Raw genomic sequence first — 109,935 nt, 5'->3', positions numbered from 1 at the left:
AATATCACGCTTCCGACTGCAGATTTTCTCTCATTTCAACTGTTCCTCTCCATCTCTGTGACAAAGGTCAAACACAATGGCCGCCACCAGCTGCTGCGCTGACTCACTGTCAGACCATTTGACCGTGCATCTTGTTTAACATCATCTTCTGAGTCACTGCTTCTGTCTCAGTCACAACAACAAGACTTTAAATGGTGGAAAAAGAAACAACAGACTCAGTTCACGGTGCTCGGCCTCCGAGACGCTTCATGATTAATTAATTAATTAATTAATTAATTAATTAATTTGAACAATGACACGCACAGGACGCGGCCGTTTAACTGCTGCGACGTGCTGTCACAACTTTGCGGCTTTGTACTTTATTAATACATCAAACTTCTCGGCCCTGGGTACTCGCCAGTGGGTTTCAAAAACAGACGCGAGTTGTTAGTGAGTTTAAAAACAGGAAATGCGTTCAATATCATGTGCTGCACCCGGAGCTGATATCTGGTCCCTTTCTGTGAAGCGCCCCTCAGATCTTTGCCATGCCACGTCTAACTGGATTATCTATGGTGATACAGTTTCTTGATGTATGATCCACTTGCCAAAAGCTCTTTTTGCAGGAGGGGTGTAGTTTTCCTTTTTATTCCTGTAACAACAAACCCCAACAAAGACAATATGCTGTTTTAAACATTACAGCTATTATGTGAAATTAAGAAATGCGTATTAGGTAACATTGGCAAACCCGACATCAAAGATATAATATGTGACAATTCTTTTTTAAAATGAATGAATACAATCAGTCCAGATTTCTCTACAATTGAGAAATTCATAAATTTTATTCAAGGTACCGGGATGTTTTATTTTGGTCGGATTTTAATTGTGCCCCCTAGTGGCTGAGGTGCGTACATACACATCATTATATGATCAACGTATCAGCATTGTTAAGGTCCAGAATGCAAATAATAATAACAACAACAATAATAATAATAATAATACATTTATTTTATAAATGCTCAAATACACTTTAGATTTAATAAAATACAGAGAAATCTAATAAAAGCAAATAACTCGAAATCTGTAAAATACACACAATAAGACAAACTCCAGAGATTTCTTTGTCCTCCTTCAATAAAACAACTCTGTGTCGTCTTGTCTAAAAAAAAAAGAAAAGAAAAACAACAACTGTGAGCCTGGGAAGAGGAGCAGGGCCGCAGCAATATATGAAAGAGCCAATTGTCATGTTGAACTAATTAAGAGGCCGCAATCGAGAGTTATGGACAAAAACCAGGGTCACAAGGTCAAACCAGGTTATTAAGTGAGTGGGATGTGAATCAGCTATTGTCTCTCAAACTGTCTTTGCTGCTCCAAAACAAAAATCATTTCTGAAATGAACTTATTCCCAGGAACTGTGCTGATGCTCCTCATTGAGTTGTGGTGAGAATATTCCACCATCTCTTCCACAGTTTTCTGCACCGGATACTTTTTACTGATTTTAGCTTCACTTCACTGAATCATTTCCCTTTTTAAATCGCTTTTAAAAACGTAATAATCTCCAGAAATCCTGATGACAAAACTTAATGTACCATCCCTCAAACCTAAAACTTGATTCTCTGCAGAAAGCCTTCTTCAGAATCTAAGCCTGTGCAGGGGGCATGGTGTACTTTCCTAGTGTGTGGGGGTCAGAGGGATATTCCACACATGTGTGGGAACAGGTCCGAACTCTGTACAGGAAAGACATTAGGAAGTGAGTTGGTCAGGAGTTGGGGGGGGGGGCAGAGTGTGGAAGGGAGGTCCTTTCAGGGAAAGAAGGAAACAAATTGACAACACCCTCCACTTTTCATTCTCACAACAGAACCCCTCCCTCATCAACCCCCCCACCCCACCCCCACGCCAAACAAGCACCAAGTGTAACCCCCCCCCCCAACTCCTCAACAATAACCGAACTGCAATGTGACACAACAACAAATAGTGCGTCACTAACGAGCCCCGGCAAACATTCCTGCCTGTCTGCGTCTGCATGCATGTCGGCCATCTTTCCGCCACTTTGTCCAGGATGTGTTTGACACAGATTGTTAAGGGGGGGGGGGGGGGGTCTCTTTTATTTATTTTTTATCCAAACAGTTTTGACATTTGTCTGACCGATTCTGACGGATGCAGCTATATGTAGAATCTGTTGAAATCGTTTTAGCCTCAGTTTGACCTGGAACATGTTGCTTCTGCAGAAAGTGAGATAGTCTGGGGGGGTCGAGCAACATACCGCTGGTGCAGTGTGACTGTAACAAATGTTTTAGACGTGGTTGTTTTATAATGGTCACCTATACCTTTAGACGTCTGGTGGAAACGCTGCACGTCTGAAATATAAAGTTTCCAGGAAGTAAAACAAAGAAATCTCTTTTAGTTCCAACTTGATTTGACTGAAGATGACCTCAGTTTTTACTTGTTGGATTAAGTTAATTTCACATGAATATCAGAACATTGATTGTGACTGGAGTCTGGGCCCCAACAGGCTCCTCTGTAAAGACCAGCTTCAAAAGCCAGGGAAGAGTTTGCTTGTTTTTAGTGTGAAGTGCCACTCGAGCTCCAGCTCCTCCCGTGGGAGTGATTCATTCCTGAAGCAAAAGAGCGAGAGACACAGAGACAACAAGGACACAGAATGAAAGAGAGAGAGAGAGAGAGAGAGAGAGAGAGAGAGAGCAGTGACAACAATGACTGAGTTCATAAGGTGTTGTTACTACTAGAACTATTATTACTATTTGGCAGAAGCTGGATATTTGTTTATCATCTTGGTTTCATGTGATTTTACAAAATCAATACAAAGTGTGCAATGTGTTCCTTTTGACTTTCAACCTTTATGCACCAACCAGGAGTGGCATTTTTAATTTTGCTTGTACTTGGAAGAATACTATACCAATAAAGGTTTTCTATTCTACTAGAAAGGCCTGGTACAAACACAACAGACACCAGAGAAGGACAATTGATGCATAATTGAATGAAAACAACTGTAAACATGATAAAAAAAGAGGCTTTTTGTTCCAATTCAAAAGCCATTTCCTGAAAAATTACATTTTGTCCAGACCTCCCCTGAATTCATGGCCTGTGTTCAATCCATTAAACGTCTGGACGAAGATAAAAATATGATCAATGTGACATTTAAAAAACCTAGTAGGTTAATATCTCTTAACAGCGTCTGTTATGCAAGCTCTTGGCCGAGCATATAGGACAAGTCCTCAAAATATCTTACGCAACATCAACATTTGGAATAAACCCTCTATGTGCAGCCACGTAGCAGCAAGAGAACACAGAGCTTGTTTCCTGTTTGTGTCGCATTCAAACCCCTCCCCTCCATTTCCTTCCCTGGGGTTCGATTGTGCACCTGCACCTAAAGGCCAACACAAACACTTTCAGCTGAATTCATCAGGCGCACAACAACACATGTGGAGAAACAATACGGCTCCTGGGAGAAAACAGCTTTGTTTTCCACTGATCCTTGACAGCATGAATAGAAAGTCCAGGATGTGTTCGGATTCCTCAGTGTTTCTGTGACCGTTAACATGTGGTCAGTGGGATGAATATAGATGTTATATCCACCTTATTATGTAGAAGAATGAGAGGAATGTGAGCAGCTGCTGGACTCATTGTGAAAATTTAAAGATTCTGGGTCACAGGGACAGACACGGGAAAAGAGAAGCACGAAGCAGAAACTGGACTTTAAGACTTTATTCATATAAAACACAACAAACCCATCAGATTAACTCTGTTTATTTGAAAATGGGATTTGATGAATGGTGCAGTGGACGACAACATTAATGACACACAACAGGGTATAAGTGAGGAAATATGAGTTGTCACAACAATTTATTTTTACAAAAACAAACCACAACTCATACCAGACACACAACCTTTGAACATTGACTTGTTGTTTCTCCCGCATGAGAATAAATGGAATAAACTCAAGCAACCAAGTTTGTGTCTTCCATTCTTTGAGAATACAAGAAAATCTTCATGGTTTATGACAAGGATTTATTTATAATACAAGCAGTCTACATACACATGTAATGTACAGATGTTACAGATGGACCAGCTGTGTGTTTACAAATGGCTTTTTTAAAATTATATAGAGGGGTTCACTTTATGCAGATGATGTTTTTTTCATATTCTGTGGTGCCCAGAACCAAAAGTTTACAACGTGCTAATTACTCCTGGAAAGAAAACATGTCTGACCTTCTTGTGAGACCTCATGTGTGCAGGATGTCTTCAGGGTGTTGACACCACTGAGAGAACAGAAACAAGTTGTTATGGAGGAGAATGACTTTTGCTGTGTTTCGAATTGTCTCAAAAAACAGAGATGAACTTTGAAAAAAATCAACAGGATTCCTTACACAAACACACACACACACACACACACACACACTGCACACACTACACACACACACACACACACACTGCACACACTACACACACATTCCCTCCCTCTTAATTCCAGTGGCACATCTGCAGACAGTGTAGGAGTGGTTTACAGTAAAACTACTGGAGCTACAATGAAATTACAGAAGTAAATCAAAACACGCACTCGTTCCCAGATGTGTTCTACTTTTGTTTTTAGTAAGCGTGCGTGGGCAGCTCACATCCCACCTCAGACCTCTTTTAGGTTTAACGCTTTATTGGGAGGATTTGGAGGCAGTGGCGTGGGCGCCTTGAACAAATATAGAGTTGTAGAGTGCCTACGTTGCATCTTTAAAAACAATGAATATGTGCTTCACTGACTCCTTTTAAATATTTACATTTCATGGGTCGTCAGCTTTAATTAGACAGTAAATAGGGTCATGGGAGGAGGGATGATTGGCCTGGAGAGAGACACATGAACTATCTTTTTCTTTTTAAAATAAATAAATAAAAAAGATCCCACAAGGAAGTAAAGCCATTGGTATGTGTCCATATCTAACATGTGCAGTTAACAATGAATCCATATTATCGCATTTCCACTCAGTAGATTATCTAATCTAATGTCATGACTGTTAACCTGTATATCATCACATGCAATAAACTTGTGCATAACTTACTCATGTTCGATCACTTACATCAGTTCTATCACAGGTTGTTTATGTCTGTAATTGACCTTTAAACTCAAAGTGGAACCTATGGTCGATGAGTCACACAAAGCTAAAATATATCTACAGTCTCATCAATGGATATAAAATCTTAAAAACAAATCTGTGTTTCTGCAGAGATCATTGTGGATTTCCACCCACACAAGATTCTGAAGAAGTTCAAGTTGTGGTAGTGACGGTAATGTGTAAACTGTCCACATGGAAAACACTGACGAGAACAGAAGAAGGTGTTGTTTGTAACTTGTGTGGTAAAAAAAAGAGTAAGAGCTAGAGCTAGGGAAGAAAAAGTTTCCTTTTCATAAAATCAAGTGACGTAAACCTTTATTCTTTGTTCTACACTTTCTTTACAGATGGAAATAAATATGTGTATGAAAGCCATGGTTGTACAGTCAGCTGTGGAACTGCAAGACGGACTCCAGAGCAAGTGGCTTAACTTAACTTATCTCATCTTATCATATCTTAACTTATCTAATCTAATCTTATCTTAATTTATCTTATCTTATCTTATCTTATCTTATCTTATCTTATCTTATCTTATCTTATCTTAACTTATCTAATCTTATCTTATCTTATCTTATCTTGGTCACTCGTATATTTGAGTTTACATTTCAAAAATTCTCAGTGCAGTGATTCATGTTTTTCATGGATTGTTGGAAGCAGGTTCGTAGGTTTTGGCAGAACATTTTGTCTGAGGAGGACAAGGTGCTTTATCTTTTCCCGGATACTCATCATATTTTATGAGCTCACTATATATAAACACGACTTCAGCAATCTTAGATATGTGAATAAAGTTGTCAAGCACTTGGAAAGTGTTTAGAATGTTTAACTTTAGTCTCATATCAACTGTGGTAGAATAATGTGAAGCAGATGTCGGAGGATAGGAATGTCATATGTGAAAGTGTGTGTTCACCTCTCATCCTCAGAGGATATCTGTGAGCGTGACATGGAAGTGGAGGGCACATCCCGCCACAGAAGCCCAGAGCAGAGTGGCAAAGGGTCAAACGAGGAGGAAGAGGAGGACGAAGAGTATGAGGAGGAGTGGCAGTTGTTTTGGCTTCACTCAGAGAGCAGGCTCATCCAAACACTTTCCCCAATTCTTGTAGTGTTGTTCCAAAAGCTATTTTTAAGCTCACACTTGAATGATGTTTATTTCCTCTTTTAGTTCAGGTTACATAACCAGGTGGCAGCTCTGGTCCTTGGCTTTGGGTGAAAAATTTTTGCAAACCAAGAACAGAAAACAACAGAATGAGATGAGAATTATTTGGGGCAGTTGTGGGGCGGCATTGTGGGGCGGCATTGTGGGGCGGTATAGTGGTGCAGCGGTTTCGCACTGTTGCCTCACAGCATGAAGGTTTTATTTTGTGCTGGTGGCCTGTTCAGAGCATTGACTGTCAATAAAGATGGAAGCCGTCGCTGCTCTGCAAAAATGAAGCCAAAGTGTCTTGATTGCCACCTGGTGGCTGGCTGCAGAATGGGCCACCTCCTCCATGTTAGTGGAATGGGCGTGGACCAAACTATGGACAACACTTTTCTCAAAGATGTTTCTTATCATTTTAGAAAGTTCCATTTTTCTAATTTTTTCCCCAGTAAGTGTGTTTTTAATTAGTTATTTGATGCTACAAAAACAGGTTGACTCACTCATGAATGGTCGAATGCATGAATCAACAGGAAGTCGACACGGCTGCTCCATCCCAGATTAGCACTGCGCAGACTGTAGCTCCAACGACAACTGGTAACCGTCGTCACCAATAATGTGGCCAAACATCTGCATTTTCCCTTTTGTTTCCCCACGTAAAAGCCAAGAATAAACACAGTGAACAGCATAAATGAGGCATTTTATGTGCTTCAAATGTTATCATACATCCACAGATCAGTTGTCTGCAGGCCTGACTCATGATGGAGCCTCTGATCGCCAGTTTCTGTGTCATTAATGCTGTCGCTGGGTGAAAACGATCTCCTTTCTCCCATCTGAGCGTCGCTATAGGAACACATCGCTATAGGGTGATGAGGTTTAAAAGGAAGACGGATCACTCATAGGAAAGAGGAGTGTGAGTGACTGAGTGAAACAATGAGCACATGAATGGGTTGAGGCTCCACAGACGAGTGACAATAAGGGGCCACCAGCATGTGAGTCATGCACGTGCAAGTGTCTTAAAAACCTGCTGGGAAAAAATATGACGTGAATATGTTCAAATCTGTCCGAGCGTCTTTTATTTCTCGCTTCTCTGGTGACAAACTGTGACAAATCTGTTTTCTGTGCATCATTCAAACTCTGATGACCAATGAGAGATTTCACCCATCTGGTTTTTTCATAGTTTATGACCTTTTGGCTCTGTTTTCACCAGCAAAGTGAAAAGCACAGATTATTCGCCACATATTGTCTCCAGACGGGGTCGGGGGGCTTCCAGTATCTGAGTCAGCCCTCTTACTGGAAGCCCGTGAGTCACCCTTTACTTCTTCCCCCACCCAAATCCACCAGTCTTCTGCCCTGATCCCCCTCCCTCCTCATGCACCCCTCATATCTACTCTCCCCAGGCTTGTTTTCTCACTTCAGGTCCTCCATGCATGTAAAAATAAATCAAAGGCGACACATAGTGCATGACAGGATTTCACTCTTATGCAGCTGGATTTTTATCTTTCCTTGCTGAACTCTTTTATTTGACATTTTTCCAACATACGAGCGCATGCATTCCTCAGAGGAAAGAATGTCACTATAAAAGCGTCCCACCCCTCTACCCCAACCCATTATACCCCAACCCCCTCCCCCCGTTTCTGGGGCTCTCCCCCTTCTCCAGCCCCCTCCTTCCCGCTCAGTAATGATCTCACCCAGCTGTCACTGTGTAATCCCACCCACACTCGTACACTACAGCACACAGGCTTGCTGCTGCTTCTGATGATGGCTGACATCATTTGTTTAGTCCCTGTCACCATTTCCCTGAAATCTACAACAAAGCGCTTGTCAGAAACGTCTGGAAACCTTGGTTTAATCCTGAACACTGTGCACGTTGCAAAAAAAAGTGTAAGGACTTTATTTCTTTTACTGTAGAAGGAGATTGTATTGTGCCACCTGGGGTGCAAAAAAATTTTTCAAGCTTCATTAGCTTGTTGCTAACTTTATCTGGTGTTTCGGTGCTATGAAAGGTCAGAATTTAGCAGAGCTTAGCATTTGGAGCTTTTTTGCTATAATAGCTGCCTGCTGTTACCAAAAAAATGATGTGATGAGAGCCGGGAGAGTCAATCAAAACAATAAAGCTGCATCCCGCAAACCAGAACAAAGAGCTGAAAAGATGCTCGTAAAGTTTAAAGGATCTGCAGAGTTCTCTGTGTGTTCATCACCACAAGTGAAAACCTTTCACACACAAGAAGTTATCTGAACCCTTGTTGATATTAAAAGTGTTTATAGCCTAACTGGTGAATCACAAATTGCACTGCACAACTAATTAAATGCAACTGAACTCACTGTAATTGAAAGTTGGTCTTTAAACTCTATAATATGTCACAGTTGATATGTATTAAATTTGTACCAACTCTGGCTTATTTCACATTTTCCCCAACGTTGTTGACATTTACTTTAATACTATCTGCTTTAAGTCAGACATACAAATAAGGGTCAGCCACTTAAACTTATAAACTCAAGCCTTCCAAAGACAAAAGGACATGTGTCTCTCAACTGTATTCTTTCCGACCATCATGTATCTGAACAATGTGGGCGGAGGAAAATCACAAACCACCCAAACTCAATTAAACCATGCACCTTTTCATTTAACCAACTTGTGGCTGCAGTTTAAATCCTGCACGATGTCCCCATCGTGTGTCCCCATGATTACATTCTCTCTTGTTAAGACAATTAAGTAATCAAATGACATGCATGGCTAGTGCTCTGTTTCTATATGCTTCGTTTTCATGGGACCATACACTGATTGGAATGGTGTGATGTGTTTAAAAAAACATTCTTGAACCTCTTGAACCGTTTGTCCTCATTTAAAGATTTCAAGAGACATGAGACATTATGGCAGACTGGAGGTAACATGTAACAAGCATCTGAAGAGGGGATTCAAGCTGACAACATCACATGAAGATGGTTTATGCGGTGGAACACGGCCGGCAATTCTACTGAGGGATGAATTCATGAGAAAAAAGATGTACATCAATAAAACATACATTATGAGCCATAGTGGGTGGGATGGTTACTTCATGCTGGACGCCAGTTGAGCTAAATCTTAAGATTGAAATAATTTCATCTGCCTGACAGTAAGTACTCCTCAGCACTCTGTGTGTCAAGAAGTCAATGGAAAAGCATTCATCGAGCGTCATCATGGTCAAGTACCACCGGAAGCAGGGGCATATGTATATGCAAATGCATGTGCGTGGCGCACTTTAGTTCCTGTGCAGTTGTCATCCACGCAGCCGGAAGCCGAGCGCTCGGGTGCTTGGTGTAGGAGTTGGGTTATTGAAATGAGAAAACCCTGCAGCCTGAAAGACTCAGAGATCAGCTATTCTCGCCCCAATGCTGATGTGTCAGAATGTAAGAGGCGTCAGTGAGCAAAAAAGGAGCGCCGCCCACAGGCTCAGGGCCCAGTTGTACTGTAAATGTAACGCTGTGTTTATGTAATTGGATGTTTACGCAATGAAAAGAACAGCACTGGGCTGAGGTGGATGGCAGCAGTGCAGTGGTACTTGATGGGAGGGTATGGTGTACGCCCACCTTGATTTAATTACCATATTTAAGAGCAGATTAGACCGCTGGATTGAGCTGAGCATATAAATGTAGAGCATATTCTAAATATTTAGAAAAAGAGATTAAGAAAAGAGAAGGTGTGTGTTTATACACAAACACAGTAAAAAAAACGGTCTGGTTTAACCCTGCTGGTGCCCAAACAAGACCGAAACAGAAGACCTCACTGTAAATATTCCTTTTGTTACATTAAAACCTTTTGATAATCCTCATGTTTTCACTTCAATTCAAGGATAATCTCATGTTATGGGTTAAGGATTTTTAAAATCCTTTTAAAGTCCATTCGGATATCTTGAAAATAATTGTAATGAAGACTTCTAATTCCTGGAAAAAAGTTGATTCCACAACATGCAATTAATGCATTTCCTCTCTTCCTAACTCTTTGTACATTCATTTGTAGAATTTATATAAAGATGGACGATGCAGCTCCATTTCCTCTCACCGTAAAGAAATGGAGCCAAAATTCTGCCATCTTGAGGCAGAGACATCACTTGGAGCCAGAGTCTGCACAGTAGCGATCATCGTGTGAAGACACCATGGACACTTGAACAAACATCAATGTGATGAGAACCTTTACTGCAGCCTTCCATTCAGCTTTAGAGCTTTGAATTTTCCGATCACAAGTCAGAAGTTGCAACTTGAATGCCCCCTCAAGTTTTTACTGTTTACTCCTGTGTTGTACACATAGTACTGTCCATTAACGTGCTACTATGGTGTTGCGTAAAAATGTGCTTGCTAACAATGCCTAGCTGGCGTGTGTATACAGAACATTGTTCTTGTACAACTCCAACACTATCATCTCTGGGTTATTCTGGAGTGACGTGATCCAGAGTTCCGAGATGTAATGAAACGTGGCACAAGTTTAAAGCAGCTTGATATTTAAATAATCTGGCATGAAGATATAATGTATGTCATGAAGGAAACACCTTTTATACTTGTTCTATAGCTTAAGTTAGCTACAGGAGCTGTGATTGTTGTACTTTCAGAGCAGCTGGTTGAACGAAAGAAAAGTTCAGTCTGCGTCATTAACATCTGAACGTCTCAGGACGATGGCGGCATCAAATTCATCCAAAAGTGAACCATATGCCAACTTTGTTCCGGGTGCTTGATGTCTAACATGATCACTACAACAACTTCATAAAGTGAAGTCGGAGGTGTTTGTTGCGGTGCCTGATAGTTCCAGGGATGAATGGAGCCTCTAACCAACCAAATGTTCAGGAATTACACAAATTGGAGCAACTTCAACATGTCCACGAGGTGTTCAAGTGTTGGAGGAGAGTGAATTCCAAGAAGCGGTAATGAAATGTTGTGGGATATCGAGTGAGCAGAAATTTATATGAACAATTTAAATCATTATTCTGGCCTCAGATCATCGAACACACAGAAACACGCTTTACCACAGGTCCGGCGCTGCGGTTAGAATAAAAAAAAAAAAAAGAAGAAGAAGAAAAGAGAACTCCCGCCAGCCAATCAGAGCCGCCGACGATTTCGATTTCCCGACTCCTCCTCTGCGATTGGCCGGAGCCCCTCCCTGGAGGCGCCCGCCCCCGCGCTGTGATTGGTGGGTTTTCCCGGCTGTGTGGAAGTCATTTGAATACGTCTCTCGCTTTGTGGCTCGTTCGCTTCAAATCGTCTCAAACATGAAGCAGAGGAGGCGAACAATGGAGCCGAGCACCCTGAGACCCAGTCTGCGTGTTTGATTCCCACCGAGCTCGTTCACTCTGCACAGGAGACGAAGTGCAACACCGGAAATACTCCGTCTCTGCAGGAGGGCCGGTTCCGTGGTTTCTGTTTTTGTCTGTGCAGTTTTGGATCCTGAGCTGCAGCGCGTCCAGAGGTGAGTCCATCACGGTGTCGGTCGATGTTGATGAGTCGGTGCTTCAGGGTCAGCAGCAAAGTTTTTACTGGGTCAGAACATGTTATGTAACTCCAGATGTGCAATGAGGTCACGACAATAAACTTTACACAACTTAAAAATCCTGTTCATCTCATTTCATTTAAATGTGAAGACTCTTAATGATGAAGCTCTTGCACATTCATCCTCGTTTAAAGTCGTTTAGTCACATGAAGTCATAATTAACTTTACTCAAAATGATTATTTTATCTTATTTAATCTGAATGTTAATATTCTGTATAATTGAGCCTTTTCACACTCAATTTCTCTAAATGCTATTTCAAAGTCATTAAATCACACGTAGACATAATAATAAACTTTGCATAACTCAAAACAGTTGTTTATTCCACATCAACGAGGTGTTTAGATTTTATATAATCAAGCTTTAGGAAGCTTCATTTGATAAAATGCTATTTTAAAGTCACTGATGTCAAAAGCTCGTGTTCATTCTTTGACAAATCGATGCAAAAAAAAAATCCTCCCTCTGTCCTCCTGTCTTTTTTGTCTTCCACATGGCAACATTTGTTGTTGTTATTGTTTACCACCCATGTGAGTTATAATTAGTCTGGCTGTCATCCACAAACAAACATGACTCACCAGCACCTGCGATGGGACTGAGGTTTGCACAGCATGGCTTTCTCACAGTCAGCTTTTACTTTTTACTGGGTTCTGACTCAGTTTGGAGGCTCATAATGTAGACCAGGCACGGTGTGTGTGTACGAGTGTGTGTACGAGTGTGTGTACCAGTGTGTGAGAGTGGGAGAGAATAACAGATTGTGTGCGTGTCTGTAGGGGAAAGAAAAAAGAATGAGAGACATTCTGTGTGTACTTCTGCCCAAACAGGCTTTAAAAAAAGCTTGAATCATCTCTTTGTTTGTCCACCTTCTCTTTTCTCTTCTTTTTTTAAAAATAAACCTGCTCCCCTCAACTTGCTGGAATACACGCCCCAGTTTGCTTCACTAGTCAGGCTGCTCGAATTAAAGTCAAATTAAACTCATTTAATAATTAACACAAACGCAGTCAGGGAACGAACAAGCAGCGTTTGGGACGTGAGCTGGTCTGAAAACGTTTAAATCCTCTTGTTTTGTGGCTCAAATCTACTTATTCCAGCTTAATTTTAGTATGAATCGAACTGTGTGACATACAGATGTGAGATCTGTAGGTTTATAGATGTAAAAATGTGTGTGGGCGAATGCGAGAGGGAGAGAAAAGCCCCTACACAAGCTTAGGTTTATTATATCCTGACAGCAGAGGAGATAATTTGTCTTTATCCTTTCTGTCTCTGGGTTAATACTGTACTAGCCTACCAGATCATAGCAGGGACAGGTGTGTGTGAGTATTTGTGTATGTGTGTGTGTGTGCGCGTGTGTGTGTGTGTGTTTCTACTCGTTTTTGTTTCCTCTTCAGGATCTTTTCCAATATAAACACTGACCTTTTCAGGACCAGTCGACATCACTGGGACCAAAACCTGCTCCTAATAAGTCAAAACGTCATTTCTGAGGTTCCTAGTTAAGGTTAGGGGTAGTGTGTGTGTGTCTGTGTGTGTGTGTGTCTGTGTGTGTGTGTATATGCGTCGCTGCACTTACAATCCTGCTTTTGTAAAGCCAACACTCACACTTGAATGCTGTGTGTTTGTGTGGGGTGGGGGAGGCCCGGCAGTGGATGTGAATTGTATCCCTCATATCTCTCCACTCCATCTGAGTCAGGTGTTTGTCTGTATCCGGCTCTGTTTGCCCGTTTATCAGATTTAGGTGCAGGTGCAGTTTTTTTTTGTTTTTTTTTACGCTGGTCATCGGGTCCCCAGGCGTCTGGTGTCTGGCCTTATCTGACCCGTACGCTTACTCGAGCGTGACCATGGAGCAGATCGCTGGAGCCCTGTGATGTTTCCTCACTTTGGTGTGGGTCGGTTTGATCAGGTGATGGTGACGCTTGAAGTCTGGTGATCGTGTTGTCGAGAGGATGAGAACTGTGGTGCGGTTTGTAAAGAAAAACGTAGTTTAAGCAGGTAAACGCAGGAAAATAATCTCACAACACGGTGGATTATGGGTGTAACATGGTGGAAAGAGCTTTGCATGCATGGACAGCCAAGTAGAACAAAATAACATCTGGACCAATGCTCGTTTTCAGCTGTTTATTCAAACATATATAACAAGTATGAACACAACAGAAGAAGATATGTCCAATGTCAGTTTCTTTCAAATGTTAGAACGAGTCCGAGACTTATTCCCATAAGGTTTTCATCACACATCTTCTAGTGAAAGAAAAAAAAAAACACTGCATACCCACCCTATCTTCTAGACATCTGAAATATTTGACATGCTTCTTATGTTCCTGGTTTTGTACATAAGCATTCTTTACTCTGGAATTTTCTTGCACAGTCCATTTAAAGAGATCTCAATGGAAATCTCTGGCAGATTTAGGGACAGCATGAAAAAGGGATCGGAAACGACAGAGGGTTTATGCAGAGGGGAGGGCAGTGTGACATTTCCTCTTAGAAGAGCAGGGGAGGGTCTTTTGACCTTTCCTCATCATGGACGTGTGTTTGGAATTGCATCAAAAAGCTTTTCTGTGTGCAAGTGTATGTGGGTTCTTTTCAAATCAAGAATCCTGCGACTTGTTTCCAGTTCACTAATTCAGTGACTGTTTACGTAGCAGTTCTTCACGCAAAATTAGGGATTTGCTGGATTTCCTCAAACCTTTTTACTGTTTTCAGATATTTGAGGGAGGGTCTCATAGTTTTATTCCAAGCAAGAGTCCAATAAAAATATTGATAATGATTTGGAGGACCTTGCTTTTTAATAAAAAGGTAATGTGATAAAGTGAAGATTAAAAGTCACAAGCTGTGTGGTCGCTCTCTTTAAAGAGTTCACTTCTGTACGTGTACAACTGTTTAATTTGGAGTTTAGACAAAACCACGAGTAAGTGATATGAGCACAGCCCGGACTTTAACCTTGTATGTTGTCAGGAATAAGGCTGAGAGTGAAGGGCTCCCTCACACTCGCACGCTTCTCTTGCTGACACTCCTTACCTGCTGGAACTTATTAGTGTCAAAGTGCGTCAGGTATAAAGATAGCACTTATTTGCATTGGCCTTTTTATGACTCTGAAATAGTTTTACAGGTGCAGGGTGTTCCTGATGAGTTTTTATCTCACGTCACATGTCCGCACTATGCTTAATTACACTCTGAACATTGCACAAGTGGCCTCCTTGTTGATTGTGGCACATATTTGGAGTCTCTTTGTTATTGGTTTAAGTTTCATCTGGGCAAGACGGAGCAAATATCTCACAACAAATTAGTCAAACAACTTCCTAAGTGCTTGACAGCTGCTTTAGATGACTTTGCTGTAACATGAAAAGACAACAATTCTGAAATATTCTCTAAACACTCCCTGCTTTAAGTCTTCAAATTTGTTTAGACGACACAGAGAAGGAGCCTTTGCCAACAAATCTTCTCTTGTTCCTTTCGGCTCCTGCTTAGTGAACCATCAGGGGGTTTCAGCACCGGCTATTGTTTGGTCGTTGAGTAGGTAGATGCTTGCTGGGCTCAACTGGCTCTGAATAAGGACATTAAGAATGACTGTGTGGCTGCACTGTCTTGCTTTACTCTACTATTTGCTGTATGTATCGTAAAGTGTAATGCTGCTGTCCTTGAGCCATGTGCTGTAACTTCTGCTTATGTCAATATGTGAGTTTCGACATATGTATGCTGGTATGTATGTAAGACGTTTGCTGTACTTGCAAAGAAGTAAAAACAAAAAGGGCAGATTCATGACGCCGTACAGACGCTCGAGGTTTAATGACAGCTCACACCTACAGGACAAAACCAGAAAGTCTGCTTTCTGGTTTGACTGATGTGAAAATGATCCCGGCCCTCGGTTCACGCAGAGTCAGGGCGTCACACGGCCCGACGGTGGAAAAAGCGAGTGTGTGAAAGCTGCTGTGTGTGTCTGATCTGCTGTGATCTGCTCTGATCTCTTCCTGGGGGTCTTTGTGCGGTTGTTAATGCCATGACAGGATAGATAATACCTCTATTGTTGAAGACCTCCCCCTCGCTCCCACCCCCCTCCTGTTGTAACTAGCCTCAGAAAGACTCGGTGCACCTTTAAAAACCACATTGTGCGATTCAGAGGAATAGTCCAAAGTTGAAGCCTTAAGGTTGAAAAGATTCCGCTTGTTTTTTTGGCTCGGGAACGAGGTTACTGTTCTGCAAACCTGCAGGGATCCGAGAGGGAAACAACTGCAGAACGAACGGATCAACACCAGCGCTGCCCCCAATTAATTTATTCTTGTCGGATTGAAAATAAAGGAGCATTCAAATTTTCATTATGCACTAAAACAAAGGCTGCATTCACATGCAGTTGGATATTTGAAAACTGTCACTGCTGAAAACTCTAGACTGCATCGTCTGTTTGACGCGGTTTGGACAAATTTCACTGGTCTACACCCCATGATATTTGCCTGCAGCTCCATTAGCCTCAACCTCTTGATGAACCCGGCTATGACATGAAAGACTAACACACACTTCAGTCTGTGCCTTGGGTGCACGCAGGAGAACACTGTCTGTTGTGTTGCATTACGAAACTGCTGTAGCCTTGAGGGAAAGTGTGCATTGTTTCTTTATTATTTTAAAAAGTTCAAACCCTTGCACACATGAAACTTTACCCGTGTGGTTTTTGTTGCGACAACGTAAAAACAAAACTATACACTTCTCTTCCTTTTCCTGTGTTTTTCGATCACCACATCAAACCTGTCCACGAGGCTCCGATCTTCAAAGTTTACAAACAAGAGAATGTAAACAATGCGTTCAATATGAAATTATGCTCCGAACGTCATCATTAAGTCGCCCGCAGAGAGTCCAACCTATGATTTTAGAAAGAGTACAATTTCAGTGGTGCAGCTTGGAAAACCACAGCTATCCTTAAGGGTCAACTTTTCAGGAAGTGCAGTCTGGAAAAACCAAGGCTGGGTTTTGTATTTCTAGACGTGTTTTCCTCTTGTGTAAGGTCACCTCTGACTGCAAACACAAGCAAAACAGAGACGACCCAAACTGGGGGTGGATATTGCTTAGTCGATCCTTATCTCGACTTGACCACCAGAGCTGCGCTTTTACCAGATTACGTATCGTAAACTCTAGGAAGGTAAAGCCACTGTAATCTTTTTTAACCGAGTTAGAGGGACAGCAGCAGGCTGAGATCACAGAGTTCAGAAGACAGGCGGGCACTGGACTGGCTTACACTGGCACCACGCCACGTGCTGTGGTGTACAAGGGTGTATGAGTGTGTCGCTCAAACCATCATTTGTTTATGTGTGACGTGTGTGTGTGTGTGTGTGTGTGTGTGTGTTTGGATTATACCTTCACGAGGCTCGGCGCCATGGTGGACAAGGGTGTGTGTGTGTGTGTGTGTGTGTGTGTGTGTGTAAGATGTTGGCTCAGGCAGACACTCCTCTGTTGGTGCTGTGATGGACAAACAAAAGTCTGCTGGATTCCTGCAGGGTTTTAGTTTTTGGCACAGTGAAACGTGCATGTGCATACGTCGCTGTGTGGGGCATGTGCATGTGCATGTGTGTCTGTGTGCGTGTGTGTGTGGCTAGATTTACACTGGCATGTGGTTCCAAAGCAGACAACAGTAGCAGGATAACGATGGCTCCAGAGTTAAAGCACGCCTTGGTGGGGCTCTGGGATCAGCTTACCAACCTCAGATCCAATTATCTTAACCATTAAGACAAAGAATCATTGCTGTCCTGAGATCATCCATCTGTCGGCCTGGTTGTTTTTTTTCCCTCCTCCCTTGCTGGCGTTTCCAACAAGTTTGCTTCAAGAATGTGGCAAAAGATGCAATAAAGCAGAAAATGGTGGACAAACCAAATCCACCAGTGAATTACTTTTGTCTTTTTTTTTTTTGGAGAAAGTGAATTTCACAGAGGTATATTGCAACAGATCAAAGCCAAAACAGTAAACATAGGAGGGGTAACATTATGTGATTAAGTGCAGTTATTATCGCAGACATCTTTAAGTCCCTGCTTTGCGTGATGGAGGGCGGAGCGGACTGAGTCACACACACTGCACTACAAACACAGTAGTAAAAGTCTTACCAGAGACATCTGTACTCAGGATTTTTGATCAACAACAGTTAAAGTGCAGCAGAGTGATTTGTGATGTTGACTAAAACACGGTGAGTCAGCAGTAGCTCATTCAGCAGCAGTGAATATTGAAGTAGTGTAGAGAAGACGTGTCATTATTAACCAGAAAACAGGACATTTCACTTAGAGACACGTGTCAAAAAAGAGGAAAAGGTGCTTAACTGCTTCATGGAACTGGTTTTACTTTGACTTTTACACTTTTTGGATTAATATCTATTCCATGATTGTAATAAATTGTTTCTCAGTATCATGATATAAAATTGAGTACATTCAGATTTTCACCTAACCTCATCCTCCTTGTGTCTTTTCTGCAGCTCATCATGCCTCCCACAACTCCGTATGCGGGAAAGTTCAGCTCTTGTGCGCCATACAGCAACAACAACAACCACCCTCAGCCTCACAGCCCGTACCGCAACGGCACCACCTCCAAACCCGCAAAGGAAAACATCTACAACGGCGCCTATTCTGGATCAGAAAACCCCTACGACATCCCGCAGCCTCACGGTTGCTACCGCAGCTCCTCCGTCTCCTCCGTGACGGCAAAGGAGCATCATTACAGCAGCCACTACGCGGTTTCCGAGAACCCGTACTCCCCACCGCAGCCTCGCAGCCCTCGACAGCACAGCAGCTCCTGTCCGGGCCGCGCATACCGCCACACCACCACAAGTACTAGCAGCGGCAGCGGCAGTGGGAGCAGCAGCGAGCAGTCCTGCCGTAACAACAACAACGCCCCTGCGGGGAAAGCCAGACTTTACGGACATGGCATCACCGCTAGCTATGGGGAGATGTGTTACCATGACAACAGTTTGGTTTCAGCATCTCTTGAGGCTCTGATTCAGCATCTGGTTCCCACAGTGGACTACTACCCCGATGTAAGTTCGAGTAAATATACTCTCTGCATTTTTTAAGAAGTGCGTGACCTTTTCCAAATGTTTGTAAACATAGTAAATCAGTCTGAGCTAAGATGTCCGCCATCCTGACTGCGCTGACCTTTGTCGTCCTGTGTTGTTTTGTCTCCTTGTCATCAGAGATCATATGTGTTCACCTTCCTGCTGAGTTCACGCCTCTTCCTGCATCCGTACGAGCTCATGACGCGGGTTTGTCACCTGTGTGTGGAGCAGCAGCGGTCCGGAGACGCCCTGCTGGACAAGGTGGGAGGATTACTCACACACACGGTTATAATTATTTCTCCGCAATTCACTCTGTCTCACCCACATAAACTCACACCCACTGTAACAATGTCACACTCTCACCCACACATGCCTCTGTCAGCCATTCTCTGGGAGGAAATATTTATCGACCATTTCATAAGCAAAGCCGGTCCAGAGACGGACAGATGGGATTCAAACTGACACCGGGGAAATAAAAGTGAAGGAACACATTTAATGGGAACAATAAAGTAAACAAATGAACAAATAATAGCAGCATTTTGTCTCACACAGACAAACAGCGACAGCGGGGTCGAGAAGAGTTTGTCCCAAGACAGATTGCATCCATAAATTCTATAAATTGATTTAAAGTGAACTTCACTGACCCTTAACGTGCCGTGTTGTGATCCTTCTTTCAGATCCGTTTCCGTGAGGTGGCACCCAAGCTGGTGCAGCTGCTGACCGAGTGGACAGAGACGTTTCCGTACGACTTCAGGGACGAGAGAATGATGCGCTGCCTGAAGGACATGACGCACCACGTGGCCCGAGGCGATGAGGTTAGTGTCACGTATGATCGCAGCGTAGCTCTGTGGATGTTGGTGTCACGGATGTGATTGTGTCACAGTGGAGCTTACCCATTTTGAAAGCCCCTTCAAACATGGCCGACAAATGTGTCCTTAGATTCCTAAGCAATAAAGGATCCAATGGGTGGATTCATTGTGTGCTGTTGAGAAAGCTAACGAGCTAGCTACGCGGGTGGCTGAACCGCAACCATTCAAATCAGCTAAGAGTGTGTCCATTAGGAAATCCTCCATAGATCAGACCATCTCATTTCAGATTACTCACTCTGCAGCAGTGTGGAGTCCTCTGAAGGATGCAGCCCCTGAATTGGGACATAGCTTTTGTCTTGTTTGCGTTCTGTGGCTGCAGAGTGTCTAGGTCTTGTAATCAGGAAATCTGACTGATGCAACCCAAGTGCTTACATTCTTTTCTCTAAGCGTAAATTTCAGTTTCCTTCTGATTCGTGTTGTTAAGTCATGTTGTGTCGTGCCTCTCAGTACTCCTGGCGAGCGATGCAGCAGATGACCCAGCGGCTGATCAAACGCCTGTCAGCGCTCGGCCAGTACGAGGAGGCCGTGGCAGCGCTCAACGCCGTGGCCTTGGAGCGGCCCGCCTCCCTGAAGAGCAAACAGGCTTCGGGTCAGAGGAGCGACGTGCTGAGCGTGTGCGACGACCCCTTCATCCTCGCTCAGCAGCTCACACACATCGAACTGGTGAGAACCTGGTCCTAATCAGAGCGATGGTTTTTACATGTGGTTGCAAATAATCTTATTTTACTAACTTAACTAAATTTGGTAACTTTATTGTTTCTTTGATGCATCATTTTATAGTTTTGTGCCTCAAAGAAACAATAAAGTTTCTGAGTTCTTCTGTTTCCTGCTTGTTTGTTGACATTACATTTCTGTTTTGATATTTTCATTATAAACCATGTTTTGTTTGCGGATGTTAGTTTTAACATAAATAAGGATAAATGTCTTTTAGTGTCTCTTCCCTCCTGATCTCCACCCTCCCTCGTCGTCTCCGTCCTCGTCTTTATCTCGTATATTACTGTTCGTGTTGTCCTGATTGTTTTCTGCTCCCGTCCTCTGCCTCCAGGACAGACTGAGTTTTATCGGTCCTGAGGAGTTCATCCAGACGTTCGCCATGAAGGATCCTCTAGAGAACCATAAGGTACAATTGAGGCAGAATGCACAGACACCAATTATCGTCTCTCTCAGCTTCTTCCTCGACGCTGCAGCTCAGCAATATTTATCTCTTTCACAATCACAACCCTGCGAACACGTTTTACTTGACTCTCGTTTGTTTGTTTGCTTTCATCCATCTAGAATCTCTCCCTGCTGACTAAAAGGTTTTCTAAACGATTAAACCGTCTTTGCACTGAACTATAAAGTTGATTTCACGATGTCGTCAAAATTAAATCAACTAATTGGAGTCAGAATTAGCAGATAAATCTAACCACAGAGCTACAGCTCGCCACATATATGCTACATATATAGTTTCATGTGTAAAGTCAGCTAAGGAACATTAGATCTGTGACCTGTTTACAATTATCTGCAGCAAAGGAAGGAGACTGTCTGTAGGCATTTCTAAGTCTGTTTTTATTATTTTGATTAATCGTCTTTTCATTTTTGGCTCCGCTTCGAGCATCATTTGCAGTTTCTTTCACTTCAAGTTAATTTGCCTCAGAAACCACATGAAAGATCCTTCTGGCAGATAAAATGTGAATTTGTTCAGTGTTTTTTATTCTTTTTTGAATTCATCTTTTGAAAATGCATCAAACACAGTATGAAAGAGCCATTCTGCGTACGTCTAAGTGTATCTGAAGGGCACTTTGCTTCCTAAGTGGCCCAGTGAGTCAGCTTAAGGGTTGATTTCAATCAGCGCTGCTGAGAATGGGCTTTCAGCTGGAGTTTGTGACTGCGTTTCATCTCGGGCTCTCACCGGTGCTGCACCGGTTATGTAAGCCCCATTTTTGTATGAAAGAGCGGTTGAGTCAGCGTAAGGGGTCCTGAAGTGTAGAAGGGAAGTTTGACTGGAGTGGGCCGCTGCTGCTGTTGTGTAAGCATTTAACAGAGCCTGGATTACATCATCACGGCCAAGTCAAGTTTATTTATACAGAGCTTTTATGTTTATTTATAAGAAAAAAAATAGTGCCTCAGGCAAATAGGTTCACCGAGTGAAGACCCAGAGGCAGATGTAGATGAGATGAAAATAACCACTGACACGTCACAGACTCCAGTGTGAGATCCAGAGGTTGAGGATCCATCTGCAGAGGAAATTACACAGTGGCAGCAAACGTTTCCCCTCATATTTTTATTTTAAAACATTTGACTGTTATAACAATTAAAACCCATAAAATTATGTTTTCACAAAAATCCAAAAACAGGAACTCAAGGTTCCTTCTGTTGCTTTCAACCACATCTGATGGTCTTTTTTAACGGATGGGGGTCAGTTAGTCAGTCCTCTCGCTGTTTTGCTCCTTAAACTAACAAATACACAAAAAAGAAAGAGAAAACATCAAATCAAGTCCGTGGACCCTCATGTGTTCTCACACTTTTCTGTCTTCTGTCTTTTTTTCAGGGTTTCTTTCGGAAGCGTAAAACCAGTAACCTGGAGGCCTACGTCAACTGGTTCAACAGACTGAGTTTCCTGGTGGCCACTGAGATCTGTATGGTACGTTGTAATTTTTTACATTGTTCATATCCAGATGTTGGTTTTACTTTTATTCTATTCTACTAATGTTCTTTCTTCCAAGATGCTGCAGCTGCTCATGTATCTCAAGTTTTGTATTTCCCTTTGAAGCTAAAATATACAACATGTTAGACAGCAGCTTTGATTGACTTCCTGTCATGTGCTCTCATCACAGCCAGTGAAGAAGAAACACCGAGCGCGGATCATAGAGTTCTTCATCGACGTGGCTCAGGAGTGTTTCAACATCGGCAACTTCAACTCCCTTATGGCCATCATCAGTGAGTACACAAAAAAACAACACATAATAAAAAGCAGACAACACTGACAGGTGGCTTCTGGGTAATGCAGTGCAGAATAACTTGTGTCCGCTCACATACTGTACATAGAGGAGAAGTAGAAATCCTGCAGGATCTCTCACAGATCACCTGGAACTAAACCAGTTTGTCACAGCTTGTTGTTGAATAGAGGCCGGTGTAGTTAAACTGCAGATCCCATCACTTCTTTGTTGAATAGCCAATAAAGCAAAATGCATGATGCCAATAAATACAGTGCCAGCTGCAGTTTAATCGCGTAGAGATACCGAAGGCTTGGAGCCTGCTCAGTTTCTCAGGTTTGTCTCTATAAATACTTTGCTCACTCATCTCATCTCCGTCTCTCAGCTGGGATGAACATGAGTCCCATTGCCAGGCTGAAGAAAACCTGGAGTAAAGTCAACATGGACAAATTTGAAATCCTGGAGGTGAGAAAAAAAACCCTGCATGTTTACATCTAAGATGCACGATAACATGTTGGTTTTATATCCTTCTCAAAATGTTCCATGTCAATGCCTGTGTCCATGTGCTTGTGTTTGCTGAACGTCTCCTCTGTCTGACCTCTTTCAGCATCAGATGGACCCGTCCAGTAACTTCAGTAACTACCGCACTGCACTCCGCGGCGCCACCCAGCGGTCGGAGACGGCTCACAGCAGCCAGGAGAAGGTGAGCGTGCACACAGGATTGTTTATTGACGTGATGTTCCAAAACGTAAAAAACATAAATCTAAAACAAGTTTTTTCTCTTTCCTCCAGATCGTGATTCCTTTCTTTAGTCTGCTCATTAAAGACATCTACTTCCTGAACGAAGGCTGTGCCAGCCGGCTGACCAACGGACACATCAACTTTGAGGTCAGCTCACAGTTTTAGTTATTTGATTAAATCAATTGCTAGTTCAAATACAGAAGAAACAAAACAGTGTTTTAGTCTCATATAAACACAGTAATACTTGACCATTCACAGTATTAGTATGAGCAGAGGCCTTTACATGTAATGCAGTGGTGCCCCCTTGTGGACCTTGATGGATTTTATGTATTTTGTGGCTCTGTACAGGCCAACAACATGTTTGCTGTTAATTTGGCATCAGTGTTAAAAGAGTCTGGTGTGGATCATCATTATTTATTTGACGTTGTTTAACTTAGTAAAAAGTTATGTGTTGCTTTAACCACTTTTTTCAATCTTTTATTAGCTTAACTTTTCTTTTGCTTTGATTTGCGTTAGTCTCTAAATCTGAATGTTTGGCTCATTTTTTAATTCATCTTTTACCTCCTACGTTTTGTCAAATCACTTGTCAGTCACTGAATTGTTTGAAAGATTCCCAATTAATATTGAAGATAAGATAGAATATTAATGAAGTCTCATCATCGTGTCTCAACAGAAACTTTGGGAGCTGGCGAAGCAGGTCAGCGAGTTCCTGGTTTGGCGTCAGGTGGTTTGTCCGTTCGACAGAGACCGACGGATCCTCCAGTACCTGGTCACCACGCCGGTCTTCAGTGAAGACGGTCAGTGTCCAACCTTCTCCCCGTACAAAAAATAACTCTGTCAGTCTGGTGAAGTCTGACAGTTTCATTTTTCCTCCAAAAAACTCAAACTCACTTTGTCTTGTTTCTTCACTGCAGAGCTGCATCTGGCCTCGTATGAGAGCGAAGGCCCAGAGAACAACATGGAGAAGGACAGTCGCAGGTCTCTCAGGTGAGTTTTGACACGTGCATCACATCAAAACCATCAAACCTCTTTAACCACAGCATTAAATAAGTGAATCAACAGTAACACTGGTTATTTGTGTTCTATTTTCCAGATCTTCTCTTCTGCATCGCGAGAACCGGTCGTAAGAGAAGGATCTGATGTGCGCTACAGACTGTAAATAACGAGGATTTTATTCTAAAGCTACAAATTCCTCCCTGTATCTTATGGACACGACAGTGCAGGACGAACAAATGCAGCCGAGCTCACAATCGTATCAATGAACAGATCATCTGGGCTTTGAGATCTCAAGGAGCATAAATGAGTTATGAACAGTTTTTGGTGCCAAAGGACCTCAGTGCTGCGGTTATTATTACAACCATCTGTCCTGCGAGTAATGATTCCCAAGAAGAGCTCAGATTACTGATGTGGCTCACCCACCCTGCTTCTTCCTCCTCCTCCTCCTCCTCCTCCTCCTCCTCCTCCTCCTCATCAGCTCTGTGTGAGGCACTTACAGGACATCAGGTGACTCCTGAGGTCATCAAACAGTCTCAGATGATGTTTATATCTTCAGTGGAACTCCATCAACAGCCCCGCAGGAGTCTTTGAACCCCATCAGCTACAACATTAGCACTGCTTCTCTGTGGAAGTGGCTGGAGCTCAGTCAGAGACCACAGAGAGGAGAGAGATCCACCCCGGGACATCGATGTGTATTATAAACAACGGGCTCGCTGAAGTATTGTTGCTGCTTGTTTTCTTGTCGAGTGCTTGATTTTGATGCATATTGAGCACACAACACAGGTTCATGGCTGTTTCTCATGTAACTCAAGCATTTCCATCTAATTTGAACACATAATGCAAGACAATACATCAATGTACTATAAATAACTCTAAATAAAATGAAAACACAAATACAACCAATTATGTGGAATAAAAAAAAAAAGAAAAAGTAAAAACATAAATGCATTCCTGCATTTATTTTATTTGTAAAATGAAAGTTTTCATATTTTCACATAAATACAAATACAGCTCACGTCGGCTCATTTTTATCTTTCGGGCTCAAATTTCCAGATTTGCTGTTTTTAATATTTTGTGATGTGGGCACTTTTACTCCATGTCGGTGATGCAAAGTTGTGACAGCAACATCATGATAATCATGCAACTTAAATCAATTGCACTTCAGTGTGGTCTTGTGTGTTGTATTATAGGATTTGGTGACTCCTATTTTAAGGCGTCGTTCTTTACAGTATTAAGTTGTATTTTGTATCAGAAGGTTTTTCTCTTCACGTATTTTCTCTGGAGTGTCACTGAGCTTGTTGCTGGTTGGCTGGCTCTATGTCGCTAAGCTATTTTTGTTAATAACACAAGTTCATGTTTAGCGTAGAAGCGTTTCGGGTCTGAAACTGATGTGTGTGTGTGCGTGTGTGTGTGTGTGCGTGTGTAGCTGGAATACAAACGAGAAGCTCAAATCTACACTTCATCTCATCTGTGGTCAAGTGAGCGTGTTTTTAAAATCTGTCTGTGAGTGACAGTGATGCTACAGTACAAATATTTTTACATTTAAAAAAAAAAAGCTCTTTATGTGTTGTATATATTTTATATAAGTGTTTCTCATGTATGCTTTTTTTCAATCTTGTTTTTTTTGTCATGTATGATCTGTATCGCCCGGTCAGGGTTCTTGTACTGAAGGCCTTTGTGAAAAAAGAATTATATTTTTCTTTCAAATAAACAAAATACTTGAAAAAAAAATTGGTTTTAACTGATACACAAATCCAAGTAGGTAGGTAAAAGATTTCTTAACGTACAACAACAGAATAAAAGTAAAAGTGTTTATTTACAATATACATCCCGACAATCATCATCTGGACACGTTGGTCATCTTCAAACAAAACGGGGAATAAAGTGAAAAGTGTTCTGTTCATCAGTGACTCTGAACTCTGGTGAAGTTAATGCAGCGACCCTGCAGACGACAACAAACAATACAGTCAAATTTAAAAAAGTCAGTGACCAGAAATGTAATTTACGACTTATTTTAACAGAATATGACAGAAAATAACAAGCAAACAAGAGGTAATGCATGTTATGTGTTGATTTATCTGAATTAGCATTAATATAAGAAAGGGACACACTGGATATTTGGTATCTGCAGATATTTTTTTTACCTTGTCCTGATGTGTCGGCCTCATGATTGCCACTCTGTCGTACTGTCTTCTCAGTAACGCCAGCAACGCATCGAATCGCCCCTGAAGGTGAAATCAGGTCAAAAACAGGATGTCAAAATAAAGATAGAGATATAAAACATCACTTATTTCTACAGGTGTACAGTGTGAAGAAATCCATACACATCTGGTCTCACCTTGATGGGAGTGTACCACTTGGACTGTGGTGGGGGGCTGTACACTGGAGGAGGTCTTGGCGGGGGTCGGGGGATGATGGGCTCCTCCACGTCATCAGGCATGGTGACCACAGCATTTTTGGCTTTTTCTAGCCGGGACCCCTCCTCTGTGGACCCCATCTGTCCCCAACGCACCTATAGCAAGTACATGAGCGCAAATGTCATAGACACGTCTGATAATAAAACACAGACTCTATCTCCTCAATAACCAGTGTGGGTTTTATATATGATTATTGTGTCTGTATTTTTTTTTACCTCCATGCGTGTGATTCCTCCAGGACCTCGGACTCCGTAGTATGAAGCGTCCACTGTGGGCCACTTGTGTTTGGGTGAGGGATCGTCTTCCAGCTCCTTAAACAATAATGGTTCATTCAAGATAACTTCATAGTGAGCCTCAACAAGAAAAAGTTACTAACCCAGGGTGTTGTGAACCTTTTAAGCATATTCTATAAAAATGTGGACAGGCAACTATTTTTCCCATAATTTCATTTGTTCTATTTACTTGGAAACAAAATAATCAAAGAGAGAGGATTAAACAGAAACATGTTGTGGAGCACGTTCCCTTGATTAACATCTTTATCTGTCTTTCAGACACAGATGTTGTGTCTTTTCTTACATCAGCTTAACTTCACAGTGCAAACAAAAAAACTTGTTTTATTTTGAAACTTCTTTCCTTGTGTGTCTCTCTCGCTTTACTTCCTGCCTCTGCCCTGTCTCCCGCCCATGTGATTGTCTCTCACTGTCCTAATGTGTTTCACCTGCAGAGTTCAGTGGTCCTGCTGCCTCGCTCCAGTTTATAGTCTCTGTGTTTCCCTTTGTCTTTGTCAACTCATCTTTTTGCACCTTTGTCACCATCCCAAGTTTTTTTTCCTACATTTGGGTTCTTCTACCTTAACATTACACTCAAGATTTTTTTCACCATCCTCCATGCACCTCGATGTCGACCAAGTTGATGGAGTCAAAGCTTCCAACTTCCAACAGATACAGGAGATTTTTTTTTAAATGGTTATTGGTCTACTCACAATAACAGGAGGTGGAGGAGGGGGACGATCTGGGGGTGGGTCTCTGATCACCTGTAAGAAAAGTGGGGGGAAAAAATGCAAAGCTGAAAGAAGCACTATTAAAAAAATGTTTAAACTACTTCCTCAAATAACAACAGCACTGAATTATGGGTCGTAGGTTTCCACAAGGCCTGACTCAGAGTACTACAGATATAAATATAAATATATATATATATATGTAGAGGTACCACAGTGCAGCAGAGAGGCCAGAACCACCAGAGCAAACCCAGAGCGAGCAACAACAGCAGAGCCAACAGCAACCAGAACACCCAGGTCCCATCAGACTGCAGAAAACACACACAGACATCAACCACACAAGTCATAGGATTCATTCAATATTCTATTTATTCAATATTTGATTCTTTACTCCATTCAAACCTCCATCGAGTAATATGTGATGGATACTCACACATGTTGTGGCATAAATGGTGATGGGACTGGAGATGAAAGATTCTCCGTTGTTCAGACTAACCAGCACTTCAATGGATCTGGAATCATCACAGAAATAATCAGTGAATATAGCAGCATGAAAAGAAATATATACACCTAATATATATATATTTATACATGTATACGTGAACTGGAAAATTCATAGAAAAGCTCATCAAAGGAACATGTGCAGTATTATTCAACCTCTTTTGTATTTTCAGCCTCTTAATGAAGTTAAACAAGTTGAGTTGCACTTTATTCCCTGAGACCTCGTCAGCTTCCCTTTTAACCTTAAGAACCATTAGTGCCACATTGAAAAAAGGAAGTCAGTGTTATTCATTCTCTTATCTTATTCTAAACCCATTTCCTGGTTTTCCATTAAACTTACAATGTTTGTTTTTAACTATCGAGGCTCAACTCGGATGATATTTGATTCTGCTCCGTCTCTGAGAAAAGCTCAAACTGTGCATGAGTATTTCAGTACAGAGGGAGTGTGAGAGAGTGGGTGAGGGAAAGAGAGGACTGATAAAGAGAGAGAGAGAGAGAGCTGTTTGAAGTTGAATCAGCTTTGGCTCACGCTCTAAATGCCACGGAGATATTCTGGTCCCACTGGCTGCACTTCATCCAAAACGTGAAGCTGAACAGATTTCACTGTAAACATGTTTCTCTCTCACAGCAGATTTACACTTTCTAATTTCAACCCCAGGCCGAGCGGAGAAGTGTTGATACTATGGATCGAAACTTGCTTCACCTGCTTTTCTTTAACATTACAAATAAAGTATTTATTATTGAAGTGAGTTTTTTCTTGATGTGACACCATTGCTCATTAACCGCCCTTCTTCTAAAGTCGCTGCTGTCAGAGAAATACCAGTGTAGTGATGTTATACAATGATATCATGCTTATTACGTTTCACAACTGAACTTTCTTTCACAAATGGGCGTGTTTTTTCGGTTTGAAGACTTTGATAAATCTACAAATTATTGTGTGTGTGTGTGTGTGTGTGTGTGTGTGTGTGTGTGTGGACTTACTCTCCAACCTCCTGCAGAACAGGAGCTGGACACAGCAGATAACCGTCTCTAACAACGTTTGGCTTCTGGTCTACGAAGAAGAATTGGAAAGACACCAAGAAATATTATGATAAAATGAAAATATACAAACGTTACCAGCGATTCAATAGTAAATGATGATTAAAAACAGAACAATACGAACACTGTATGTGTCCACATCTGATTTAACGTACTACACGTTATGATCAAAATATGTTCAATATGTATCTTTATATGTATCTAGTACCCAAATATCACAACCAGGTTAAAATGTAAACAAGATCCAAAGCAGCAGAGCCGTGTTGAGAAGTGGAAAACATTTCAGCAGAAAAGATAAAAAAGTAAAGAAGATATGATGCGATACAGTCACATGTTATCTCATCATGTCCTCCCAGTAACACTGTCCCCTCCCCCCCCTCTATTGATCCATTAATAGACCAACCACACAGACAACATGTCCCTCCCCCTGCTCAGCCTCATAATGTCTCCTCTGTTCTCCGACAAGACACAGCCACTGTTTGTCCCTGGATGTTGTGACTCTGACTTTCCACTGCAGCTCAGAGATCATCTGCAACTATGATACACTTCCCAGATGATGTGAGACCCAAAGCTGCACCACCAGGCTTGAAACCAGTTAGTAGCTTTAACGTGTCTGACTGTTGCGTATGAGCGGATTGTGTCGTGCACTCACTGTACGTGTTTTGATTGACGGTGAGGACGCAGAGGACCTTGTCCGTCCTCCTGGATCCACTGAAGCCGCTGCCTCTGAGCACCACGTTGAAAGACTCTAGAAAACATTGGACACGTCACACAACTATGACACTGCTCTTACATTTCACCAGGAACAACATGAATCAACATTAATCAGCAGCGTTAAACTGAATATACGGTTATTGTGAAAACTAAGGCTACAAGAATGCAGCCATGCAAGTGTTGAGAATAAGTAATAAAGGTAAGTTAAGCAGTTCAACGTCAGCAGGCCTCGTGAAACCAGAGGAATTCTCTCTGTAACTAACTCACCGTTCACACACACACTCGATGGCTCTATTGTGAACACATCTGTACACGTCTGCTTCAGGATCTGTGTGGAGATACAGCTGGAGTGACACGTCTGTATTCACACTTGTAAGAATAATAATGTGCACGTTACGCGTGATGTGACCTCACAGAGTTGACGATGTCCTTGAGGGCGTGAAATCCAGACAGAACCGGGAAGACTTGTTCGGTGCTATCTGCTATTTCAGCAAGCTGGATAGAAAAATAACTTAAGTAACTTATTCCACAAACGTCTATCTCACGAACAATTCTCAGTGGTCATGGAGGCAGTGATGCTTTATATTGAACTGAATTAGAGAACTTTTAATTTGAAAAGTTGTGAACTTGGGTCTAAAGAGAGACAGACCTCGGAAAAAGCGCAGACATGTAATTTACAATAAGAAATTTCAGCAGTTAAGCAAATTGTTCAAACTTATATAAAAGCCACGAATGTGAACAGTTATAAAGCAAATTCAGTTTAATTTCACTTAAAACACAGACTATAAAATCTCCATTGCAGATAAACCAGATAGGATGAACACAGAGGTTTTCTAACCACTCTGCACTGCATAGACTGTTTAGGCAGGTTTAGAATGAGCACTGCACAAGTTAATCTACTTCCAAGATCCTCCTGCTGGTTTTGGTTCAGTGCTTCTGAATCATTTCGGTTTGTAGGAGATGTAAACTCGGATCAGTTGGCTGCAGCTTTCATCTCCTGCTTTAATGACGGCAGAACAGGAAGCTTGCCCGGCATTATTTAATTAGAGAGTGATGTAATTACTTCCTCCTCAGACCACAGAGTACGCTCCGACAGGAACAGGACAGGAGATCACTTGCACGTCGACTACCGAGGTCAAGAGTTTATTTTAAAGTCATGTACAGTTGATATGATTCTGCTGCAACAGCAAAACAAACAACACAAATGCAGTGAATGATCCAGGATAGGGTTTGCAGTATTATATTTCTCAGCACAAGCAATAACAGCTTTTTATTTTCTCTGAAAATGTTATTAAGAACAATTTATGACTGTGGAGAAGAATAAATATCACAAACACTGCAAACACTGAACCAAGGAGGTTGTGTTTTCACCCATGTCTATTGATTTGTTTGTTTATCAGCAGAATTACTGTGATGGGAAAGAATCTTGCAAATTTTGGCTTTGCGAGATATTCACCGATTACCCAGGATTCATGGATCTTGATGAAAAAGAAAAATACAGATATATACAGAGGATATCTATGAGTATGTGACATTTAGAGCAACTCAGTTCAATTTAAATCTACAATATGTAACTTCGGCCACTTGGGGTCTTTCATTCAAAACAACAAAAGACCTCTTTGATGACATTTGCGTTCTGGTCCTGCAAGAAAGCCACTGACGCACATTTGGTTTCATCCTTCAGTGTTGTCATTCCTTACACAATGCACGCTCCCTTACATCTGTATTCCTCGTTTATGCATAAACCTCATGCAGCGTAGATCATAAAGAAGAAATCTTTACTGCCCGCCTGCTGCTCCGTGAGGTCAAGGCGTGTAAATAAATCCGGCCCAAAAACAACAGCCCACAGTGGAAGTTCTGACCACAACCGAACACACGCTGACACAAACGCTCACACTGAGAGGTAGATAAAACCGCAGTGTTTACACAGCCAACAGTATCGGTAACACGGGGATGTGCTGTTTCTCACAGAGCTACATGGCAGAAACCAACAGAGTAAAGAGAGAAGAGTAAAAACATTCTCCTACCTGTTTGTGGTCAAAGTCCATGACCCCCACACAGTACACTCTGGCTCCAAACCCTCGGGCTATGTCGGCCTGAGAAGCATCACACAAAGAGACGAGAGTGAAGTTCTAGTGCTGGTCACAAACAGTAAAAGAAATCAAAATAGAAGAAGTGATAAATAACATTCTGCAAGTATTTTAGCTTATTGTAGGCAATTTGCTGTAAATTCAAGTCTGTACAATTTACAATAAAGGGTTGAGAGAGATGGATGTCGTCTGTTTCAGTTGATGCAACATGATACAAAAATCAACATGTCCACCCCTGAATCTTTTATTAGTGTGACGTAACTTGGTAAAACAAGTGGATGGAGAAGTATGTGCATGTGTCAGTGTGTTTGCTTTAACAACCACTGAGAATCACAGTGTTCCCAAACTACACACTCATTAATCATCCTTTTTCCTTTTATGTGTTGTACTTAAATGGAAACCAGTGTCACTATGTTATCTATTTATCTCCCTCACTTCTGTCTGTGTGTGTGTGTGTGTGTGTGTCTGCAGAGAAAGAGAGATACCTCCTGTACACTCAGTTCAAACGGGTAAACCTCCAGCTTGCCATCAGTGAGGATGATGATGATGGTGGACGATGGTGAAGTTTGCGCCTTCATCTGCTCCGACACCTGACGAGTGAAAGTTGGCAAAATATTCAGCGGAGTAAACTGCAAAAAACCCATCAGCTCACAAACAGCGGGACACATCAGTAGCTCTAAAAGAATGCAAGTGCACCGGGAATATAAATAACAATAAAAACAGCTTGGGGTTTAAACTTAGAGTAGGTTTTACAAACTATATTCTAAAACCAAAGCAAATCCAGTCACTTGATTGACATCTGAGTAATAAATGTGGTTCCTGCCTCTTTACATGAAGCGTACCTACCGCTTTCATGCCCTCGTGCATGTACGTTTCACCTGCAGGTTTGATTTGGCTCAGCTTCTTCAAACCCTCGTCTATTTCTGACCTTTGCAGCCGGATCACAAAACAGGGACAGAGCAGTTTGAATAAAAAAGGAAAAGAGACACATTACTGTACGATCTGTGCGGGGGGGGGGTTTCTGAAAGGAGGAGTTTGAAGTTTTAAAAATTCAGCACCTCACCTGTCTCCAGTCAGTGGAAGTATTACAACTGCTTTGGCTGAAAAGACGATGTAGGAAACCCTCATCCTGGGACTGAAACACATAAAACATATGAATCTTACCTACAGTTAACAAGTAAACGTACAAGGTCAAATCTTATGAATGGATGTGGGTGTGGAAACAAAAAAGATTTTGTTAAGTGCTGCAACATGTCGATTAGCTTTTGATTGAAGGGCGTTGACAACAAGACCCAGCAGAAACCCTGCAGAAGTGATATAAAGTGCAAATAACTGAAAAAACTGTAAGATATATGACTTAATGTCACTGTTTACTGTGACAAAGGATATGATGCCATGACATTAGTGCTTCAGCAGTATTTTGGTCCACTGAGGGAATTCAGTCTCCACCACATTCACGTTTATTTCCTTGCTCTGCTCGTCAGTCTGTAAATGTGGTCAACACCACCTTCAACATCTGGCTGGATGATTTACTCTCATATTTAGCAACGTGCAATTAAACCTAAAGATATCACACACACACACACACACACACACACACACACACACACACACACACACACACACACACATGCCCTACTTTTCTACTCACTACTACTGTTTGTATTGTAATTCAAAGAATATATACTTCTCGCTGTGTAAATACTCTGTGGTTCATGTGTTTAATGTGCCAGGCTTTTTATAGTAAAAAAATAAACCCTGAGGTGGAGAAGAGGGGGGGGGGCTTACGTACCTGACAAACCTGTGGGTGAGCTGCTCCGCAAATCCATAGATCTCGTCCCAGTGTTGGTACACGCTGCCGGACCTGCGAACACAGATGGTGAGAAATCAAACGCACACCGAAAGATTCAACATTTTAAAGTTCATCACGAACATTATAGTGAAACGACTTTAGTTTTTAAAATCTTATAATTTCTGTATGAGATGCAAAACTTTTGTTTTTGATCATTGCATTTATTATCAGAGCCGTTCTCACACAGAAGCATCCAAACAGAAAAATAATATTCATATAAAGAATGAGAGAATAGAGCCAGAATGGGTGTTGGTCTTATTTATTCTTATTTGTACTCGAACAACAATGAATTTATTCCGGTTATAATGTTGTATAGTCTGTTGAGAACCTTTTCACAGATATATTGCTATTGACTTTTATATTTGCTGATATGAAAACTTTTATTCAGCTTTAATTTTATAGAATCTATTTATTTATTTATGATTAAACTGTAAAATGTCAAACCTTGATTACATTTGTTTTATCTTAAGGGCTCAGTAATGACATCTTATAAATCAATTTACAAAGGTATTTATTGTTTAAAGATCTTATTGCCTAATATTATTGGTATTAATATTGCTGTCAGAACTTCTTTACCCTCAAATCTTTAATGGTTGGGGTCTACTGTTAACAGCACAAGCACCAGTCCAACACTTTAACACTAATGGTCAGAACAAGACAACTGTTAGTGCAGCAGCAGAGAGACGTGGTAAACTAAACACAGCCTTACATGGAGAGGACTGGATCCAACATTCTCTGCACCGAGGAAACAAATATTAACATGTTAATCTGGTTTATTCCACCACTCACCTGTCCAACACAAAATAAATATCGAAGGCTCCATCGCAGGAGGCATCGTCTTCACCCTGCAGCGACCAGTCCACCAACACACAAACACAAAGTAGGATCCTGCAACATGTCCATGTCACAGCCATAATCCATGTGTTTCATATCCACACAGAGTTTGTATTGAAAATATATGAAATGTCCTCAGCTCAGCTCAGAGTCCTTCATCCTCACAGCATCAGGCAGCAGCTCACATGGTCAACACTGTAATAATGTGAGTGTGTGTGTGTGTGTGTGTGTGTGTTTAGTGACAGCAGCAGACTGATGATAGAATAAACTGGGCAGGGCCCACAGCTGCTGCACAAACCTCTGTCAATACATCTGTAGTAACCATAGAGCTGGACTTCCTGCAGCTTCCTTCAAAATAAAGGATAGGCATAAATAATTCAAAATAAATGTCTTCTAATATTCATTAATGTGTTATATCCTTATCAAATATAAAAAACAATACAAAACAAAAAATCACATTATTATTTTGCTTTTATAGCCAAAAATGTATTTAATGTGTTGTCACTCAAAAAACTGTACAGTAAAGTTACATTTAAAATGTGAACTGACATTAAAGGTAAGTTTATTTGTGCAGCACATTTCAACAACAAGTCAATTCAAAGTGCTCTGCATAAAATACAGAAGGCATCATGACAAATTATAAAAGCAACATAAGCCACTATAAAAAAGCATTTAAAAAGAAATTAAGTGCAATGAGAAATAGAGTAAATCAGAATATGGTAAACATGAATATCTGTAATTTCATGTTATGTGTTTAGCCTTAAGTCATAAGAAAGACTTTATTTTTATGGCATTTTGCTTACTTTACATTGTCCTCCACTGTGTTTTGCTCGGTGATTTTATTTTGAAGGCCGATGCTCTCCCTGTTGCCTGTGACACATTAGACCTGATGTCTGTAGCACAGCAGTTGGCAGAAGGATGTGAATAGAGACTGACTGACATCAGAAACAATACAAAGAATGTCAGATCATGCAACTAAATATATGACCTGTAACTATTCCTGTATTGTTGATATAGATGTGAAGGCCACTGCTTTCCTTTAATAAGGAGATGGATCCCTGAAGAAGCTTCAGTGCTTTTAAATTTCAATGATGTTTCTAGATTGATCAGTAAATGGATCTTAAATCCTCCTCTCACACTGTTTGCCTGAAGTCGGTTTTCTCCTCTCAGGACAAACGAGTGCATCATGTTCCCAAAAATGTGTTGCAGATGGAACGCAAAGTTAAACAGGCAAACACAAAGCCCTCTGTACGTTACAGTAATTTTCTCCATCTGGATGGTTGTGATCCAGAAGTTAATCCTGCTCCTTTGTCTCAAGAGAAACAATCGGGAAGGTCTGGACAGTGTGACATGAATTTATTTTTGATTCTTCCAAACATGTTTGGAAGATCACCAGTCTGAGACGTCTAAACCCTCCAGGAGTCTGTGTGTGTTGAGGAGCTGTAATTACACGTTTCATTGTGCTGCAGCAAGAATAGAAAGCACTGGCTGTCTGTGGATGAGGTCATGACAACAAACAATCCAAATAATCACATACCACAGTCAGTGTGTCAGCAAACGACTTCTCTTCTGTTGACTCTTGTGGGATCGCCCTCAGATATTTCATGCATGTGTATCATGTATCACTTTTATTTGAGGGTGTAGTTGGACTAGCGGACGAGGATTTCATGTCCCCTCCAAATGATCAAATCAATCTTTCCTCTCTATTCTGATAAATAAAAAAAGCTTTTCAGCCCCTGAGCCCCAGAGTAACTGTGCCAGAAACATTCAACCCCTCCTCATAACAAAGAATATTTATCTAAGTGAGTTCATAAAAATGAATCACCTACGTGCACATGTCACAATATTTCCTGTGACCTACTGTCATAATAATAATCTGTCATAATCATAGACTAAAAAAAACTTCCTGAAGAGACACATCAGAAAGCAGATGATTATTTACATCATTTTATTATAAATTTAACTTCATTTTTAACTTTTGGAACAATTGAAATTTAAAATTCAGCACTGTGCGACCTTCCTTCCGCAGGTTTTAAGTCAGCTGCCCCCTGTGGTTTTTAATATTTTTATGGTTTAATTCTTCCTATCAGGCACTTTGTGGTGTTATTAAGATAAAGATAAAGTTTTATTATTGTTCGGTTTAATATCTTTACAGACCCAAAGACATTTTAAAACCAGTAGGTGGCAGTAAAGCACTGTTTAAATGTCGCCACAGCCTCGACAGGAGAAGAAGACAGGTTTGCGGCTGTTTGTGTTAAAACCTGAATTTGTCTGAAATCACAGATTTTTAACTTCATGTTCGCGAACTGACCGCTCGGACATGGACCAGGTGCCCGAACAGGGACGTCGGCGGTCGGGCTGCGACTGACGGTGAGAGCTGTGACCCAGTTTCCATCAGACCGAGCCGAAGTGAAAACAATGTCAGGGTCAGCGAGCGGCGCTAGCTAGCTGCAGGTTAGCTTGCTGTTAGCTTTGCTCCACAACAACACACGCGTCTGAGGCACAGGTGATCTGTCTGTTGTGTCTGTGGTGGTGTCTTTTAAAGGTTTGATCCCACAGCCACAGAGAGGTGAGGGTTCTACGTGAGGGTGAAGGGCAGGAAGCAGCAGCAGCAGCAGCTGGTGGTGTTGTAGACACATGTGGCGGCTACATCTCACATCTGTCTTCTGTTGAGCTGCTGCACCATCATGTCAGTGTGGAGACTTGGAAATGTGCTGCTGCCTCACACCGACCTGTTTTTAACCTTCTTTCCATCTCTCCAAACTTCCGCAGCCCTGAACTTCCCACCTCCTGCCCTGGACCAGAGGAGCTGAGGACAAGATGCTGCTGAAGATGCCCCAGAAGCTGCTGAGGACGGCCCACTACATAGAGCTGGGCAGCTATCAGCACTGGCCCGTGCTGATTCCCCAGAGCATTCGACTGTACACCTTTGAGCAAGTGCCCCTCTTCCTCAAAGAGAACCCCTACATCACTGACGGATACAGGGCTCACCTGCCCTCCAAGCTCTGCCTGAGGAGGTGAAGAGTTATTGTACACACCAACATCCTGCTCATGAAACCACATTTAAATGATTTGTGTGTGGATCTGCACCAAATTGCTCACACTCCCCTAAATATGCCTCATTTTCATCTCATCAGGATGCATGAATTATTCTCTGAGAAATGCATTGGCTTCTTTACTGACCTATACAGCATCCTTCCTTTAGGTTTCTCGGGGTAGTTTTTGAGTAATCCTGCTCAATGTCAGAGAAAGAAACAAATAATAAATATACAAACATAGTGATTGTTGACACTGTGCTTGTTCCTTTTTGTTTGTGTACAAAGTTAGATTTTGTCTCGCGTGTACATTTTTATATCTTCTTGTCCGTTGCAGTATTTTCATGATGTCCAATGAGACGGTGAATATCTGGAGCCACCTGCTCGGCTTCCTCCTCTTCTTCTCTCTGGGCGTCAATGACGTCTCCTCGACCCTTCCAGCCTCTGGAGCCAACAGAGAAGACTACGTCATCTACGCCATAGGGCTGTTCTGCTTCCAGGTGAAAGTATATTTGTCTGCATATGTACATGTTTGTGGTTATTTGTTTTAACTATAATGCTACTTTTGTTATTAGGTTGGCTTCAAACGTAAAGAAATGACCTCATCGTACCTCTCCCAGAGACATTACTCACAAGAAGAATTTACAGTTGACTGAAACGTTCTATTGGGTTTGCCCAACTGCTTTGTCACGTACATGTTTATTTCCTGCCACAGGTGCTTTCATTTCACCTCCAGCTGCTCAGGTGTGTAACCTGTTGTACAGGTAGTGAATGAAAAATGCAGCAGTCTAAATGGTAGTGTTGTCCAAAGTCCCCACCGGCAGCTGGTGAACAGATGAATGTAGAGACCGTGTTAAGTGTTGCGGTGCGGCTGTTCAACGTTTGTATTGTAGGTTGTGTAGCAGCTAATAATGGAGAAGGAATGTTGTTGATATAGTAAATGAATAAACGAGACGTCGGTGTGAATCCCTCTTATAGAAAGTCTGTTTTGTAGTTTCTGTTCTCCTCTCACCGTCCTCCTATAAACCCATTATCTGTCCACATAAGTACACGTTAGCACAAGCCATGTTATAATGGCATCCATAAAAGGAGGATTAATTAGTGATGTATGTTACGTTAACAGTGTGTTTTCCTCCCAGGTGTGCATGTTGTGTTCAGTGGGATATCACCTGTTTTCCTGCCACCGATCGGAGAAGACGTGCCGTCGCTGGCTGGCATTAGACTATGCAGGCATCTCCGTTGGCATCTTGGGCTGTTACGTACCTGGGATCTTCTACGCTTTCTACTGTAATGCTGTAGGTGTGAATACTTGTAGGAATAGCATGTAGGCCTTTAAATGTGTCACAACTGTTAAATATCTTTTAGATCCGACTGGAAAATGATCTGAACCAGAATTCTCACCATTAGATTGTTCTTCTGTTTCTTAAGATTTCTTGTGTGCTCTGATGGCTGTGATTTTATTGTGAATAATCTCTTTTGTTTCCTGTCTGGCAGTTTTGGCGACAGGTCTACCTGCTGACTGTACTCTCCCTGATCCTCGCCGTCTTCTGCGCTCAAGTCCACCCTCGTTATCTCAGCAACGACTGGCGACGCATACGTACGATGATCTTCTGCTGCGTGGCCGGCATCAGTGTGATTCCCGCCTGTCACTGGGTCTGGCTCAACGGAGGATTCTCCTGTGATGTTGTACAGGTCAGGAAATATAGGTTATGGGTTTCATTATTGCTGTCATTTGACCCTACTCTGCTGATTTTTCCACGTAGATGATTTCACTGTAGATGATTTACTCTCCTGACCTGGATGTTTAGTCACCCAAATACTGTTTTTGTTGTTTTATGTGCAGCTGTTCCTGCCTCGTGTGATAGTGATGTACCTGATCGCTGGATCTGCCTTCCTGTTCTACGTCACCAAAATCCCGGAACGCTATTTTCCTGGTGAGTCTTTAATCAAACCAACTGAGAGAGACGAGAAAAGTTCAGTCAGAGCGACGAAGGCTGTTGCTCTGTCTTTAGTTTAGATGCAGTTCAAAGTTTAATGTGTAGTTATATGGTTGAGCTGCTCAGAACGAAAATCACATGATCGGATTTGTCCTCAGAGGCTGTGACTTCGTGTCTGCATCTGTAGTTACTCGCCTCATTGTTGCTGTGTCTCAACACCACTAGAGGTCATTGCATCAGAGGAACTGTAGCAGAGGAATCAGAGGGTTTGAGGTAGAAAGATCTAAATTCAGGGCAGATTTCTACTCAGCCATTAGTATTTACTGATAATGAAGTGTGAACCTCAGTTAGAATGAATCTCTCCGGCGTCATTGGCTATTTTTGGACACTTTGACAAAACAAAAAACAAAATACATGCAGTTTTTGAGCATGTTTTAAAAACACATCTCCTCTCACAGGCCAGCTGAACTACCTGGGAGCCAGCCACCAGGTGTGGCACATACTGGTGGTTGTGATGTTTTACTGGTGGCACCAGACGGCCGTGCACATCATGCAGTTCAGGCACAGTGAGCCCTGCCCGACCCGCAGCAGCTAAGTGAAAACTGATCGAACAGTGATGTTTTAAAGAATGATCGATTGTAGACAAACAAGCAATTCAACTAACAACGTTAATATCAAAAACCAATTAAAGCAGCCGTTGGTTAGAAGTTACTACCCAAAGGTTGATCAACCACTAAGACCCTGAGAGTGTGACAGTACTGAGGCACTATTAACTTTCACTTTCAACAGTTGCAATCAGCTAACAGGTGACTTAAGTTATCCTAACAAAAGTGTAATAGACCAGAGTGAGTACTGGTTGTGCCAAGTTCAGACTACAGGACTTTCAAAGTCATCAGATCACTGTGCAGTTCACACGACTTGCTGCCCTGTGATCGTAGTGTGAACTAGGCAGAAACAGTTCTGGGCTGCTGGCTCGTACGTGAGGCTGCTGCACCACAAAGATCCTCCCTGACAATATAGAGTGCAACCGCTGGTGTTGCAATGTAACCATTAGATCAATGCATGACGTGGGAGTTTTTATTTATCTCTTGAAACAAACTGAGCTTTGGTGGTTTTGTAGATTATCATTATCCATTAGTTGGTTTGAATTGTGATTTTTACTTCAGGAAACATTTTGGCCTCATGTGTGAACAGTGACTGTTGCCTATGATTTTAGTTTATCTACCGTTTTGTGTGAGATTAGTTAGTTTGCGTGGAACGTCTGAATAAAAGGTGGAGAGCACTGAAAAGAACATGACTACTGGAAATTCACCATTTTGAACAAAGTCTGAACCATTTGAAGCTTTGGAACAAATAGTTAAAGGTCAGTAGAGAATCAGCCGAACAGCCACATATCATATCGGCTATGGGCATAATCGTAAATCACCTGTAGTGGTTATCACACCTGACGTTCTTCTGTCATAAACTCCACCATAAATACTGTGTGTGGAAAATGTTCATCTACTTGATTCTTACGTTTAAATACTGCCAGTGTTTAGTTATCGAGGAAACGCAATACAGTTCCATATTTTAATATTTAGTGGAGCCCGACTGACATGGATTTTTAAGGACCAATACCGATAATGGTTTTAACATTTTTCAATTGTTTTAAAAATGTCATTATCGAACCCTCTTGACAAAGAAATATAATTGAGGTTTGATATACAACCGTTCAACCACAAACTTCATTCTGAATAATAACACCCATACAAACAAATATAATTATAGAAATATTACTTTTACGTAAAAGGTAAACATAAATGCAAATCTTTTCTGCATTGTTCATTCTACAAAATGAAACTTTTCACATAGACAAACATAAATACTGACACCTGTATGTCTGTAAAAAGCTCCTAACAGCTAAACGATAAATCGGTCGGGCTCTAATGTTTAATTTTTTTATTTCCATAGTTTTTGTCGTGTTTGTAAATCATTTGCCTTATACAGTAACTGTACTGTATACACACTGTTACAATCTGTGTTTGGTCAAGACATGAATATAATCCAGAACAAAAATGATCAAACTCAGATATCTTCTTTCCTGTTACACACGGCCAGTATGTGTTTTATGTCTTCATAGTGAGATTTAATGTGAAATGATGAAATTCAGGATGGCGACACTTATTGCTGGAAAATGCAGCGAACATGCAGGTGCTGAAAGAAGTGACTTTATTTTGCCTTCTTTTTTTTTGTGGGTTTTTTTTGGGCCGCCTGATGATCACAAACTGCTTGATCTCTCTCGTGAATGAACCTTTGAATGTTTTATTTTTGCCTCATGTGTGTTTCGGCGCTGACTTAAAGAGATGTATGATATTTATCTCAGTGCCTCTTTGAAAATATATTTTTTAAATATTCCAAATGAATAAAGAATGCTGGGAAATCATTTATTAGTGAGTTTGTTTTCTGATAACTTGTTGAACCATTCACTGCATTTAAAGATGGACGACATGACGGCTCTGCAAAATGGAAGCCACAGCATCTTGATTGCCCCCAGGAGATATTTGGAAACCACATCTACTTGTCGTGCCCAACATGTTTATCTAGGTTTAACCAGAACTTTAATATTTCCCTGAACTGAACCAGAGCACATCTGAAGCCTAAAGCGAACCACAGACACAACAGTCATGTGCTCTCTCTGTGTGTGTGTGTGTGTGTGTGTGTGTGTGTGTGTGTGTGTGTGTGTGTGTGTGTGTGTGTGTGTGTGTGTGTGTGTGTGTGTGTGTGTGTGTGTGTGTGTGTGTGTGTGTGTGTGTGTGTGTGTGTCTCTGTTTGGCTCTGATGACTCTTTATTTATACAGACCGGAGTCAGATGACATCACACTCTCTGTGCACTAGTTTTCCCTGTGTGGCCTAAACCAGTGCATATACAGTATTTGTGTCCATGTAACCACTGTTAGTGATGAGGACACACTCACTGAACGCAGATTAAAGCTGTCAGCAAACCCAGTTACTTTAGTTTAGTGTTTCTTATTATGGATTCATATTATAAGTCAAACATGGTGGTTTTTAAATCGTCCTTGTTAGCCTGCTGCCCTTATTCCACAGACAGGAGGGAAATAACCGTCCCCCGGGAGAAAGACAGATGCAAACAGCTGTGAACAGCTGTTTCAACGCGCCTCCCCCTCCTGCTGATGTTGAGTAATTATTGTGACTATGCTGAAAGTTACATGTAAATAAACACAGCTTTGTTTGTGATGACAATTCAGTCGTGAAAAACTTTCAGTACAACTACATGCTGCTGTCAACTTTAACACAGTTCTATTTCCAGTGGTGTGGAACTGCTGTTTGACTTTCTTCATTTAACCACAGCATCAGGCTGCTGCTGACAGAGCAGTCTGGAATATGTTCTGTTCAATGATTCACGTAAATAATAATTGTTGTAAGTTACATGGTTGTGGAAGACAGGGGCCTTCTGATGACTCAGCACATTAGAGGCCTCATCGCATGCTCACTTTGACAACCTCTGTTTCTCTTCTCTATTGTGGATATTGTTTATGTCAGCTCCTTCAGATGCATTTAACTTGGGCAACAAATTTAATTATGATTTAATTCCTATCATCAGTCACTGTCATCTTCTGTGGTTTTTGAAAAATGATAATTATGTCAGAACATTATAAACCATCTCCTCATGTGATAATGAATAGTTTTATGTCAAGTGATGACAGATGATTGGCTCTTCTAAACAGGCTGTGAATCCTTTAATCTTACTGGTGAAACTTTACCGACTTCTTTCCTACAAGATGAAAACTTTTTAACAGTGTAACTTATATGAAATCTTATGATGGGGAATCACGTCTGATTAATAAGTGCTGATATGTTGGAAACTGTATTTGGACCATGTTTTATCTTTACCTTTGAGCTACCAGCACCAAAAGTTAATCATCTAGAGACTCTTCCATGTTATATTCTCACCAAGACCTCTGAAAATTCACACATGGTGTGAAAAACAAAACCCTACTCGCACAGCTATGACATACATTTTAGTCGTGAATCACGGATGACTTACCACTTTCTCATGTGTTAACTTATTCAATCATTAACAGTCTAGGTTGAGACGAACATTTCACTCTCTCCATGTTTACAGTTAATAAGTAAATCGAGGGCAGGTGAAATTAGGTAAAACACACCCTGCTGCAGTGCTGTCTGTTAAAACGACTTAACGTGCAACAACACCGGCAGTCAGGGTTTTAAATTATGACGACTGTTTATAATGTCCATGATTACATGACGTCACAGACCAACAGACACAAGCTCAGCTTTGTACGACTTTTAACTCTAAATGTGTTGTCTTGAAAATAGTTAAAGCTCCAACATCTTTTATACTTTAATATACTGGATATGTGTGTCGCCTTAACTCCTTTGTTACAAAAAGTGGAACTTTGAACTGAGCTTAGCTAAGACTGTATATAAAGATGAACGATATGAACGCTCCCCACAAGTGACCACCTGGGGGTTGGCTGCAGTGTTGGTCATAATAGATTATCTGGACCTCTCCACTGTGGCTCCATCCTCTGATCAGTATGTTGACTAAACTCTAAATGCAGAAGATGGCAGTGTTCATATCCATTTTTATATCCAGCCAGGGGTGCATCTTTTATATTCCTTACTTTGATATCATACTGTAAAAATATATAATATATTATACTAGCCCTGACAAAGATGAAGTCACAGACACTAGTTGTTTGTCAAAAATGTTATCAGTTTTATTCAAGTATTGAACATTAAGGCAGTGTCGTTGAATGTTACGACTATGTCTGAATTAATACACAGAAATGTTTGATGAGAGAACAAATTTATGAAATTACAAAATGTTAATTTTCAAAAGCTAGAAACAAGAATGTCCACATCTTGTTACAATGCCACTTGACCTGCTCGTCTTTTTGACCATCAAAGTAAAAACACATCCTTTTGATTTATTACAAACGTCAAAGTAAAACAGAAGATTAAAAGTGTTGAACAGAGACAGTGTCTGCTGATGCAATGAAGCTTTGTGAAGGCATCACCTGCTGCCATTTGTTGAATTGTTTGAATCAGCAAAAATATACATTTCATGAAGCACCAGTGTTGACTCACTCTCATCCAGCCTCTGAGACGAGCTCTCAGATGTATGTAAATCCTTTGTTTTTACGAGAACAGATCATAAATCTGTGGAGACCATGGGAACAGGGCCAGAGTACAAGTGTGTTGTAAAGAAACACAGTTTTAAGACAAAGCTCCGTCAGACTGCTACTGTCAGCTTTTACTGCCGTGTTCACGGCGAGGGGGCAAAGAGGGTGACTGATATTGTGCACCCGGTGATCATACACTTCTCCAGTCGGTGCCAGTTTAATGTTACAGGCCCAGAAGTGACTCTCGATCTGAAGACAAGCTAACGTGTTTAAACTCTTCATTTTCACTGGAGGCGGACTTTAAGACTTAAAATAACTATTCGGAGTGCTACGGTAAACTTGTTGAAAGCTCGAATCAGAGCAGTTGGATGAAAAAAGCGAGATTTTATAAAAAAGAATTCCATACAAAGTCAGACTAAAAGAGAAGTTTAAATAAGACACTTTCCACTGCTGAACATTAGACCGTTAATTCAGAAAAAGGTCCATCCCTGCCCCATCAGTCTGCATTACGCATCAGCTTCATTTGCACTATTGCTAAGGAGCCTTTGACTGTTTGCACTAAGAACGGCAGCGTGAACTGTATGAAACAGCGAGCTGCTCATGTCTTTGTCATTCTTTCCAAAGAACTGTCCCTTCCTCAGGGTATCAATGACTGAAGTGTTGCAGCTGGCAAGCAGCAAGCTCACCCCGATCTCTTTATATTCCTCAACTAGCCCTTTGAACGTACCCAGCCCTGCTGAGTCTATGAAAGGGATGGCAGAGCAGTCTAAAACTATCGTGTGGAACTCCAGTTCTCTTTGGACAAGTCCAATAACAACCTCTCCGTTGTTTTTTTCCCCGTTTGGGTTGGCCTGCTTCAAGAACATTTCTTTGGCCTTTTTCTCTGCCTTTCTCCTCCTGGTCACCTCCAGGAAAGGTTCGACTCCGACAGCTCTGTAGAGGGACTTGAGAAAGGAGTCCTTGTTGGCATAGTACAGAGGAGCTTGGAAGCGGAACACCTGAACCCCCGGTGGTGGCACTAGGTCCTTGTACTCATCCATATCCTCGTAAAGATCAGAGTCGTTGGCCCGGCCCATCAGGGAGACCTGTCATCAGACATCAGATTAGATTAGAAGAGTTTACTGATATTAGTTTTTCACTAAAGCAGTTTCAGACCTGAAATACAGGGGGGGCTGTATGTGAGAGTGCAAATGTCTGAGTCAGTTTTCTACAGCCAGCATTAAGTTACTCACTTTTGGTTTCTGGGTCTTAAAGATGATACACATCATAGAAAAGACGACTCCAACCAGGAGGCCCAGCTCCACACTGATCAGAGTGGTGCCCGACATTGCAACCAGCCAAACAATCGCATCACCCCTGTTGGTGCGCCACTTAGCTGGGACGTCCTTGAACTTTCTTAGTGCCCCCCGAAGGCTGACAATGATGATACAAGCAAGAACACATTTCTGGAGGGCGTAGAAAAAAGGTGCGAAGAAGAGGAGGACGAGAAGGACGACCAGGGCGCTGATCAGACTTGATACCTGATGAAGGTGCAGAGAAATGGGGGGAGATGAACATAGAAGGAAATGGAGGATAGAAAGATTTTATGATGAGCACCTTCCACAAAGTGGCCTATGAGACAACTTGTGATTTGTGAATATGGGCTATACAACAAAAATTTGATTGATTGACCATTTTAACAACTTCATTCACCTGTGTCTGGCAGCCCGTTGAATCCTTCACCATGGTTTTTGCAAGTGCTGCACTGGTGGTGAAACAGTGGAAGAAGGAGGGGATGATGTTACAGAAGCTGATGGCCAGCATCTCCTGGTTGGGACGAACCGTGTAGCCATTTTTCTTAGCGAACATTTCAGACAGCGACACGGTGAAGGCAAAACTAGAAGATAAAAGCAAAATGTTTCGTTTCAACATCAGGCTTTATCGCCAAAAATGTAATGCTAGATGTTATAGTGCAACTTGAGTTTTAATTGGTGGTACAGTACCTAATGACAGCCAGAGGTATGGCATCGAAGGCCACCCGTGACATCAGACTAAACTGGGGCACCTGGGGAGCGATGAACCCTGTGGGAATGTGACCGGAAACGCTGGAGCCATAATGGCTGTTGAGCTCTCCAAAATGGCTGGCCAGTGTAGCTCCTGCCACTACTATCAGCTCAGTCGGCAGAGGGATCTTTAAACGATGCTTGTAGCGCTCCTGGATCTCTTTTGCTCCCACTACAATTCAAAATGTGTAGTGTTATTCCATATTCAAGAAATGTACGAAGTTGTACACAAGGCCTTTTTACTACAAATACAACTTCCCATGTTGTTTTTGGGAAGTGTATAATATCATTCATGAAAGCAGAAAAAGTGACTGAGAATCTGATGGGAAATGTTTAAAATAGAGTCCTTTACCCAAAGTGATGATACAGATGGCACTGGTGATGAGGTCACACAGGTTGGTCTTGTGAATGTTGCTGAAGATGTTGATCCAGGTGACGATGACTGTGCCGTAGCCTTGGTGTCGTGGAATCTTAAGACCCAACAGGTATTTAGCCTGAACGGTCAGAATCGTGAAGGAGGCTCCTGTGGCAAAACCGTCGAGCATGGGGGCCGAAAGGTAGACTGAGACGAAGCCTAGCCGAAACACGGCCATCATGAGCTGGTGAGGGGATGTAAAGACTAAGAATCTGTAGTGCTTAAAGTTGATACAAACTGCAAGAGATACCTTTAATTACCATTTGTTTACAGTAAAATCTGGATTCAACTTTACCTGGTAGACACCTGCCAGGAATGTAAGAGCAGCAGCAATACTGATGGCGTAACACTCCTTCCCGCACTGCAGACCCATTAGCTCCACAGTGTGCACTTCACCAGCTGTGAGGTTAAAGCTCATTGAGCCATTGAACACAACAGAACCAGAAGCTTTGGAATCTTCACTGAGGTCAAAACCTGCCAGGAATACCTCCCTATCCACCACCTGCAGACAAACGGCAATAATCAACAAGAAATCTTAAAACGGATGCTGAATATTTCCTTCATCACGTTTTCACTCAGATCTGATCCATTACCTGTCCAACCATGAGGCTCATGAGGCTAAATATCCCCACAGAAACATGTCTGGACGTCCCCATGAGGAAGTAGATGATGTTGGCGTAAAATGAGGTGTATAAGCCATAGATGGGCTCCACTCCTGCCAGCAAGCAGTAGGCGATGGCCTGCGGTACCAAGATGATACCCACGATCAACCCGGACATGACATCGCCCCAGACGTACTCTCTGAGCTTGTATTTAGGCAGCCAGCGCACCACAGGGAAGAATCCGGTCAGGGTGGATCGGATCCTGGCCACAGAGCAGGTCATGCCCTTCTTCACTTTGGATTTGAGGAGTGAAACTGTTGAAGGTCGCTGCCGAACCCGCCGCTCCAGGAGAGTTGGCCGGGCCTGTGTGGTTTCTGTGACCTTGGCAACGTCCTCCATGGTCTTCAGGAGGAAGAGGAGGCAGCACGGTGTCAGGAGGTGGACAAAGTGGTCAGCTGTGCTCCTAGGAGGCAAAAACAAATACAGTTTGGTTACGTGTGGTAAGTAAGAGTTAAACAACTTTTGTGTTTTGAAAGGAGCCAATTGAAAAAGTATATTTTTATTATTATTTGTAGTAGTAGTAGTAGTAATAGTGGTATTTCAACATTTCAGTTCTGTTTGTTCAGTTTTTATTTTTAATAATATTGATGCAAATGTTTCCTCTATAAACTGAAAACATCTTGTTTTAGGTGTTTTCTTTTCTTGAATTGCAGTTGTACAACTCTGAGTTTATCACTGCACTGTACAGTCTGTACATTTATGTAACATACAGTCTACATGTATCTTAAGATAGAAATAAACTTGGTTTAAAAATAGACGCAATGTTAAGTGGAGTCAGATTTTCTCCACACCGCGATTCTTTACTCTTTCATTTCTTTTTGACCTCATTAGGTTTTCAATCAATAGTGGTTAGAAAATGTTTCTTTTTACTTTTCCACCTCAGCTCAGCTAGTTTTGTTGATCTCCTTCACGTGCTCTGACTCCAGCTCTGCAGAGAGAGGACGAGGGGAGAGGACGTGTTGGATGAAACCACTTCTTCTTCATGGGGGTGAAAAAATCTTTCTTTCTTTGTGCTCAGGTTAAATTGATATATGATAGTTTAGTTGTAACGCATCATTTTTATAAAGGTCTAATTTCTGTTTTCCTGATGACACCATGAAAATGATGAGTCGGTGTTTCAACCCCACAACAGACAGTACATCACAAAATGAAAGCATGTGAGCAACACCTCTGTGTCTCAGCTGCGTCCTACGTGACATAATCACGTTAAATGACATGTTATCGGCCTCGGCCATCACAACACCACTGTCGAGCTGATTTACACTTCCTGTAGCTGCCCTGAAAACTCGCCTAGACTGATGTGACAGAAGGATAAAGATAATTATGTTTACTTTAATCAGATCAGCTGTAAATTAGTTTCATCGTGCTTCTGTGTTTCTTATTCACTGCAGGAATAAAGATTCCTGACGTTTTATTTGTTCACTGATTATTCACTGTGCATAGAAACAAGCCCTTTGAACAAATTAAAACAGAGCCCAGTCTGTGTTCACACGAGTCTTATAAATCCCAACCGGACTTTTTAACTGATGGAAGCCACAGGTGACAAATAATGAGCCTGTGGAGCTTTGAGCCGTAAAACACAAAATCAAAGAACTTCTGCCAAAAAGTGAGCTAACACAAACCAAGTTAACACAAACAGATAATAATGGCGCGACTACACAAGGTTTTCTTTCAATAGAGAGAAAAGAGAAATTACACCCGATTAACGGACAAACACAACAGGAGTCACACTGAGGACCACTCGGAACCAAAGCCTTTCATTTATAGAAGCATCAGCCGTAAACAGCAGTGATTGATTAAAGATGCATCTGTGACCTGTTTCAAATCAATGTCCTGCTTTTAATCCTGTGTCCTACGAAACAACCTGAAGGATCATTAAAGTGACGAGGGGCACTTTCATATGTAAATGTTTCTATCGAGTCATATCAGGAGTTTAAAGGGGTGGAAACGCATCATGTGACAGAAAGATGATTAATCCTCAGCTGCTTTAATAACATTTATATCATCATTGTTACAATGTTAGTTAATAATATATAAAGGAAAATAACAACAGAAAATAAGAAAATAATTCATTTATTTAAATAATTTATTACTTCTTATTTTTATTATATATATTTGTTTTGACAAATATGAATATATCTGTATATATTGTTCCAACCATTTAAACACCCTGACACATTAAGTATTTCCACAGAAAAAAAACTTAAATAAACATGTAATATTATGTAATTCTCAATGACATCATTTTAACTTTTAGCAAGCAAAGTGAATCATGTCTATGAGCTCAATTCTCCTCTGACTGGAGACTGAATGAACAGGTAGTTGAGCAAAGATGCAAATCACCTGTTAAACTGAAGAGTTTTCAGTTTTACATCAAGGTTGAAGTTCAGGACTGGAATACTGTCTGGAGGTAAAAGTTGCCTGATTTGAAGTTTTTAAAATCTTGATATAATATATGTATAATCGCTCCATGCTGTAGCCATCTGTTCACCTGCAGCATATCCCTGTCATCAGCTGTGGGAAGCAACACAACTTTTTAACTATGTCAATGTTCTTTTTGATGAATTTCTAAATTTCCAGTGGGCACAGGAAAAAATATCAGCGATAGAGAAATCCCAACTATAACAACACACATTGTCCCAGTCAGTAAAGTGTGATAATGCACTCACCTGCAGAGTCACTACCACTGAGACAAGCACGTCTCTGATGTGTCAAGTCAAAAATCAGTTAAAAAAAAAGTCCTCTCACTCTCTGACTCTACCTCCTTCTCTTTCCTCCACTCGCTCTGATGTCACTCAGACAGCAGCAGCAGATATAAGTGTGATCCCTGCAGGATAAATAGTGAGATAAGAGCAGCCCTTTGCTTTGCTCACGCTCACACTGCTCACACTCTATTGGCTCGCTCCCCGGCAGTGGGTGGGACGGCATGTTTCTGTGTGTGTGTGGAGGTTAATGAAGTCAATTCTTTACTGGATCTCAGCGTCTTGTTGCCCCGCGCTGCAGGCCTGAGGGGGGGGGACGGCCTGTGATCGTGTTTACAGAGTGAAAAATGAGCACAGACCCAGCATGTTCAGCATGTTATACTCTTTAAATACATCCTGTTGACAGAGTGCGTTACAAGGCAAACAGCAGATAAGACATGCCTGGGGTGCAACTAGTGAAGACAATTCTCTGTATGAAGTGGACGGGAAATGACCCAAATCTCATATCGTGAAGAATACGCCATCAGATGGGACTTAAACGGAAAGTTCTCCCAAAAGTAAAAATTCCATCAGTATCTGCTCACCACTATGCAGATGGAGGGGTGGGTGAAGCGTTTGAGTCCACAAAACACTTTTGGAGTTTCTGGGGTAAAATTCAATACAATTGAAGTAAATGGTGACCAATTCTTCAAATATAAAAAAAACAGCAGAAAAAAACATAAAGTTCCTCAAAACTGCTCCTGTGGTGTCATCCAAGTGTCCATGAGCCCCGATATTCAAATTTGACTTGACAGAAAAAAGGCATGAATGGAAAATTTAAATTCAACAATGTGAAAATCAGAAATCAGTTGAAAAGCAGCGTAATAGAAAAAACGTGACTCTCAGTAGATATGATGAATATGCCTGAAGACTAGTTTAGTCTGTGAAGATTACTCAGAGCAAACTCAGGGATTTTAGTCTCTGCTGAAGGGTCGAGGTGTTGGGGTCGTGTGTGTGTGTGTGTGAGTGAATCTTTAACACAAAACCTTCAAAAGTGAACTGACTGCACTGAATCATTATTATCATCGAGCGACTCGGGAGCTTTTATTGGTGGAGCTCCTTCGACTGGCGACTGATAGCACCATTATCAGCCCAGGTGTGATTACTCTGGTTAAAACCTTACTGAACGACAATGAGAGCTGCACGAGGATGATGACGGCTCAGACCTCAGAGAAAAGTTTGTGTGTCATTTGGTGCGGCTTGATATATATATATATATTATATATATATATATAACTTAAGGTTCAGACAAGAATAAAGTGTCTGAAATGTTATTTATAAAATTATAAATGAGATGTGTTAAGTGACAGTCTCAGAGTCTCGCAGAATCTGTGTGTGTGTGTGTGTGTGTGTGTGTGTGTGTGTGTGTGTGTGTGTGTGTGTGTGTGTGTGTGTGTGTGTGTGTGTGTGTGTGTCCCCTTGAGTGTGTTATATTAGACTGAATGGTGTCATTGTGAGTGTTGGTGTGAAGTGGTGACCGTTAACTTCTCTCGCTCCCTCTGATACACTCAGTTAAGATTGGATTGTGTATGGTGGTGGACGAGACATCATCAAAGCACAATAAGATCACAGTCACTTCTTTCTAACCCAAACTAATCACGTGACCTAATTGGTTTCGGTCCGGCCTATCACCTTGTTAGATCTCTCGCTCACTCATCCTGCTCCATCTGAAGGGGGGGGGGGGGGGGATTACTGCTCTGCCCCTTTAAATCCACCGGCTGCATCCATCTGTCTGCTCGTTTGCTCCATTAAGCTCCATCCATCAGTTCCCTGGTTTAATACACGATGGAGAACTCACCCAGAGAGAGGGAGCAGCTTGAACAGGCAACGTCGGCCATCGCTCCCTGACTGGTGCGTCCTCATCCATCATCAGTGTGTTGTCTTCCTCCACACCACTCTGCTCCAGTATGCACCCTGAATGCATTTTGCTTCTTCCTGCTTCCTTTTGCAAAGCATGATGGGAGCGGAACCCCCCCCCCTTGTTTTTAGTGTGTATGTGTGGATTGGAGTCAAGCCAAGGGGGAGGGGAGAGAGGAGAAGAGATGAACAGAGGGAGGGGGGACAATGGCTGTGGATGACGGTTGCTATGGTGATTGTACTCCTGCTGGTGTGTGTGTGTGTGTGTGTGTGTGTGTGTGTGTGTGTGTGTGTGTGTGTGTGTGTGTGTGTGCACGTGTGTGTGATTTGAAAATGAATACAGTTGCATTTGTCAGCAGACATCAATATGCTTAAGACACATTAGAGACATTTGACGCACAATTCTAACCAGACCTGCTAACATGTGAGTCGTTTGTGCATTAAGATGTTTCACGACATTTGTTCCTGCTGCCGTTCGATTCCTTCTTCTCCATGTGTTGTTGCTCGTTTGTGTAAAGAAAAAAAAGAGGTGGATAAGAAGTCAAAAAGAGGAAAATATAATCTAAAAATCTCAATATGTAATAGAGATTTGGAATTACTGGCGTTTATCCAGACATAATCTAGATGAGGTGCAATGACAGTGCGGAGATTTGAATATGATGAGTTCCGCTGAGAATTATCATCCAGCACCTGTTCCCTCTTGAAGTGATTTTAACCAGATTACAGTTCAACCTGGTGCCCACATCAAGATGGGATCACTCTGTCAAACTCACATCTCCTCTCATTGGCAGGGCTCAAAAATACAACAATAAGAAAAGATGGTGTCCGTCTGTGGAGCTGCACAATTCCTTGTCTTGATTGGTTGACTGATCTTCTCGTCTACACTCCTCTGCCTGGCTGGTCTGGAGAAGTCACATGTAAATACATGTGTTGGTGAGCTCCACCTTTACATCTACACTAATTATGATTTCGATGAATTTGGTTTGTTCTGAGCACATTTTAAAGTATTTCCTATGATATTTAAAATAGGCCTAGAAAGAAGAAAGGAAACAACCTTCATAGGGATTTCAAGGAGTCTGTCGAAGACACGGTGTACGAGTATAAATCCAAGGGGCCCGTCTTCTACTTATTAACTAATTTAGCTGAGGGTAAATCTCTTTGCCTGTCAGGGGCGTAAATGTTTATGGGAGATTACAGAACACACTTCCTGTCCAGGTTGATGGTTTCTTCTCACAGATCATGAAAGGTGAAGATGTGGTTGAAGAGTCGTTACAGAGGTTAGGTATAAAAACTCTTCCTGTTGACTCAGCAGCACAAATCAGTGAAAGATCCAGTAACTTGTGTGAACCAGGTTTAAATTTAGCGATGAGCCTGAAACAGTTTGTCCAGCAGCCTGATCCAGTGATTATTACACAGCATGTTCCTCAAGGAAGAAGACTGATGGTTAGGTTTTTGATAAAATATAATGAGAAGCACGAAAACATGTTCTAAACTAAACATGCAGTTATTTGGATTCATGGACCAAAAAAGTCTGAATCTTGTAGAGTTGGTGTCTTGAAGCCAAATGAGGGTCGATCCTTTCTGTTCGATTTAGAAAATAATAATAGAAAAATAAAGGTTTTGATCTTGAACTTTGAAAATAAGGTCAGGAAATTCATGTTTATTTTTATTTCCGCGACACAGAACTAATATTGTAAAGTTTTGTCTCCTCAGTTTGAAGTCAAAATCAACCTCATCTCTTCTGGAGGAGCTGAACCTAATTCAGTTGTTGCATCTACATCTAGTGGTTGTGTGGAGACAAAGCAGTAGAATGGGAGAGATGAGGCTAAAGCAGCTTTTACTCCTTCATTCCTCTAATAACAAACCAGCCAGACACATTTTTTATTTCCATGGATGGTCACATCTGTTTGCTTGTGTTCAGACATACCTGGACATTGTATATTTATTCTTTGACATTTCAAATTTCATAGATTTTCTGTCCAAACAGTCAGCTTACATTCATATGACTTATAAATTAATAGCTTACACTATCAAACTTATACAAATGATCTTTTCAGAACACAACACAAAAAGCACAGATAACAGTACTTCCGATAATTATGGCTTTAATAATATCAACATAATATCTAATGCAATAAACCCTTGATATACAGGAATAAATATTAGTACTAGTAGTAGTATTGATAGGAAGCACGTACAGTCATAGGTCTAACACATTATGGATTTCAAAACAAGATTTGCTGCAGTAATAAAAAGATTAAACTTTTAGTGACACCTTGTGGCAGAAGTGTTTCATCACCAAGAAGAGAAAAACTGAGGGGAAGTCGAGGTGGAGCTGTTGTATCCAATCTCGAAGTTTTTCCAGTACTTTGTCCAGAAGGGAAAAACTACAACATTGTGTACTTTTTGAATATGTGTATTTGTTTGTAGTTTTGTAGTTTTTTAATGAGAGAATGAGAAAAACATTTGATCTTTGAAATCACTGGTTGTGAAGTAAAAGGTTTGGCGTAGTAATGGATGCATGGACCTTTTGTTTACAAAAGTTTCCTCACTTGAACAAATGACAAAGGTTCAACTTGTACTTTGTCAAAGATGTGTTGTTTCATTTTCATAAGAGTTAAAGAAAGTAGATAGCTGTTGATTTGGTAAATAGACATTTGATCAACCCCCTCAGCTCCAATGAAAACTCAAGTTTAATGATAACCATCTAACGTGTCCAGACTCTAGTGTTGACGTCCCACCATCACAAGGAAGGAAGTAATAAAACCCCTGGAATCACATTTTTCAATCCTTAACTAAGTTGTTTTTACGACTCTTGAGCTGATTAGACTGGACTCACGTTGAAAAAGAAAAAAACATGTCTTGTCTCAGATGAGTAATTTCCAGCAGCCCATAGAAGGATAAAAACACTGGATCTGTCGCTGCTGGAGTTAATAATCATTTGATGCTAACTTAAGATGAATCTAAGACCAAGATGCTTTTAGGAAACCCACGTCCAGCTCTGACACTGAGGCAGCGCTTTGAAATCTTCATGCTTCGTGTTGGAGTTGGTGAGATTTTAAAGCAGTGGTGTCAAACTCAATCACAGAAAGGGTCAAAATTAAAAACTGTCACTACGTCGAGGGCCAAACAGGGTCAACACTTATTTAACAGGATAGACAGGATATTGGATAAAGTGCAAAAAGAAAACATATTTAGGTCGGCTACATTCTTCTTTTATTTACATGTGCCAGAGCCAGAGCGTCTTTTCTTGGCTGCCGGTTCATTAATGTTTGGGGTTTGGATGTTTGCTGTGGAAACCCTCAAGATGGAGTGAAGGTGTGCATCATTGAGACGACTCCTGTGGGTTCTTGTTTCTTCATCACAGAGAAAAGCGTGTGAGTGAACATGAAGGGGCACAGACAGCAGCACAGGCACTGGGATCTCTGGAACACTGGAAAAATAATTTACTGGCACCAGATACTGGGCAGGTGAGGAGGGGCGCTCGTTCCGTGTGCGTCTAGCTCGGCATTGTGCTCTGGTGCACCAGTTAAGATACACATATGATATTTTATCGCTATTGAGTTTGACATCTCTGTTTTGAAGGGTTCACAGAGTAATGAATTCCCCCTGATTGGTTAATGGCCCACAGACTCGAGGTCAGTGCCAATCAACCTGGCAAATGAGCTCAAAGATTGTTTTCAGCCTGGGGAGAGATGACGGGGATAATCGTGTTTGCTGTTTCCAAATAGGCTTCCTGATGAGGGGCTTCGTGTGTAATCGCCACCTGCCACCGCCAAAAATAATAAAGGCTTGTTAAAAATATCGTTCAGGCCCACACATCGTAATATTAGTCTGTGCTTCATGCTCGTGTAACCTAATCTAAGTTGTGATGTGTTAATCTTCAACAGGAGACGTGCATGAATACAATTTGAAATCCAAAAAATAGCCAAAATGTATTTTGAGTGATTTTTATTATTGTGTCATGCACATTATGTGCCCATCCTAAAACTTTCTAGACATTATTATTTAGAAAAAGTACAAATTACAAAGAAGAAAAAAACTAAACTATTAAACCACCAGATATTTTATCCAAGATTAGCAACTTATATGAATGAAAATTGAATATTTATTTGCTAATATGCAAGTATTTAATCTTTATATGTATATATACTGTATATATACTTGTGTGACATAAACTTAGAATTTTGGGGGATAACTGCTTTGACTGTGGAAATGTATTGAAATGTCTTCTTTTGTTTAAAAGTTTATTTATCTATTTATTTATTTTAAATGTGCATGGTCCAAAGGTCTTGTCATATAGTTGAGTTTAATTCTTGGTTTTTCTCAGTTTACTTATGCAAAAACTTCCACATGATCCAGAAATCAATCGCTTTACAACATTCTTTGTGAAAGTCTCTGTTTATTTATCATCTCCATCACAGACGATAATCGTGAGTATTGTGAATTATTCAAAGACATTCAGTTATCACTCAATCTTTGAAGCAGGATATTGAGGCTCTGTCAGAAAAAACATTAGTCGTCTCTTCTTCTCTGAGGCAGAGGTGTCGACAGAAGCTGAAATAAAAATGCAGATCTCAGTGAGGACAGTGTAGGTTGGTTGTTTCACACGTGTGATGTTGTGACAGACAGAGACTGAGACCGTCACAGTCTGATGCTCAGTGCTTCTCGGCTCATCTCTCCCAGGCTGCATCTCTTCATCTCCTCAGACCTCTCGTTCTACATCCGCCCACCATGTTTCACCAGACTCCTCCTGTTCTCACCTGTTTCCTATTTCCATCACCTGAGCTTCCCGGCCCACTCTCATATATATATATAATGTATGTAAACCCACCACTGTCACCAGCTCCTTATGGGATCATGTGCTTATCTTCCTGTGTGGTTTCCTGTGTGACTGCTCCCTGCACACAGTGGACGTCAATCTATCTGCCAGTAAGCCTGTTTTTTTATTATTTTAATAGCAACAGCCTGTCATCGCCTCTGCATTTGGATCCACTGTAACATAAAGAGATAGTTCTGATATGTAAACTGAGAGTTAAATCAATTCCTTTAACTCTCTTTGGATTAAAAAGTCTTCATCATATAATCCTTTCCAGATTTTTCCACGCACTTCATACATCTGCATTTAAAGACGCTGCTCATTTCACAAGCTTTTGATCAGACTTTTTTCTTTCAGATTCGGCCTGACTGTACGTTCAGTGCTTTGTAACAAACTCTTCAGAGTCAAATTTTCACACGTCATCGTTGCTTCTTGCAGGATGAAGATTTTCAAAAGGTCCACGTTGCTGCAGCGGTGTCGAGCTGCATCACAGGAGGATGTGACCAGAGACACAAGACACACTTTAAAACCTTCAACTCACAGTAAGTGCAACATTATTTTTGCGCCATGGAAATCGTTTCATCACAGTTAAAGTTTCGATGTATTTTGAAATAAAGTCACTTTCTGTCTTCACTGTTGGATACAAATAGAAATGTTCATTGTTGATGATGCATCGAGCAGTTGGAGTAAAGACGAGTGATGCTGGTAAAAATGTAAGAATGCAGTAAAAACACTGGCTGTCACTGTTGTGATCCAGTGACAGTTACTCTCTGGGGAGATTCTCCCACCTTGTTCTTCTGACTTTGGCTCATAATTTGCTGTCGTTCCTGGACCCCTGACTTGATCCTCACATCCTTTGATCCAGATGTTGGATTGAGAACAGATGTGTGTTTCACAAGCTTTCTAGAATCAGCTCCTGCACCAGTGCGCTTCACTCGTCTCCTTTCGACGATCTGATTTTCAACAGTAGTGCCACTGACCCTTGAATTTCACCGGACGTCATCAACATATGTGATGTCCGATCTCCGAGTGGGAGTCCAGAAAAGACAATGTCCTCATTAATGGGCCGGTCATCCCAGCAGGGGTCCTCATCAGCTGATTGTGTCACAGCTCCATCATCGTAAATTCCTCCTCATCGCGCCCCGAGAGAGTCCTGGGACTCCTGGTCGTTCGCCAGTATCGTCTGCCCATTGTCACTGTAGCTCCGGTTTGGCAGGAAGGACAATCTGAAAGAGAGACGCAGAATTCTTTAGTGTCATAAAGGAGACATAAGATGCTTTCAGTTTTTTCTTTTACCTAAAGTTTGCAGGACCAAAATATGCAGCATTGTCAATCACTTTTTCTCCTAGTTTTCTTTTACTTTGTCCACCACCGTTTTAAAAAAAATAAATGTCATCGTGAGTTTCTTTCCTGCAGTTCCTTTGATGATTAAAAAATACTTTGTATACCACAATTAATCAAGTTTAGGAAAGTCTTGAAAAGGTCAAAGGTCGGAACAGACACAGTTGTATCGAGGCTACTGCTGGTAGAAATGGAGAGATGAGAGATTCTGTGGCAGGATCAGTGGGAATAGAAGAGGAAGGAGGCCTGGGAAATGAGAAAAGAATGACTGGGAACCACATTCTTCTCAAGGTAGTTAGCGAACTCTTCTGCAAAGAGAGGAGGAAGAGGAGGAGGAGGAGGGAGCTGGGGGGAAACAAGTGGTTCTGAAGGATTGAAACAAATCATAGTTTAATTTGGAGAATTTGTTTTTACAGCGATAGTTTATTGAAAGTACAAATTTCAAATATGAAAAAGGGAAATATTTAGTGATTTAGTGAGTGTGTTGTATATTTTCGCGGGTCTGTTTAAAACCACTGAGCTCGAGAAGACAACAGCAAAAATGTTTTGGTTTACAACCAGAGTAGATGTTTGTTCATTATGCTCTGGCAGCCATGACAGTTTCTCAATACCACCAGAAATAGTGATATGAAATCAATAAATTTGTCTTAGAGAAACTGGACATTTTAAAAATGTTTTATTTATATCAATGTGTTACAATTACTGTACTTAGACTGAACCAATAACCAAATTATTTTTTGCAAACCTATAATTGGCTGTACAACTTTTGTGCTTTTCTGCCCCCTGCAGGAGAAATAAAGGCTGAACCTTTTCTTTCCTCCTCTTCTTTTTGCAATAATTTGTGATTATTTGAATTTTTATTAAATTGATTTAAAATCCACAAAGACATTAGTGCAAATCTGGATTTTGCCGTGTATCTACATTCACTCAAAGGGGTATTGTTGGTAATGAGTCTTTACACTGTGTCAACGCTGTGACACACCTGAGGGGACAAAGGACACATGGACAGGGATCTGAGTGGATTCCTTTTGGTTAAGCCCTGTGATTGGCTGGTTGTTTTCAGACCACACAGTCCCATGTGGAGGGATGTCCAGGGTGAGGAGGCAATGGGGGAAGATAAACAGAAATGTTCTGTAACTTCTACTCTTCTGTTTTGTGTGTTTTTCTGTGGAGGGAGTCTGTTTACTGTCCAAACACAGGGCTGCCTCTGTCCGTCCAGCCGCTCTCCTGTCCGTCACACAGACCTGCAATGAGATTCCCAACATTCTCCAGCCAGGGGCGGGATCTGTCTTAATACAATACCACCCTGAAAATACTGAGGAGGAAACTCAGGGAAACCAGATTGCAAACAAACATGGAATGAATCTGAGGTCACTGCGTTGGCAAATATGTTTTTAGAGGAAATGTTGTTTTCACCCTGGCAACATTATGTTCCAATGCAGGATGTGCAGAAGCCATAGAGGTTGAGAATGTAATGGACTGTTGGGGATATGGGCCAAGACTTTGACGCAGGGAGACCAGGATTTTTTTATCCCGATTAAATCGATTAGACGATGAGAGAAGTTCCACAAAGGTCGGAAGCAGGAAAAAGTCTCCGCATCCCACTTTATGAAGTCAGTGTTAAGTCTGTCTCACGTTAACTGTCTTCTTCTAAACTCCTTGAAACAGTAAAAACATCCAGAGACAGTCCGGAGTTTTCTTTTTTATTTCGTGAACGAACTGTTTTGAAGCCGTGAGTTTGTTGTTTTGTCTGGTGCCATCTTGGTTTTGTGAAACCAGAAGGAACCATATTTTTGGAGGAGCTGGGGGGTGGAGCCTGAGAGAGAGCTCCACTTACGACCTGTAGTAGGTGGAGCTATTGGATGATACTGGCTGTCAATCACACGCCCCCAATTCATACAGTGCTTTATCGTATATGACTTTAAATGGGACCATAATTTACAAAATGACGGCATTCGACCTCACGGTGACAATTTTTATTTACATTCCATGGTTTTGCTTTAACATTTCTCTGGTGGAGGTAAAATCCGCACCTGAAACCCAAATCTCATTTTCTCTTGTGTCTTTACATCCAAGTTACATAAACCCGGATGTCTCCATGTCCTGGTTTTCACGCGCAAGTATGCCGAGTTTATTATTAATCTGGCTGTTTCACAGGAAAGGTCCACATTAATAAACCAACCAGGCCAAAGATAGTTTCACATCTCTCTCTGGATACATGTTACGTAGTCGCCCTAATATATATATATATATATATAACATCAAAACAGCAACTGGAATGAGAGATCCTACTCAAGGTTTACAGAGTATTCCTCGACTCGAGCTGTTCCTACTGCCTTGAGGAAGATGAGAATTTATTGAGTTTATTTTAATTGAATTGTCATGCACAAATCCTTAAATAGATCCTCCGCCAACAGGACTTTCTTTTTTCATCTATTGCTCCTCATGAGGCAAAACAAAACCCCTGCTTATCCCAGAGATCTGAGCCCCACGGCTGGCATTACATGAGGACTATATGCGGCGTCTTTGTGGGATCTGGATGAAAATCACATTAATTCAGTCATAAGCAAAGTCATGCCTATTTGGCATCATTAAATTAATACTTTCATATTTTCGGGGCAGTGGATTGGATGCTTTTTCATCCCACAGCTTTGAGATGGATTCACATTGAAATTCACATGTGCAGCTCGACCTAAACACTAAAATACCAGTGACAGAGCAGAGATGATGTTTATGTTTCTTATCTCTACAAATCATTTCACATTCGGTTGAGGTACAGGTCACCTCGCTGGACCTACATATATGGTGGTGTTCAAAATCAAAACAGCAACATGTTATTCTTCCACCTCAAGGCCACGAAACAGATGTTTTGACTTCACATATCAGCTGTTAAATGACACTAAACACACGTGTGCTAAATATATAAGTGCAAATTCTTTTTTAACCACAGGCTTCATCTGTAGCATTACAAAATTGAGACGTGCCCAATAACAGAACATTCCCAGATAAAAAAATATATAGGGTGAAAGGGAGCGTTGGAACTTTCCCACACGTTAAATTAAATCTTATGAAATCAGTTTTTAGAAACGACAGGGCTAACGCTTTGTCCGGAGATAGTTTTGTGGTTAACTCCCACCAGAGCTTTCCCTCCCGTGTCTCCTCTAATCTGTCTCGCTGTCTGCACTTTCACAGAAAGGGGGAAAAAAAAAAAAAGGAGGAAAAGGTGAGAGAGCGATTCCCCCTCGCTGCAGCACATGTGCATTTTTCCACCATTTGTGGGCAGTGAAACATTTTGTGAGGCGATGTAAGATGTCAATTACGATTAAAAAACTAAAGATTAGCGGAGGACGGGGAGGGTGGGGGAGGAACATCTTGGGATGTTTTACCAATTTGTCTCGTGGGAAGCTTTAAACATGTGGAAAATGTTTCTTCAGTTTTGAGCCTGAGCTGAACCACAGATCTGAAGAACTAATGCGGACTGAGATTTGAATCCGTTTATGTAGGATGCTCATTACATAGCAATTTAAATTTTTCTTTATTGATTTGTACAATCATTTATATTTCTCTTTTTATGCTGTTACTCTGGTGGAAAAATGTAAAACATCATTAAACATTAATGAATGTTTTTCCCTCAACGCCAACGGAAATCTTGACCCTCCGATGTCACTTTGCATATCTAAATACAGATCGTAACAAAAAATAATACAAAAGTACATATCACAAAAGCAACTTTATCTAATATAACTTTGCCTCAGACAATCTGATCCGTAACACAACCTCATAGAGAGATCGACACGAGATAGAAGGAGAGGTTTGTGTTCCTTTAATTTCACACAGATATCTTTTCGGGGACATTAAATAATCAAATTTCACTCTTATCTCCTCGTTTTTTTGGAGCTGAAGATGTGAGGAGGGAGTCCGCCGATGGGGACGAGAGATAAGGCACGTTTTTCCCCATAGGAACACTGGGAAGCAGGACATGGTGGTGACGCTAACTTGGACATGACGATGGTTACAGCGATGAATCCCTCAGTTTGTTGGGCAGATCATTTTGGAAGAGTTGGTGTTACAGTTTCCTCCTTCACTAACACACACAGAAAGAGAACAGCAAGGGCGGACTGTGGCTCCGCTCGGACAGCTCCGGCACTTGAGGGAAATTCATCTGCTAATTGGCACAAAAGTGGGGATTCATTCTGGAAACTGGGGCAGTGAAGCTTCAGTGTTTCCAGTATGTCACAAATATGTTGGACACGAATCGACTGGGATTCGAAGGATGGAACTTAAGTTTGTGAATGATAAAGTTCTAAAGCTGGATTCACTAAGTGTTTATAATAGATTGATGGAGAGATTTTATTGGTCAGGAGCATCTGACCTGTGCTGAGATGTGATTCTATAAACACAACAAAGACCTAAACGCAGAAACAGGAAGTAGGAGGAAAGAAGTGGAGACACGTTGTCCATCTTTATATACAGACTGTACTCTGCTATAATATCATCCTGGATATACTACAGGCCATGCACTCGGGCAGGTCATTAATACATTACAGGCTTTTTTATTTCCACCTCCTCTGTGAAATTTGCATTGCTCCTGGATAAAATATGTGCTCCTCACATCCAAGTCATTTCAGAGGCAGATGTTTCCATCAAAACCTTCGTTGCACAGAAACATCGAGGGGCACAACAGAGCATCAATAGACTGAGAGAGACTGAGCATTCATGCATTCATCCAACAACAAAAACCAACAGTTATTATAATAATACTCATAATTAAGATGATAGCTTTATGGTTATTTAGTGAATATGTGAAGCCTCATGCAAAAATCTTATTAAATCGACATTTAAAAAGACAAAGTGACAGAAGATGACAAGGATTCATTCCTCCTCTGACATCAGACAAACCCAAGGCGCTCGACTATTAAATGAATAACTACTCGTCCCCCGCTGACAATCGTGCAGGTGTCAAAGCTCCACGAAGAAGCAGTCAGGTGGAAAGAAAGGCCTGAAAAATTAGCTCTGGCACAAACGCTCCTTTGACAATAAACACAGACGCTGACCGACTGAGCCACAAACGCCACACTGGCGTCCCGTGGCCCCTTTATGAGCACGAACTGGGTTTCTAGGACACAGAATCCTCTGAGTTGCATGTTTGGCTTTCTGGTGTTTGTGTGAATGCGGAGAGATTCTGGAGAAAGAAATCCGCCACACAGAACATAACATGTCATTTTCATTAGCATCGCTCTGGTTTGTGTTGACTTTGTGATTTGATCATTCAGGTTAAACCGAGCGTTCGTTCCTTAATAATTACAGTTTGTTACAAATCCACACACGAGTCTCTATGACTAATCTTTCATTTTATGATATGCTGAAATAATCATCCAAATCAAAATAACACACTAATTCCAATGTCATGAAATGGAAACAAAAAAGTTTGAATCATACTTTATATGGCCACACACTTCACCAGGAGGAGATCAGTTTAATTAAGTAGTTGTTTTCCCTGTATGCTAAAATGCCAAAATTAAACTAAGTAGATGTGAAATGGATTTGTGTTGCTGTGCAGACCCTCATCATGTACCAAGCACAGGCGTTTAGAGAAGAACTTCCTCTCTCCAAACAGAGCTTGTTTTGTTAGAGTAGAATGAAAATGATCTCGTCTGACAGAGTTTTGGACACATTCAAGATTAACCAGATCACTTCCTGTATCCTGTGCCTACAGTTCTTTATTAGAGAATATTATTAACCTTTTCTGACCTTTTCTACTTTTTAATAAAATATACACCAAGGCTTCGAGGCCCTTCGTACTTTTTTTAAACCTCATTAAGTACAGCCTGATTACTTCTAACTATTTCCCCGAGTGAATTAATGGTTTTCCACTAAAAAAACAGATCTGAAAAGACAACTGGTTCAATTTAGACACTTTGTCACAGTGTAGACTTCATTTGATTGTCAGGACTATGAAACTTATAGTTGTAGTAAATGGGCAAAAATACAAATGTATAATCATTCATGAAGGATCAAATTGAGGTTTACATATGTGTATGTGTGTGAAGCAGTTGTGTCTTTACCGTGAAGCTCCTCCGGCTGGGATTCAGTCGTCCCTTCTCATTGAGACAGAAATCCAATCTCTATATCTATTTATACCAGAATGTGACGGCTGTTTTCATTTAATAAAACTCAATTAGGAAGAAGTGGTGGACATGCAGGGTTGTCCAAAGTGAAATCTGGTCGTGCTGAACATGTTGGACTGAGCTCCACGGACTAGAGAGCAATCAGTAAGTTTCACCTCAGACAAAATACAACCCAACACCCACTCAATCGGTCAAACACATTTAACCACACGACTTTCTTAATTTGCTTCAAGCCTGAAAAACTAAATACGGAGGTTGTCTTAAAAAGCAGCAGAAGAACAGAATCAGTGCTGATGCATTTCTGATGAAATCCTAATCCATCCAAGTTTCTGCAGATCATCGTTTCTAAAGCTCCAGTTTCAAAACACAAAAAGTAAAATATGTGAACTTGTCACGTTAATTTTGTCTTTTTCTAGATGCACTACACAATTTTCTCAACTCAGAATGCATTTTTAACTTTGTTGAAGGCTGTCAGATGAATAGTTATTCAATAATGTCTTATCAGTTGAGTAAATAATAGTGGCCCAGTTGATGACTAATCTGAAAGTCTTCATTTCCTCCTACCTGCCTGCTGTTTCTATGGAAACACAAAAGACACTCGCGGCAATAACTGAATAAAAAAAAAACTAAAAATTTAAAATACTGCAGGGTTTGCTGGACAGAAAATAACTGAGTGACAGCTGAAAATCCTGAATAAGAAAGTACTTTAAAAGTTCTCTGGATGATCACAGAGTCCGAGCTCCGAGGCTGAACCGAATCGTGTGACTCCTCAGAGCAGATAAAAAAGACTAAAAGGGAACATCAGTCGCATCCTAATAGTGGTACAGTGTAATGAAGGAAGTATGACACATCCTAATCAGATCCGTGAAGTGATCGTGTTTGGCCTCGTCCTCCATGTTCACCACGTCCTCCACGTCTGCATCACCTCGTGTGTAGGTCACTGTCAGCCACGTCAAGCTTGAGGGGAAGCACAAGCAAACGTTATCCAAAATGAGTGGCCGATTAAAAATAGATATGGTTTGGTTATAGATAGGTAAGCTTTAGGCTACGTGCCATGCTAACATGCTCAAATTGACCCTAGCAACAATACTCATAGGAACATATCCGATATCCGAGGACACAGACGCACTTCATCAAATCATCAGGAAGTCTTCAAGTGAACTCTCATCCCACAAAAACAACAGGTTCGAATGGCTGCGTATGACAGACTTTAATTCTTTGCCAGCTCTTGCTTAACCTCAGGTGACAAACGGACACATTCGGGAAATCAGATTTAACTTTTGACGGGATATCAGAGGAAACATATTTAGACATGTGGCCCAATTCCACTCAAAGATTACAGCCGGACTCGACAGCAGCGGTTTAGTTACAGAAGTCGTCACCTTGAATCCTATTTTCTCACACGTCCTTATTTGTGGAGATTCACAGAACAATTTCTTCCCCGCCATTTATCTAACTGTACATTTTACAAGCTGTAAAACACAAAGCCATGGACTACCAGAAGTCCAGACACACACACACAGAAACATGGGGCAGTAAAGTCATATTTAATGTCTGCCGTGCAGGCAGAGTCTACTGAAGCTCTAACTGAGAACAGAAAGTCCAAACAGTTTCCTAAAAAACAATTTAACCGAATTGAACTGAATTAAATCTTCATCGCTCCTTTGGGGGAAATTTGCTCTGCAGATGGAATTTAAAGTTAAAACACATGATCAGAACAATGAAAGCAAATGAACAAACAAATCCTAAGAATACCTGAGCCTCATCCCCAAATTTAATATCTGCTCTGCACAATGTACACGCTCAGCGCCCGCGTTCATGTCAGATTTAGACTGAGCCTGTCTATCGTCCATATCAGGCAGGAGACCATTGCTTTCCTCTCCTCTGTGCAGACAGAGAAATGTGAAGTATGTGATTCACCTGAAGCTACGACAAGGTCAGCGGTTAAAGATTGACTAGAGATATCTGGCAAGTACATGGCCACTGGAAGTCAATTGCACTGTTGTAAAGTTGAACATATGCTCTCCAGTGACATATGGGAGTCCGATGACACATACATACACACGTACACACCTCGTACACACAGATCTGCACCTGTAACATACTGAACACCCGTCATTCTGTTTCCAGCAGGTTTCTCACCCAGGGCTTCGCAAAATGTTTTTTTTTTTTAAGGAATCAGCAACAAAAGTGACAGGAATGACAATATGATTCAAATTAAACTACAGGGAATAATGTGAAAACACAAGGGTTTATGGGTAGCAGGAGATTGCGGACGACCACACTTGTTACTGTGCAGAGTGTGGCTCCAAATGACGCGGGTGCAGGGATATCTTGGATTTATTACTGGATAGTGAGAGGGAGTGGAGAAGCGTCGTCCATCTTTACATATACAGTCTATGTTGACTCAGGTCTGTCCCGTAAAATACAGAATGCATAGAAAGCAACATTTCCATTGTCTGTTTCTAGATCTCAACTGTGTTTTTGGTGACATGAACTGGACGAAACGACGCACAGTGAGTCTGCTCACAGAGCGATGGGAAACTGTGGAAGTACAGAGTCCTCAGAAGCCCCATCAGAGGAGGCCTGGCAAGAGATCTGATACTAAAGTTCAATCATAGTGTTTCAGCACAGAAATGTAGTTAGGACTTATTTCCCTGCTCTATCTCTCTGTCAGGTCGACAGTCGTCTGAGGTGAAGTCCTGCAGGAGATCAGGCCCATGATCAGTTTCTTCTGACGATTCAGTGAAATCAAATATAAGAAATGTTCTCGTGACATAATCTTGTTAGTCTCCTTATCAACTCCTGTATGTTCCTCATTTTCCATATTTTCCATATCTTTATACCAAATGCAGTCACACTGCCCTATATTAGACATTTAGAATTTGTTGTGTACAATTGAACATTTTAGCCTCAAGCTCTGAATAAAAATAATTGGATTTCTGAATGACAAACTGTTTTCACGATCTGTTTTTGGAAAACATTCTCTATTTCCTGTCTATCTTAACCACTGTACTTTATTATCTATTAACAGGAAAAGGTCACTCTTTTCTGTTTTCTATAGTCAATGAAGTAACACCCAGAAGCTACTCACTGCCCAAAAATCATATTTAAAGAAAACACACAACACCCTCTCAGAAAACAGACTGAGGCCTTAATTGAATTAAACGGATCTGATTTGCCCAGGTGGATCTTTTCCACGGTTCAATTTGTCACCAAGGAAACAAGTTTTCAATCACCGATAAGCGAGGCCATAGAGGGATGGAGAGACTGAGAGGAGGAGGAAGTGGCACGACAGCTGATGTCCACAACGAAAAGTGGAACAGGAATCAACCAGTCTGGGCTTTGATTTTTTCTTTCTTATTATTTAGACATGAGAGTCTTTCATGGTTTATTCTCGTACTCAGTTTGTAGTGTTTTCTCTAAACAAAGTCATAATAATCATCAACTTAATCATCGATCAAAAGACGCCCAACAAGAGGAACAAGTAGAAGAAAAAGAAATTGAGAGAAATGAAAGGTGATTATAGAAACAAGATGACAATTCACATCAATGCTGAACAAAAAAGAATCAAAGAAACAAGAGAGAGAGAAGAGAAAGGAGCAGCTGGAGAATTTTAGGTTTCAATCAAACAATAATAAATCGTACAGAACTCATAGTAAATCACAGCCTGGAGTGTTTACACTTCTCCGTCTGGCTGTCTAAACCAAGTGTCTGTGGTCAATTAAACATTTTGTCCAGTGTTCTGCTTCACGTTCACACATTTTGTATACTTGCACTGTCACTAGTCAGAGGGTTTCTCTCAGAGGGTTGCTTCCCTGATCCATTACTGTATTTCTATAAAACTAATTATGATAAAAACCAAAAGTATATATATATATATAATTATCTATTTTATTATAGTTTGTACTTTCATTCACTTAAAAAAGAAATGATCAAAATTAACCCTGCAAAACACCTTGACTCTTTGTCCGTAGTATTGGTCAAGCTCAAAAGACCCTGGATCCTGCATTTCCCATAATGCAACTTTATAGCATCTTTCTTCATCATCAGGCTGTGCAGCGTTCCTCTGCATCAATGAACAACTGGTGGAGTGACCCTTTAATGCAGCCCAACAATCATTGTAATAAGTATAATTTAATTCATTTTAATTTACACTGTAGTTTTACACTCATTACTCCTTATCCAAATCCGTTATGGTCGACATCACTTCCCTACATGGAGCCGAAAGTTGAATCCTATCTCAATCATCAGAACACGTAATAAAAAAAAGAGGAAAGAACAGAAATATTCACAGCTGCGTTTTGCTTTGGCATCGATGCCAGAATCACACAAACAATCACAGTGATTGTGCACGGCTGATAACTGTGACCGCCGCTCGGCTGTATTCAAGGAATTCAACCCGGACGCATGACAGAGGTGAACCCAGGATCACACTGAACCTCAACTGCTACAGGAAGAGTTTGAAATTCAGAGTTATGGCTTGTTATTGGAGGAGTTTTTATTTATTACTATAGCTCCACCGTTTTTCATTAATTTACTTTGTGCCAACATTTTTGCCCATAAAAGGTAGGCGACTCATATTTGATCCAGAATGTGATTTGTGCACATTAAGCCCACTTACATTGCACCTTTCACTCTCATTTAACTCACTCCCGTACTTTTATTTTTGAGCTGAACCTCACACGTTCTGCCCACGCTGGTTTAGGTCCTGATGTCAGCTGCTTGGAAAGAAGTGGAGATGACAGAGCTGAGAGGATCACAGAGAAACTGCAGAGGAGCAGAGAAGAGATTAAACTTGTGAGACTCAAAAGTCACGGTTTCAGATGACTGGGTAATGCTGAAGAAAGAAAGAAGATGAGTCTAATCACTGCCCTTAAATTGAATTCAAAGGACGTGTGTATTGTGAGCTTGATGCTTTAATACTGTGCGATTGTGTTGAGCTGACAATGAGAACAAAGCATTTTCTGACTGTAGCAGCACAAGGACACTAGAGCCGGTGTGAATGTATTTACTCAACAGCTTGAACCTGCTTCAGATTCTTCCTTCTCCAACAGTAGGCACAACACGAGCTCTTTGTTATGACTCCAATCAGAAACAAGTGTCAACTATCCACTGCGACTGTGTGTGTGTGTGTGTGTGTGTGTGTGTGTGTGTGTGTGTGTGTGTGTGTGTGTGTTGTTAGGACCACTCAGAGGAACAGCTTAAGGATTTGGGTGATATTATATTATTATGAATCATCCCATGTTAATTAATATTTATATTACATACTGATGACTATTTTCCTTAGGTTTGATGTTGTAATTTAAAGTATATAGTAGTTAGTTACAGACATAACACACAAAAATCATTAGGTGTAATATAATGTATGTTCAAAAGAGAAATGTTCCTTTTATCAAAGCCAAGTTGTACAAATGTGCTTTTTTTTGGTCTCTATGCACACAAACACATGCGCCCAAAAAATACAGAAAGACAGAAGACACTATCTTTGAAAAAACAACAACCACACAAACACACACACACACACACACACACACACACCATCTGCCCACAGAAATCGCCAGAGCTCCCTGACAAAAACAATTCGACAGGATTCCTCAAGTCATTTCAGTTTTCCAGTGTCCTGCCAGTCGTAATCTGATCGTCTGAATCTGTTTTTTGTCCGACAGATTTCGAGACAGGACATCAGATTGGAGCTAACAGTGTTTGTCTTTCTGTTTCCTACACACACAGACAGGAAGCCCAAAAAATGCACTCAGACTACACACACATTACTAATCCCCTTCCCGCAGACACACACATGCGCCAACCTCGCACCACAGAAGTAAGACGAAGAGAATAATGCACATTTAGCATTAAAGTGTGCGCTTGCATGTGTGTGTATATATATATATATATATATATATATATCTCTACTGTATGTGTCGAGTATACAAGCATGAGACAATCACATGTCATCACACCACAGTCCCACTCTCATCCCTCAGCTTGTGCATATTCTGTATGAAATAAATTATCAGCTGTGTATCTATCTGTGTGTGTGTGTGTGTGTGTGTGTTTGTGTGTGTGTGTGTGTGTGTGTGATCGTTATTGTTTCTATCCGGAGGCGAAGTACTTGTGTTAAAGTTAAACAGTGCAGACACAAGCAGGTCACCTCCTCCATCATCCTCCGCACTCGAAGGAGCACAAACACAGACATCAGCTACACCACCATCATTAACCCACTTTAAGGAGCCTGTTGGACTATTATGGGATATTATACATTGAAATTCCATTAAAGACACCAATCCAAAACTTTGGAAAACTTAAATGTATTCCACCAGAACTTCTTTAATCTTTCAACACCTCAGAACGCTCTCTTCACTCAGAAAAACAACTTGACATTGCAGTTTATGGTTGGTGATGTACTTCAATCAGCACCGATACCTGTACTCGAACAATCAAGTCCGTCTGTTTTTAGCATCAAATAACTAATTAAAGTGTAACTGATCAAACCAAACCCATCTGCTAACATGGAGGAGGCGGGGTAGATACTGCAGCCAGCCACCAGGGGGCTATCAAGATAATGTTCTGTTGGGAAGTGCATGTCGTCCATCTTTTATATACTCTACGTTGTGAACCAACAGACTGACATTGCTCGAGCCATGTCGCTTCTCTATGAAAAATACATGCTTCCACTGAAACATTTCAATATTCATTACTTAACATAACAAAAGCCTGAATAAAATATGATGAAGACTTTGGATTCAAGTCACTGCTTTTATTCTGAAGGGAAGATGAATTGCTAAAGTAAATATTTTAAGTGTTGCCTCATGTCTTCATCCAGCTGCAGCTGTTCCTTATTACGATGCAGGTTTATGTGTTACAAGAAAGTTAAAAAACAATCAAGATCATTTTGAAAAACATGTTGCACTTATGTCAAAATGCAGGTTACAGCACTGGTTTTATTTTCTAAATATACCTTTCGTCATATTTCCTGAGCAGCAGAATCAAATAGCTGATATGATGATTGAATTTATTCCTTTAGGAGTCATAGTCCGGGACTATTTTAATTTTTTCCTGCTAAAATCAATATCCAAATTCAGTGTGCAGAGCACTGAGGCTGGTTTGACAGTGAATATAATTTCTAGATGAGACACAGCATGTCCACATCTATTATTTACACTTAAGGGTATGACACATGGCTTTGAAGGGAGAGAAAAATTAGCCTCGTTCCCGAGCTGAGGCCTTGATTTCTTCTTTGATGGACTTTTAACAGAAACGGCAGCTACACAACAAATGTATACACGCTCTCCCAGATCCTATTTACTCACACGTGCATCTAATGACAAAATGTCTGTACCCTCATTGTGATGATAACAGTACAGTACCGTGTCTTCTGTTTCAACAGGTCAACCGTGCAAAGTCAAATATTAATTTTACAGCCAAAACCCAAATGGAACCTGAAGCATGTTTAGGAAAACCCATCTGCCTCACTGGCTTTATTGCATTGGAAGAAGCAAAAATTCACAGAAACTTACCTCAGTGCCATAGATGTGCCGTTGACTGATGGGGGGGAGCATGGTCTATGGGTTTGTCTATAGGAGCAGCTTCCCTGCCGTGCATACCGCTCGTCCCCACAGCACAGGATCATCAGAAACGCCCTCCGAAACGCTCGGTTCAGGAAGGCGTACAGAAACGGGTTCAATCCCGAGTTAATGTACCCGAGCCACAGCCAGGCTGTCCACAGCTGCCAGGGCACTGAGTAATGAATGAAGGGGTCCACCACATTGGTAATGAAGAACGGCGCCCAGCATAAGCAGAAACAACCCATTATAACTGCCAGTGTCTTTGCCGCCTTGGTCTCAACACGCATGCGGCTGTTCGCTATGGGAGCCTGCTCCAAAGAGGAGGAAACCATTGTTGTCCTAAGACGGTAGTGCTCTGAGGGATCCGAGGAAGTGGAGGACCTCACAGTGATGACCGGAGCTGTCCCAGAGATGGGGGCAGAGCCGGCGCGTTGCAGCGTCTCGATCTGTCGTGCATGGCTCATGGCAGTGACGTAGATTCGCTGGTAGGCCAGGACCATGAGGGCCAACGGGACGTAGAAAGCCACAGCAGAACAGATCAGGGCGTAAGGCTGGTTGACCAGGAACACACAGCTGGTGTCGTTGGAGCCTCCCGCCAAGGCTTGCCTCTCCTCAATCTGGACACAGACACAAAACGTTAACGAACAGAACATAATTTATGACTTTATGACTGAGAACAAGCTGACTTTTGTCGTAAAGTATTGCTTGAAAGTTCCTTTACTGAAAAAGATTTATCCTCAATATGTCTGAAATTAAAAATATAAAAAAGTAAACACTGATGGAGAATTCTATTCAAGCAAAACATTGTAAGCTAAAAGATTTAATCTCATCCACTTGTGTTGTAGTTGTCTTGGACTTGTACTTAAGAACGACCTTCTGAGCACAGCCTGGTTGTGAATTGGTAATATTGTGAAATAACAGGGCAGTTAAATCCAAACTGAATGTATGTGAAATGTGTTTTTCAGATATTAAACAGATTCCTCTAGGTTCAAGGCAAAGACAGAGCAAACTCCTCAGTTTTTAAATCACTACACATGAAGAGAGCAGTTCCTCTCAAAGCAAACATATCGTCTGTATAATATCATTTAACATAAGTCACAATTATTGAATCACTTGATCACGCAGCTGAAGTGTGAAGAAGGGTCCGTTTCAAACAATTCCTTTTTGGGGCAAAACTAAAGTGTATTGGAACTTTTTCTGAAATTTCTTTAAAACAAAATGAACAACAAACATTACTCATATAAAATAACAAACTGAAATCTAGCCTCAATGTGCGGATATAAGTAATTTCAATTCCTTTGCAATTTTGTCTGTGACATATGACTTCAAGCCAGCGTTTAAAAAAAAAAGATCATTGTTTGGATGCGGCCTGATCGAAAGAGCCGTGTATTTCATTAAGCATGGCTGAATAAATTCATCTATCCGCCCTCTGCCTCTGGGAATCCTGCAGCTCATTTCAAGGCAGCTCTGAAATAACCTCACGCCAAAACATATCCAAACCAGCAGAAAATGCTTGTTGAAGTGCCGTCTTCGCTCGCAGCGAGAGAGCCTCCACGGAGAATGGAATTGTTTTGTGATCACTGCATTACCGTGTCACTGTTCGAGGGATTGGAGACATTATTAGAAACAGAGAATATTAGGTTGGAAAGGTTTCAGCTGCATTTGCCCCCACGGACAGAACATCTCTCTCTTTAGGCGTTTCAGGGAGATGTAGGAACTCTTCACTGGGATACTTTGTCAAAACATACTATATATTGTGATGATGCAGGATTGTAATTTTTTTTTTTTAATAAGAATACCAACATCTTTAAGCTCATTACGGTTTCACTGCCTTCCCGCCTCCGTGGCTCCTGATCTTAAGGACTTACAATGTCCTCAATGCCGATGGCGTTCCAGCTCTGCATGATGGGTAAGAAGGAGATAAATGTGGGGATGAGCCAGCAGCTGCCGAGCATTACTGCCACTCTCAAAGGAGTCATCTTGTGTCTATAGACCAGTGGCTGGCAGCAGATAGCGTAATACCTGGAATTATACAAACACACACACTTTTATGTGCAGTTTTTGAAGCAATATTACATAAACTCTAACATTAAAGTTGTTTTAATGCTGGATCATGATTGTTTTCAATCGCATTTGTCATGTGTCATGTGATCTATGAAACAAAGGGTAATTCATCAAAGCCCATGAAGACGGTTCAAATCCTTCTTCGTCTCTCACAAACCTGTCGAGTGCAATGCAGCAGAGGTGCAGGATGGATGCTGTAGTTAACAATACGTCCAGGGATGTTCGGACGAGGCAGAAAATCTCTCCGTACCGCCACTGGCCGGTGGTCAACTCAATGGCAGCAAAGGGCATCACAACCAGGGCCACGAGCAAGTCGGCGAACGCCAGCGACACGATGAAGTAGTTAGTTTTCTTTTTCCTGAGAACCAGAGGAGACAAGTTCGAACATGTCCGTAAAAGTCTGTGGTAGAATTATCAGGAACAGTTTACGATTTGTACGTTTTAGTATAACATCACATCTAATAAGTCTAAACTTTAAAGCTGCTGTCGCTTTACCTACCTGATCGGAAAATAAGTTTTAGGGGAAACTGTAATGTGAGTGCTTTGAATTCTTTTTATTAGTTCCTGAAACCCTACAATACAGACACTGTCACATCTTTGAGCTATTTGTCAGCACAGGTCTTGTACCAAAAGTCCCACAAACTATTGCACTGTCACTCGAAACTTGATCTCACGCCTGACCAGATCTGCCAGTACAACACATGTCTGTTTTATAGTCTGAGTTGATAAAAAGCCAGTGGGCTCACCGTAGATGTCTGTCCTTGCAGAGCGCCACCATGACCAGCAGGTTGCCAAACACCGTCATGATAATGATGATGGTGAGAAAGATGGTGAGCACGATCGTCTCTAATGAGCTCAGGAATTCCTGCTGCTGTTCCTGTTGTTGTTGTTGCTCCGTGTTTATTATGTCATCCAACAAACTGCAGTGAGATAAATATATAAAAACAGCTTAGTCAGTAAGTATTTTGAAATTCATTACATATTTAGAATTGTTATCATGCCATACGAAAGGAGCTATTTCTTTACGCCTTCCAAAACAGCATCTATGAGAAGTTTCTGATTGGTCACCTCATGATTATGCTATGGTTGGGATTTGGCAAATGTAACTGGTTGGTTAAAGTTCCATTATCATGGTCAGATGTTGTGCTGACAAATGCATCCTCCTCTTCAAACAATATATTCACTTTCTTTATAAGAGTTAAATGAGAAGATTGACAGCACTCTTATGTCTGTGCCTTATATACAGGAGACAATCAGCCTAGCTTAGCATAAGGCTAGGAAGCTTGCCTACCTTCTCCTAAAAACATCAACTTATCATTTACACATTTCTGTTTGTGGATAAGAATTAAAACAAATGAGATGAAGCCAGATTTGTAGTGAACAAGTGTTTCTTGGAATATGATGTTAGCTGTTTCAGCACTTTTTCCATTAATCTTCTTATCTCACTCTCAAAAAAGTTTATCTAATGATCATATTTCTCAAAATGTTTTCCTGTTCATGTGTTTATCTATGATCAGTGTCAGAGCTGCTTTGCAGAAGCTTGTCGGATTTATTTTAATTTGGCATTTATTGGTTCTGGGTAGTATAGACAAACAAAGGGGAATGAAATAGATGGGTGATGTTTATGATCAACAAATGTCCCTCACTGAAATAAACCATGGACACTGCAAATATGTAGTAGTGGTCTCCACAATTTCTACCACAGTTATTTAGAAACTCACACTTTTTGAAAAACTTAATGCAATTATGACTTTAAATAAGAGTAGCTCTGTTGTAGAGTTGGCTAAAATCGAATTCATATGTTATTGCGTTGTGGACAATGATACGTAAGTGAGTTTGAATTATTGACTTACTGTTGAGGTGATGCTGTGGCCATCACTGGTCATCTGCATTGAAGTCAGCAGAGGAGAGTCCTCATCCCCCCATGCTCTGGCCCTGTCGACACACACACACACACTAAGTCTACGCTTTTCCGAAAATAGTAGCCAGCTTGCACATACAAAGTGGTTGGATGTCTTATTATTTGTCTATCCAACGCCAAAAATCGAATATTTGCGCCTGAAATAAGCTGCTGGATCACAGCTTGAAAGCGTGTGATATTTATAGGGCAAATGCGCTGCAACAGGCAGCAGCTGTGTCTGCCAGATTCCATCAGTGTGTTAGTTTGTCTTTGTAATGCAATAATATCACCATGCTTTAGTGAGAACCAAAAGTGAAATTCTCATTTCTTATTCCCCTGTGATAGGAGAGATCACAGATCAGATACCAGCTCCTGGACTGCACCTCTGGGGCTGGGGGAGATTCTCCGGCTGTAAAGGTCAGACTGTTTGACCTTGCAGCCCATATTTAACCTGGTAAATAAAGTAAACATATAGATTTGACCAACAACAGCCTGAGGTAGCAAGAGGAGTCTACAAACAGATGAAGGAGGTTAAAGCCTCAACCCCGGGTCATTGTCCACCTGGACCACGTTCACTTAAATTTCTAACTTCTGATTCTGATCAGTATTCAGCTACTTATGTTTTTTCTAACAGCTAAAAAAAAGTTGTTGCTGGATTTTGTTACAGTTTCGGTCGAGCAGATCTGATTCTGTAGCGCTGTGCTTTACCATCACCCTCTTGAGTCCTGGTTTCAGTGTGTCACCGAAGAAATCGATGGATGTTGTCAGATGCCACATCTGCTTTTCTTATTTTTAGCTTTTATCACAACTTGCTGATCGAAATATTTTTTATTTTATATATACATATTGTTTTGTAAGTTAGTGGACCAACAGCCTGAGAGCCATGCAGCTCACATAGCTAAACGGACATTTATTACAAAACATAGAAACATATTAGCAGAAGATGAGATGAGTGCACACTGCTTCTCTCTGTTTTTAGAATAACCGAGGGGATTTTGACAAATTCGATCAGTGTAACAGGAAGTGAGAGCAACTGGAGTGGACTCTTCAGATCTGATTCTGAGGAGCAGCAGAGAGCGTTTCATCACCACAGCACTGTCGAGGCCTTATCAGCTTTAAAGACCTCTTACAACATATGTCTCTACTTTTATAACAGCTATCTGACCTTATCACACTCGAGGGTCATTATCATGGCCCAACAGACTGTGGCAACTTGTGACGCTGCCAACTTCCTGCAGCCAGGTCGCTATTTACAGTTCGTCATGTCTGTGTATCACTTTATCCAGGTATAGGTTCACTTTTGTTCGTTCTGTGAGCATCCATCATTCACATGACTGAATCTTGGCATGGAGCGGTTTGACTTATCTCAGTTTGGAGTTAATACAGTTACAGCCCAGGTCCGCGAGACTGGTTTTAATTTGTTTGCTGGGCCCCAGAGCCAAAAAGAGCCGAGAAGCCCTGACAGCTTCTAGAGTTTCTGAACGGTGCAAATACAGTTTCTTTCACATATACATAACACTGGGTTGTGAAAATATGTCACACTTTTTATTTTTTAAGCAATGACAGTCGAGCCAAAACTGAAATCAAAACAAAGGAAGGTTCAGGGTGTTTTCTATCAACATCCTCGTTTTCTTGAGGATAGTGGAGGGATAACACAACCCTGATAGAGTACACCAAAGCCTCGTTGTACTTGGCAGAGGAGCTTACATACCATCTGTATAGGGCCTGAAAGACTTTATGTTCTTTTCTGAGCACATGTGGACCATGAATAGATTAAACAATACTAGGGCCCCTGGGCGTATAGATGTAACATTTCCCCACAACCACCATCTTTATTTGTTGATTATCAACAGAGATGTTTTACGATTTCTCACCTGCAGCAATTCCCATTGACCAGATCAACCAAGAAAATAGAGACAAAGCCTAAACATTGAAAACGCATGATTATCTTGGAAGGAAAAAAAAAGATCAGTGAACCAAACAGCTAAACAATGATCGGGTTCGTGTCTAAAGAGCAGATTCAGTGATTCATAAACAATAACCCTGATACGCGCATTGGCAAATATATTTTAAAGTCATTAAGCTGCTTAGGTGAATCTCAATCAGCTGAACAATGTGGCACAAATTGGATTCAGCTTTGATTTGTCATTACAACACCAGTTTTAAATAACACAATGAAAAATGACTGATTACTGCATCTTAAATATGTAATTATCATCTCTCTCTCTCTCTTACGGACGCACACACACACACACCATCATCATCACTGGACAACGACACAACCTACCCTCCTACTCATTGTTCACTCGGTTACACTGTTCTGTCAGGAATGAGAAGATATAGCAATGTGTATTTCCAAGAAAGAGAGACATAGAGAGAGAGGGCGAGAAGGGACAGGAGCCATATTTCTGACAGGTTTCTGTGGTTTTCTCCTGTGATGTGTGTCCAGGGAGGCGAGTTTTCACAGCTCACCGTGTCCATTTCACATCTGAGAGACACGGAGCTGATTGAAAACTCTACAGAACAGAGGGGAGGGAGATGACAGGTTGCTTCTTTGTCTTTTGTCGAATGTTGACATATCATTAATCTGCACGGATTAACAGATTACCATTTGATAAAACCATGATCATAAATTGGGGTCCTGGCACGTCGGGCCGGGTTCAGACAATAATTTTCAAAGTATATTTGGGCTCAGGTTGGATTCGGTCACGTTGGTTTAGCTATCTGCTTTTTCTTTAATACCGCACATGCCTGTTATCAGGGAAAAAAACATTGGGTTCAGTTTAGACTTGTTTAGTTTTCTCTCCCCAGACTCGATCAAGTCAGCTCCAGCCGAGTTTTCAAAAGATCAAGTCAGGATTAACAAAGACTGGCAACAGAGATCAGCTCAAATTCAAGTTAACACACAATAGATATATAGAGAGATGGATGGATGGATGGTTGAATGGATGGAAAGATAGAGGAGAAGATTAATTCAATTCAGAGGTAGCCTTTATTCATTCAATTAAACATTATTGTGTCAAATGCAGCAAAAGAACTTTCCACTCCCTCACTTTACTCGTCAGGTGGGAGGTAAATAGGCCTACATCTCACATATTCTCACACCTCAGACTGTAAGAGGGCTGAACCGTGAGTGTGTGTGTTTGTCTGTATGTGGAGGAGTCATCCCTGATACTGTTGCCAAGGAGACAGAGGAGTATCATGTTTTGCAGTCCATCGTCCTAATTTTAAAAGCTTAAGCAGGGAAGATTTTGACTCTCAAAAAAACCAACACATGCAGGTACATACTGAAAAGTGTGTGTAGTGTCTGTGAAGTAGCTACTAATCTGTGATAGTACACATTAGAAGGTGGGATTAAAATGTCTTTTTCATCAAGATCCATAAACTACTCCGTGAGAAATCACGGGAAATCCTGGATCCGTCCCCTGATCTGAATCCACACCAAAATGTTCCTTCCCAGTTTCCTGGTAATCCTGTCTGTAGTTTTTGCGTCATCGTGCTCACAAAGAAGGTAATAAAAGACCAATATAGCCATAGAACAGTTCAAACATCAGCCCCACAATGCACTTCTACTTCATTTGGTGTTCCCTTCTCATCCTACTGTATATTGCATGCCTGCGGAGAGTGCAGACGGAGAGAGTGATAGGAACAACACAATAAGAGCCAGACAGTCAGGAAAATAAAAAGCTCTGTGGAGCTGAATTGCATTCTGTTCTACTTTCCGGTTGTTGTGAGTGTATAAATTGGTTTCTCTGACTCTTCAACAATGAATCTCCTCCTCAGCGCCCTGGCACTAAAGAGAAACCCTGGATCTTGCTTTTCTTTTGCTCTCTTTTAGGTCAGTCAGTGTTTTTGGAATGCATCTTTACACTTTCACGAAATGTTGGTGGAGGTGGTTGTTTACTCATAACATAAGACCTGCAAACAACACTGAAAGCTACCAAATGATTGCACTGTGAGCCACAGAAGGCTGATGTGTCTTTAAACAGCCTCTAACTGGTTGATTTCTGCAACATAATCATGTCATTATAGGTGCACAAGAGGGTGGTTATCTGGATCCATGCAGCTGTCCTGAATATAATAACTGGTTCTGAATCAATCTGTTTTTGGATTTCAGGTCAGTTGTTTCCTGTTATACTTTTAAATTACCTGTCTCTGCTTCGCTTCCTGTTCTTGTCTGGTTTTCCACAGTGTTTCACTGTCTCAGAACCTTCTGGGGACACAGCGGCCTGGAACAGTTTTGCTGTAGTGACACATCGTGATGGACAAATTCTGATGAGAAATAACTCATTATCTCAAACCAGAGTGTACTTAAGAAACATTGAGGCTTCTGCTCCATTTGTTGGGTTCGTGTCTTTTTGAGCTGCGTGATGTTTAAACAGGACAGTTAATCTGGTGGATTTTTATATGCTACTGGTTGGATGCTGAATAACCAGCTGCATCTGGAGACACCCCCCCCATTTAAAGACCATATTTGCCAGCTGAAATTAAAAGGAGCATTCCTGGAACATGCAGTGTGGCTGAAAAACAGGTTCATTTCTGCCAAGTTCAAAATTACTACGGTTAATTATTTTACAAATATCCTCAGAAATACCCTAAACTCCGGCTTTAGATTGAACAAAGTTTAAATGATGACACTTGTATGACTGAGAATATTAACATCGATATTATCTCTTTGAAAATCAGTTTGTAACCAAAGGGCAATGAATCCTGGGACATGTTGGCATGAGAGGATCCACTAATTGAAGCCTTTGTTGCTCTGGCACAAGCAGCTAGTCGCGTCACTGTGACGCAATCTGTCTTGAAATGCAGCCGCCAAAGGATGCGGCCCCTGAATTGAGACACAGCTACTGTACTTCATGTACAATCAGTATTTTCCAGGTTAACAACTTAAAGAGATCGAAACACACGATAAGGAATATTCTTAAAAAGCCACAAATGTACATTTTGATCAAAACCTCAAACATCTTAACTCGAACGTGTCACGAATATTCTACAGCCCCTTGTTTTCTCTTGGATTCTATCTGATTTTTCTCTGCACTCACAGAGGTGAAGTAAATCACTCTGGCCTGCTGCTCTCATGACAGGGAGCAAGATGCAACCCAGGCAGTGCGGAGTGTGTCTGCTGGATAAAGCTGTGTGGGTGAGGGTAATGGTTTGTGAGCAGGTAATTGAGCGTGCCGACCTTGTCACGGTGCCAACTCGGAAGTAACAGCAGAGTAAACTGAGCAACACATAAAGTTATGTGTGGACAAATGCATGAGACAAGTAGGCTATGGAAATAAAGCATCCACATAGCATGTGCCTCCCTGTGGGTTTAGTTAATGCTGATCACTTGTCCACTTCCTGATAGCACCACTGTCTACATTAATGTGTTTTGCAACCACACCGCTTGGAAATCCTGACTGAAATACATTTAAAGGGAACAATTAAATGCCAAGAAATAAATTGTATGCCGAAAAAAACATGAAGTATCTACATAACTGTTAAAATGTTTTTTGACTTTGATGACAATTAAACCTTTGATATATCACACACAAGTTAACAAAATATGTAATGTATCAAATAATGTTATAACTTAATTGGAAATTTGTTATCTACAAGTTTTGCTCCAGACCAGGGAAGAGAAGGGGCGTGCACAAAAATGTAATCCCATTCAACTCGTCAAATTCTTCCTTGTTCCACTAAAAAGAAAGCACTTGACTACCCTGTCCTGCTTCGTAACTGATAGTCCAGAAATAAATCTTCAACAATGATTCAGGAACGTCCAACTTGAGCCTGAAATCTAATTCTATAGCTGCATTAAGAGATAAACATACCAACAGCTACATCTCTGTGGTTGGATAACCCACCACAGTTAAAGTTTCACAACTATTTTAGAAGCTGAAGAAGAACTTGAGCGAACTGAGCCTTGTTTTGTTTTATTGGTATTTGAGATTTTCTGCCAGGTTCGCTGCTTAGATACATTTCGGCATTTATATATTGCTGAGCCCCAAAGGGAAACCTGGCCTGTGGCAAAAAGGAGAGTGGACGAAAATAAACAGCTGCAAACGACATGATTGATAAAAAAAGAGAAGGTATGCATGCAGCGCAGGAGCAAAACAAAGAGCTTATCATTGTTGACAACATTGTGTTTCATTTAATTCTGCCCTATTAATCTCTTTTGATAACCGATGAGGCAAGAGTATAGACAAACATGCTGCTTTGGGTGAGGTGACACTGATAATGAATAAGACCTGGCTAGCTCTGGGAATCAGGCTAATGAGTTGGCTTTGGTTCAGGCGGCCTTAAATTAACCTTGAAGGCGGCGGCTCTCTCCTAAATGTCTACAGGGAGTGGCTAATAAGGACGGCACAGCGGGCGATAGCAGGGGAGAGGAGATAACCTTTTCTGGTGAAGGCAGAGACCCTGGCAGATCCCTTAATCCCTTAATAAAATAAAAATACATAGCTTCACCTTAATTTGCCAGGGGCAGATCAATCAAGTACACTCGTTGTCTCTCAACACCAGTTTGTTTCACCTGCCTGATTCACTTACAGATGCTCATACCTGGGAACCGGCCAGCGCGCTCAGTCTGCTCATGCTACTGGCCGCTGCCTGATCCACAGGGTTCCAATTTCTGGCCAAGCCGGGTGCTTTTTTCTCACAGTATAATCAAAATCAGATTTAATTTATTAACTGGATTTAACCTTTTATTCTATTAAATTTGTAATGATAGTAAAACCACTCACAAATGGCTTTTATTCATTTTATATTCGTCCCAGATGCTGCCAGAGGTTACACATTCTGGAACTATTTATTCCTGGGAAACAAGCTCACAGATGCTGAGTCATTAAAGATCAGTTGGTTCTTATTTTCAATGCTAATTTGGACTAATGCTGTGTGTTTAAAGAATTGCATGGTACGGACTCCGTGTAATATGTTTCGCACATGTGGACATGCCAAAAGAAGTTGGCAAGCCAACGTCAGTATGGAAAAGACTTTCTGAGAACAGAAGCCACGACAAGGGAAAGAAATAAAGCTGATTTATTACCAGAGAGGATTTAAACAATAACCAAGGGAGTTGCTTTGATGGCAGTGTAGTCTCAGATTTGCTTCAAAATGTTGCATCCCATGTGAGATCTTAGTCATCCCCTCTTAATATCTGTAAAAGACGGCTGGCACGCGATCAGAACAGGAGCGGCTGTGGGTTATCACGGTTGTCTTGATGAGCAACGATTTCATTTTGATCATGTTTGATTGTTCAATGAAATTAAAATTGGGAATATTTCAGGTGAGATCAGTGAATGAGAATCATATATATATATATTCAAGCCATAAACCAGATAATAATGTCATAATTTATCTTTACACTATATACTATATATGTATACAAATACATACATATTTTACATTTAATATTTAATTCAGCCCATCATGCAGTGCATTGTTTACGCTTTAGAAACAGTTTGAATAAAACATACTACTTAATTATTTTGTGTCTGTTGTTTCTGTTGTTCTGCATCTTTTCTTTAACCTGCTCAGTCATTACGTGTTAACAATAATGGGCCACGTCTCAACTACTGAACTGAATAGGATGTGGAAATGATTAACAGTTCAACATAAACACTGTGTGATAATAAATCAACTGTGTGTGTAAATGCTGATCGTTTGCACCTTATCAATAAATTGCAGAAGTGAATGGTGTGGTTCAGCATCCATCATCGTCGGGTTCAGTGGCTGAGAAGTGGTCGAATGAACTGAGAACACCTGACCTCCGTTTGCAGACGGCCTGAAGCGCAGCAGATTCTTTCTCAGATAATATGTGCATATTTGTTTTTCTTTGCTCAGCTTTGTTGCCCTCGTTTTTTGCTTTTTGTCCATGTGCATCTCCCTGAACATTGTTATTGGCACTGACTGTGTCTTGTGATTGTGGTGGGGTTCACCGAGAGACACTGGAGTCCGTCTGCACAAACATGTAAACACTCCTCTAGCAATAAACCAATCAGCCGATCGAGTGCCAGCAGAGCAATTCATAAAATCACACACACACAGGTACTGATTTTGCATCGATTTCCATTCATTCATTGTGGACGGCCCAACCAAAACATTAACCATGACCAATTCATGCCTAACCCTAAACTTAACCACAGTTCACATCTTACCCTTAAACACAACCAGGACCCCTGTTATGACATTTTGGCTCATTAGGACGGGACTCTGGTCCCCACGAGGTCTACTGGCTCTGAAAAGGTTAGTGTTTGAAGAGGTAAGAAAAACTATTGCACCCACACCCTCACATGGTGTAAACAGCAAAGTGTGTCAGAGCAGAACATCTTACTCGACTGTACAATGTTTACAGTCAATTGAAAGCTTAACCAACAGACACGCAGCCAAATACAGCAGCAGCAGCAGCAGCTGCCACTACCCTCCTGCAGAGCATTTACATTAACAACAGATCATGTGTGTGCTGATGAACTATGAGGTTCATATTTCTAATAACAGATTAGAAACGACTGTAATCAAGTAACAGAAAGGGAGAAACTGCAGCATCTGTTTTCGGGGTAATTGACCTTTGCATGTGTCCTGACAGCCAAGAAAAGTTTTGAGGAGATAGTGAAACAAGCTCCTGCTAATCTCTTCGTGGATGTCTCAGCAGGCCAAAACAAAGACCTAGGAATGCTGTGGAGGCAAGGAAGGGGAATTTGGCATGACATCAATCTACTTCCAACATACGTGGAACAAGGAAAATGTCTGATGAGGTAGAAACTCCAGCAACGCTTGCACAAAGAGCAACTTATATACTGTGGGTCCAACAGTAGCCTTGCTTAAAGGCCCAACGAACAAGGAATACGCAGAAAGATAATGAGGAACTCTCCTTATAACTGCAATTTTTCACCTACTGTTTGTTCACTTATCCACGCTCTCAGATACACACATCTCTGACTCCAGTGACATACAGTAAGTCATGTCATAAAACAAGCAATAAAAACCCTGGTGAACCAAAGGAAGTTCAACTAAAGCTTAAGCACTTACTCTACGTCTAAGTATCTCTTAATGTGCACTATACTACTGCGGCTTGAGGCTCATTAACGTCTTATTTTGTGCACAAATATTATGTTTTCTTTTCCAAAGCAAACAGTTGTGTCTGCAACACATTTTACGCTTCTTGTTCTTGTCTCTGTGTGATGGTCTCAACCCCTGAAGGATATTTTTATTCATTTAAAGAAAATAACAAATAATTCATTCATTAAAACATACTAATAATACCACATAATGAGTATTTTAGTACTTTTGCCATATACTGACTATCAACGGTTGTTGGAATTTCATCTTTTTATGGATTAAAAGTGGTTGATTAAAATGAAAATGTGTAAGAAATTATTAATTATTAGACCCATAATAATAATAAAAATAGATGAGAGCAGCCTGATAAATAACCTACTGATCTCTCGATGACAAGAAATGAGTGATGAACAATTAATCCAATCACGTTTTACAGTTACAGTTATTTTAACTGTCAAAAACATCCTCAAAATTAAAATATTCTTAATCGAGTATTTCCTCTACCTGTTTCCTTCCCTCTGTCAAACTTTTACTGAAAGAAGGAGATCCAACCTGCTCACCTGTACCGGGCTCCTCGCCTCCTTCCTCCGCTGAGTCTCAGTGTCTCTCATGATCCTGATGAAGTGAAGGCATGAATAGAAATTTAACAAAAAAAAGAAGAAAAGAAATCAGATCCGATCTGCACGAGCTGCTGATGAGTGACACCGGGCTACAGAGACAGAGAGAGAGAGAGAGAGAGAGAGAGACAGAGAGAGAGAGACAGAGGGAGAGAGAGAGAAAGAGAGAGAGAAAGAGAGAGAGAGAGAGGGGGGGGGGGGGGATCGGTGCTGCCATCCTGTGGCTGCATGGTGTAGTGTGAGGTTGGGCCCAAAAACGTGTTTACATTTCCTGTCGGCATTAAATTAAAAGAAAGATTTTTTTGCTGTGTGAAAGTTTGGATAATATGGAAAAACCACCTGAGAGATGTGTGGGACATTATGACACTTGAGACCTTAAAGGAATGATTCAACAACAGTAACAAGAAGCCATGTTTCATGTTATCGTACCACAAAATAAAAGATTTATTTAAAATGTTTAAAACCACCCTTTGTGCAGCTTTGGGGTTAGTGACCAAGTTAGAAGGACTGATAGGTAGATAATCTTAAAAAACGTAATTTAATGATTAATGAAAACAAATACATATATTTAAATACATCAATTCAATAATACAAAAAGTTTGTCAACCAATTGTTTCTAATGAATTCTGATTCATTCATTCATTCATTAATATTTGTTGTGGTTTGTGATTTTGTTTGTTATGGTGACTTTAATTATTTATTTTATTTGTTTGAAAGTTTCGTTATTTTGAATAAAACATTTAAAAACATTTTTTTATTAAAAAAGAAAAAGTTGGTTGAGCACATGGTTGATAGGTAACGCTAAATTCCCGACAGCTCTGAACGCATCTATGTCCAGTGAGACCTTCAGGTAACCTCGGAGAACACAGTGACATCAATGAAAGCGGTGATCAGAGGACGGTTCCCCCGGCTGCCTCTCGCTGCCTCTCGGATTAAACGCACCAACAGTTGGACCAGATGAGGGTTTAGTCTGAGTCTGGACCTGGACTCGGTTTGACTGAAGTTTTCAGTCCCGGTTGCTCTCGACCTGTGAGTCAAAGTGGCCGAATTTTGCGTAATCGGCGCCCGAATGTCCAAACTACCAGGAAATGCAGGTGTGTCGTTGCTGGGCGACAAGTCGCTGGAGTTCTACCGGGACCCGGTGAGCTTCTACCGGCAGAAGGTCGACAAGCACCGGGGCAGAGTGTTCCAGGGCCGGCTGCTCAACAGACCCACCGTCTTCATCTGCTCCGTGGAGGGGATGAGAGAGCTGCTGTGTGGTGAGTCCTCTGCACACCTGTGCAGGTGTGTGTGTGTGAGACAGGTGTCCACAGTTAAGCTAGCTTGTGTCTCATTAGCCTGGTTACGGTTTCCTTGTCTCATTCTGTCCTGAGGCTGAAGAACAAAAGCTCGATTAGCTTCATGTAGTAATCCTCACTCAGGGATGTGTCATGGGAGAGACTCGTGATTAGAAAGAGGGGAACTATGAGGTTTTATTAAGGTTTTACTGTAGCTTCATTGTCTTCCTGCTGATTCCAGAGACACCGTTAACAACCATGATGTGACAGATATAAGCTTAATAAAACATTTGTACTAATAATGACAGAAAAACACATTAAGAGTCCACTGAAGATTTATAGAAAACCAGCTCGGAGTAAGAAAGAGCCTAAGACAAGAAGTTACATGATTTCACACATGAAATATAATCCTGTAAATATAATCCTGTAAAAACTGAACACCAGACGATATAACTTCTTAATGCATCATTAACTTTTCCTGGTTACGATAGAGTCTGAAGTTAAAAAGATCCTCATTTAAACCAGGATGTCATCAAATTCTATGTGTTTTATTACTTCGGACAATATATGTGAACTGGAAATGTCCAGAAACACTTAAATTCAATAAAAAAGAGTTGTGACCTGTTTGTCTTGGTGTTGTTCAGCTTTGGTTTGGAGTCGGTGAGTCACGTGAAGTGGAAACCTTTGTGTTTTTTAAAAATATTAATCATAAAATAAAATCTATCCAAAAGAAGTGTCTCTTATTTGTCTTGGTTGATGATATCGGATATGATTTGGAGTCAGTGGTTCACATGACATGGAAGCTAACAATAAGTATTGGTGTAAACACTCACTGAAGTCCACACATAACAGTATTTATATTTGTGGTTTATAAGAACGTACTTTTCCAACGTGTGCATTTGTTAATGTTGTTATTCTGTCACGCTGGATCTGGATAACTGTCGCTCATCCAACGAAACATCCTCAATATCTCTCTCTCTCCTGCTTTGTGTTAGGTACACACACACACACACACACACACACTCGCAGATAGAGACATGTACATGTGTGTGTGTTTGTGTGTATGTAAATGTGGTTTTTTGGTTTATTTTAGAGAAATCCAACGTGTTCCTGAAGGATCCCACTGACTTGATGACCAACATGTACGGTGACACCATTGTTACCACTAATGGTAAAAATACACACACACACACACACACACAACTCCACAAATACCACAAACAAGAGCATCTAATGTCTCCCTATGATGATGCTACAGCATCAAGGCTTCAACAACTCTTTGACCAGAAGTAACCAGTGTCTGTTCTGGCCAAGAAATCTGCTGCTTCTAATGAGTATATGTTTGCCTCTCAGTGCAGTATATATACTTTAGAGTTGTGTAGTACAATCATAACGTATAATATAATATACATAATATGTATAAATGTGTTTCAATTCTGCTCTGCAAACATAAATAAGAGAAACTTGTATCTGTGTGTTTCAGGTGAAGAGGCTTGTCTTCTCCGTCTGTCCCTCACCAGCCTGTTTACAGGAAGCTGTTTGAAATCGTCAAGTGAATATATCAGCAGGTAGGGAAACAGTGTTTCGGCATAAAATCAAATTATCTACAGCGTTCGGTGTGTAATATGGGGAATTAATGCTGGACTAACTTGTGGGTGTAAATCAGCTGCCAGGACACATTTTAGAAAATTCTCCCTTGTATTTACTTAAAAATAAGAAAATGGTGTGTTTTTCTTGTCTCTTTCTCTCTACAGTGTATGTGTCCGCTGTCTGAAGGACCTCTCTCTCAGGTAACACTGAAAACAAACCTCCAACACTCAAAGTATTCACATTTAATGTTTAATTCCTGTTAAAATGCATCTCATTTATATGAAAGACTCAATATTTTTGGACAGTAAAAGTAATGTATGAAACTAATCAATGCATCTGATGCATGTATGTATGTATGTGTGTGTAGTGGGCAGCCAGAGTGTGTGTACTCTGTCTTCAAGCGTCTGGGGACGGAGTTGGTTTTGGGCCTTTTTCTGAACGTAAGAGCGGAGGAGCAGCCTGAACTGTTCCAAGAAATCATGCAGCTCTGCACCCTGCACTGGCACGGTAAGAGACAGAGACAGACAGACTGAGTTGGTATTGTGAGACGCTTTCTTTCTCTTGCATCTCGTTTAGTAAGTCAGCGTTCTAGTTATGCAATACAATATTGCACAATTTACCAGTTCCCCTTTCATTTCACTTCATTGAGTGTTTGTCTCTGTTAATTTTTGACCATTGTTGTTTGTTTCCTCTGCCCCCACAGGTCTGATCTCTGCCCCTGTGAACGTGAAGGTTCCTCTCTGGTCATCGGGTTTCTCCACTGCTCTGGACGCCAGAGACAAACTGATGAACATCATCAAAAACAAGCTGGAGAATGACACACAGGGGTTAGATTCCTCCACCTGCAGAAAGACATTTTTAACTTTTTTACAACATTGAAAGTTCGCTGAACTTAAGTTCCTAGAAAAGTAGCTACTGACTCATCCTTTACCTTCTCATTCAGCTTGTTTGAATCCAAAGGAGGCAGAAATTTGCATATCTTCAGATTTTCTGCAGTTTTCAGACACCTGGCTGCTAAACCAATACAGTGACACTAACATCTGAAAACAGTGAAGTCTCTTCATCGTCTCTATGCCTTTCTCATGCCAGAAATTCTCTCTCCCTCTGACCCTCTCTAGTTTTGTCGGCTCTCTCGGCTCTTTGCCGCTGCCTGACTCCAGCGCTGCCTCCCAGCATCTCCTGCTTTTCATCTCAGCTCTGATCCCTAAAGCTTTGGCGTCTCTGCTCACCTCCTTCACATTGGCACTCAGTGGAAACGAACAGGTACACGAACACAGGCCAAAGTTCACAAAGTGACGACGGGATACGGCTGAAAACATAGATTTTTGAAACAGTTGCACAAACGAGGCTTTCTAGCTCTTTTGATTGTAAGAATTTGAAAAGAATTAACTCATTGTGTTTTAGATCAACCCTAAATAAAAAACCTGTGATGGAAATTAGCATTATAACAGCACTATATGCAAAATTATAAATGCTGCCAGTATATTGAGACCTCGATAATAAGTATGTGCCCTAACTTAATAATTGCCCAGAGCTTCTTGTTTTACTTTAAATTCACAAATACAAATCTTTTCTCTTTTGAATTTCAGGAGGAGAAACGTCAGCGAGCGAGAGAAGACCCTGATTACCTGCACAGCGTACTGTTGGAGGTGCAGAGACTCTGGCCTCCTTTCATCGGCGGACGCAGAATTGCTGATCAGGTAGGACATGAACAGTTTCTATTGGTTTTCCTAGATCTGGTCATGGTGACTCAAAATAGGGACACCTTGTTTTGCTGACCACTGCCACCACTGTAAATGTTAGAGCATCATGAAGCGTTGGTGGATTTATTTAGACTCCAGGATTTTATTTAGTTGTTCTGCATGTTTCTCTTCTGTCCTCTAGGTGGCGACAGATTACTTTAGATGAAAGTTTTTTCTGCTGCAAGGTCCTCTTGTGAGTGTAGTACAGTCTGAGACCTACAGGGGGTGGACAGGATCATTTTCATAATATTGGTTCTTCTGCAAATACCATGTTTGATGATCTTATGTGCAGATTTTGAGTCATTTTACATGGCGCTTCTTTCAGCTTGTGACGGTGGCAAATGTTTGTTCTACATTTGCACAAGATTTTGCATCAGGGCCACAAAAATAAAGATTGAAGCGTTTCCTGTTTGACTGTGAGACGAAGTGGGATTTGTGTCATTTCACTGTTGTCCCTGGTGTTATGGACTTTTCTATTCAGGATTCTTGAAGAGATTAGTTTCTCTCTTATGCCTTTGTTGTCACATTTCACTGTGTGTGAATCATTAACTTCTAACTAACATTAACCTGTGCCGCTATATTTGTTCATTTATGATCATTTTCTCATCTAGTATAATCTGCATTTTTTTGTGTGAATCTGTGTAATCGGTGATTCAAATAATTTCTGTAATTCTGTTTTCGGGTTTGACTTTAGCTCTGTCAACCATTAATCCTCCTCTCTGGCCGTTCGGAGCATCTCCGCCTCCCCCCCCAAACCAGTGGTTTTATCATTGTGACCTCATCCACCAGGCTTATGCAACAGCCCAATCAGAGGCATTGATCCGTCTCCGTGATTGACTGGCTCCGCTCCGCCGGAAGGAAGGAAGGAAGGGAGGTAGAGAGGGAGGGAGGCGGAGGTCGGAGGTTGGCGGTGGTGGGGTGTGATGCATGCTGGTGACGCTGTGAAGCCAAATCATTTGCCATTTCTGGGAAACACACCAGTACATTTTGATTCCCTAAGGCGTTTCGATGGTGCACGGGTTCATGACGTGCAAGGTCAAAGAGAATGACCTGAACCTAAAAAACCTAAAACATACTTCTCAGTAGAAAGAAAGAGATAAGTCCTGGATCGGGAATGATAAGAGTTAATAAGATGTTTATGTGCAGGAAGGTGTTTACGAAAGAGAAAGATTATTAGTATTCACAATCAGGTGGAAAAAGTATCAGCTCCATCAAGTGGAACTAAGATATGCAGCAGCTGTAGCAACCTGATTGTGTTCGGAGCAGGTCGGAGAGAGGATGAACGCACGACTCTCAGGGAGAACTGAGAGAAAGAAGGAGATTTGTGTAAGATTTTCCACTCCAGCAGAGAGAGGCAGAGAGAAAAATGAGAGCGAGGGTGGAGCAAAGAGAAACAGTGATCATGTTCCCTGGGAGTCCATTAGTGCAGCTACTAATGGATGTATTGAAAAAGGTGAATTGAAAGGGCAACAATTGGGTAAGTGGGCTTTTTGCCCAAGGAAAATTTGTTGAAAGGGGAGTTTTTCATTCAAAGAAAACATAAGGGTTAAAAATGTCCATTTATTTAGGTTCAAAGGTTATTTAAGCGTGTTCTTACAATGCTGAGTATCCAGTTTACCGAAAGTGCAGGTGATGTGCAGAGCTACTTCAAAACCCTCTTCTGATTGTATCAGACGTGAAACAGCATTTCTATGATTTTCCAGTTTGATAAATGAAGATCCAGCTCTGGGATCTTTGGACAACAATCTGCATTTTTACACACAATCACGGAGGCCAGTGAATGTTACAGTAAATTGTGTTATTTAAGTTTAATATTGTGATGTCACCTTCTCTCTCTCTCTCGGTGTGTACAGGACTCCACCCTCGCAGGGTTTCACATTCCAAAGGGTCACGGCATACTCTACATCAGCCACGGCGTCCACCGTGACCCGGAGATGTTCCACCAGCCAAATGACTTCCTGCCAGAGAGGTGGAGCGGCAGGTAAGGACAAAGCATCACTGAAGCATTCCTACTCATGATTTAAAGCGGTCATGAATTATTCATAGTCATAAAACACACTGGAAAATCTAAGATCTGTTCATCTTTCCTTGAAACATCTTTGAAAATGTTGAAAATGTCAGGATACAGAGAGGCGCACAGGTTTGATATTGACATTTATTCAATCTGTAAATAGCAGACTAGTAATCTACTTTGTCTGGGGTCTAGACTGCAGAAAGCTCTGTGATTCTGTGTTGGGAAATCACGTTGTACATACATACGCCTACATCGTTACCATGGCAACCAATGCAGATAGATTAACAACGCCTGAGAGCTCAAATCTGACCTGATCGCTCTCACACACAGGCATAGAGATCGACTGAATGAAACTATAGATGCACAAAGAGATACATGAAGACAGACAGTCTCTGGTTCAACAACATCCTTCACCGTCTGTCTGATACCTGCCGCAGTAAAATGACACCTGATCAGCCTCCTTCACTCCGTCAGTCATCTGTTTTCCTATTCCCTCACTTCCTCCATTCACCCGTTTACTCTCATTCATGTTTTTTCATTCAGGCGACAGAGGCAGAGGGGGGAAAAAACTATATGTATGTAGATAGGTAGCTGCTGCCATGGAAACCGGTCACCTGACACAGTCTTTACCAATTCTGTGTGCGTGTGCGTGTGCGTGCGTGCGTGCAGAGTGGGGGAAAGGGATGGATACAGAAAAATGAGTCATAGAAGATCCCATCGTGTTTGCTTGGATTTTCTTCTTCAGCACATGTGGCTCTCAGAACAAAAACAGGAAACTCCCTTTTTTTAATTTGGGGTTTTCCTTCTTACCCGTTAAATAGAATTACCACTATAAAACCCCTTTTAGTGGCACTTTGCTGATTTACTAATTGAAACCAGTTGAGATAGATAAAATTATGAGTAAATAAAATCAGTTTAAACTGTTTCCATGGAGGGATTACCCTCTTTTCCCTGACTTTCAAACCCTCACCACCCACATCACCTCAGTTTAGTTTTAATTTTATTAAAACATATTAATTCAAGACATTTTCTTTTGATGATCTACATTTCCTAAAATATAATACATACATTTTGTAATGGATGTCTTTTTAAATTCACTGGTGTGTGTAAAAGCAGCAGAGCACTCAGCTGGAAAAAAAATACATCTATGAATGAATAGACAGGTAGCTGCTTCCATGGTAACTGGCCACCTCACACCCTTTTTACCAATGGGGATTCCCCCTGCAATGTGTGTGTGTATGTGTGTGTGCACATCGTGCTCTGCAGGATGGGATGGGGTAAAAGAATGAGTCAGAGAAGAATCTAGAAAATGAGTCATAAAAATAAACTGAAATATCAATAAGAAAGTTTGTGTTGTACTATACATTCATAAAAAGACATTCTGAGCATTAAAGGATAAATAAATCCTTTTCAAGACCGACAATGAATTGATTCAACCTTTTAGTGTTGTTTGTGTAGCCAAAGCCGAAGCTTACTCCTCTAAGCCACAGACTGGATCTCCATTTGTGTCGAGAAATATAAGAGATGAGCCTTTACTTTGAACCAGTCTTGCTGCTGTAAATACTCACTATAGCTAAAAATCTGCAGCTAGAAATGTACAAATTCAATCATGAATCGAAAACTGCAGCTGTTTTAGAAACAAATGGAATGTATAAATAGACACACAAGTTCAGTAAACATTCATTTTGCTGCTGGTAATAACAAAACCATCTACGCACTTTAAAAAAAGTATAATCACTAAACTGCCAACACATGGATGCCAGACGCTTCCACATCTAAAAATAAAATGGCCTAAAATACATTAAATTGTCTTAAATTGAGACTGGATGGGTCTTAATCTTTTTGGGCAAGTATATTTTCACTCTTGGTGTGTATCACCATCACAAGTTTGGTCTCAAGTGGTTTTAAAAAGGTCTTAAAATGTAACTTGTGTATAGATGTAGACGTATGTCTCATAACTGCTGCTCAAACTAGTGAATTTCCATCAGGCTGAATAAATCGTCTCTCTCTGTGTGTCTTTGTGTGTTTGCTGCATCTCCTCTTCCATCCTCCCCTTTATCTTCCAGTCGGTTTCTCTTTCCTCCTACCTTCTTCTTCCTCTGCCCCTCCATCTGCCAGTCTTCCTGGAGACAGTTTTTCCTGTCAGCCTCGATAGTTGCCTGGCTCCTTTCCTCGCCACCTGGCTGTTTAATTTAACGACTGCGGTCCTGTTACATAACAAGGCCACCTACAATATCTACAGTTTGACCACATCGTCTGTTTGTGCACACACCGTGCATGTGTGTTTCTGTGCGATACTTGTGTATATTGTGTGTGTGTGTATGAGTTTTTGTGTGTGTTTTTCCAGTTGGAAGCAAATAGTAAAGATAGCAAGTTAACATCCTGTCAGCCAAACGCCACACAGGCCCTGGCTGTGGATAATTAAATCCAACAAACAGATAAAAGTTAGAGCTGCTGCAGCAGGTTGTGTTGCTAGTTTTAGATCAATGAGTGTTTACTCAGCCTATTTTTTCAATAAATCTACCATTGCATGAGTGATTAGAAATAATCCAAGTCAATTCAAGATAACTTCACAAATTAATTTAGATTAAAGTTTTAATAATAGATTTACTGTCAAAGAGCAGGATTTATTCTGTAAAATTAAGAAATATTGTAAGATTATTTGCTCACCAATAAAAACACACAAACTAGGAACATTCTTATAAATATAACATTCCCAGAGTGACTTGACATTTTATTTCACATCTTTAATTCAGCCGTCATTGTTTTGTTTTTTGTGTCAACCAGCTAAATTTCCCAATCTGTCAAGTTATTTCTGTTCGTCTACCGGAGGAGCCTGGGACCGAACCTTTAACCTTCTAGTTAGAGGACAACCCATTGTACCTCCTGAGCCACAGCTGCCCCACATTCGTTAGTGTCTGTTGAGACCGAACTATCTAGGAAGAAACCTTTCCTGTTTGAATCCCTAAAGAAAATCTGAGTTGAACAAACAATCCATTTAAAAGCATTCAAGCGGTTATTTTGTCGGCTCTCGCTCAAATAAAACTCCATCATTTATACAGTACATAGATTTGAAACAACTTCTTGCTTCATTGCATTCAGGTCATTTCTTAAATCCAGACATTTGTCATCTTTGCTCCATTTCATCTTCTGTGACTGTTGAGGCCTCATGCTCATCTTAAAACATTTATATTTTAGATAATTAATTATAGCCTGAAACATGTCAGTATGGAATCAGAGAATCTTTCTGGACCCTCTCTGTGAAAACTGATGTGTAATTACATTAAATACATCAATGTATTCAGAGTTTCATTTCACTTTATAGAAGAAAAAACAATTACACTGCACAGTGGATTAAACAGTGTGATTCACTTCCTATCCGCTCAGAATATTGGATTTTACCTGATGCTGGACTGCTTCGTAAGTCTCTCTCTCTCTCTCTCTGTCACAGTATTACAAGATTGCATTATGCACTACAAGTCTCACTGTTTCAGGATGAGACTAATAGTACATTAAACCATTAGACAGATGCTGCAGAGAGCACTAATATTCTCCCTCTCTCTGTGTCTGTAACTCACACGCACACACACACTGGACGCAGACTATACACACTGCTAATGCTTCCTGTTTTCCTTTAATCAGAGCTCAGGTTTCAGGAAGACAGGATGCATTAGTGGTGAGAGGGGAGCGATGGTTCGTATCAGCAGGCTGTTGACAAACCTGCCTGTGTGGAACCGACCTGAACGTTCTGAAAAGAAAAGAAACGTCATCCTCTCAAGAGTCCAGGTGATTTTCCTCTTGATCCGCAAAAGAGAAGATTGTCACTTAATTGGTACAGAGAGGTCGGAAGTGAAATTGGTTCCATGTTTACCACGCTTAAGCAGAATTCAACTATTTTTTAAACCCGGGCTGTACGTCTATGACTGTGAGTGTGTAAATGAATGTAATGGCGATGTTGTCAGACTCTTAGAAAAGAACCAGGTTGAACAATACCTGAATTCCCCTTCTAATGAACTTTTTGACATTGATGGAAGAAACTTGATTTTGCCCACAAAGACTTCTGCATTTATTCACATAAATGTAAAGTCATGAACAAGGTTCACTATTCACTGTCCACTCTTCATGTCCTTTCATTGGTTGTGAGACCATGTTGAGTGACGTCCACCCATCATGTCATCATCATCTGACCTTCGTATGATGTCACCTCTGATGGTCATTCTGTGGATAACAACGCCTCCTTTCACAGTTTCGTTAAGATGCGCTGAACAGTAGCATGAAAGGCTCATTATTCTGCTGAGCCAGCGACTATGAATGGAATCCAGTCCTGTAGAACAACGCTGGCTCGATCGTTCTGATTTGAAAAAAAAATCAAACACAAATGTTTTTCTATTTGCACATATATTCATTTAAAAAAAATACCGTGTCACTGTGTTTTTTTATGTGCAGGAACGCAGGTCAGGAGCATTTCCTGTGTTCCTTCGGCAGCGGGCCCAGGAACTGCATTGGACCCAAGCTTGCAGACGTCTTCCTTAAGGTGACTCTGCTCATAACACTGCCATGCACAAACACAAACACACATACGAAGGTTTGACTCACGCAACAATCCTTGTCACTATCTTTATGACTTTCTCATGCATTTAATGGATTCCTTCATCCAAACAGACCCTGAGAAGAAGTTAATTAATGAGATGTTGAGACTTTCGAGTTGAGCTGCCTTCGCTCTGCATTTTTTATTTTGAGCTACTGAACATTGGGGAAAAATGGATTATTTTTGATAAAGTGACAACGGTGCTGTAACTGTTGGAGCCACACCAACATGGATTTTTGGGGCCAATGTAGATACTGTTATTGGGGAGTAAATAATTCTGTTAACTGAAAAAATGGCTGATGGCCAAGATTTTCATTTTCAAACCCTTCTTACAGAAAACGTCACTATATCGAAATTGAATTAACACGTACACAAAATGGAAACATAAATGCACATAAACATCTTTTCTGCATTATTCAACTCAAGTAAACTTCAACTCAAATTTTTATATGACTGATAAATAATAATATAATAATAATAATTATGGATAATTAACAGAATGTGTTGTTCTTTGTTTATGATATTTTGAGTCGTAGTTCGGTGGTTTGAAGCTTAAATAGCTCAGTAAATGAAATAAGAGAGAAAGAAAGAGCAGAGATGGAGAGTTGAACCCCCCCCCCCCCAACTGTTCAGTAAATAGAGCACTGCTCATGGGAATGATCAAATGCTTGGCCATGTGTGTGCGTGTGTGTTTGTAAGAGATATCAGACGAAAAGTCCAGGTACAGTTTGTCCTGTTTAAACCACCTGCTCTTCCCCACGGTGACATTCACCATAGCCACCGTTGCATATCCCATGAGACACATTTACAAACACACACATACATCCAGAGCCTATAGAAGACGCCGGAACTAGACAGGTGTTTTGCAGGTGTTGCAACAGGAAGGAGGGAGATTTATTTCCCATGCAGGGGTGTTCTCTCTGGAAACAGGTGTGTGTATGTGTACACACTGGGGAGTTCAGAGCTATTAACAACCTGAAAACAACCTCTGTGAGCCAGTGGATGATTTTCAGTAGCTGCAGATTCATGAATTGTAGCTTAAAAGATCTGATAAAAGGTTTTTATTTTTTTTTTATTCCAACCAATAAAGTCGAAACAAATCGGACTAAAATAATGCTGGAAAATCCACCACACTGTTACTACACCTTCCAAGATTTCTTGCACACAGCAATCCTGCTGACGGACAAACAGACACAGCTGAAAACAACCTCCTTGGTGGAGGTAATGAAATCCGAAGTGAACCCCAGCTTTTCTTCTTATGTCAGGAGTTCCTCTGTAAAAGTCGATCGCTAAAACGGCAGCATACACATTGACTGACCCCACACAGCTGCGTCACAACGCCGAGGAAGTATACACACTATCCATCACACTGTTCAGGTTTATTTTACACTAATGATGTTCATGTTGAACCTCATCCCTCACTGTAACCTGCTCTGCTGCGGCTAAAACACCAGACCGATTGGTTCTTTGAAGTGTGTCTGATTGGTTCTCAGCAGGCCGACCACTCTCACAAACACACACACACACACACACACACACACACACACACACACACACACACACACACACACACACACACACACACAGAAGGGCGTGTCCAGAGTAAAAAGTAGACCGCTGGGCTCTAGGTCAGAAATGTGACTCATCGCCTCCTCGATTCATCCCTCCCCCCACTATCCTTCCTCCCTACCCCCACCCCCACCCCCATCATCCTTCCTTCATCCTCCCTCGCTTCTTTCCTCCCTCCCCGCTTATCCATCCTGCTCCTCCCCCTCCATCAGGAGAATCTTCATTCATAAAGTGGGGGGAGGTGGGGCAACCGGTGGATGAGTCTGGTCGGATCAGTGGCTGAGTATCAGCCAATAAGAGATACTGGCTGTGGAATTACCAGCCATGAAGATCTGAGTGCACCTTTAGAATGAAAATAGAGTAGAGGATGAGGTTTCTTTCTGTCGTGAGGCGACATAGTTCAACTTTTACATGAAAATAAACAAGAAAACCGGTGACGTGTTTCAAAATAAGAATTGAAGACAGTACACTCTCCTCTACTTTCAGATTTTTTGGTGCAAAAGTGTACATTTACATAGACGACATGACAGTTCCCCAAAAGTGAAGCCAAAGCATCTTGATGTGTGACTGCAGTGTAGGTCCTGCCTCCTCCATGTTAATGGATGGGATATGGACCAAACTAAGAAGTACAAGTCAAATGAGTTGTTCCTCAAGATGGTTTGGGTAGTGTACACTGGATATTTTTGCTTTGTTTCTAGTGGGAGGAAGAGAGGACGCGTCGTCCATCTTTATATACGTCTATGTTTGAACTTGAGAGGTGATGTTAATTATTCAAATTTTTACCCAATGTTCAGTTTCAGCTTGGCTGCTACAAGGTGCTGCGTTGCTTTGCCATTTCCAAATCTGGGAAAAAAAACAACGTACAAGTGTTATGGAGGCTGTAGCTTTGCAAGTTGGAGACTTATTCAGCGTTGGCGGATGCTCTTCCTCTGCCAAGTGCCTTCAAGTCTCAACATTTCGTTTTTAGCTCTGCAGTAAAATGAGGAAATCATCATGTACAGCCCACACTGCTCTTAAATCTGTAGCGTCAATAAGTAAGTTCTGTAAAAATGCAACATGAATCAGGTTTGTTGTCTTGTGTGCTGCCCTGTGCAGGAAGCGTGCATGTACCTGTTAACGCACTTCGACTGGCGTTTGGACCCTCCATCACAGGACCTCGAGTACAAATGGCTGCCTGTGTCTCGCCCCGCCAACCCCCCCACCATGTCTTTCACCCGACTGGATCAGACCAGATCTGACAAGAGCGACACCAGCTAGGGGATGCACAGCAGATTTAGTGAGGTACCAGTTGATAGATTACAAAAAACAAAACTACATGAAGGCTCTAAAGAAACTGAGAAAATATCCGAACACACAGGGAGAGGGAAGCCATCAAAATGTGAGGCTTTCCCCTGCTGCGTATAATACAGTAATCGTCCTGGGGGAAGCCGGGGAGTGTGTTGGTTTCACTCTGAGAGTTCCTCTGCAGCTCTCTTTGATGAATCTGCACCATAAGACAAAGTAAATGACTCATTCTTCCATTGTTAAATATGACAACGCTAGACAGTATTTTTCTCCTCCTGTCACTTTTTTTTAATGAGTCATATTTCCCAGTATAAAAAGATCACGACACACAAATCTCTTCGGCTCATTAAACTTAACTGCAGCAACTTGTCTCATAAATCAGGCTTTGCTTCAAGGTTGAACTGATATATATTGAATTTTATTTGTTTTTTACTTGTTTTAAATTCAAATTGAAATATCTCCATACATAGCTGCAGTTTTATTAACGTAGGAAATTGTTTTTTTTGCCACACTGTAGGATCAGTGTTTAAACCAAATAAATCCAAGGAAACACACACACACAGGTACACACGTGCACACACAAACACCGAGGTAAGCCCTCAGATTCCATCACTGACGGCAAACCTGCCCCCCCCTCCTCCTAGCAACCACCACTGCTTAGCAACAGTTCGTCATAGCGACACTGACTTGCCTCCCTTTAGTATGCAAGTCTCTCCCTCGCTCTCACTCAACACGCACACACACTAACCTGGTTATTTTTGAATGCGTTCAGTCGGCAGTGATATGCATGCCATCTGAATCACATGTAAATGATGCCAGGAGGCGTTTAAGAGCACACGCCTGCATTTTAAATAATTTTGGAGACTTGGAAGGATTTTTAGCACTTGATTCATGAACCACACACCAGCCTTATCATCTACCTGTGACACTGATACAAGTTTTAATGTCTAATTTATTAATTTAAGTGTAGCAGTAAAAATTGTGTTGTTTATGTTTGTATCTGTGTTTCATAGAAATGCTTTAAGCGTTAAAACATTTGTAACATCAAGTGATGTTTTTGAGACAGAAATCTCAACCTTTGTGCTGCATTGTTGTTTCATCAGCCTGTGGTTAAAGTAAAAACTGTTCAAATAAGAATGAAATGTTTCGTTTCAGCTTCTTCTCTTGCGTTGTCACTTCAAATTTAAAGATGAAACACTCTGTGGCCACAGATTAATTTTCTTGAGTTGTCTCTGCCTGGTTTTCACAGAGAGTTTTAGTGCAAGAGTTCCCTTGATGTAAAACAATGAGATGTCCTCGGATTAGTTTCAATAAGACAAATCATAGATTGTTGAAAGTTCACCCTACACACATGCAGTATATCAGAGGAAGTCTTTCTATGTGGTGTTTCTTCCATGTCTGTGTGGGTTTTCCCCGATCACTCCGTCTTCCTCCCACAGTCTACAGACATACTGATTGATGTTATGTTAATTGTAGACTGTAAATTGTCCGTAGGTGTGAATGTGAATGATTGTTTGTCTCGGTGCCCTGCGACACACTGGCGCCATGTCCAGGGTGTACGCCTCTCGGCCAATGTCAGAAAAGGGATAAGCCGTATAGATAATGGATGGATAATAATGGATATACACGAACAATATAGTAATACTTTTTTATATTTGTATCGTAGCAGCTTATTCATTGTTTACAACTTAATATGTTTAGTGTGTGAATAAGTCCTGGTGTGTAACATGTATAAAATGTGAGCTATGCTGTCAATGCTGTCTGCAGTATAATCAGCTATAGGTCTGTGTCTCTGAGACTCTTTTGTCCTGTAACAGAGCTGCTCAACAAACCCACTGTTCTCTCTGCTGCTGTGGCTGAGGGGGTAGAGCGGTCGTCCTCTAACCAGAAGGTTAGTTCAGTTCCAGTCTTGCCCATCTGCATGCCGAAGTGTCCTTGGGCAAGAGACTGAACTCCAAATTTGCTGCCCATGTATGAATGTGTGGGTGAATGGCAAAAAACTACTGTAAATCACTTTGAGTGATCATCAAGACTAAAGATCTATTCAAATACAGACACACACACACACACACACACACCACTCCGATACACACTGAACTATGCTGCAGGCTTCCATATTTCTCTGTTACACTCACATACTCTCGGAGACATAAATCACGTAGAATCTGGCAGAAAATGGGGTTCTTGTGAGCCGAGTGCTATGACTCACTGCTCTCCCCACACTTGTCCATTAGCTGATGCTCCTACTCGCAACACTTTTCGACAGGCGAGAACAACTTGCTCTGAATCCTCCTCACGCCCGAGAACAAACAACTCTTGTTTCATTTATTTCATTGTTTCGTCTCATTTTCTCTTTTGTAGCAATTTCATTATTGTCTTTTTTTCTGTTTCACTCCTCTGATCTAGTTTAAATGGCTGTGAGATTGGTAGACTGAACATTTAAAGAACCATTTTCATGGTTTGTGTGTTTTAGCTCAATATCTAAAGTCAATACATGCTTAATTTCTATTCATTTCTATAGTATGATAATGTTTTATGTGTTTTTTTTCATGATATTGATAATGAGGTTATTTTTATATAAAATAATGTTAAGGTTATATTATCATTGGTACTGATATTTACTGAGGAAAGTACAGTTACTCGTGAGAAGACAAGTTGGAGGTTGCTTTCACATGTGTCCATTAAATAATCTATAAGGCCCTTTAATGCTCAACAATCAACATGTAATATATGTAATATATATATATATATATATATATATATATATATATAGACACAAACTGAAAATGTTGAAGAATTTATTCTCTTATTCTACAGAAGCAAAACAGAAACCATTATCTGTGAAGTCACCTGACGGACAAATCAGCATTTCACACTGCACATTTGTTGCATTCCACTCTAAGCTGACTGTGTGCTTGTCCTTCACATTGTACAACATCATTTAAAAACCACCTGACTGCGTGTCCTTCAAACAATGCCCCAGTGAATTTGCTATCATGAATGTCCATCTATTCATTCATCCATTTTCTTCCCGCTTGTCTGAGCAGGGTTTTCCAGGCATCCCTCTCTCAGCTCCACAGAGGAATCCCGTGACGTTCCCAGGGCAGATGGGAAATAAAATCCCTCCAGTGAGTTCTGGGTCTTCCCTGTGGGTCCCTGCCCATAAACCCCCAAATGAAGGTGCATGGCATTTTAATGAATTTCAAGATTAGAGTAGAGCTATTTGTTTCCCTTTGTATAAGATGACAGCTGATTGCAGCTCACAAGTGGAGCTCATCATTCTGTATAGTTCATAAGGTAACATGCATTATACTCAGACATAAAATAATCTTACACAAGTCATATAATTAATGCCAAAATAAAAGATTGAAATTAGTAATAATATGACAACTAAGTTAAGTTAAAGCAATGCTATGACTTTATATGGCGCCATCTTGTTTTCCAAGAACAGAGGACTTTCACATTGTCTTATCTTTTATGAAGCGAGAGGTCAAAATTAAAAGAGAGTAGAGCCCAACTGATATGGATTTTGGGGGAAAATGCAGAAATATCTATATTTGAAAAAAATAATTGTAAATTATTCCTAAATTGCCGTCATCAAATCCTCGTGACAAATAAATGTAATTTAGGCTCGATATTTTCCAGTTAAACTATAAACTTAATTATGAATAATTTTAATTGAAAAGAAAACACAAATACATAGAACTTGAGTTAAGAAGATTTCAACCGAAATGCTGATCTAGTCTTCATAGCTTATTTATTAATCAAAACGTCTTCTATGAACGGCTCATATCGACAGATTCAACCTACAAGTCGGTCAGATTCTAGAATAAAGAAAGGAATAACTATATGGGGTCATTTTCTATTTTCCAGGCTCAAGAGAAAAAGTAAATCATGTCAGTCACTGTCTGACTCACACGTGTCTAACAGGAGGTAGGACAACGTATCCAGATGGCAGAACAAAGCCTTGGGTCAGTTTTAATGAGCAGAGCTAATTACCACATGACTGTCCTATCCGTCCACTCCCAGTGGACTGTTGGCCTTTAACAGGGTATACAACAGGAAGTACAGGCAGGAAAACCCCCGACACATGCTGGGACCCACACAGAGTCGTCACTGTAGACACGAGTGGGTAAGTAAGCACAACTGTATTTATAGAGCACTTTTCGAAATGACACACACAATAACAGTATTAATAAATACGTCAATTAGAAATGAGCAAAACTTACGAAACAAAGGCCTTTAGCAAAGTGAAATCATGGAATTAAAAACACTTTTGTTTGCTGACCTGACCTCCAGAGGAACACTAGTCCATAATCCCCCCCGGGGCCAGGAAGGGAAGAACTGCAGGTCCTGAAGTTTGAGCGCGGCTAAACTACAAACTGTCACTGTGACAACCAGAGAGTGGATCTATACAGAGTCTGTATATGTGTAACATGCTCCTGGCACAGTTCTTCAAATCATAGTAGACTCAGCTGATGGTGGAGACACGTCGTCCATCTTTATGTCTTCAAAAATATTGTTTAAATCAATTCTTTAGTTTTAGGCCTTTTTTAATTCTTAGCCTTGTTACTCATTTCCACTTTGCTTTGGTTGAATCATTTCTGTTCGTGTTAGCATTTGTAGCCCCTGAAGTTTCCTTCATATCAAACGTTGGACTATTCTGTGGCTGAATTCCAGCAGCGATCACCAGACCTCACAAAACCACAGAGACACACATCCACTCACATAAACACACAATCCGACAACACAGCAGCACGCACTGCTTGTTGCTTACTACAGTGTTTGTCTGCGCTCAGACAGGCAGGAAGGAAAGAGCCATTAGTCACTGAGGTGCCATCAAGCACGGTTTAATTGTCTCATTCATCTTCCCTCTTGCTGCTGAACGGCACGCTGCCGCTCAGATTCACCGAGTGAACCCTCGGCAGTAGAACACGCCGTCAAGTCAGAAAACTGGCCTGTATCTTGTGATGTAACTGCCTCAGACAGAAGTTTGAGAAGTGGTCAGTTATAGTTGTCCATTAGGTCGCTCAGCTCCACAGAACATTAATGAACCTCCTGGGACTTGCCGAGGAAGTTGGCGGATGTGCGGACGCGGCTCCGAATCTGTAGTCGTGTCCTCGGTTGTCAGCACTGATGGAATTAGTGAGCGAAAGTCTTCGTGAGAGAATCTAACTTGAATTTGAAATGAAATAAACTAACAACACAGAAGGGTCAAATTCTCCTTTTTCAAAGCAATTCATTTGTTAGTGTGTATTTTGTGAAGTGAAAAAACCAGTAGACTAATAGTCTCCAGCCAGCAGCTCTGTGAGTCACACAGCCGGAGGAGACCACCAGAGACCATCATCCTGGCATAAAATACAGGGGAATATATTGATCAGTATTCCCGTCCATCCATTTGCCTGCTATTGAATATTTTTTTCCAGAGCATGATTTAAAATCCATTTGGAATATATTATAATTATTTTAATCGTGTGGTGAAATGATGATTTTTTGGGGGGTTTCCCAGGGGATATTTAATCTCCTAATGGCTCGTCTTTTTATTTCTGTAATCCTTTTTTGTTGCTATGAATTATCTCACATTTTTATAGCTGAGCTATTTGTAATGTTGCTGATCAGCGACTTCTTACAGCAGAAAAAACATGGATATGTGGGTTTATAGCCTAAAGTGTTTCCTTCTGAAAACAGAGTACATCTTGCATTTACAGGAAATATAGTGTTATAACTGTAAAATAGATCAAAATCATTAATATTCTTGATTCAGAAAACATTAAATCAAAGTCTCAATTAATGAATAAACCAACAGAGGTGCTTCTTTTAGTCCTCTTCAGTGCTTCATTGTCTTCTGACACTAAAATAACTCAACAGCTCATTATGCACAGACTATTTCAGGAGCATCTGTCATCCACTTGTGACTCTCAATATAACTTTAACATTCAAATCAAATGCCGTTCCATTATGTTTCAATTGTAACGGGGGAGATGGAGAGAGAACAGGGGAATCAGATGAGTGGCTGTGAGGACAGCTGAGTAAATGCCTCCGTCCCTTTTTGACATACTCTCACTCTGCACTCTCAGCCACTCTTCCTCCTCTTCTGTCTCTCACACTGTGTCGCTACCCTCAATCTCTTCTCCTGTGTGCAGTCATTAATTTCAACATCACGGAACATCACTTGACCTGTTTTTAAGCTGCTCGGGTAGAGGCTCCATCTCCGGTGACGTCCACTTGGAAAGAAGAAGAGGTGGAAGGGGAGGATGGATGGAGGGAATGAGAGGAGGGGAGGAGGAGGGAAGTTAAATGAAAAGTTCAGCCACCATCAGAATCTAAAAGCTGACATTTAACAGTGTTTTAGACTGAACTCACTAAGCTTTGAATCTGAGCTGCATCTTTAATTTCCTTAAAGATGGACTGGTGCGTATGAGACTAGAATGTTATTTTTCATCGAGATTCATTAATTCAAAATTCTGAAAAAAGTGGGGGAAAAATGGGGCAGATTCAAGAAAAACAATTTTCACTTCCTTTAACATTGTAAGCGGAAATGTCTTAATATATTCGTTAATAGAGAATAATTCATGGATCTTGATCAAAAATTCTGGCTAGTTTAAGGGACTGATATTTATGTGTGTGCGATTCGGTGCAGATCCAAATAAAAATTTGAATATTTGGAAATGTTTTCTCCTGTTCAACACTTACCAAACAACTATCGTAAACTTTATTCATCCCAATCGTACAGACTTTTGCAGACACACAGCGAGCAAGCTGCTGAACCAGGCCACCATCCAGACTCGCTGCATTTTTTCACCCTGAATCGGTGCCGTTAGCTTGGTGTCACAAAGCTCAGTGAACAGTATGTTTATCCTCAGCTGTTAGGAAAGCTGGCTTTCCAACACACTGAGATATAAAGACAACAATAGCAGGTCTGTTTCTTTTACAGCTTTAACTGTGCTCACATGAGGTCAGGCCACTTCTCTAATAGCCCCGCTCTCACTCATGACCGTATATACACAGTGATCCGCTCATTCGTGCAAACTGATTAGTTCAGGTAACTCGAGAGCACAATTCCAGTTGGTATAGTTTTTGATACAGAGAAGTCAGATGCAGAGTTTTTTGTTTAAGTCGTGCATCACTTTCACACTGTGCTGCAGTTTCTGTGCTTGAAACTTTTCTTTTTATTCAAGCCGTTGATTTTTGAACTCAAAATACCACGAAGTGGAAAAGGCGGAGGTGAACTGTTGATGTTTGAGCACTAGTATAGAGGCATGGGATTATATATGGACACTATAATGATGAGTGGGATTATTGTGTGTCCTTAATTGGAGCAGACAAGCAGCAATGATCACAGAAAGTCCCTTGCTCACCACCTAGAGCCTTTCTCCTCCATGGTAGTGGATGGGCCATGGACCAAATTAAAAAGTCAAAGTACACGTCAAATTTCTCTGACATGGTTTCTGTAATTTTACGTAGTTGTTATAACACTGATGTATTTCCAAGAGCTATTTTTTCCAATAAGTTTGGTTTTAGTTATAAATGTTGTGCTGTTAAAACAGGCCGTGTTTTAACAGCACAAGCTCTGGTTCCAAATACACAATGTGGCAGCTCTTGTATATTTTGGCTTAATTTCTGGATAGTGGTAGGAAGTGGGGACATATCGTCCATCTTTACATACAGTCTATGCTCTCACCCAATAATAAGCTGGAACTGGCCACAGCACTTCTGTGACCTTCACAGGATAAGTGGTCTTAATATTGGATGGAATGATGGATACAATTCTTAAAGATATATAAAAACTATCCACTTTTGCTTTTTCGATAATTATAATTATAGGACTACGACTGATTGCTGTAGGAGTCTGTTCTGCAGTGAATCATCACAATGGTTAGAGTGTTGTCTCAGCTTCATCCTCGAATCCTCCATGCTGTGTTTTTTTCCTCAGAACTTATCCCAGTGGGAGTGTAGGAGGAGATGTTTGTCTTTGCACAATTAGAGACGATAACAGCAGTTAGAACATTGGGAGTTAGAGCAAAAGTCTTCCTGTCCTGACACTTCAACGTGCAAAAAGCAGAAAACACATCTGAGAAAGCGAAGAATGGATTCTGTGTTTGGCTGATGGACTGAGTAGGAGTTGGTCTGTCAGTTCCAGCACTCTCTCAAGTTTCCTATCCGCCTCCTCCTGGGTTTAGATTGTTTCAGGATCTGAAGATGTAAAAAGCTATTAAAAGACTGCCCACTATAGTGTCCTCCTGAATGTGATAAACAAAGTGTACTTGAAGTGCAGAGCAGGATGGGTAATATTCCGAGCAGGAGACAACAACTGATACACATGACCCAAAATATCGTCTAATGTTTCCTGGAAACATTAAAGTGCAATGTTGAGATGAATGTGTGACAGACTGAGGGCGTAATTCATGGGAAATAATTTGAAGAAGGAGGCATTTCCCCTGCAGCGAGCACGAGGCCATCCCCTATTAGTGGGAAAAATTTGATACGGATAAAAAATAAAGTCACTGAAATGATCTGTGGAGAATTTTGTCTGCCTTCAAAGTTACATAACATCCTGTATCTAACTGCTGAACTCTCCTATAAATATTGTCCAAAAGTCGCTCTTTACTGAGGGCTGGTTATTTATAGATGGTGTGTTAAAGCAAAGGGCATTGCTTGCAGCATAAACAGATAATGGGTATCCATGGCAAAGTCAATGTGGATAATGCAGTGCACTTTAAAAGGTCCAGTAAATGTGACTCAACCCTCACTTCTGGAACATAATGACATTTCGTGGTCTGATCGGGAGTTATTATGGCAGAGAAGAGGACGCTAGTACTGTTGGATTCAACAGAATGAAAATGTGATTTTAAGCCGATGTGTCGTCCCTGTAACCTGTGACAGGAAAGAGCAGTTTGACCTTTATTTACTGAGCAGGGGCGCTGACACTGGGGGAACACTGGGTCAGGTTTCCTGCGTCCTGGCTCAAGGGGCAGCCTAAAACTAACCTTTAAATAAAAGTTATGCTGGAATAATTTGCCAAAACACACATAGATTACTTTGAGTAATCTTTATATATCTATATATATGGTAAGTTATGGTAAGTTAACATGCGGGCACTGTACTTGGCTAAATGCGTACTTGAATTGGAACAGTTCTTGGGCTGTGACTGATGACGTCCACAACAACAGAAGTACATTTAAGGACAGAGATTGAGAAAGGCCGAATGAGTCTGTTTATCTTCAGGCAATATTATACAATGACTCATGTTTACCTTTCAGGCATCGATGTTAGTCACAGCACAGAACTCTACGAATTAATTTTAGTTGCAGCTTGCAGCATCGTTTCTTTAGGAATTTGTATTCATGTTATCAGCTGAGTGACATTCAGCTGTGATCAATTAACTTCGTCTGGTAGGTGACAAATAATTGGTGGTAATATGTTGCTTTATCACCGCGGTGAGAAGAAATCCACACCGTCCCAGTCCTCGTTTCAGGCTCCTCCATGAAGCCTTGGTGAAAGTTTTTAGCTTGTCTTCTGAAGCAGGAGGCGAGAGCTCATCAAACGTTACAACACGCAGTATTTAGTGTGATTCAGCCAAGTCGTGCTGTGGAAGAATGTTATCACACCTCCAGTCTCGTCTTTCATTTTGAGCCACAAGCGAGTACAGAGGGGGAGAGGAAGGGAAATGTTTCTGTTGTGTTCTGTAACTTTAGCCATGTTGGCTGTCAAGCAATTGAGCAATTGACTCATGGCTATACACTCCAGCACGCACACACACACACACACACACACACACACACACACACACACACACTCGGAGAGAGGAAATTCAATCACTTAAATGTGACCATGTCACA

The 109,935-nt window shown here is 41.0% G+C and overlaps 6 protein-coding genes and 1 long non-coding RNA gene across 15 annotated transcripts; 4 read left to right on the top strand and 3 right to left on the bottom strand.

Moving 5' to 3' along the window:
• The first annotated feature begins 11,443 nt into the window (after nucleotides 1-11,443).
• LOC109626509 (ras-GEF domain-containing family member 1B-B-like) lies at nucleotides 11,444-25,124 on the top strand. Of its 2 annotated transcripts, none has more exons than XM_020082527.2 (14): nucleotides 11,444-11,662; nucleotides 18,175-18,732; nucleotides 18,889-19,011; nucleotides 19,428-19,565; nucleotides 20,067-20,282; nucleotides 20,665-20,739; nucleotides 22,150-22,242; nucleotides 22,436-22,538; nucleotides 22,920-22,999; nucleotides 23,142-23,237; nucleotides 23,327-23,422; nucleotides 23,949-24,072; nucleotides 24,190-24,262; nucleotides 24,369-25,124. In XM_020082527.2, exons 2-14 carry the CDS (start codon nucleotides 18,181-18,183, stop codon nucleotides 24,400-24,402), a joined length of 1,803 nt encoding a protein of 600 aa, XP_019938086.1. In that variant the 5' UTR covers nucleotides 11,444-11,662; nucleotides 18,175-18,180; the 3' UTR covers nucleotides 24,403-25,124. The 2 variants fall into 2 exon arrangements, with proteins under 2 accessions (XP_019938086.1, XP_069369951.1); XM_069513850.1 differs by lacking the exon at nucleotides 11,444-11,662 and adding an exon at nucleotides 13,329-13,724.
• Nucleotides 25,125-26,068: 944 nt separating this feature from the next.
• Nucleotides 26,069-34,968, bottom strand: antxr2b (ANTXR cell adhesion molecule 2b). Of its 2 annotated transcripts, XM_069513851.1 has the most exons (17): nucleotides 34,670-34,968; nucleotides 33,821-33,892; nucleotides 33,092-33,163; nucleotides 32,875-32,956; nucleotides 32,514-32,618; nucleotides 31,966-32,034; nucleotides 30,353-30,433; nucleotides 30,206-30,266; nucleotides 29,877-29,972; nucleotides 29,168-29,237; nucleotides 28,119-28,197; nucleotides 27,898-27,993; nucleotides 27,671-27,721; nucleotides 26,904-26,999; nucleotides 26,610-26,783; nucleotides 26,416-26,496; nucleotides 26,069-26,213 (listed from the first exon to the last, which is right to left on the bottom strand). In XM_069513851.1, the coding sequence occupies exons 1-17, from the start codon at nucleotides 34,792-34,794 to the stop codon at nucleotides 26,175-26,177; spliced, it is 1,449 nt and encodes a 482-aa protein (XP_069369952.1). In that variant the 5' UTR covers nucleotides 34,795-34,968; the 3' UTR covers nucleotides 26,069-26,174. The 2 variants fall into 2 exon arrangements, with proteins under 2 accessions (XP_069369952.1, XP_069369953.1); XM_069513852.1 differs by lacking the exon at nucleotides 27,898-27,993.
• A 1,940-nt stretch (nucleotides 34,969-36,908) lies between these two features.
• On the top strand, nucleotides 36,909-42,108 carry LOC109626578 (progestin and adipoQ receptor family member 3-like). 3 transcript variants are annotated; one of them, XM_020082648.2, is made up of 7 exons: nucleotides 36,909-37,220; nucleotides 37,487-37,731; nucleotides 38,087-38,249; nucleotides 38,889-39,044; nucleotides 39,244-39,441; nucleotides 39,593-39,683; nucleotides 40,145-42,108. In XM_020082648.2, exons 2-7 carry the CDS (start codon nucleotides 37,535-37,537, stop codon nucleotides 40,279-40,281), a joined length of 942 nt encoding a protein of 313 aa, XP_019938207.2. In that variant the 5' UTR covers nucleotides 36,909-37,220; nucleotides 37,487-37,534; the 3' UTR covers nucleotides 40,282-42,108. The 3 variants fall into 3 exon arrangements, with proteins under 3 accessions (XP_019938207.2, XP_019938205.2, XP_019938206.2); XM_020082646.2 differs by having other exon boundaries at nucleotides 36,912-37,084; XM_020082647.2 differs by having other exon boundaries at nucleotides 36,926-37,168.
• A 2,295-nt stretch (nucleotides 42,109-44,403) lies between these two features.
• On the bottom strand, nucleotides 44,404-52,630 carry slc26a1 (solute carrier family 26 member 1). 4 transcript variants are annotated; one of them, XM_020081608.2, is made up of 8 exons: nucleotides 52,492-52,630; nucleotides 47,884-48,355; nucleotides 47,586-47,792; nucleotides 47,228-47,474; nucleotides 46,816-47,047; nucleotides 46,526-46,709; nucleotides 46,066-46,353; nucleotides 44,404-45,918 (listed from the first exon to the last, which is right to left on the bottom strand). In XM_020081608.2, exons 1-8 carry the CDS (start codon nucleotides 52,554-52,556, stop codon nucleotides 45,340-45,342), a joined length of 2,274 nt encoding a protein of 757 aa, XP_019937167.2. In that variant the 5' UTR covers nucleotides 52,557-52,630; the 3' UTR covers nucleotides 44,404-45,339. The 4 variants fall into 4 exon arrangements, with proteins under 4 accessions (XP_019937167.2, XP_019937168.2, XP_069369957.1 ...); XM_020081609.2 differs by lacking the exon at nucleotides 52,492-52,630 and adding an exon at nucleotides 52,326-52,445; XM_069513856.1 differs by lacking the exon at nucleotides 52,492-52,630 and adding an exon at nucleotides 50,622-50,777.
• Nucleotides 52,631-53,343: 713 nt separating this feature from the next.
• Nucleotides 53,344-67,440, top strand: LOC138405451 (uncharacterized). The gene is made up of 4 exons (XR_011239190.1): nucleotides 53,344-53,483; nucleotides 57,462-57,482; nucleotides 57,808-57,911; nucleotides 67,308-67,440. It is a non-coding gene; the product is annotated as an uncharacterized lncRNA (long non-coding RNA).
• Nucleotides 56,936-86,114, bottom strand: LOC109626130 (5-hydroxytryptamine receptor 4). The gene is made up of 7 exons (XM_069514127.1): nucleotides 85,976-86,114; nucleotides 76,324-76,405; nucleotides 75,217-75,390; nucleotides 74,628-74,828; nucleotides 74,275-74,428; nucleotides 72,359-73,023; nucleotides 56,936-58,595 (listed from the first exon to the last, which is right to left on the bottom strand). The coding sequence occupies exons 2-7, from the start codon at nucleotides 76,344-76,346 to the stop codon at nucleotides 58,502-58,504; spliced, it is 1,311 nt and encodes a 436-aa protein (XP_069370228.1). The 5' UTR covers nucleotides 76,347-76,405; nucleotides 85,976-86,114; the 3' UTR covers nucleotides 56,936-58,501.
• A 335-nt stretch (nucleotides 86,115-86,449) lies between these two features.
• LOC109625993 (putative cytochrome P450 120) lies at nucleotides 86,450-101,233 on the top strand. 2 transcript variants are annotated; one of them, XR_011239122.1, is made up of 11 exons: nucleotides 86,450-87,291; nucleotides 88,403-88,480; nucleotides 88,793-88,877; nucleotides 89,064-89,099; nucleotides 89,267-89,406; nucleotides 89,603-89,726; nucleotides 90,018-90,162; nucleotides 90,489-90,599; nucleotides 92,495-92,622; nucleotides 96,298-97,189; nucleotides 99,908-101,233. XR_011239122.1 is itself a non-coding variant. In XM_020081635.2 (11 exons), exons 1-11 carry the CDS (start codon nucleotides 87,102-87,104, stop codon nucleotides 100,067-100,069), a joined length of 1,287 nt encoding a protein of 428 aa, XP_019937194.2. In that variant the 5' UTR covers nucleotides 86,450-87,101; the 3' UTR covers nucleotides 100,070-101,233. The 2 variants fall into 2 exon arrangements, 1 of the variants encoding a protein (XP_019937194.2); XM_020081635.2 differs by having other exon boundaries at nucleotides 97,102-97,189.
• Nucleotides 101,234-109,935: the final 8,702 nt, after the last annotated feature.

This window comes from Paralichthys olivaceus, chromosome 18, assembly GCF_024713975.1.
Source record: "Paralichthys olivaceus isolate ysfri-2021 chromosome 18, ASM2471397v2, whole genome shotgun sequence".
Lineage (NCBI taxonomy): Eukaryota > Metazoa > Chordata > Actinopteri > Pleuronectiformes > Paralichthyidae > Paralichthys > Paralichthys olivaceus.
This window is presented reverse-complemented; position numbering and strand designations above follow the sequence as displayed.

What these genes read in the sequence shown, in the direction of transcription:
- LOC109626130 (XM_069514127.1), bottom strand. Translation starts at nt 76,346, where the DNA reads ATGGCCACAGCATCACCTCAACA. An exon ending in TGCAAGGACAGACATCTACG is followed by an intron (nt 74,829 to 75,216) that starts GTGAGCCCACTG and finishes TCTGGTTCTCAG; the next exon opens with GAAAAAGAAAACTAACTACT. An exon ending in GGCACATCTATGGCACTGAG is followed by an intron (nt 58,596 to 72,358) that starts GTAAGTTTCTGT and finishes TCTCTCTTTCAG; the next exon opens with ATTGTCCTTCCTGCCAAACC.
- antxr2b (XM_069513851.1), bottom strand. Translation starts at nt 34,794, where the DNA reads ATGGCTGTGACATGGACATGTTGCAGGATCCTACTTTGTGTTTGTGTG. An exon ending in TGCACGAGGGCATGAAAGCG is followed by an intron (nt 32,619 to 32,874) that starts GTAGGTACGCTT and finishes TTCACTCGTCAG; the next exon opens with GTGTCGGAGCAGATGAAGGC. An exon ending in CTCCTCCACCTCCTGTTATT is followed by an intron (nt 27,000 to 27,670) that starts GTGAGTAGACCA and finishes TTATTGTTTAAG; the next exon opens with GAGCTGGAAGACGATCCCTC.
- LOC109626509 (XM_020082527.2), top strand. Translation starts at nt 18,181, where the DNA reads ATGCCTCCCACAACTCCGTATGCGGGAAAGTTCAGCTCTTGTGCGCCA. An exon ending in GAGACGCCCTGCTGGACAAG is followed by an intron (nt 19,012 to 19,427) that starts GTGGGAGGATTA and finishes TCCTTCTTTCAG; the next exon opens with ATCCGTTTCCGTGAGGTGGC. An exon ending in GACAGTCGCAGGTCTCTCAG is followed by an intron (nt 24,263 to 24,368) that starts GTGAGTTTTGAC and finishes TCTATTTTCCAG; the next exon opens with ATCTTCTCTTCTGCATCGCG.
- LOC109626578 (XM_020082648.2), top strand. Translation starts at nt 37,535, where the DNA reads ATGCTGCTGAAGATGCCCCAGAAGCTGCTGAGGACGGCCCACTACATA. An exon ending in TCCAAGCTCTGCCTGAGGAG is followed by an intron (nt 37,732 to 38,086) that starts GTGAAGAGTTAT and finishes TGTCCGTTGCAG; the next exon opens with TATTTTCATGATGTCCAATG. An exon ending in TAGGGCTGTTCTGCTTCCAG is followed by an intron (nt 38,250 to 38,888) that starts GTGAAAGTATAT and finishes TTTTCCTCCCAG; the next exon opens with GTGTGCATGTTGTGTTCAGT.
- slc26a1 (XM_020081608.2), bottom strand. Translation starts at nt 52,556, where the DNA reads ATGAGGACGCACCAGTCAGGGAGCGATGGCCGACGTTGCCTGTTCAAG. An exon ending in TCCTGGCAGGTGTCTACCAG is followed by an intron (nt 47,475 to 47,585) that starts GTAAAGTTGAAT and finishes TCCCCTCACCAG; the next exon opens with CTCATGATGGCCGTGTTTCG. An exon ending in CATCTGTATCATCACTTTGG is followed by an intron (nt 47,048 to 47,227) that starts GTAAAGGACTCT and finishes TTTGAATTGTAG; the next exon opens with TGGGAGCAAAAGAGATCCAG.
- LOC109625993 (XM_020081635.2), top strand. Translation starts at nt 87,102, where the DNA reads ATGTCCAAACTACCAGGAAATGCAGGTGTGTCGTTGCTGGGCGACAAG. An exon ending in CACCATTGTTACCACTAATG is followed by an intron (nt 88,481 to 88,792) that starts GTAAAAATACAC and finishes TGTGTGTTTCAG; the next exon opens with GTGAAGAGGCTTGTCTTCTC. An exon ending in TTGCAGACGTCTTCCTTAAG is followed by an intron (nt 97,190 to 99,907) that starts GTGACTCTGCTC and finishes TGCCCTGTGCAG; the next exon opens with GAAGCGTGCATGTACCTGTT.